This window comes from Clarias gariepinus, chromosome 2 (assembly GCF_024256425.1).
Source record: "Clarias gariepinus isolate MV-2021 ecotype Netherlands chromosome 2, CGAR_prim_01v2, whole genome shotgun sequence".
Lineage (NCBI taxonomy): Eukaryota > Metazoa > Chordata > Actinopteri > Siluriformes > Clariidae > Clarias > Clarias gariepinus.
This window is the reverse complement of record NC_071101.1, coordinates 49,174,033-49,289,098: the sequence shown is the minus strand read 5'-3', so window position 1 is coordinate 49,289,098 and position 115,066 is coordinate 49,174,033. Positions and strand designations below refer to the sequence as shown.

At 41.1% G+C, this 115,066-nt stretch overlaps 11 protein-coding genes and 1 pseudogene across 11 annotated transcripts; 1 reads left to right on the top strand and 11 right to left on the bottom strand.

Annotated features, from left to right (window-relative positions):
• Window positions 1-5,206: 5,206 nt before the first annotated feature.
• LOC128514579 (trace amine-associated receptor 4-like) lies at window positions 5,207-6,241 on the bottom strand. The gene has a single exon (XM_053488399.1). The coding sequence runs from the start codon at window positions 6,239-6,241 to the stop codon at window positions 5,207-5,209; it is 1,035 nt and encodes a 344-aa protein (XP_053344374.1).
• Window positions 6,242-11,217: 4,976 nt separating this feature from the next.
• LOC128512989 (trace amine-associated receptor 13c-like) lies at window positions 11,218-12,261 on the bottom strand. Its single transcript, XM_053486568.1, has one exon. It carries the CDS (start codon window positions 12,259-12,261, stop codon window positions 11,218-11,220), a length of 1,044 nt encoding a protein of 347 aa, XP_053342543.1.
• A 6,413-nt stretch (window positions 12,262-18,674) lies between these two features.
• Window positions 18,675-19,724, bottom strand: LOC128513061 (trace amine-associated receptor 13c-like). The gene has a single exon (XM_053486681.1). It carries the CDS (start codon window positions 19,722-19,724, stop codon window positions 18,675-18,677), a length of 1,050 nt encoding a protein of 349 aa, XP_053342656.1.
• A 1,984-nt stretch (window positions 19,725-21,708) lies between these two features.
• Window positions 21,709-22,740, bottom strand: LOC128514483 (trace amine-associated receptor 13c-like). Its single transcript, XM_053488361.1, has one exon. It carries the CDS (start codon window positions 22,738-22,740, stop codon window positions 21,709-21,711), a length of 1,032 nt encoding a protein of 343 aa, XP_053344336.1.
• Window positions 22,741-27,670: 4,930 nt separating this feature from the next.
• On the bottom strand, window positions 27,671-28,702 carry LOC128514198 (trace amine-associated receptor 13c-like). The gene has a single exon (XM_053487936.1). The coding sequence runs from the start codon at window positions 28,700-28,702 to the stop codon at window positions 27,671-27,673; it is 1,032 nt and encodes a 343-aa protein (XP_053343911.1).
• Window positions 28,703-32,968: 4,266 nt separating this feature from the next.
• LOC128541354 (uncharacterized) lies at window positions 32,969-39,276 on the top strand (annotated as a pseudogene).
• A 5,130-nt stretch (window positions 39,277-44,406) lies between these two features.
• Window positions 44,407-45,429, bottom strand: LOC128513864 (trace amine-associated receptor 13c-like). Its single transcript, XM_053487420.1, has one exon. The coding sequence runs from the start codon at window positions 45,427-45,429 to the stop codon at window positions 44,407-44,409; it is 1,023 nt and encodes a 340-aa protein (XP_053343395.1).
• Window positions 45,430-52,788: 7,359 nt separating this feature from the next.
• On the bottom strand, window positions 52,789-53,841 carry LOC128541345 (trace amine-associated receptor 13c-like). The gene has a single exon (XM_053511724.1). The coding sequence runs from the start codon at window positions 53,839-53,841 to the stop codon at window positions 52,789-52,791; it is 1,053 nt and encodes a 350-aa protein (XP_053367699.1).
• A 5,827-nt stretch (window positions 53,842-59,668) lies between these two features.
• LOC128513166 (trace amine-associated receptor 13c-like) lies at window positions 59,669-60,715 on the bottom strand. The gene has a single exon (XM_053486839.1). The coding sequence runs from the start codon at window positions 60,713-60,715 to the stop codon at window positions 59,669-59,671; it is 1,047 nt and encodes a 348-aa protein (XP_053342814.1).
• Window positions 60,716-74,827: 14,112 nt separating this feature from the next.
• LOC128514929 (trace amine-associated receptor 13c-like) lies at window positions 74,828-75,877 on the bottom strand. Its single transcript, XM_053488847.1, has one exon. It carries the CDS (start codon window positions 75,875-75,877, stop codon window positions 74,828-74,830), a length of 1,050 nt encoding a protein of 349 aa, XP_053344822.1.
• Window positions 75,878-90,419: 14,542 nt separating this feature from the next.
• On the bottom strand, window positions 90,420-91,469 carry LOC128514746 (trace amine-associated receptor 13c-like). Its single transcript, XM_053488587.1, has one exon. The coding sequence runs from the start codon at window positions 91,467-91,469 to the stop codon at window positions 90,420-90,422; it is 1,050 nt and encodes a 349-aa protein (XP_053344562.1).
• Window positions 91,470-99,309: 7,840 nt separating this feature from the next.
• On the bottom strand, window positions 99,310-100,335 carry LOC128513623 (trace amine-associated receptor 13c-like). The gene has a single exon (XM_053487302.1). The coding sequence runs from the start codon at window positions 100,333-100,335 to the stop codon at window positions 99,310-99,312; it is 1,026 nt and encodes a 341-aa protein (XP_053343277.1).
• Between the last annotated feature and the right edge of the window lie 14,731 nt (window positions 100,336-115,066).

Genomic DNA, 115,066 nt, shown 5'->3' with positions numbered 1-115,066 from the left:
ATATGAAGGATAATAATAATAATAATATAAAACTATATAAAATATAATATCATATAAAATTATATGTATAAATGTCCGGGTTTGATTCCCGGCCAGGCTCGATTCCCATCAAATACTTACAAATATTACATATTTATAAATAGTACAAATACTTCGTTATCTTACCTTAAGTAGAATTTTTGGGTATCTATACTTTACTGGAGTATTAATTTTTCAGACGACTTTTTACTTCTACTCCTTACATTTTCACGCAATTATCTGTAAATTTCTACTCCTTACATTTTAAAAATAGCCTCGTTACTCCTATTTTATTTCAGCTCGTCATTCAAAAAACAAACAAACAAAAAATTTTGAGCGAATTTGATTGTGGTTGGATGAGAAGTATAAACGTACCATTCCGACACCCCATTGGTTCGTACACGATCCATCGCACCTGCACATGACGTCACGTCACACATTCCAGCAAGGATGTTTGAATAAAATAGCATTTTTGGTTGATAGGGTTGTGATAAGTAGAAGAAGATGTCCGTGATAGTGACGATTAGAGAAGATTCGAGCGAAATGTCACAACCAAGCACCAGCCAGGAAGGTAACAGCACCAGGAAGGGAACAGAAATGATATTATATATATATTGTGGCGTGGGCGGGGCGGCGGCTGACGACCAGCATGCCTTGCGGGGATGTCGGTGTGTGTTCACCATGATGGGGAAAGGTGTTTGGGTTGGTGGCTTCGGCCCCGTTTGTGTGTGTAGGGTGTGACGTGTGAAATGTGCTCCAGTTCAAGCTAGTGGTGAATTGGATGTAGGCTCCTGAGTGAAGGTGCTGCTCATGCCTTACATGCTGTGTGCTTAATAAAGTACTCCCAGCCATTGCATTGGGTAGCAAATAAGCTCACTCGTCTCTCCAGCATTTTTCCCGGCGTAAAAACGCTACAATATATATATATATATTTTTTTTTATTCATTCATTCTGACAGCACTAATGTTTACTGTAGACAACCATACAAGGGTAATTGTTACTAAGCCTGCCCTGGGTGCACTAATTTCCCTGTATGTTGCCCTCACAGATTCCTGCAGCTAAGCTTGGATGTACATTAACATTCCAATAAAGGTTACTGATGACACGCCCCTAAAGTTTAACTTTTTGCACCATTAAAATACCTATAGGCAACTAGTTATATCTTCTTCTCCATTAAAACATGTTAATGCTCAGTAGTACACATACATGGTTCTTTAATGTATTTGCATTGTACTAAAATGCATTCTTTTTCAATTGCCATATACAGAATCCCAAATCACTATGGCCGTTAAAAAATACAACAAAAACACATTTTTCTATTTTTTTTATGAGGTGTTAGTGCAGTATATAGGCCCGTGGCACAGCCAGAGCTTTTATCCTTAATGCTTTTCTCCCTCACGTTACTTTTACTTTTATACTTTAAGTAGTTTTGAAACCAGTACTTTTACACTTTTACTTAAGTAAAAAGCTTGAGTTGATACTTCTCAAAAGTCTTTTTAAACCCTAGTATCTATACTTCTACTCAAGTAATAAATGTGAATACTTATATATACAATTATATCAATTTAATCAGATTATAATCTTTTTTTTTTTAATCATATTTTGTATTTTCACTTTACATGTTTGTTTTATATGAGAAATTTATTATGGAGTTACTGCTTATTTTCAACGCTTATTTGATATTTTCACTGTTTAAAAAAGTTTAAGCAACTGTTAAATAGCAACTATTTATTTTTACTTCAAGGTTAATGACCAGCTCCTGCGCTGCACCTTTTTCTTCTGCTGCTGGTTGCTATGCAAATACTACAAGATGATGTAACCAATATGCTAATGAAAGTGTGACATCATTCATTTGTCCAGCAGACAGTTTATGTCAGTTATCAGACTGCACTTGATGAGGTAAAGTGTTATCAGTTAGCAAGCTTTAGCTGTCAGGTTAGCATAAAAAAAAAAATAGGACTTGGTCTCTAATCATGTTTATTTAGAGTTAGCAGTCAAAAATAGATTTCAGTCAAAAATCCTGTCAAAAATCCTGCCTGGTTAGCTTTTCTACTGATAGTAGTGTTTATTATGTGTAAAACAAGAAATACTTTTAGCTTTAGCTAAGAACTTGAGAATCCTTTTAGAAATCTTGTCAGATTAGCATGTACTATTGAATGATTCAAAACCCTCGTAGTATTTTTTTTTTCAGGTTAGCTTATGTGAGCGATAAAATAAAAATAAAAATCCTGTCAGTAATTGTGTCAGGTTAGCATTGTTAGCATCAGTTATTTTAGAAACTATGTTAGCTTGTCAAAAATTAAGCTTAGTTAATTTAGTAGCTTATATTAGGTAGGTTATTTTAGTATATATTAGCTAATAATGCAAAACTATCCTGCTAATCACACCTAAGGAAATGAAAAACTTAAGTTTTATAATAATAAGTTTTATATGCTTCTATTTCTTATAATAATAATAATAATAATAATAATAATAATAATAATATTTTTCTTTTTCTAAAGTGTCTGTATACTTTTTATTTACCTTATTTTTTCTGTATTTTAAAAATTAGTTAGCTATAAGCTTAAATTCTTGTCTGAAATCCAGCCAGGTTAGCTTGGCTAGTGTTAGCAGTCTAGATTATGTACATGTTTAAATAGGAACTCCTGTCAGGTTGTTTTGGTTTAAGGTCTAAAAATCCTGTATGATTAGCTAATTAAGTAGTACGGCTTGCTGTTCCTGCTGTTATGTGCTTTTAATGGGTTGTGCTCTTATATTTGACTCCTCTAAACGAACTAAAAATCTATACAGGTAGTCCCCGATTTATGAACATTCGAGTTACAATTTTCCGCAGATACGAACGGACCGACAAATGATAGAAAACGGCTGTCCTGTGAAGCTGTCCTGATGGTGAATAATCATAATTTTGGAAAATCCTCAACAAAACAGAGTTTCCAGTCCAATACAGGGAACAAACAGCTCTGGGACAAAATGGCGTCCATATAGTTGTTTGTGCTCTGTTCTTAGGAACACTTTCGTATTTAAACCCTCTGATATAACAGTTGTCTGTATTTAAATTCTTCAAAAAAGTAATCAGCAATAGCTTGTCATTTTTAGGTATTTTTACAGTTAAACTTTACAAACCCATTATAAAAGCTTGTTAACCTAGCCTGTGTTAACCACCTGACTTGTTAAGATTATCAACAGGAAGGAATCCTGTCTAGTTAGTCAGGCAGCTAGCATTTCTGGTGAAAATGATGAACCCTGTAAACACTAATATTAGCTCACCCTTTTGGGTGATTATGGAGTGGCTTATTGAAGATAGACAAGCTAAGCTTGCTGTAACAAATACAAACTGTCTTCACCAGATTGTTTTTCCTGCTGTAACATACATGGCAAATTATCTATGTTTTAACAATTTTTTTGTTCATGTTATTTGACAGGGACATGTGCTCTTATTGTTCTCCAGGTACCTTTCCCCACTCCAAAACATGCCGGTAAGTGTAAATGAGTTTGTGAATGTGTGTGTACAGCGGTAACCCTGTAATGAACTGGTGTCCCTCCCGCGGTGTATTCCATCACCTTCCAACAGTTGTTCACAGGTTAGACACACAGTTTGGCCAGGCATGATAAAGGTGTTACAAATGATGGATGATGGTTCAAAGCCACGAAGCACAAAGGTAAAGGTAAGTGGAGACAGAACAAAAAAACAAGTAAGTGGAGACTGGACGACAAAACAGGTAAGTGGAGAAAAGCATTATAGCAACAATTCGACCCTACTCACTCACTCATGAAAAAATATGAATACATATTGAATTTCTAAGTTTCTGACATGACAAAAATAAATATTAAGACATTTATATGAGCTGTACAGTCAGCTTAAACTTGCCATAATGTATTACCCAGGATTGTGGTAGTGTATTACAAAAACTTTTTAACATCCACAAAATGAGCTTGAGTACTCCTCAAGTCCCAACTAACTGCATTAGTATAACAATCAACCTGAATAAAAAGTATGTAATATATAATACAGATGTAATATTTTTTACAAAATGATTCACAATTAAAATAAATAAAAAAAATCTTTGACACTACAAAAAAATACAGCAGTCCTAACTACACTGTAGTTGTTTTTAAAACTTTAATTGGTATGTAAAGTAACCTACCATTTCTTTAGAGTCGTAATTAATTTATACTTAAAATCAAAATATAATTTCCATTATTTTAATTCACTAATGCAATATTTTTGCACTAAACTCTATCTAGTCGTAAAAAACAAAACAAAAAAAAAAACTTGTATACAGTGAAACCTCGGATTGTGAGTAACATGGTTTGCGAGTGTTCTGCAAGACAAGCAAAAATTTTTAAATAAATTTTGACTTCGAAAATGACCAAGTCTTGGTTTACCAGTACCAATCATGTATCACGCATGCGCTTCTTGTTTTGACGCCAAGCGTCACGTGATCACAACAAATTGCTCCTGTATTAAATGTACATTTCCACTATCTGTAGCTTTAAATACAAAAGGTCCTCTGCCCCATACTGATTTGACTAAAGGCTTTTTTTATTGGCAATCAGAACACAGGAAACATGACTTCCCTGAGCCAGGTAGTTGTGCCAGAAGAGCATCAATGCAAATTTCCCTACACTCAACTCAATGTCCAAAAATGATAGTTATTTTTGCATAATAGGACCCCTTTAATTGAAATCATGCTGACATATTTACTTAAAACATATTTTCCTGGATATATTGTTTATTGTATCATTATTATGTAATAATATAACAGCAGTGATGTTAACAGAACATGAGCTGATGCTGATTTTTCCATCGTTGTATGCCATAAAACCCTATGATACATTTCATATGGTTATTGTTTTGTTTTTTTTACAATTTGGGCATAATCACACCTTATTCTCTTTAAAATTTTACAGTGTGCACATCCACGTCAGTTTTTGGCACTTTAAGCTCTAAATAATTTTATCTGAAGTACGATTTCTGCTTTTTTACTCTCACTTCCCCTACTTGAATACTATTTACAGTCTTTTCTGTAAATATTTTAAACCTTTCTGACCCAAAACACAAATTATTGTGTATATAGCTTGACCCTAAAATTCAAAAGGAAATGATTATGAATACCAATATAGAAACATAATCCAGGTTATGAACATTAGAACTGCTTTTTATACCACTAACAATTATACCTTAAAATCACTGAAGCACTAAGTTGTTTGAGTTTTTCAGGTGAAAAAGGTATCTTACAATTATGATTTTAAATGCTTTCTGAAAACGTGGATAGAAAAATCCATAGATTAGAGGGTTAAACATGGAATTAAAATAACCAAACCAGACCAGTGCATCAAAAACCTCAAGAGGCGTTGAAAAGTTGAGAAATGGATCACTAACTGTGGTGAGAAAAAAAGGAAGCCAACATAGAAGAAAAACACCCATAACAATACCGAGAGTTTTAGCTGCTTTTCTCTCCCTCTGATCTGATATGTGTTTTTTTGTTTCAACAGATGTAAGTGTAGTGGTCCTGTCAGAAATTAATCTGGCCTGTTTTTTTGCTACATAAAATATTTTGAGGTACAAACAGGTCATTATAGCTCCTGGAATATAAAAGTTAAGAAGTGGAGCAATAACACCCCATTCCTTGTTAAAAATCAAAGCACAATTCCCAACACAAGAGTTTAACATTTGTTCATCCAGACCATCAATGTTAATTTTGGAAAACACAATTCCAAAGCTGAACATGCAAGAAAAAATCCAAATGATGGCGATACAAACGATGACATTTCCATTTGTCACCTTTGCCTTATAACCCAGAGGGTCAGTAATAGCCATGTACCTGTCGATAGAAACCAAACACAGGTGCAGGATAGATGCAACACTTAGAGTCATGTCTAAACTGGAATGGATTTGACATAACAGATCTCCCAAGAACCAGCAGCCTTCCACCCATCTCACCATACTGAAAGGCATGACCAGACAGCCCAACATAAAGTCCACAAAGGCTAAAGACAGGACGATGAAGTTAGTTGGCAAATGGAACTGCTTAAAATGGGAAATTGTGATGATGACCAGCAGATTTCCAAAAACAGTCATAAGGATTGTAGTTAGTGTTAAGAAGTACATGGCCACTCTTATGACAAAGAAACGTGTCGTTTGTAGACAGGAGTCAGGCTCATGTGGGAAGCAGAGAAGCAAAACCTCCACATCAGTGTTGTTCATAAACAGTGTGTCCATCCAAACAAATCCACACGTATCCTTTACAAGGAAAATCCTGCTTAATTATATCAATATCAGCAAATAAATGAACATAAACCAAGACACTTGAAATCTACTTTAGTTTATAAATCACATTAACATCTTACAGGTAGCGTTTGCATATCCTCAAAAAGGAAATAGCAAATAAAAATAAGACATTGCTCTCTGATATCTTATATATATTTTTCTGTTTAAAAAGCAACCAATAGAAATACTTTAATGTGACATCACCATATGAAGGTCACTTTGTTCTTGGTGAAGGGTTGTTTATAATTAGCTAGCAACCCCATTGTTGTTATCAGCTTTCTTGCTGATAATACTTAGTAGTCATTTCAAATCCTAATGCTTTCTGTTAGTTATGAATAAACTAATTTTAAGTCAGTTATTTATGTTGTCATACAGAATTACAAACAAAACCAGATTCAACAAATGTTAAGTCAAACCTATTGTTACACAATACAGAATTACAATCATAAACCAAACAGAAACGGGTACATTTTCTGTGCATGACTGAAGCTTTGTGTCCAGTGCTGAATTTTCAGTGATGTTGTCACAAACTACCTGAGGAGTAAGAAGGTGTTTTAATCTTTTTCCAACATTGTCAGATTGTTTACCTTAATCCTATAGATTTCTAACAAAAGTTGCCTACAATCAGTATAAATATACTGTAAGAATGAATTAAGATTAATTAACCAGTCCAGGAAACATGTAAATGCTGCCATGCTGAACATGTTAAAGCTGTTATGCTCAGTGTTATGTTTTCCTGTTGTGTAAAAAATAAATTCTCATAAAAACAGGCTTAGATGATAGTCTCACTATGAAAACTTTAAGTAAAATTAGAATTTTGAGTATAAATGAGTTATAAGTTATGAGCAGTTACGTGCCAGATTATAAACCGAGAGGATTTGTTTCTGGTACATGTGTCACATGCTGCCACAAAGCCGAGGATATCTTCCCTCATAGTTGCCCACCAGAAATGTTGCTGGACAAGAGACAAGGTGCGGTCTCACCCTAAGGTACATTGGAGCTCCAGTCTGGAGGTGGGTGTGGGCCAGTCAATGATAACCTTGAATTTGGTTGGTTCCATCTGGACCTTGGAGGGAGATATCTTGCTTGGAAAAAATAAGAGATGGACTCCTGATAAAATATACCACTTATTTGTCTTGATCAAAAGTTAATTTTTTAGCAGCCACTATAAAACCTGGCAAACATGATTCATGTGTTCAGGGAGTAAGAAAAGATTAGAATATCATTCATGTAGATGAATGCAGACATGTTAAATGGTTCTTAAGGCATGATTAATAAAGGCTTGGAAAATGACAGGTGCATTAGTTAAACCAAAAGGCACCAACATATATGTACACCGTGTTCCAAATTATTATGCAAATTGGATGTAAGTGTCATAAACATTAAATATTTAGTTTTTAAATCAAACTCATGGATGGTATTGTGTCTCAGGGCTCTTTGGATAACTGAAATGAATCTCAGAGACGTGTAAGCCCAATTAAAGGAAAAGTACTGAATAAGGTTGTTCCACAAGCAGGCCACAGGTTTCAAGCAATATGGAAAAGAAAAAAGGATCTTCCTGCTGCCGAAAAGTGTCAAATATTGCAATGCCTTGGACAAGGTATAAAAACATTAGACATTTCATGAAAACTTAAGCGTGATCATCGTACTGTGAAGACGTTTGTGGCTGATTCAGCGCACAGACAGGTTCATGCAGATAAAGGCAAATTCATCGGATTTAGAGAGCAGCTGCTGAAATGCCATAACAAAGAAGCAAACAGGTATTTGAAGCTTCTGGTGCCACTGGAGTCCTGCGAACCTCAAGGTGTAGGATACTTTAGAGGCTTGCAGTTGTGCAGAAACCTACTATTTAGCCACTCCTAATCAATGTTCACAAGCAGAAACAGTTGCAGTGGGCCCAGGCATACATGAACACTAATTTTTAAACAGTCTCGGTTACTGATGAGTGTCGTGCAACCCTGGATGGTCCAGATGGATGAAGTAGTGGATGGTTGGTGGCTGGCCACCATGTCCCAACAAGGCTGCAAGGAGGTGCCAGAGTCATGTTTTGGGCCGAATCATGGGGAGAGAGCTGGTAGGCCTCTTTAGGGTCCCTGGAGGTGTGAAAATGACCTCTGCAAAGTATATTGACTGACGACTTTCTTCCATAGTACAAAAAGAAGAACCGTGCCTTCCGTAACAAAATCATCTCCATGCACGACAATGCACCGTCTCATGCTGCAAAGAATACCTCTGTGTCATTGGCTGCTATGAGCATAAAAGAAGAGAAACTCATGATGTGGCCACCATCCTCCCCTGACCTCAACCCCATTGAGAACCTTTGGAGAATCCTCAAAAGATCTATGAGGGTGGGAGGCGGTTCGCATCAAAACAGCAGCTCTGGGAGGCTATTCTGACATCCCTCAAAGAAATTCAAGCAGAAACTGTCCAAAAACTCACAAGTTCAATGGACGCAAGAATTGTAAAGGTGATATCAAAGAAGGGGTCCAATGTTAAGATGTAACATGCCCTGTTAGGATGTTTTTGATTGAAATAGCTTTTGATTTTAGTAAATATGACCTCCTAAATCTGCAAATTCAACAAAAGTCCATTTTCAGTTCATTTACTCAACCTATAAAATGTTTTAACTCTGTTGTGCATAATAATTTGGAACAGTGCCCCCTGCAACAGTTCAAAAGCTGTCTATGTGACCTGCTTGGCTGAGTAGAATCAAGCTTTCTCCCTTCGTCAATGCCTCAGGAGTGGGTTTAGTCAACGAGGAGGAACTGTTCTCTTTCAATGTGTGCCCGCTCCCTTGCTGTCTGAAATGATGGTGGTTATCAATGTGGCCGGCCAGATCCATTAAAACTGCTAATTAATCATCTTCCCTGCTTGGTCACACTTTTTTCTCTCTCCCTGTGTTCGGCCTGCACTAACCTCATTATGTGTGTGCGCGCACGCATCATTGTACATCGTGCCCCTTCACACACACCCCTCCTACCTCTCGCCTTCAGACACACACCCCTCCTACCTCTCGCCTTCAGACACACACCCCTCCTACTCTCACATTCACCCCTTCCCCTCTCACCTTCACACACACACACACACACACATGTTTAAAATGATTCTCATGATTCTTTTAAAAGGTAAAAATGAGTCCATTAGTGTGTGCGCATTCGAGTGTCAGAGCTGTTTCCGCACGACTACAGTAGGAGCCATGTCGAATAGCTGCCTGGACCATGGCAGGTCCCATCGTGAACCATGACAAGTCCGTGCACGGTATATTTTTCACATTTGTGAAACAAGCATACACAGAGTTTCGGTTCATTTCCTGGGGCGCATAAGTTCACCGATCGGAAATAGCGCTGTATCCCGGTTTGCTTTCATTATTTGACAAAATCATAACTTTTTGTCGTCAATGTGAGTGCGCTTTAATATAAGTAGAGTCTTATAAACGCTATGGATCTTATATCCTTTTTTATATTTATATATATTTTGCCCATTAATTTGACCACACCTGTGGCCCACCCACTTTTTCTGACGCACACCCAGAGTTTTCTGGTTATGCAAGTGATACACATGATAAAATATAAAGGTTCACTGTGTTAACATTTACTTTGCTTAAATTCGATGCAAATAAGAAACGCCTGTATTTAATACAAATTCTAAATTTGTACTGTAATTTTAGTACTGTGATTGTAAATTAGTTTAACGTGTATTTTATATTAATTTCAGGTAATAAATCTACTACAAATTCAAAGAACACAAAATATAAGATGAAAAAAAAAAACCTACACACGAAGCTTTTCTACTTACACATGATACAATCTAAAGGCTCACTGTGTTATTGTTTACTTTACCTAAATTCGATCCTAATAAGATTTAATCTAATTTAAATTTATACTGTAATTTTAGTACTTTGATTATGATTATGAATGAGCGGTAAAAGCCAACAAACGCACAAACCCAAATGCTGCCATTGTGAGGCGCAGCGGTAGAACTAGAATACCGCTTACGTGTTCAGTATAATATACAGTATATTAATTGAGTTATGTTATTGCATTCAATTATTGAATTTTTTATATGTTGTAAAATCATTTAGAAAGGTATGCAAGATAACTAACACTCTAATCATCAAGAAATTATGCTAATAGTTGTCATTAGGGATATGTTTACATTATAAGCCACATTGCTTATTCCTGCTTTATTGGTCAGATCCGATTTGCTTTATGGTTAACATTCATAATTACAAGTGACTTTTATATGACACTAAAAGGAACTCGTCAGTCCAGTGAAACAGCATGCATGTGCAAATTAAAAAATCTTGGCTTGTGGATCAAAATACATCATACATCACATTAATCTAAAAGTTTTCCGTAAGCAATTTTATTTTCATAGTTTTAGGTATAAACCCTTAAACGTTTCTCACAATAAAAAGTCTATATGACTAGATACAAAAATAGTATAAAGGATTTGAGTTTATGACACAAACCTATAACACTTTCATCATAGACATATTGCTGCTGCTACTTGTAATTACCTAAACAATATATTGTAAATCATATTTTTGTTTTATATTTAGCACTTTAAGGAGTAGATGTAAGTAAACGAGAAATGCTGGATTTTTTGCTGGATTTTTTTTTTTTGTGTAACTTATATCTAAAATAATAATTAGTAAAAGTTATAATATGCTTTGATATGTTATAATTAATTCTATGTTGTAAACAGTAAGTGTTCCAAAACTTAATTGGCAGATTTTTTTTTGTTTGTTTGTTTCTTAAGGAAAGTGTATTAGCATATGAAATTATTTTTTTCCCCTTAAAAATGTAATCATTTATGAAATCATCTACATGTCTAAGTTGTGGATTAAAAAGTGCTTACGTATGTGCATGAATGAGGATAAGAATTCCTTTTAAAAGTTATAAGTCATGTAAAACAGAATTTGGCTTTTAAGTTGCATACACTTTAATATCAGAAGAATTTGGAGAAAATATTTTTAGTGTAAGCATGAGATAAAGTGTTTTCCTGAACCATGGATAAAAAAGACCATATATTATAGGATTTAAAGTTGAATTAATGTAACCTAACCAGACAAAAATATCAAAAAGGACCCCAGGGGTAGCAAAGTTTACATAAGGATCAATGAGAGAGTTGATGTAAAATGGCATCCAGCACAAATTAAATGCACCTACAACAATACCAAGAGTTCTTGCTGCTTTGTTCTCATGTTTTGCTTTTTGTGAAAACTTGGTTATATAATTTTTGCCCTGTTTCACACCATCAACATTTCTTGCATGTTTTTTAGAAATAAGAAATATTTTGGCATATAAAAAACCCATAACAGAGCAAGGCAACATGAAACATATACATGTATCCAAAACAGACCACAGTGCATTGAACAAAATATTGCAGTATCCCAGACAATATGTAGACGCAATGTATTCATCTAAGCCTTTTACGTTTGCTTTTGAAAAAAGGAGGCCGAATGAATACACTGCAGCTGCAATCCAACTTATTGCTACCATAAGCCACACAATTGGTGTAGTTACTCTTGTAGGGTACTGAAGTGGATAACACACAGCTTCATATCGATCAATAGCGATACAAATCAAGTGGAAGACTGATGCAGTTGTAAGGAAGACATCAAAACTAGAATGCCAAAGGCAGAATTCCTGGCCAAAGTACCAGCAACCATCTACAGATCTGATCATGCTGAACGGCATTACAATTACTCCCACAATTAGATCAGCCAGTGCCAGGGACATCACCAAAATGTTTGTAGGTGTGTGAAGTTGTTTAAAATGAGCTATGGAGATGATGACCACAGCATTCCCTAGAATGGTAATACTCATTGCTAATAGCAGGAACAAATATATTGCTGTTTGAGTTGCTGTATGATAGGAGTTTTTTAAACAAGAGGCATTTGAATCCGGAAAACATTTGTCTTTCCAATTTGTTTCTTTTAGTAAAGCTGGATTTAGAACTTCTGACATCTTTTAACTAAGATACAAAAACAAAAATAAAGAGTGCTGCAGGAACAAATAGTTCTTATCAAAATAATTCTTACTGTAACTGATGCAATGAATTATATTCACTTTCTGGCTGAGAAGATAGACCACCTGGGAGATGATGGTCCAATAGGAAAAAAAACAAAACAAAAAAACAAAACTGTAGTTTACTGTACAGGATGCAAATACCACCTTTTTATGAATTAAACTGTCATACTTTACAGACACAAATAAATTAAAAAGAGCAAATTTGAGTTTCAGAAATGCATGACAACTCATCCTGAAGTGTGCTTAGTAGAAGGGTTTGAAACCATATTGGCTTTTTAAAGCAGGAATCAGTAATAAGTATGAGAAGATGAAATGTTGACCTTGTAACCCATACAGAGCTATTGGAATATGATTCTACATGTTAGAGTGAGTGGAAACTGAGATTTAGTTGACCAAAATGTAACCTGATGTTTATAACTTTGTTTTATTTATAGAAAATAAAACAAATAATGTTTGTAATAATGAGACAAGGATCCAAGGTCACTCTTTAAAATTTTTTAGAACTGCAGCAATGTGAATAGTAGAAGAAACAAATAATAATAATAATAATAATAATAATAATAATAATAATGTAACTGCTTCATATAATGGATCAAGATATGGCAATAAAATACATTTTAAGACTGATTTATTGGGCACATTATTAAGTGCCATATCTAAAAGTATTTAAGCAATTGACCATAGTTTGTTAATCCTACATCACTTATTATATTAATCAAGTTGAGCTTCTAGCTGCTAAACATTTAACACATTATCATATTGAGTAATATGTTAACTGCTTTGTGTTAAGTTAGTGTTCTTAATTCACGAGTGCCGAGTATAATGTATCACGCATGCACTTCTTGTTTTGACGCCGAACGTCACAACTGAGCCAATGATTTTTCTCTCTCTTGCGCTTCGGAATTGTGGGTAATCGTCTCCTCTGCTGTTTACTATAACACTGCGACGACGTTTGTGTGTGTGTAAAACATATTTTATTTTGTGTCTTTATGCGTGTGTGTACAGCGCGTGTGTAAAGCAAAAGCAAGTTTCTAGAGGTGGAAAGTAACGAATAACATTTACTCACAATACTATAATTGAGTAGTTTGTTTGGGTATTTCTACTTTTTAAAGTAGTTTTTAAAATCTGTAATTTTACTTTTACTTAAGTATGTTTTGTTTGAAGTATTGTAATTCACTACATTTTAAGTCATATTCGCTACTGAGTAAAACAAATTAAAGAAAATGATAAAACAATAAAAATATTGTGCTTTGTATAAATGCTTTGTTGCGCTTGCGTGTGTGTATCATGTTCTGGTTGCGCGCCCCTCCAGACTTCACTCCAGGTTTTCTGACTGTCCCCACATCGGCATCTACCTGACCTAACACACAGTTGCTTCCACCTTGAGAGTGATGTCATCGACTAGCGCGACCATATATAAACCGGAGAGAGACGCGGGAAAGAGAAAAGAGATTGTGATTTTGGCGTTTTGATATTTGGTTGTGTATTCTGGTTTTGACTTTTTGCCTCCCCTTGACTTGGGGTTGGTCTTTGCATATATTTGTAGATAATTTTACTGTATGTTTGTGCACTCACTAGTAGTAAGGGCGTGGCTGCCATTTATTTTGGGAAGTGGGAATTTATTCACTGTTTTTGGTTTAGTCTATTTCTGTTTTTTTTCTCTTTTCTTTTGCAGGTAATCTAGCCACTAAATATAAATACCATTTGGTTTATTATTTTAGCCTGGGTCCACCCTGAAACTGATTCTCCTCCTGTTGTGTGTGTGTGTGTGTATGTGTGTGTGTGTGTATTTCTTTTTGTATATACAAACCTCATTATTTCAACAGTTAATGATTGGATCTAGTTCTTTCTGCCATATACCGCCATTTTCATTCAGTTTAAAATAGAACCCTGAACCATTCTTTTGCTGTATGGCCCAACTCTAGACTGGGACGTAACACTATATTTAAGTGACCACTTTGATTTTCAAGCACAAAAAAGACAACACAAACACTCTTAGGGGTCTGTGTGTGTGTGTGTGTGTGTGTGTGTGCGCGCAGCACGGTGTCCAGTCACACACACACACACACACACACACACACACACACACACACACACACACTTTCTCTTTGCTGTACACAGAAACACTGCTCTGTCACAATTCTTTTCAAGGGTAAAGTGCAGGTTAATTTGTTTTATTTTATTAACAATTATTAATTAAATTACATTTATTTTATTACATTACAGCAGTGTTTCCATTAGTGTGTCGCTCAATCGAGTGTGATTAGAGAGATTTCTTGTTTATCTTTCCGATAGCATTTTCGTTGTGCGCACACAATGTGTGAAAAGAGTGGAGGAAGGATAAGTGTGTAAGACGAGAAGGGGGTGTCACGAGCAGGGCTGAATAAGAGTAAACCCAATAGCAGACAGTTTTTCTAAGAGGTTTTACTAAAATTTAGGAATGTTTAGTGTATTGGTGCAGTCTGAGTAGTGGTGCATGTGTGTGTGTGCTTAGTGACTGAAGGACTGGAAAAGCCTCTAGTGACAAGAGAGGAGGCAGGGCTATGACGTGAGGGAATCTCCACAATCCCGGAAGTAGAATGCGGGAATCCTCTCAGCTTGGATAGAAGTGGATGGAAGGCAGAAAGCACCGGTTTAATTCTTCTCTGTGAGAATGAAGGTTGGCGCGCAGCACGAGCGCTCTCCTAAGGTCCGCGAACATGGAAGTGCCTGTATCGCAGGATGAAAGCCGGCTTGCGAAGAAGGAGAACTGAAGGATGAGAAGAGTCGTTTTTACTAGGCAGGGGTCGGTATCCAGAAATCCAGCAGCGAGGACGAGCGAATCCAAATCGTAAGTACTTTATCCGAAGTCCAGAGAGATTGCAAGGTCATGCACGTAGTGATAAACACAGACAGACTATCCAATGCTAGGCACGAGACAGAATCCAGAAAACGGGCAAGGTTGAACACAAAAATAGAGCAATAGGAGAAAACGCTGGTGAAACGGGACAAAAGGCACGCAAGTAAGATACATCAGCGATGAGTGGAACTTGCGGCGTCCTTTTAAAGCTAAGAGTAGAATGCCAGGATTAGTAACAGGTGCACTTAGGTAATCAGCTTGGGGAGCGTGAAAAACCTTGGGTGGAGTTATGACCTGGATGTACTGGGTTGGTTGCGCAGGCTCGTGACAGTAAACCCCCCAACCCCCCCTAATAAACCTTGGAGAGATCTTGCGGGAGTGTCGTATTGTGGATGTTGTGGGTGGCGAGCATAACTCTCTGTCCAACACGGTAGGTAGGGGCTGTAGAACGGTGGTGATCAGCCTGATGCTTGAATGGGATATTGAATTGCGAAGCCTAGCTCTCACCCGCAGCCAGGTCCTCTTGCAACGACACAAGCTTGGGCAGGGGGAACTGCCACCTCCATCTCTTGGAATGGAAATAAGAAAGGCTGGTAGCCTAGACAACACTGGAATGGGGAGAGATCTGTAGATGCTGTGGGTAGGGAATTGTGTGCATACTCTACCCATGGAAGCATTCGGGCTGACCTGAGACAGGACTCCAGACAAAAAGGACTCCATTCTTGAATAGTTTTTATGGCCCAGTCAATAAGGGGCGTCAGAAAACCAAGGGCGAATGGGCGTTCCTCATGATCAGGAAGGACGTCTCTTCGGTGTGGTTACCAGAAATCTGTAGGGTTATCGAAGCCATACACTGAGTAATTACTGGCAGAGGGGTTCCATCGAGAGCCTGAATGGCTAACGGGTTGTCCAAGGTCTGCGTTGGGAGGTTAAGTTCCTGAACCTTTAAGCCGTAAATTTGGTTCTGTTTTGATTTAATCAATTAAAGCAGAGATTGTGTGAGATCTACCTTGCGCTACAATAAGGGCTGGGTGGAGCGGACGTGGGATAAGGAAATGGTTAGTGGCTGGACCCTCCAGATCCGCTAGGTTCACCGGAGGGGCTTTGCTTTTAACGGGCACTGGGGATGATAGTGGCAGTTTCCTGGCCACAATAGAGACAGGAACCTGATTGGATTCTTCGTTGACATTCCTCTGGAGAGATCCAGGCCCAATCCACTTGCATGGGTTCTGGGTCTGACCTGGGGCTTGGCGATGAGACTGGGTTGGAAGGATGTAGGGGTGGAGCCAAGGGTCTGGAACCAGAGGTGGGCTGAGGAGCCTAAGGACGGCGTCTCTGTGTTAGACGTGCGTCCACATGCCCTGATAAATCCATGAGACCGTTTAGATTACTGGGAAGTTCCTGTCTGATCAGGTGGCCCTTAACATCCTCAGATAGACCATGGAGGAAGGCATCATAAAGTGCTTGGGCATCCCAGTTTGTAGATGCAGCCAGCGTACAGAACTTTATTGTATAATTATAGGCAGAACGAGAACCTTAATTAAGCTCCAGTAGATGTCTAGCTGCCTCTTTGCCTGAATGGGAGCGGTCAAACACCCTTTTCATCTTCTCCGTGAATGATTTAAAAGAGGAGCAGCATGGATCGTTAACATCCCACACCGCAGTTCCCTAGTCACGTGCTCGGTCAGTGAGGAGCGTGATCACATAAGCCACTTTTGAGCATTCTGTGGGGAAGAGGGACACTTGAAGCTCCAACAACAAAGAGCATTGGGAAAGGAAGGAGCAAGTTCACCGCATGGTTGTGGGTTCGGAAGCCATGGTTCATGACATGGGGTTTGCATCCGAGCAGAAGGTGGTTAATTAAGAGTTGCTGAAGTTGAGTGGTGATGGAAGAAAGAGACTGGGTCACTTGCTGGATGCTTTGTTGGTGAGAGCCCAGCAGTGCCCAAAAAATCTTCTTTTTAAAAGAATTTCATTTATTTTTGTGAAGCTGCTTTGAGACAATGATCATTGTTAAAAGCGCTATATAAATAAAATTTTTGCCAGTGTCTTAAAAGAAAATGAAGATAACTATGCTAAATATTACCAGTTTGTAAGATGTTCTTGTACTTTACTCCTACTTGTTCCCATGTTTGTATGGGTCCACTGACTGCTGGCTCTGACATTAAAGATGACAAAAAGAGCAATTAATACAACTAGGATTTGATTATATATATATCAAATCCTAGTTGTATTAATTGCTCTTTTTGTCATTTTTAATCTTTAATGTCATATATATATATATATATATATATATATATATATATATATATATATATATATATATATATAAAGAGAGAGAGAGAGAGAGAGAGAGAGAGATAGATATACGTATATACACATCAATGTTACTACTGTCAATGCATATCGCGTTTTAAACCCATGCACGAACGCGCAATAATCCTAGACAACTCAATCCAGCTATACTAATCATCAACAACAGGTGAGCTTGAAGAACCAAATTAGCCACATCATAATTAGCACAATGATCTCATCTTAGATGTGTCAATTCATCTCGGATGTGTCAAGCAACGTATGAAGAACGAACACCAGATTAATTTGTTTTATTTTTACTTTATATTTCGTGTTAATTATTTTTATGTATTAATTTTTGGGGGACTTTTTTTGGAACAAATAATTTGAGTTTTCGTTTTTCCTTTGGAGTAAAATGGTTTATGAGTGTTTTGGAATACGAGCCTGCTTCCGGAACGAATTATATTCGTAATACAAGGTTCCACTGTATATATAATTGGAACTAAAACAGTGATGGTCTCTACATGCAAAGTAATAGTGATACCACAAATACAGAAACTGAACCATAGTAAATGTTAAATAACATATTTAATAAAATACTCTGGAGGACTTGCCAAGGACAGACAAAAAGGAAATTTTCAACCTTATCTTTATGTTAGCAATCTGAATATATGTCATAGGTAGCAATCATGCCATTTTGTTAGCAATCTTAAAATGCCATAGGTAAGGTAACTGTTTGTGTCCCAATAGGTCAAAATGTTGCCAACAAAGAATGAAGATTAAGTAGTATGCAGATTAAATGTCTGATCACATTTTAAGCATGACCTAATTGTAGACCAGTCAACCACAATTACACACCCAACCCTGGTGCAATCAATTAATAATGTCGTTTCTGTGCAAGCATCTAACAAAGGCACCACTTATCACCTCTCATCGTAAGTGATGGAAAATCCACACAAATTATAATAAGTATAAAAAGCTGTAGAGTTTAAAGTAGAACATTAGCTGCACGGTTGACTTTACAGTAAGAAAAATAAATTATCAAACTTGTGTTTACTGCTGAAACTTATTTCATATGAATAAATGTTTGTACTCATAGAAACTTAAGGGTTCTCAGGAAAAATAAAGAAATAAAAGAAATGGATTGAACGATAAGTTAGTTTATTTATATACATTTTAGTAATATGGATCAATAAACAAATCACTACAGCTATTATTACTAAGTTGCATAAACCTTTATGTTTGATGAATGTGGGGCAAATATTTTTAGTGTAACAATGAGATACAGTGTTTTTCTGAACCATGGATAGAAAAGTCCATATATAATGGGGTTTAAAGCTGAATTAAAGTAACCCAACCAGACAAAAACATCAAAAAGTATTTGTGGAGTGGAAAACGTGATATAAGGATCAAGTAGTGAGGTGATAAAAAATGGCATCCAGCAACAAATGAAAGTTCCTACAACAATACCAAGTGTTTTTGCTGCTTTGTTTTCATGTTTTACTCTTTGTGAAAACTTGGCTAAGTTCATGTCACTCCTGCCCTGCTTCACACCCTCCATTTTCCGTTTATGTTTCTTTGAAATTAAAAATATTTGTGCATACAGACAAAACATGGCAGAGCATGGTAAAAAGAAACATATGCATGCATCCAATGCTGCCCATAGTGCATTAAACAAAAGTCCACAATACCCCAGGCAATGTATAGATACAATGTATTCAGATAAATTTTCCACATTTGCTTTTGAACACAGAAGACCATAAGAGTACACTGCAGCTGCAGTCCAACTTATAGCTACCATAAGCCATGCAGCAGGTATTGTTACTCTTGTAGGGTACTGAAGTGGATAACACACCGCTTCATAACGATCTGTAGCAATAGAAATCAGATGGAAGATTGATGCAGTTGTGAGGAACATGTCAAAACTAGAGTGTAAAAAACAGAATTCTTGACTGTAGTACCAGCATCCTTCCACAGACCTGATCATGCTGAACGGCATGACTGTAATTCCCAGAAGCAGATCCACCAGTGCCAGAGACATCACCAAAATGTTTGTTGGTGTGTGAAGTTGTTTAAAATGAGCTATGGAGATAATGACAACAGAGTTCCCTAGAATTGTCAAAGTCATTGCAAACACCAGTATAAAATATAACACTGTTTTAGTTGCTATGTTGTAATAGGCTTTCACACAAGAAACATTTGATTCAGGAAAACAGTATGTTGTCAAACCCACATCTTTTGGTAAAGTTGAGTTTAGTACTTCTGGCATCATTTAAATTGAATCTGTTGAGAGCATTTGGACATACAGTTTTAAACAGGGATGAATAAAATTATCCTTACCAACCCATAGAAGTGCTTAAAGTTATATTGCCTTTATAGACCAACTGGGAAATTATAGTCCAATAGGAATGAAGTTGGTTCCACCTATGAGCCTTTTGCTTCCAAGTAGAAATAAAATTGCTATGTAAACACATCAGTTACCTTATTACTGGACAAATATTTATGTAGATATTTAGCAATGTCAAAAGTATCACTGATGAGCAATAAATTGTTTATACTGCTACTCAAAAAAAAATGTTTTATTGTTATAAAGGACTTTGGGTCACACAGCAGTTTTTGACCTGCTGGATATCATTTAATTTATCGTGTAAGGCAAGTTACATGGAGGGCATGATTTTAGGGGAATTTAGATTGATTTAGAATTAGACAGCAAGGCATACTGTACACTATGTGAAACCCATGATTTAGGAATTTACCTTTACAATGCAGGAGGTTACGCCACTGAAAAGAGCCATTCTTGAAGCCCAGTGGCTGGCCCTTGCCATTCAATTCCACATTGCTTTCTATAGACATCCTAAAAATAGTGACAGCCAAAGTTGGAATGGGTAGGGATAGAATCAAAAGCTTTCATCTGCATAGTAGCGGTCACAATGGAGGAATCTTAAAGGAGGGCATGGAATAACATCTGAGCCACACACAGACATCGAATTGTACTTTGTGTGTATGACAGATCACACGCAGGAAGGCTTTAGCCAATTGATTGTCCTTAGTAGTTTCACAAGCTGAAGTGCTACTTTTAAAGCACAGAATATACTGGTTTGTGATTTATGGATGCAGTGAAAGCGAACATGAAGTTAGTTGGTGTGAGAAAAGAGAATGCAGAGGATAGGGTTAGATGGAGGCAGATGATTCGCTGTGGCGACCCCTGAAAGGGAACAGCCGAAAGACAAAGAAGAAAAATAATATACTGGCTTGTATACTGATTAAAAGTATACATGTTGAGTCTAATAAGAGACAAATATTTTAGGAGTAATAACAAAAATAACAAAAATAAAAAAATAGCCTTTTTAGCATGAAGCAAAAGAATTTTGCACAGTATTTTAATCCTCTTAATGAAAGCAATAAACATAATGTAGCTATTATCATACAGTAACTTTGTTAACAAAGAGATTCTCTAAACTAAAAAGAGGGTACTTTGGCTTTAAATAAGCAAATAATTAAGAGTGCTTAATTTAAAAATTGCTGCAGTGATTAGATAGATAGATAGATAGATAGATAGATAGATAGATAGATAGATAGATAGATAGATAGATAGATTCATTCATTCATTCATTTATTCATTCAATTATTCATTATTGGTCCCAGAGGAAATTCCAGATGTGATTACTACACAATAAACAATTACTTTGACCCTTACTAATATAGTGAATATTTTCTCATTTCTTAAGCAGCTCTGTCAAAAGATAAATCCCATGATCCTGCAAAACATTAGAACGGACAAAATGTTGTCCTGCATCAAGAAAAACAACTGAGGAGTTGCTTGTAATTCCTGGAATTGGGTTAATAACTGTCCAATTTGTCAGTAAACCTGGACAGATAGTGCTGGACCATCAACTTTACTGAAGAAATGTGGTCAAAGGGGGAAAAAAAGCGATTGGGACTGAACAGCTGTGTGGCCATAGGACAACCACGTGTTAATTAGACAAAAAATCAGTTTGGACTTTGGAGCAATGAAAAAAATCTACAACTTTTGAAGGCAGCGATCTGTCTGATGTTCTATTATGACTAAGAATATAAATACATTGTATGTTTATGGTCAGTGTCAATCTACATAGATTATATGTCATACAACATTTTTTTTAAAAGTATTTTAATCCCAGATACATTTTTACAAATTCAAGCATTTACGTTTTTTTCCCCCTGGAGATATTTTTTGCTTGTCAGATAAATTTTAAGTCATGGATGAGTTGCTGTCATGATGTATAAACTTTGATGTCAGAGGACTGAGGAGCAAATATTTTTAGTGTAACAATGAGTGATAGTGTTTTTCTAAACCAAGGGTAGAAAAGGCCATATATAATGGGGTTTAAGGTTGAATTAATGTAACCCAACCAGACAAAGACATCAGAAAGTACTAAAGGGGTAGCAAAGTTAATGAAGGGATCGAGTACAGATGTGACAAAAAATGGCATCCAGCAACAAATAAAGGCTCCTACAACAATACCAAGAGTTTTTGCTGCTTTGTTCTCATGTTTCATTTTTTGTGAAAACCTTGTTAAATTCTTCTCATTTTTGCCCTGCTTTACATCCTCAATTTTTCTTGCATGTTTCTTTGAAATGAAAAATATTTTTGCATACAGACAAAACATAACACAGCATGGTAAAAAGAAACATATGCATGCATCCATTGATGCCCATAGTTCATTAAACAAAAGTTCACAATACCCCAGACAACTTACGGATGCAATATAATCATCTAATTGTTCCAAATTTGCTTTTGAACATAGGAGCGTATAAGAGTACACGACAGAGGCAATCCAACTCATAACTGCCATAAACCATGCGACAGATTTAGTCACTCTTGTAGGGTACTGAAGTGGATAACACACGGCTTGATATCGATCAATTGCAATAGAAATTAGATGGAAGATTGATGCACCAGTGAGACACATGTCAAAACTTGAGTGTAAAAAGCACAATTCTTCACCGTGATACCAGCAGCCATCCACAGACCTGACCATGCTAAGCGGCATGACTGTGATTCCCAGAAGCAGATCCACCAGTGCCAGAGACATCACTAAAATGTTTGTAGGTGTGTGAAGTTGTTTAAAATGAGCTATGGAGATAATGACAACAGAGTTCCCTAGAATTGTAATGGCCATCGCACACACCAGTAAAAAATATAACACTGTTTTAGTTGTCATACAGTACGAAGCTTTGAAACAAGAAACATTCGATTCAGGAAAACAGTATTCTTCCAAAGATACATTTGGAGTTTCTGGCATCGTTTAACACAAATCTGTTGTGAGCATCTGGAAAAAAGTGGGCCTGTCCTTGACATGCAGTCTATAGAAGTGATGAATGAAATAGTTCTTACTTTCCCACGGAAGTATTGAAAGTTATATGTGCTTTGCAGTCAATAAACAGGGCCACATGAGAGATGATAGGCCAATAGGAACAAAGTTACATTCACTTTTGAATAAAGTGGAAATACAACTGTCATGCAAAGATCTATCTGAATAACAAGCATATTTTTTAAGTATCAAAAACAACACTTTTACTCTACAGACGGATGGGTCTCTTAGTAGCCATGTCCAGGAGTGTTTAACATCTTTTGGAAGCTATAAATTGTTTGTACAGCTAGTTTAATAATTGTGACATAATTATTTGACACTGATCAATCATAACATCAAAACCATCTGCTTAATATTGTTTAGGTCATTTCTTTGCCACCAAAAGAGCTCCGACACTTCAACTCGACAAAACCAAGTCAGTACCGTGGACTCTCTCTCATGTTCCTCAAACCATTTCTAAACAATATTTGCACTGTGTCATGGTGGATTATCCTGCTAAAACAGGCCACTGCCATTAGGGAATATTGTGACATACATTAGGAAATGCATGTGTTATTTGTGTTTTATTTGTCTAAAACAATGTTTATTTAGGTGCTACTGTATGTGTCGAAGTAAGCTACACATAAATGGCAGAAGCCAGGGTTTTCCAGTAAAGCATGGCTAAAAACGATCCAATACCCAGTATTACTCATATATGGTAAAATGTATATACATGGTTAAGTAAATAAATAATTTACTCATATATGGATGAATCTCCATGCAACCAAGAAGGTTTTTATTTACATTACATATAGTCCTATATCATGTATGTGGCTCTGGCTCAGTCAGCGCTTGCTTGGCAGCAGGTATGGTTCTTTTCTTGTAATTGCAGAGGTCAAGGGCTCCTACTCTCTCTAGCCAGCATTCACTTTTTCATGTACAGTTGCTGTTCTGTGCAATCACATCAAACATGCTAGCTGTTGCTCCATAGATTCACTGTTAAACCTTAGGTGACCCTGGGCCTTACACAAAAGACCCACGCCCTGTTGGTTCCCCCTGTTTTACCTTCGTTGATCATTTGTGTTTCCCATAACTTCAAGCAATTATCGAATGCTATTCCTGTACCCTTGTAAAAAGTTGTTCAGATCTTTATCATTGTTTATTTGCCCTGCTTACAACACATAAACCTCGAGTTCACATGCTCCCTAATATGTCCCACCACATGCCATGTGACATTGATGCTAAAATAAAACTCAAATTTAGCTTTTTAAGTTACAACTAATATGGAGTTATGTGGTGTTCTCCAGCTTTAGGTTGAAAGCTTGTTGCATTGCTAAGGATCTCACTATAAAAAAAAAAATAATAATAAAATAAAATAAAATAAAATCACTCAAACATAGGGTTTGGACACTGCAACATTACTCTACAGTTCATTCTGTGTGTTTTTTGATTTTTACTTTATCCATGCTAGCAGTCAGGTGCCCATAGCCTATTTGTGTTTTTTGTTGTTTCTGTTTTTTTTTTGTGTGTTTTATATATATATATATATATATATATATATATATATATATATATATACAGTGGTGTGAAAAACTATTTGCCCCCTTCCTGATTTTTTATTCTTTTGCATGTTTGTCACACAAAATGTTTCTGATCATCAAACACATTTAACTATTAGTCAAAGATAACACAAGTAAACACAAAATGCAGTTTTTAAATGATGGTTTTTATTATTTAGGGAGAAAAAAAATCCAAACCTACGTGGCCCTGTGTGAAAAAGTAATTGCCCCCTGAACCTAATAACTGGCTGGGCCAACCTTAGCAGCAATAACTGCAATCAAGCGTTTGCGATAACTTGCAACAAGTCTTTTACAGCGCTCTGGAGGAATTTTGGCCCACTCATCTTTGCAGAATTGTTGTAATTCAGCTTTATTTGAGGGTTTTCTAGCATAAACCGCCTTTTTAAGGTCATGCCACAACATCTCAATAGGATTCAGGTCAGGACTTTGACTAGGCCACTCCAAAGTCTTCATTTTGTTTTTCTTCAGCCATTCAGAGGTGGATTTGCTGGTGTGTTTTGGGTCATTGTCCTGCTGCAGCACCCAAGATCGCTTCAGCTTGAGTTGACGAACAGATGGCCGGACATTCTCCTTCAGGATTTTTTGGTAGACAATAGAATTCATGGTTCCATCTATCACAGCAAGCCTTCCAGGTCCTGAAGCAGCAAAACAACCCCAGACCATCACACTACCACTAACATATTTTACTGTTGGTATGATGTTCTTTTTCTGAAATGCTGTGTTACTTTTACGCCAGATGTAACGGGACACGCACCTTCCAAAAAGATCAACTTTTGTCTCGTCGGTCCACAAGGTATTATCCCAAAAGTCTTGGCAATCATTGAGATGTTTTTTAGCAAAATTGAGACGAGCCTTAATGTTCTTTTTGCTTAAAAGTGGTTTGCGCCTTGGAAATCTGCCATGCAGGCCGTTTTTGCCCAGTCTCTTTCTTATGGTGGAGTCGTGAACACTGACCTTAATTGAGGCAAGTGAGGCCTGCAGTTCTTTAGATGTTGTCCTGGTGTCTTTTGTGGCCTCTCGGATGAGTTGTCTCTGGGCTCTTGGGGTAATTTTGGTCGGCCGGCCACTCCTGGGAAGGTTCACCACTGTTCCATGTTTTTGCCATTTGTGGATAATGGCTCTCACTGTGGTTCGCTGGAGTCCCAAAGCTTTAGAAATGGCTTTATAACCTTTACCAGACTGATAGATCTCAATTACTTTTGTTCTCATTTGTTCCTGAATTTCTTTGGATCTTGGCATGATGGCTAGCTTTTGAGGTGCTTTTGGTCTACTTCTCTGTGTCAGGTAGCTCCTATTTAAAGGATTTCTTGATTGAAACAGGTGTGGCAGTAATCAGGCCTGGGGGTGACTACAGAAATTAAACTCAGGTCTGATAAACCACAGTTAAGTTATTTTTTAACAAGGGGGGCAATCACTTTTTCACACAGGGCCATGAAGATTTGGAGTTTTTTTTTCTCCCTTAATAACGTAAACCTTCATTTAAAAACTGTATATTTGTGTTCAATTATGTTATCTTTGACTAATAGTTAACGGTTTTTGATGAGCAGAAACATTTAAGTGTGACAAACATGCAAAAGAATAAGAAATCAGGAAGGGGGCAAATAGTTTTTCACACCACTGTATATATATATATATATATAAATTTCTAATGACACAAGCGTGCATAAACACAATAACAGAGTGCTTTCTGACATACAGTATAGAGAGACTCTGGAAACTAGATTTTTAACAAGGAACCTGTCATGACACTTGCTTTTGCTTTATGCGCACACACATGGTCACAGTGTTATACAGTAATAAACAGTACACACACATGGATGTTGACTATATGAGTGAAGCACATGCACCAACACCACAAACAGTATAATAAAAATATTGGGCATGTTCAGCAGACATGACTTAGCAGGTCAAGGTCTTTGTTGGAAATCTCATATGGTTTGATCTTATATATAGTATCGTTTTACCGCCGGAAAAGATGTTGGAGAGACGAGTGAGCTTAATCGCTGCCCAATGCAATGGCTGGGAGTACTTTATTTTGCACACAGCATGTATAGCATGATCAGCACATTCACACGAGAACCTACATCCAATTTAGCCTTAGCATAAACTGGAGCACACTCACACTGATTCAACAGGTCACCCACACTCCACACACAAACATGGCCGAAGCCCCCAACCCAAACAACCATCCCCAATAGGGTGAACACATTGCAAACCCCCCGCAATGCATGATGGTCGTCAGCTGCCGCCCCGCCTATGCCACTATATATATATATATATATATATATATATATATATATAAAATACTTATTCAACACTTGTTCAATGTGTGAATTTAACCATTTATCTAGGTGTTTATTACATCCATCGTGATTGTTGTAACTATCTTACACGTTTCTCATGTCTTTCCTATATGCAAAACTGGATATTATACAACTATATGGATATATCTAAAGCTAGATATGCTGCTAGATTACTTACACATAAGAAATCTGCCCATATCATGTAAGGCAGCAATTACAATTACACTAACAGCTATTATACTGTAGCATTCCCTTTAATATCTTATTAAAGCAATCTATAGTTTACTTTTTTTCTTAACATCCCTTTACCTAAATGATTTAGTTGGATTAGACTCCCTATCTGGTTCTAGAAATATCAAAGATTAGTAAGAGGTTTACACTATATATATAGACACTACTTTATATTATTCAGATTTAATTTAGTAAGGTACATGTTGTCCTACAAAAGGTCATTGGTATTAAACACCCCAGGTTGAATGTTTAAAACCCAAACAACAGATGACACACGGCCTACCACCCAGATACTTTTAGTAGAAAAACACATTATGTAGGAATCACCAATAACTAACTTCCAAAGTATATTTAATTTTTTAATTAGTATTACCATTATGAACATAGGTGAGCCTGCTCACACTGTCCTTAGATTTTCACTTTAATTTAACCACTGATAGTAACAAATAAAGGGTTTTAAAAATTCAATAAAGCTGTGTTATATAAACATGCATCCAGATTTTGATAGTTAACAAATCCACAAAGACTTAAACAAACTGTGATACATACATGCCTTCCTGCATGTCAACACTTCTAGTATTTTAAGTATTTTATTTGTTTTTAAGACATATTTTTATGCAGGTGACTAAAGGCCTACTGAAGTTGTGCATCAAGCATGTTTTTAAGCATAGTGTGCCTATCCACATGGAATATCCAAAATCTTCAGTATTTTAACCCCAAGCATTGATGAGTTGTTAATGTTCATGTATCACAAATATGTTCAGGCAGTTATGATGTATATACTTTTGTATCAGATGAATGAGGAGCAAATATTTTTAGTGTAACAATGAGAGATAGTGTTTTTCTGAACCAAGGATAGAAAAAGCCATATATGATGGGGTTTAAAGTGGAATTAATGTAACCCAACCAGACAAAAACATCAAAAAGTAACAAAGGGGTGACAAAGTTTATAAAAGGATCAAGTAGAGAAGTAAGGAAAAATGGCATCCAGCAAAAATTGAAGGCTCCCACAACAATCCCGAGAGTTTTTACTGCTTTGTTCTCATGTTTTTCTCTTTGTGAAAATTTGTTTACAGTTAAATAATTTCTGCCCTGCTTCACACCCTCAATTTTTCTTGTATGCTTTTTTGAAATGAAAAATATTTGAGCATAAAGACAAATCATAACACAACATGGTAAAATAAATCCTATAACTATACTTAAAATAGCCCAAAATGCATTCATAAAAAGGCTACAATTTCCCAAGCAATTTGTGAGTCCACTGTCGACACTTGCTTTTGTAAACAAGAGACTATAAGAGTACACTACAGATGCAGTCCAACTTACAGCTACCATAAACCATGCGACAGATTTGGTCACTCTCGTAGGGTATTGAAGAGGATAACACACGGCTTGATATCGATCAATTGCAATAGAAATCAGATGGAAGATTGATGCACCAGTGAGACACATGTCAAAACTTGAGTGTAAAAGACACAATTCTTCACCATAGTACCAGCAGCCATCCACAGACCTGACCATACTGAATGGCATGACTGTGATTCCCAGAAGCAGATCCACCAGTGCCAGCGACATCACCAAAATGTTTGTAGGTGTGTGAAGTTGTTTAAAATGAGCTATGGAGATAATGACAATAGAGTTCCCAAGAATTGTAATGGCCATCGCACACACCAGTAAAAAATATAACACTGTTTTAGTTGTCACATGATAAGAATCTTTCAAACAAGAGATATTGGAATGAGGAAAACAGTATTCTTCCAAAGGTTTTTCTAGTCTAGATACATTTTGAACTTCCGGCATCCTTTACAATAAATATTTTGAAAACTCCTGGAAAAAATTGGAGCCTATCTTGGACCAGTCTAAAACAGTGATAAATCAATGATTCTCACTTTACCACAGAAGTATTGAAAGTTATATGTGTTTTGCATTTCATGAATAAAGCCATCTGGGAGCTGATAACCCAATAGGAACATTACATTCACCTTTGAACGAAGTGCAAATAAAATTGACATGCTAATGGACACCAGGTTATAAAATTTCGCTTGAAATATTAAATACATCAATAATACTTTATAGATGGACAGATCACATACTATCCAGGTCCAACAGTGCATCACTTATAAGGTGTAATTAGTTAATACAACTAGTTCAATATTTGTGACATAATTGTATTAATTAGTGTAAAAAAACAGGTCTGAACAGTAGCATGGCTTTGGGTTCTTTATTAGCATATGTATTAATCTAAGCATACACTTAAATGTTGTAAGGTAGGTTTCTTGGAATGCAGTTTTACACTGTACAGCAGATGCTAGGCCTCTGTCCATTTTTCTGAAGAGTTCTCAGGTCATCTTCAAATTTTCATACACTGCCATTGCTTGAAGTCTCATGTAGTTCTCTGTTGTTTTGTATATCACAATAGTCTTGGTAGACTGTTTTGTTTTACTGTGTCCTGTACCAGCTGTATATTGTTAAAATAAAATAAAGCCCCTTGACTGGGTCAGTCAATCTGGCTCATACATTAGATCATCAAGGCAAGGCAAGGCAAGGGAAGTTTATTTGTATAGTACATTTCATAGTACATACAGTGCTTTACATAAAATAGAAACTAATATATATATATATATATATAAAGAAATAGAAAATAATAGCAATAAAATTATTTAAACAGTTTGTAGTGACACTTGAAACCTACTTAAAATTAGATTTAGAATGAATAATACAGTTAAAAATATAAGAAACATAAAATACAGTGCAGTCAGTTCGGACGTAGTATGTGCTCATTCGATAAATGCACAGCTAAAACACTCACTCACTCACTTATCTTCTGTTATCTCCTATCTTCACTTTATCCTGTATTCAGGGTCGCAGGGACCTGGAGACTATCCCAGGAGGCTTAGGGCACGAGGCAGGGTACACCCTGGACAGGGCGCCAATCCATTGCAGGGCGCGCACACATATACACACCCATTCACACACTACGGCCAATTTGGGAACGCCAATTAGCCTAACCTGCATATCTTTTTGTGCTTCACTGTTTGGACTGTATTGGACAGGTGCTGAGAATTGTCTTTCTCCAGACATACCGCGTAGAATTAAGACCAAAAAGTTTTATCCTGGTTGCATCAGACCAGAGAATCTTATTTCTCACCAACAGGAGTTCTTTAGGTGTTCAGGTGTTTCTTAATGTGTGTTGCACTGAGGAGAGGCTTCCGTCAGGCCATTGTACCATAAAGCCCCAACTGGTGGAGGATGCAGTGATGGTTGACTTTCTCCCATCAACTGCATCTCTGGAGCAAAGCCACAGTAAAAGGAGGCCTCTTCACTTCCTTTCCACACTCCCCGTTGCTCTGGATCGTTGACCCTAAGTACTTAAAGTCCTGCACCTTCTTTACCTCTGCTCCCTGGATCCTCACCGTTCCTCTTGGGTTCTCCTCATTCACACACATGTATTCCGTCTTACTGCGGCTAACCTTCATTCCTCTGCTTTCCAGAGCATACCTCCGCCTTTCCGAAATTTTTTTCACCTGTTCCCTGCTCTCGCTACAAAGCACAATGTCATCTGCAAACATCAAAGTCCATGGAGACTCCTGTCTAACCTTATCTGTCTTCCTGTCCATCACCAGAGCAAACAAAAATGGGCTTAGGTTAACCACTGATAGTAACAAATAAAGGGTTATTAAAATTTAATAAAGCTGTGGTATATAAGCATCCAGATTTTGATAGTTAACAAATCCACAAAGACTTAAACTGTGACACGTACATGCCTTCCTGCATGTCAACACTTTTAAAGTATTTTGTTTGTTTTTAAGACATATTTTTATGCAGGTGACTAAAGGCCTACTGAAGTTATGCATAAAGCATTTTTTATGCATAGTGTGCCTATCCACATGGAATATCCAAAATCTTCACTATTTTAACCCCACACATTGATGAGTTGTCACTGTTCATGTGACACAAATATTTTCAGGATTAAATAATTTGCAGTCATGATGTATCAGATGAATGAGGAGCAAATATTTTTAGTGTAACAATGAAAGATAGTGTTTTTCTGAACCAAGGATAGAAAAAGCCATATATGATAAAGTGGAATTAATGTAACCCATGGAGACTCCTGTCTAACCTCATCTGTCACCCTGTCCATCACCAGAGCAAACAAAAATGGGCTTAGAGCCGATTCTTGATGCAGACCCACCTCCACCTTGAACTCTTCTGTCACACCTACAGCACATCTCACTACTGTTGTACAGCTCTCATACATGTCCTGCACCACTCTAACATACTTCTCTGCCACTCCAGACTTCCTCATACAACACCACAGCTCCTCTCTCGGGTTGTATGCCTTCTCTAAATCTACAAAGACACAATGCAACTCTTTATTACCTTCTCTGTACTTCTCCACCAGTATCCTTAAAGCAAATACTGCATCTGATGTACTCTTTCTAGGCATGAAACCATATTGCTGCTCACAAATGCTCACCTCTGCCCTTAACCTAGCTTCCACTACTCTTTTCCACAGCTTCATTGTATGGCTCATTAGCTTTATTTGTAATTGCCACAGCTCTGCACATCTCCCTTGTTCTTAAAAATCGGCACCAATACACTTCTCCTCCATTCTTCTGGAATCCTCTCACTCTCCAATATCTTGTTAAACAAACTAGTTAGAAACTCTACTGCCACCTCTCCTAAGCACTTCCATACCTCCACAGGTATGTCATCAGGACCAACAGCCTTTCCACTTTTCATCCTCTTCAACGCCCTTCTCATCTCACTTTTACTAATATAAGCTACTTTCTGCTCCACAACAGTCACCTCTTCTACTCTTTCATTTTCCTCATTGCTCAACTCTGTAAAGTATTCTTTTCATCTTCCCATCACCCTCTTGGCATCTATCAGTACCTTTCCATCTCTATCTTTAATCACTCTAACCTGCTGCACATCCCTCCCATTTTCTATCTTTCTGCCTCGCCAACCTATACAGATCCACCTCACCCTCCTTACTATCCAATCTAGCATACAAGTCCTCATATGCTCTTACTTTGGCCTTTGCCACCTCTACCTTCACCTTACGCTGCATCTCCCTGTACTCCTGTCTACTCTCTTCAGTCCTCTCAGAGTCCCACTTCTTCTTAGCTAGCCTCATTCCCTGCATACACTCCTGGACTTCCTCGTTCCACCACCAAGTCTCCTTTTCCCTTACCTGATGATACACCAAGTACCCTCCTACCTCGCCCATGACGGTTCAGATCATTTCTCTGCCAATTCGTGAGTACTCACTTTCTTGGGTTTACTTTCTGCTTTCGAGTGTGTGTTTATAGGACGCGGGTTAAATTTGTGTTTTCCCCTTGCTCCCCTTCTGTAAGAGTCCTTAGACTAAATCGCGTGGTTATCCTGCTTACTTGCTTGCTTCCGCGTCTGGGTTCACCATTCACGCTACAAAAAGCTAACCGCTAAGGCTACATCTTCTGGTCTACTCAGGTTAGTGCTTGACAGAATGACTGAGTCTTTCGCGGTGAACCCAGCGGATCACGCGCGCCTCTGTTATGTGGTGGATCAGCATGCCGCGCTCATCAATCAGCTAACCGGAGAGATCGCTAATCTGCGCCGGAGCGTCCAAGACGCCGCGGCCTTGCACTGCCTCGCAGTGTTGTGGAGCTCCGTCGGGAGAATGCGGATCTCCGCGTGGCTGTTGCTGACGCGGCTAGCCCCCTTATGATGGTTTTCTCTCATTGCCAGGAAAATAGAATGGCACGGACGGGAAGTGTAGTGTTTTTCTAACAGCACTCAAGCTGGTGTTTGAGTTTAATGCCACCAAATACTCCACCGATCGGCTACGCATTGCTCTTCTCGTTTTGTCGCTATCAGGGCAGGCAGCTGAGTGGGCCACTGCAGTTCTTCGCTCAGATACAGACACCGCCCATTCATATAATGAATTCACCCGCCAACTCAAACTTTTGAACACCCTGCAGGCGAGGTGGAGACCGACACCAAGCTTTATCACCTGCGGCAGGGAGGTTTGTCCGTGAGTCGATACACAGCAGAGTTCCGTACCCTCGCCATGCAGACATCATGGGGGGACACCGCGCTCCGGACATCCTAGGCAAAGAGAGCAGCTCGCCGGGCCACCCCTACCTCTTTGCCACGATCCCTAGCGCCTCTCGTCTCACGGTTTAGGTACACCTCCAGTTTTGCCACAAACGGGTCAGAAGTTCTGTGTTCATCGATTCCGGTGCTGCAGGCAACTTCATTGACTTTTCTTATGCCAAAAACTGGGAGTGGAGTTGGAAGCGTTATCCCAGCCTGTTCGTATCACCTCAGTAGACCCTAATTATTCAGCAACATCAAGAACAGATCCAATTTCACCTGACTTCCATTTCGTCACCACCCATCATCCTTGGACACCCCTGGCTTTTACAGCATGACCCTCTGATATCCTGGACCCAAAAAAGGATCTTGCAGTTGGGGCCGGCCTGTAACGAATTTTGCCTATCAGCTTCGGCTGGGACATGCTCTAGGGAGTCCGAGGCCCTCGACGTTGACACCAACGCCATTCCTCCTGCCTACCGAGACCTGGCTGAGGTGTTCTGTAAGAGACGCGCTACCCATCTCCAAAAGGTACCATCAGGCCCTACTTCTCGCCCGCCGCGCGTGGTTCTTCTATGTAAAAAAAAAAAAAAAAAAAGGGGGTGAACTTCGTCCATGTGTCGATTATCGGGGGCTAAACAACATTACCATCAAGAACCGACACCCACTGCCTCTTACCAACTCTGCCCTGGGCGCCTTCTCTGGTGTCACCATTTATAACGAAGTTGGACCTTCGGAGCGCCTACAACTTGGTTCAGAGGGCGATGAGTGGAAGACGGCCTTCATCACATCCACTGGACACTATAAAAGTCTCGTCATTCCATTTGGACTCTGCAATGCCCCCGCCGCCAAAGCTTCATTAATGACGTTCTTCGAGATATGCTGGGGCGGTGGGCTTTTGCCTACCTGGACGACATATTAATCTACTCATGGACAGTTGAAGAACACACCCAACATGTCAGGGCGGTCCTAAAGAGATTGCTCGCCCATCAACTGTATTGTAAGTTGAAAAAGTGCGCTTTTCACGAGTGCTCCACCACGTTCCTGGGCTTTGTCATCTCGCCCCAGGGTGTGGCCATGGACCCGCAGAAACTGGAAGCTGTGCGTCATTAGCCCCTACCCAAGACCCTCAAGCAGCTTTAACGGTTTCTCGGGTTTACGAATTTCTATCGTCGCTTCATCCGGGACTACAGTAGAGTTGCAGCACCCCTAACTGCCCTGACACGCCCATGATCTCATCACTTCCACCTCAACTCCAGTGCCATTTCCGCCTTCCATTAACTATGTCGTCGTTTCACCACCGCTCTAATCCTTATTCACCCAGACGTTATCCAAAGCTGTACATCTGGTGGCTCTTCCCCGGACTTCTGTCAGCTAAAGACACAGCTGAGCTGATTCCCGCCTGCAGGTAGTCCGCCTGCATGGGTTCCCAAAAGACATTGTCTCGGACAGGGGGCCCTAGTTCACTGCCCGGTTCTGGAAGGCCTTCTGCCGTCTGATCAATTCCACCTGCAGTCTGTCATCAGGATACCACCCGCATACTAACAGTAAGACGGAGCGAACCAACAAACAACTGGAGCGCTATCTGAGATGTTTTGTCACAGATCGTCAGCGCTCCTGGGCCCACTACCTCATATGGGCTGAGTTATCTCATAACCTTCATGTGTCATCTGCCACAAATCTCAGTCCATTTGAGGTATGCCACGGTTTCCAGCCTTCGATGTTCGAACATCAAGAACCAGAGGTTGATGTACCGTCGGCCCAACAGTTTGTCCGCAGGTGTTGTTGGCTGTGGAGACAAGCCAATCAAGCCATCCGATGAGCTAACCACCGATACACCACCCAACATCGCCGTCGACACCCACCAATGTATAACGTAGGTGACAAAGTATGGCTACCAAAACAAAGTATGGCTACCAAAAATCTACCAAAAATCTGCATCTCCACACAGAGTCAAAGAAGTTATCACCTTGGTTCATTGGTCCTAACCGCATCACACTCCGCATCAACCCTGTCACCTACCGGATCCAGCTGCCTGCGGCGCTCCGAATTCATCCGGTTTTCCACACCTCTTTGTTGAAACCCTTCACCACTTCTCCTATAGTTCCACCCCCCCTCCCTGCTCCTCCATTGCCATTCCATTGCTCCTCCTCCCCGAATCATCGACGGTGGCCCTGCCTACACCGTACGTCGGATCCTCAATTCGCCCCCTTGGGGCCGAGGCACCTAATACCTGGTCGACTGGGAAGGCTACGGTCCCGAGGAGCGATCTTGGATTCCCGCCCGGTTCATGCTCGACCTCGAGCTGATCAGGGACTACCGTCGTCGGGTATCCTCCACCCCAGGACCATCGGGAGTCGGTCCTGGACAGGGGGGTACTGTCACACACACCCACGCCGCGACCTGCACTAGGACCCGAAAGTAGTACGGTCGCAAATAGGACGCATGAAAGGAGACAAGATGGCGCTGCACATCACTCAGTCATTGAGTTCGCCCTTGACGGTTCACATCGTTTCTCTGTCAATTCGTGAGTACTCACTTTCTTGGGTTTACTTTCTGTTTTCGAGTGTGTGTTTATAGGACGCAGGTTAATTCTGTGTTTTTCCCTTGCTCCCCTCCTGTGAGAGTCCTTAGACTAAATCGAGTGGTTATCCTGCCTACTCGCTTGCTTCCGCGTTTGGGTTCACCATCCACGCTACAAAGGGCTAACCGCTAAAGCTACATCTTCTGGTCTACTCAGGTTAGTGCATGACAGGTGGAATATACAGTGAATTTATTTACTAAATTTGCAACTGGACACACTTAACAGGTACTGTTTAATATATAAAATTAACTGGATGTTACTGTTTAGGGCGGTAAACAATAGCTTTATAGCACTGCAGTGCTAATACTAGTGGAGTGTTTGGGGAAATGCCGAGCCGAGTGTAAATGTCAGTCATTAAAAGGAATATTATCTTATTTAGACCACTAAAAACATGTAAACCATCAGCTCCATGACATCTCTGTAATATACATCCACATATGGATTTATAAGCAAGCTAATATCACTATGCTAACCGCTAGCTTATTGAAAGAGCTAAGATGCAGACTAAAAGCAGAGTATTAACTGTTGCGAAGTGTTAATTAGCCCTGAGCTAATTCCTCGCAGCTCCTGTTTGGGTAATGTTAGAGATTGTTAGAGAAATTGTTGTATGCAACTTATTAGGGTTCGTGAGTGCTATTGTACTGCCATATAATGTAGTGATATCATAGATCTTCTGAGTAGTTAACCATGTGCTTACACAGTGTATGTAACAGTCAAGAAAAGGCTTTTGTTCGGGTTCTAATAATATGTGTTTATACTTCTTATAAAATGTGTGCTTGTGTGTTTTCCTTTTCACAGTGAGCTGTATGTAAATCATCAACTGCCTGTGTAACAGCTGATTTCTACACCAGCTTTACAACAGCCAAAGGCCAAGACTACAGCTAGAACCAACAGGCGAGAGAACAAGATCACTGCACTCAGGAGAGACTTGAAGTCCCTGAAACAACGTTTTAAGAAGGCAAGCGAGGAAGAAAAGCCTGCCCTGACTGAGCTCCGGGACATCCTCAGGAAAAAGCTCATCTCCCTATGTCGTGCTGAGTGGCACAGGAGGAAGGGTAGAGAGAGGGCCTGCAAGCGCACTGACTTCATAGCCAACCCTTTCGAGTTTCCGAAGAAGCTGCTTGGGCAGAAGCGGAGTGGGACCCTCATGTGCCTAGAAGACGACATTAACCCCCTTCTCCCTGAAACATACAGCGACCGGCAGAGGGAGGAAGACCTGGGCCCCTGCAGAGAACTAATTTTACCATCACTACCATCCAGCCAATTCAACATCAAAGAGCCAACGCTGGCAAAGGTCAAGAACACGGTCAGGGCTACATGGTCCAGTGCAGCACCAGGGCCGAGCGGCGTGCCATACAAAGTGTACAAGCACTGCCCAAGACTCCTGCAGAGGCTGTGGAGAAACATTAGGGTAGTATGGCAAAGAGGCAGGGTATCCCAGCAGTGGAGGTATGCCGAAGGTGTGTGGATACCAAAGGAGGAAAACGCAAGTGACATCTCGCAGTTCCGTACCATCTCACTGCTTAGCGTAGAGGGCAAGATCTTCAAGATCCTTGCCAATCGCATGACTGATTTTCTCCTAAGGAATTCCTACATTGATACTAGCGTGCAGAAGGGAGGGATTCCAGGCTTCCCAGGCTGCATTGAACACAACGGAGTGGCCACCTAGCTGATCCAAGAGGCCAGAGAGAACCGAGGAGATTTGTTAGTCATATGGCTGGATCTGGCAAATGCCTACGGATCAATTCCTCACAAACTGGTGACAAAAGCCTTGACGATGCCCCATGTTCCGCAGAAGATCACAGATCTCATACAGGACTATTACAGTAGGTTAAGTATGAGATTCACATCTGGATCTATAACATCAGCATGGCACTGCCTAGAAAAAGGCATCATCACTGGTTGCACCAAATCAGTGACGCTGTTTGCCCTAGCGATGACCATGCTTGTCAAGGCGGCAGAAGTGGAATGCAGAGGGCCTCTCTCCAGATCTGACACTCGCCAACCGCCAATCAGAGCCTTTATGGATGATTTAACAGTCACAGCAACATCAGTGCCAGGGTGCCGCTGGCTCCTTAAAGGTCTGAAAAGGCTAACATCTTGGGCGAGAATGACATTCAAGCCAGCTAAATGCCAGTCCCTTGTGTTGAGAAAGGGGAGAGTTGAGGATAAATTCCGCTTTCAAATGAACAGTCTCCAAATACCATTATTGACGGAGAAGCCGGTGAAAAGCTTAGGGAAGCTCTTTGACGTGACTTTGAGAGACAAAGTAGCAATCCAGGCTATGCATGCAGAGTTGAAAACCTGGCTTGCAGCAGTGGACAGGGCAGGCCTCCCCGGGAAATTTAAAGCCTGAATATATCAGTATGGCATTCTGCCAAGGCTTTTGTGGCCACAGTTGATGCACCAGGTCCCAATAACAACAGTGGAGACCCTGGAGAGAAACATCAGCCAGTTCCTGCGCAGGTGGCTGGGCCTGCCGAAGAGCCTGAGTTGCATTGCCCTGTATGGGCACATCAACAAGCTCCTGCTTCCGTTCTCAGGCCTTACAGAGAAATTCTAAGTAACAAGAGCTAGGGAGGTGTTACTGTACAGAGACTTATCCGACACCAGAGTCTCCTCTGCAGGCATAGAGATCAGGACTGGAAGGAAGACTGGAAGGCAGAGGCAAGGTTGCGGCATGGTGTGCTAGTAGGGTCTGTGGCGGTTCGGCGAGCAGGACTCGGCTGTCATAAAACGCTGCGCTATGACAGAGCGCAGGGGAGGGAAAGATGGCAGATAATTCAGGGCGAGGTCCGAGCAGAGGTGGAAGAGGAGCGTCGTAGTAAAACTGTGGCTATGCGTCAGCAGGGAGCTTGGACCAATTGGGAACATGCACTGACTCGGAAAATCATCTGGTCAGAACTTTGGAGGTCAGAGCCAGCAAGATTTAAGTTTCTGATCCAGTCAGTGTATGACGTCCTATCGAGCCCAGCCAATCTGCATTGCTGAGGGCTAGTGGAAGCACCATCCTGTCCTTTGTGCCCTGCAAGAGGGTCGCTGGGGCACATCTTGAGCTGCTGCCCGAAAGCACTGAGAGAGGGAAGGTACCGATGGCACCACGACCAGCTGCTGAAGGCAGTAGCCGACACTATCTGTGCCGGAATCCAGCAAAGCAAGCACCAGCCCCTAGTAAGGCCAAACATTGTTTTCGTCAGGGCCGGGGAGAAGCCTCAGTCACAGCTAAAGGTCCCAGCTGGTCTGCTATCCACAGCAGGTGACTGGCAGCTGAAGGTGGACCTGGGGAGGCAACTGAAGTTTCCAGACCACATTACCAGCACAACACTCAACATCAGAGAGTACAAAGCAAGTGGTGCTACTGGAACTCATAGTCCCCTGGGAAGACCAGATTGAGGGAGCTTTTGAGCGGAAAAAGGCGAAGTATCTGGAACTGGTGGAGGACTCCAGGCGGAAGGGGTGGAGGGCCTGCTGTGAGCCAATTGAGATTGGCTGCAGAGGATTCCCAGGACAGAGCCTGCACCGATCACTCAAGCTGCTTGGAATTAGAGGTGCTCAAGAAAGGAAAGCCACCAGAAACATCTGTGAGGCAGCGGAGAAAGCCTCTAGGTGGCTGTGCATCAAAAGGGGCGATGTATGGCTTAGTGCGCTGCTTGGACACAAATCGGGGTCTGATCATCCCCGGCTGGGTCGCTCAGGTGAGGGTGTCTGATGATCTAAGACCCGAAACACCCTGTGACCCTGGGTATGTGTCCAAGCTGCACTTCTAAGATGTTTCTTATAACTACATCCTGAGCAGAAGGTGAGGGATAACTGGAACGTAAATTTTGCATTTGATTTGAAAATCAAGTCCCAGAGTCTGGAGTAAGAGTGGAGGGGCACAGCTTCCAAGTTGCTTGAAGTTGCGATGTTTTCACACCCATTAATTTCTCTTTTTCATAGATCTGATATTAATGTGTTAAATCTTCCCTTCTGCTATCTTCCTGTCTTCTCTTGCATCTGTTCCTAAAGGTGCAAATGCTCCCACGCTCACCTTCGTCTTCTCTCTTTATGTATCTCTGTCTCCTACACCTTCTCCCCCTAACTTGAGCCAACTCCTTGTGACACTTTTCTGTCTTCTTCTCCTTTAATACTTCAGGATCTCACCAGGACATTTACAATGGTTTATGTTCGTTTTAGTAACAGATGTCAATGGCACAGGCGTTTGGTTAAACATACTGTATAAAAGCCCCATATTTTGTTGTTAATTTGTTAGGTTATTGCATTTAGTGCACTTGTCCAGTTTGTTCTTATCAAACATTAGGGTGTCTGATAAGAACATACTAGACAAGTCAATTAAAAAGGCCGGATCTGTGCTAGGCATGGAGCTTGACTCTGTGGATGTAGTAGCGAAGAGAAGGATTCTGTCCAAAGTACAATCCATTTTCAACAATCCTTCTCACCCACTATATAGTGTTTTCGCTGAACAGAGGAGCAGTTTCAGCCAAAAACTGATCACTACAAAGTGTTCCACAGAGCGCCACAGGAGATCCTTTCTCCCAACGGCCATAAAAGTTTACAACTCTTCTCTGTAATTTATTCACACATGTACCTGGTTTTTCACTGGACTGTAACAAAACAGAACATTAATACTTACCTCTATTAATAATAAGTGCAATACTACTTCCCAATAAAATATGTAATACAAGATTACATATAATAATACAATATTAGTTTAAGTTCAAGTAGGCTTTATTGTCATTTCAACCATATACAGGTAGGACACAGTGAAACGAAACAAAGTTCCTCCAGGACCAAGGTGCTACATGCAACATACATTTACAACATAAATTAACAAGGAGCTAAAACTAGCTAACTAAGAGGCCTAGTTAGCTGGCTAGTGGAGACAAGACAGATTGACCAGACAACATAAATTTTACCAACATAAATTAACAACATAAATTAACAAAAAACTAACACTCCAACCCAGAGACAACAGACAAGATAAAGTGCACGTATATTTGTGTGCACTTTAATACAGTAATCTAGTATATTGTGGCGTGGGCGGGGCGGCGGCTGACGACCAGCATGCCTTGCGGGGATGTCGGTGTGTGTTCACCATGTTGGGGAAAGGTGTTTGGTTTGGTGGCTTCGGCCCTGTTTGTGTGAGGGGTGTGTGACGTGTGAAATGTGCTCCAGTTCAAGCTAGTGCTGAATTGGATGTAGGCTCCTGAGTGAAGGTGCTGCTCATGCCTTACATGCTGTATGCTTAATAAAGTACTCCCAGCCATTGCATTGGGTAGCAAATAAGCTCACTCGTCTCTCCAGCATTCTTCTCGGCATAAAAACGCTACATTGGTGTCAGAAGTGGGATGGAGAATAACGGGTTCGAGCGCACAAAGGAGGACCTTCTAAAAATCCAAGCGGGCCGCCGAGTAGCGGAGCGACTACTCGCGCTGAAGAAGCGTTTTTCCGGCGGAGCTAGCGCGAGCACACCACGTCAACCAACACGGAGCGGGAAGCAGAAAATCCCGGCGCTGGATCTCGGGGCGGAGGCTGGCATTGCGCAAGCGCCGGAGCAAAATACAGCTCCGTGCGCTGTTAGCCGGCAAAGCGAACTGCCGCTGCGCGAGGCCGAGCGCGCTGAGCCCATATTGGCGGCACATCGCGGCGGAAGAGCCGAGCGACCGCCCGCAGCTCAGTGGCGTTCGGTTGGTGAACCTAGCCGGGGACAGGGCTACCCGTCGCGGCTAGGCAACGAGCAGCTCTCCGACGTTTCGCGGCGAGGCGACGGCGCGGGTGACCGTAAGGAGGCGCTGTGCGAGGTCGAGCGCGCTGAGCCCATAATGGCGGCACATCACGGCGAAAGAGCCGAGCGACCGCCCGCAGCTCAGTGGCGCTTGGTAGGTGAACCTAGCCGGGGACAGGGCTACCCGTCGCGGCTAGGCCTCGACACCGCTTTCGAGATTCCGCGACGACGCCGAGGCCAGGGACCGCCGGACTACCGCTTTAACATTCTCAGGCCTGAGGGACAGCGTACACCAGCAGCCGCTAATCTAGCGCCGGGTGGACGGTTGGGGAGCCCCGCGGGGCTTTACATCGACTGTGTGCCGGACGGCGTCTTACTGCGGGCGCTCGTGGACACCGGCTCCACTGTTTCCCACGGGTTGTGGAACTGTGAACCGCTCATCGCCAGGCAGAAGGGGCGAATGGGCGTGGACACTCACAGCCAGCTCGGCTCTCCGATGTCATCTACCGGGTGCGGTTGGCAGGGCGGGCACGAGTTTTGCCCCACCGGGACCGTCGTGCGCCTCCACAGCCGCACGCCGGGGAACCATCGAACTCTGGAGGCCGGACCGCCTCAGGACTACATTCGCGTTCACCCCTCATCTGCCAAAGGACGCCGGCGTTCCCACCGCCAGCGCCGACCGCCTCCACGCCTCCGAAACGGAGTTCTTCATGGTGACCAGGGACGGTCACAGCTCGGGTGGGGGCAGTGTGGCGTGGGCGGGGCGGCGGCTGACGACCAGCATGCCTTGCGGGGATGTCGGTGTGTGTTCACCATGTTGGGGAAAGGTGTTTGGTTTGGTGGCTTCGGCCCTGTTTGTGTGAGGGGTGTGTGACGTGTGAAATGTGCTCCAGTTCAAGCTAGTGCTGAATTGGATGTAGGCTCCTGAGTGAAGGTGCTGCTCATGCCTTACATGCTGTATGCTTAATAAAGTACTCCCAGCCATTGCATTGGGTAGCAAATAAGCTCACTCGTCTCTCCAGCATTCTTCTCGGCGTAAAAACGCTACAATATGTATTACATACATATATTAGATTACTGTGCAATACTTACAAATGCTCTTGGGTCATATTTTTTTGGTACTTACTGTTTTAAGACCTTTTTTTGGTGATTATTATTATTATTATGATTATTATTTATTACCTTTCCTTAGATAACAACTGTGAGCAACTGTAACCTAGCATAAGCAATTTCCCACTGGGATTAATACAGTTCTTTTAATATTGAATCTTAATGTATAATGTATACTCCACTCTGTCTAAGGGTACACTAAACCTGTACCCTACACAGTGTGAAGTAATGTATACTGTGCAAGCCTGTACCCTCACACCATGTGAAGTTACATCTAATTAAATTCAATGTCATTTTCAGCAATGCTTTACATGCACTTGAACTGTTTTGTTGAAGTATAAGCAAACTGGAAATAAACACTCAACTATAAATAACAATGTATCTAATTATTTACATCAGCTATTTGTCCAAATATGAATGAATAAACAAGCTAGGTTTACTATGCTAAGCGCTAGCAGTGGAGCTGATTGTTTACATTAGTGTTTAATAAACTAAATGAGATGCTATTCCTCTTAACGACTGCCATTTAAACTCGGCTCAGCATTTTTTCCAAACACTCCAATAGTATTAGCACTACTACAATGCTATTGTTTACTGTCCTAAACAGAAACATATATATTTATTGTTTATTATATATTAATCAGTACCTGCTAAGTGTGTCCAGTTGCAAATTAAGTAAATAAATCCACAGTATATTCCAGCCAGATTTAGTCCTGGAACTGCACAGGCATAGTTCGGTGTTCACTGTGTCTCGTGCATTAGCTTTAGCATTTAGCATGCAACTTAAACGAGAAAGAGGGTCCTCACACTGGAAAAAGTAGATGCGCATTTACAGAAAAAAATCTATAAAAACACGTACACATGTACGGGAAAGTTGCTTTGCCCTTCTGGGCCACCATACTTATTTTATGCGTTAAAACAGAGATAGAGAAAGCAGGCACACTGGGTTCCCGCTTGTTCTGTAAACATCTGTGGTATGTTATTCCGTATAGTGACTGTTCTTTAATAACTGTACTGCAACAATGGCGCCCGGGAAGAAAAAGGTTACCCTGATTAATAACAATGCAATGTCACATTTTTGCGAAATCTTCAAAAATAGGCAAAATCAGTTTGTCATGGGATAGGTTCCTTGTTAAAGTCACACAAAAAGAAAGATTTCAGTGACCAGACAGCAGTGATTTTGTTAGTGTGTGTATGTGTGTGAAAGTCGTCCTACAAAAGAAGACTGGGTTCCAGAACTGGCCACACAGGTTGCAGCTTACTGCTCTTGAATGTATAAGAAAATCTGCCACAGCAATCAGGTGGAGAGCCAGTAAGAGTCTCACAGGTGGAACCTTTTTTCAGCTGCTAGCTTAGTTGGCTGCTCTCTATTCACAGCCAACATTCAACCGTGACTTTTGCCATGAAGTCAAACATAAGAAGAACTATTCTGTTCTTATTATGTCCATCTGAACATGCATGCATTTCTTAAAGGTTTTTGTTAACACTCGTTTATTTTAGTTTATTCTGTGTAATTTACCACAAATTTCAGTACAGACCTGACACCAATAAAATTCACAAACAAAAAGAAAATGCAAAAAACACCAATACCTTTTGTACATAGTATATTTTCATGTTAAGTGGTAGGAAAAAAAAATTAGTAGAGAAAGCACAAATTCATTTTTGTGTAAATTTAGTAGCTCATTTTAATATTTGAAATGGCATTGGAATCCAGGAAAGATTGTATTACATGAAAATGTATAATGTATACTTTAATTTCTAGTTGCCCATGAACTAAAGACATAAAAGCACAGGCATAAAAACTAGACAGAACAGTGGCTGAATGCCAACACTTTATTAATATAACATTAATATTTTTGGCTACAAAAATAGGTCTTATGGGAAAAGGGAAAGTGTGAATATGTATCATGCAACAATAAATTTCGATATATTAATTCCATACCTAACTAATGAACGAGTTTAATTATGCCACATATATTTTAAACCTTAAATACATTGCTCTTACTATGTATATACTTTTGTATCAGATGAATGAGGAGTAAATATTTTTAGTGTAACAATGAGAGATAGTGTTTTTCTGAACCAAGGGTAGAAAAAGCCATATATGATAGGGTTTAAAGTGGAATTAATGTAACCTAACCAGCTAAAGACATCAAAAAGTAATGAAGGGGTTGCAAAGTTAATAAAAGGATCAAGTAGAGAGATAAGGAAAAAGGGCATCCAGCAAAAATTAAAGGCTCCTACAACAATCCCAAGAGTTTTTACTGCTTTGTTCTCATGTTTTTCTTTTTGTGAAAACTTGGTCAAATCATCTCTGCCCTGCTTCACCCCCTCCATTTTTCTTGCATGCTTCTTTGAAATTAAAAATATTTGAGCATAAAGACAAATCATAACACAACATGGTAAAATGAATCCTATAACGATACTTAAAATAGCCCATAATGCATTCATTAAAAGGGTGCAACTTCCCAAGCAATTTGGTAATCCATTGTCTTCACTTGGTTTTGTAAACAAGAGAGTATAGGAACACATTGCTGCTGTAATCCAACTCACAGCCACCATAAACCATGCAACAGGTTTGGTCATTTTTGTAGGGTATTGAAGAGGATAACACACGGCTTGATATCGATCAATTGCAATAGAAATTAAATGGAAAATTGATGCTCCAGTAAGGCACAGGTCAAAACTAGAGTGTAAAAAACAGAATTCTTGACTGTAGTACCAGCATCCTTCCACAGACCTGATCATGCTGAACGGCATGACTGTGATTCCCAGAAGCAGATCCACCAGTGCCAGAGACATCACCAAAATGTTTGTAGGTGTGTGAAGTTGTTTAAAATGTGCTATGGAGATAATGACAACAGAGTTCCCTAGAATTGTAATGGTCATTGCAGACAACAGCAACAAATACAGCACAGTTTGAGTTGATACATTGTGAGGGATTTTTATACAAGAGGCATTGAATTCAGGAAAACAGTAAACTTTAAAATCTGCTTCTTCATGTAAAAAACTAAGAGGCTCTGGCATCCTTAAACATCAAAGTATTGAAAACAGTCACATCTTGTAAAAGCTCATGCATTAAATAATTCTGTTAATGAGAAGAGCCACAAATTATAGTTGGCTCCTGCCTGATGAAGAGATCACCTGGGACATATTTGTCTTATAGGAATATAGTTAGTGTTTCTCTCCACAGCATTAGGGAATAAGAAAATAAAGATATATAAAAACAAATTGTGTGTATATATATATACATACAGTGGTGTGAAAAACTATTTGCCCCCTTCCTGATTTCTTGTTCTTTTGCATGTTTGTCACACAAAATGTTTCTGATCATCAAACACATTTAACTATTAGTCAAAGATAACACAAGTAAAAACAAAATGCAGTTTTTAAATGATGGTTTTTATTATTTAGGGAGAAAAAAAATCCAAACCTACATGGCCCTGTGTAAAAAAGTAATTGCCCCCTGAACCTAATGACTGGTTGGGCCACCCTTAGCAGCAATAACTGCAATCAAGTGTTTGCGATAACTTGCAACGAGTCTTTTACAGCGCTCTGAAGGAATTTTGGCCCACTCATCTTTGCAGAATTGTTGTAATTCAGCTTTATTTGAGGGTTTTCTAGCATGAACCGCCTTTTTAAGGTCATGCCACAACATCTCAATAGGATTCAGGTCAGGACTTTGACTAGGCCACTCCAAAGTCTTCATTTTGTTTTTCTTATAGCCATTTAGAGGTGGATTTGCTGGTGTGTTTTCGGTCACTGTCCTGCTGCAGCACCCAAGATTGCTTCAGCTTGAGTTGACGAACAGATGGCCGGACATTCTCCTTCAGGATTTTTTGGTAGACAGTAGAATTCATGGTTCCATCTATCACAGCAAGCCTTCCAGGTCCTAAAGCAACAAAACAACCCCAGACCATCACACTACCACCACCATATTTTACTGTTAGTATGATGTTCTTTTTCTGAAATGCTGTAAAAAATTTTACTTTTACGCCAGATGTAACGGGACACGCACCTTCCAAAAAGTACAACTTTTGTCTTGTCAGTCCACAAGGTATTTTCCCAAAAGTCCTGGCAATCATTAAGATGTTTTTTTTGCTTAAAAGTGGTTTGCACCTTGGAAATCTGCCATGCAGGCCGTTTTTGCCCAGTCTCTTTCTTATGGTGAAGTCGTGAACACTGACCTTAATTGAGGCAAGTGAGGCCTGCAGTTCTTTAGATGTTGTCCTGGGGTCTTTTGTGGCCTCTTGGATGAGTTGTCTCTGCGCTCTTGGGGTAATTTTGGTCGGCCGGCCACTCCTGGGAAGGTTCACCACTGTTCCATGTTTTTGCCATTTGTGGATAATGGCTCTCACTGTGGTTCGCTGGAGTCCCAAAGCTTTAGAAATGGCTTTATAACCTTTAACAGACTGATAGATCTCAATTACTTTTGTTCTCATATGTTCCTAAATTTCTTTGGATCTTGGTATGATGTCTAGCTTTTGAGGTGCTTTTGGTCTACTTCTCTGTGTCAGGTAGCTCCTATTTAAGTGATTTCTTGATTGAAACAGGTGTGGCAGTAATCAGGCCTGGAGGTGACTACAGAAATTAAACTCAGGTGTGATAAACCACAGTTAAGTTATTTTTTTAACAAGGGGGGCAATCACTTTTCCACACAGGGCCATTTAGATTTGGTTATATATTATACACACACCCAAATTAACTAACATTTCCTTTTTTTTCTTTATTATTTGTAAACGACAATTGTACCACAATACAGTATGTTTCCAGTCTATGACACAAAAGCAGGGCCAGAGTGGGACTCCTTTTCAGCCCTGGCATTTCAAGCCTTAGAATGGCCCAATTTAGTTCACGACTGACTATATTAAAATAACGTAATATCCAATTCAGTCTAAATACAGTAGCTCAAGTGTTGCTTCACAGTGAAGATTTATTTGAACAGTTAACACAATGTAATGTTTAACAGTATCAGAATCTATTTTTTGTAAGAATTAGTGCTCATAAATATCCAAATCTTGAAATGAAAAAATATCAAATAAGTACAAATATATACTAAGCTATATGTATGAAATAAAGATTAAAATAAAATGTATTAAACTTTTCGTCATGCCCCTGGGTATGGCAGCAGAAATGAAAAGAAATATCCAAGAGCAGAAATAAAGATAATGTGCACTTACAGTCTTTTGTGAAAAGCAGAGGAGGTCCAGATGGTTCAGAAATTTCAGAAGAAATTTCAGAAATTTCAGACGTGCAATAGCTCCAAACATGCAGTAAATCCAAAACGCTAGGCAGTCTCGTTGTCAGTATACAACGCGGAAGTCAAAAGCCGGTAATTCAAACGTGCAGCAATTCCAAAACGCTAGGCAAGAGCGAGGTCAATAACAAAACAGGGTCAATAACACGGTAAGCAAATGACAAAACAAACGCGGGAATATTGGCATGAAAATCTGGCGAGGAGCGGCACTTTATGAGTGTCTAAAATATAGGAGATAATGAGAGTAAACAGGCAGAGGTAAGGCGCGGACTGGGGTAAGGTCTGGAAAGAGTCGGGCTCATCTATCGTGTAGGTGTGGTTTGGCGGGTTGTGACAGTACCCCCACTTCTACGGACGCCACCAGGCATTCTGGATGGTGCTTCAGGGTGGAGTCTGTGAAATTCCTTCATTAAGGATGAGTCCAGGATAAATCTGGCAGGCACCCAAACTTCTCTCTTCGGGGCCGTAACCCTCCCAGTCTACGAGATATTGCAGGCCACGGCCTCGATGATGGGATTTGAGGAGCCTGCGGACTGTAAAGGTCCCCCCCCCATCGATGAGTCGAGGCGGTGGGGGTGCAGAGGGGAGGGGACAGAGGACAAGCAACTAGCCGTTGGATCTGAGAGACATGAAATGTGGGGTTTATATGACGCATAGATAATGGTAGAGACAGTCTTACAGAACACGGGTTGATGTCTCGGTGATGGTGAATGGGCCGATAGATCTAGAAGATAGTTTCCGATTAGTGTTGATGGGTATGTCACGAATAGAAATCATTACCCTTTGTCCAACACGGTACCTGGGGGCTGCAGAGCGATGGTGATTGGCTTTTTGTTGAAAGGTGCTGACTGCGCGCAGCAGCTGGAAGCGAGCACGCTGCCAGGTTTTCTTGCATCAGTGGACAAAGGCTTGGACGGCCGGACCTGAGACTTCCTTTTCTTGAGTAGGGAACAATGGTGGTTGATATCCTAGACAGCACTGAAAGGGGGATATGCCAGTGGAGGATGTGGGGAGAGAGTTGTAGGCATATTCCACACAGGGTAGCATTCTGCTCCATGAAGAGGAATCACGTGATGGCATACACCTAGGGTATTTTTTGAGTTTCTGATTAAGATGTTCAGACTGCCCATTGCTTTGAGAAAAAAAGCCCTCCAGAACTGTGCAGAGAACTGAGGCCCTCGATCAGACACTATGTTCACCGGAAGTCGGAAGACATGAAGTATCAAAAGTTCTGCTGTTTTCTTGGCAGACGGGAGTTTGGGTAGGGGAATAAAGTCTGTGGACTTCGAGAATTGTTCGACCACTGTCAAGATGCAGGTATTTCCTTCTGAAGGGGGGAGTCCGGTGGCAAAGTTGAGAGAGATGTGTGACCAAGGTCGGTGTGGAGTTGGAAGGGGCCTAAAAAGTCCCTCAGTGGGGCGATTTGTGGTCTTATTCCTGGTGCATGTGTTGCAAGATGCCATGAATCTTCTCACATAATCTTTGATGGTTGGCCACCAGAAGCATTGATGTATGAGGAATAAGGTGCGATTGGCCCCTGGGTGACACACAAGACTGGAGCTGTGACCACATTCTAGCACCAAGGAGCGTGTGGAGGCAGGGACGAAGAGTCTATCCTGAGGAACATTGCTGGGGCGAGGTTCTTGTTCAAGGGCTTGTAGTACCTGGTTCTCAAGCTCAAGATGAGCTGTAGCCACATTACAGTGGTGTGGGAGGATAGTTTCCGGGAAAGAAGGGATTGGGGGGGGAGAAAACTGTCAGAAGAGGGGATCAAGGTTTGGCATTCTTGGACCCAGGGCGGTAAGAAAACGTAAAGTTAAATCTTGAAAAAAAAAGTGACCAACGAGCCTGACATAAATTAAGTCTTCTGGCTGACCTCAAGTACCCAAGGTTCTTGTGATCTGTTCAAACCAGAAAGGGGTGTTCCACTTCCTCCAGCCAATGCCGCCATTCCTCCAGGGCCAGCTTAACAGCCAGTAATTCACGGTCTCCAATGCCGTAGTTGCGTTCAGTCGGAGAGAGGCAACGAGAGAAGAAGGAGCAAGAATGAAGTTTATTGTCCTTGTGGAATCTTTGAAAGGGGACAGCTACTCCAGATTCTGATGCATCTACTTCCACCACAAACTAAAGGGAGGGGTCAGGGAACGTAAGGATAGGGGCAGAGGTGAAGGGTGTTTAAGGTCCGAAAAGGCTTTTTTAGCCGGAGGGTTCCACTGAAAAGAGTTTTGTGCAGGTGAGGGTAGTGAGGGGTGCTGCCACCATGCTATCCATCTGGATACCTGAAGGGGAGTTTACAAACCCCATAAAGGATGTGAAATCGCGGAGAAATTCACATTTTTCCGCCTTGACATAAAGTTTATTCTCCAAAAGTCTTTAAAATACCTGAGTACATGATGCTTGTGTTCTCCAATGCAGTGGAAAAAGATGAGAATATCGTCGAGATAAACGAAAACAATGACATTCAGAAAGTCTCCTAAGATATCATTAACTAATGTTTGGAAGATGGCCGGCGCATTGGTTAATCCAAAAGGAACCACGAAGTACTCATAATGACCAGATGGTGTGTTAAAGGCGGTTTTCCACTCGTCCCCCTACCTGATCCTGACCAAGTGATAGGCATTTCTTAGGTCCAGCTTTGTGAAGAATTGGGCGTCTTGCAGAAGTTCGAAGGCAGAAGTCATAGGAGGCAAGGGATAACGGTTCTTGATCGTTATTTTATTAAGTCCCAGGTAATCTATGCAGGGTCTGAGGGACTTGTCCTTCTTCTCCACGTAGAAGAAACCTGCACTAGGTTAACTGGGGCTAGGTTGCTTCCATCAAGGGCTTAGACGAAGAATGGGTGGCCCAAAGTTAGAGAGGGAATTTTAAGGAGGTTCACCATAGATAAACAGATCAGATTTTGGTCAGCGCCGGAGTCTACAAGGCATTTAAAAAAAATTATCTATATCCTGTGACTGAGGTCGAGCAAAGTAATCAAAACTATCAACAGAATCATCCTTATCTGCCTTGTTCCTAGCTTGTGGTTCTGGGTTCTGCTGCTGAGTTGCTGCCTCTGTTATCTGTTCCTGAGTAGACTCTTCCCTCCCTTTCACACTTCCTTCTGTATCCCTAAACTCAAAAGCACCTGCATTTAATAACAATAAAAAGAATTCTGTAAGCTTAAACATGTGTGGAAAGCATCTTTAAATTAAATTAAAAAAAAGAAAATTAAATATTTCAAATGGCAAAATAATATTTATTATGGCAAAACATGCAGGCTTTTATATGACTTTTACTCCCTTTCAGTCGTAGGCTTTGTATATTTACTATTTTTTAATAAAAACATAATAGGTCAATAAGTAACACTTGAGCATAGAATGTTATCATGTTTGTTTATTCACAGACTGTGGTACAACAGCTTACATGTGTTTTCCACATTGAGAGTCAGTCTCTTGCATGATATAACTGGGTACTGGCTCTGCTTCTGATGGTCATATATCTCACCACAGATTTCCTCTTTTTAGCTTTCTGATTAAGCTAAGTCAGATGTATTAATGTAGTCAATCATCTAATGTCATTAATTATCTCAGGGCATTTTTCATTGAGCAGGTGTAATATTCATTAATATTAATATTATTTATTTAAATTCTTATATTCACTCAATGAGAATCCTACCTGCCCATTCTAGTGTGTTGGGCTCATGTCTGGTGCTTGGTACAATACAAGAAAAAGTTCGATACATAAAAATGAACGGTGATTTGCAGACATCGTTGTTTTGCACTGCTCCTAACTAGCTTAACGTTAATTTACCAGCCGTTTTATCATCTTCATATGTTCTTGTACTCTCCCTGTCACTGGTTTTAATGCAAAATGTACTCATTATATATATATATATATATATATATATATATATATATATATATATATATAAAGTGTGAATGCTGTGAGTGCAGGTAGCTGGGGACACCAGCCCTCACGGCCAAAAAACGGACCAACCCACCGGGGATTCCTCCCGGTCCTCCCGATTAGCCAATTCGGGCCTGCACAAAAGGTGTGCCTAAGTAAATTTCTCATGTCTAATTCATTACCTCTAGTGGCATATGTACCTTTTTATTAGAGATGATTCTTGTCAGTAACTCTCACTCATTCTTTTTATTGTTTACATAATTTTGGGGACATGGAGCCTACCCAAGATCCCTTGCGGCATCTGCTGAGAGAAATGAGAATCGCAGATGGGAAAAGGCAGGAAACAACTTGACCGGCGCGCAGCTGTCAGCAATTGCACGTAAATAAGAGCAAAATAGCTTCATACTGGCATTTACTGGCACGATTTTGAAAATGTTGGCATGCAGGGTGATTAATCTTACAGACCTAGGAAAAGTCATGAAAGGAGGGTCCTGGAATTTGATCGAGTGTGAAGTATTTTTTTCCCCCCATAGTGGTCAAATGACCGCTGCTCGGCGCTTCTAGTGTTAATGTGTGTTGCACTGAGGAGAAGCTTCCGTCGGGCCACTGTACCATAAAGCCCTGACTGGTGGAGGATGCAGTGATGGTTGACTTTCTCCCATCAACTTTCTCCCATCAACTGCATCTCTGGAGCACAGCCACAGTGATCTTTGGGTTCTTCTTTACCTCTTTTACCAAGGCTCTTCTACCCCGATAGCTCAGTTTGGCTGGACGGCCAGCTCTAGGAATAGTTCTGGTCATCCCAAACATCTTCCATTTAAGAATGATGGAGGCCTCTTAGGAACCTTAAGTGCAGCAGAATTTTTTTATAACCGTGGCCAGATCTGTGCCTTGCCACAATTCTGTCTCTGAGCTCCTCAGGCAGTTCCTTTGACCTCATGATTCACATTTGCTCTGACATGCATTGTGAGCTGTAAGGTCTCATATAGACTGGTGTGTGGCTTTTCTAATCAAGTCCAATCAGTATAATTAAAGACAACTGGACTCAAATGAAGGTGTAGAACCATCTCAAGGATTATTAAAAAAATGGACAGCACCTGAGTTAAATATATGAGTGTCACAGCTAGATAACTAAGATAACTAAAACAATTATTACTGTGTTTCCAATTAATTACTGCATAACAATGGAAATAAATGCAGTGTCTACTCTTCATTGATTACATGTATTTTAAGCAATAAATTATTTATTTTAAGTTGCACACTTTTATGTCAGAGGAATTAGGGGCAAATATTTTTAGTGTAACAATAAGATAAAGTGTTTTCCTAAACCATGGATAGAAAAGGCCATATATGATCGGGTTCAATGTTGAATTGATATAAGTCAACCAGTTAAATAGTTCGGGAAGAATTCCAGTTGTCGTATTGTGTGAGAAAGTATCAATAAGAGATGTAATGTAATATGGCATCCAGCATGCATTAAATGCTCCAACAACTATCCCTAGAGTTTTTGCTGCTTTTTTCTCATGTTTCACTTTTTGTGATATCTTTGTTGATGATGTAATGTCAGATCTGCCCTTTTTTGTTACCTCAATTGTTCTTGCATGCCTGTCCGAAACTAAAAATATCTGAGTATACAGACCAATCATAACACACACTGGCACAATGAAAAACAAACATGTACATATAGAAGCACATGCTTCACTGATCAAAACTAAACAATTTCCAAAACAGTTTACAGACACAATATATTCTCCTATGTTCATTTTGGCATTTAAACCAATGGAACTGAAAGCATACACTGTAGCCAAAATCCAGCTCAGAGCTGCCATAAGGCCAGCAACAGGTAGAGTTATTCTTGAAGGGTAGTGAAGTGGATAGCACACAGCTTGATGTCGATCCGCAGCAATAGAAATCAGATGAAAGATCGATGCACCAGTGAACAGAAAGTCAAAAGTAGAATGCCAATAGCAGAATTCTTCCCCAAAGTACCAGCATCCATCCACAGTCCTGACCATGCTGAAAGGCATGACTGTGAGTCCCAGAAGCAGATCCACTAGAGCCAGAGACATCACCAAAATGTTTGTAGGTGTGTGAAGCTGTTTAAAATGAGCTATGGAGATAATGACGACTGAATTCCCCAGAATTGTAACAATTGTTGCAAACACCAGTAACGAATATATAACTGCTCTAGCTGCTACATTATGAGAAATCTTCACACAAGAGAGATTTGATTCAGGATAACAGTACTCTATGAAATCTTTTGCATCAAGTAAAGATAAATTTGAAGCTCCCAACATCCTTTAACCTGAATATGTCACAGATTTACAGTCATCTGTGATCTACAGTTTTATGCACAAAGTGATTTATTAAAGAAATGTTCATGGTTATATTTGCTTACCAGACTCAGAATGATACAGACTGAAAGGTATTAGTCCAATAGCAACGAAGTTACTTCCCCCTTTGATCCACAGAGAACTAAATGATATTTTGGCTGCCATCCTGCCATTAATATAAAATAATAATAATAATAATAATAATAATAGAAATAATAGAAATAGAAATATTAATAATAGTAATAATAATAGGATATGCAGCTGTCACATTTAGCAGAAAGGACAAAAAAAGCTTTTTAAAGTTTACTTGTTTAATTTAAATGTCTAAGAACGTAATAACTATCCGCAATAGATAGGTATTTACTTTGAATTAAACAGAACCACAATTTTGAATATTTTAAATATACAATTTTAATTTAACTTTTTTAACTTTAAAACTTAATTCGTTTAAACAATTTCAAAACAATGGTGAAAAAACATGGTGAAATAAAAAATGTTTTTGAATAGTTTAATAGTGTTCGGAACATAAAAATTGTTAAACAGAAAACAAAATAAGAACGTGATACATATATACTCATGCATGAACATGTGAACACACACATACATACATTTATGTGTGTGTGTGTGTGTGTGTGTGTGTGTTTGTTCAATTCTTAAAAATGTTTAAGTTCTACAGTTCTTTTGTATAATAGAGACAATTAAATTATATGTAGTCATAATTAGCTGCACACTCAGATGGAGCTTGAATGCAAACATCTTAATTTTTATTTGGATATAGTCTATATATTTTCTTCTGCTCAAACCTCCTCTCTCATTTTTGGAGGTTTTAAAACAATGGCCCATCTGTCCACATTGAATGTATTAGAGGAGAGTTTACGTTACCGATTTAAATCATGACCAAGCCAATTACTATAAGTGTGCCAAAATAATAAATACATCACAATTACTGCTATTTTTGTTTTTATTGTTTAAATGTATTTTAAGCCACGAATACATTTATTTTAAGCTGCATAAACTTTTTATGTCAGAGGAATTAGGAGCAAATATTTTTAGTGTAACGATGAGGTATAATGTTTTCCTTAACCATGGATAAAAAAGGCCATATATGTAACATCCCTGCCGTTCTGAGGTGTGTATAATTGAAAAAGAAGGATAAAAAAACCTATAATTATCTAATCCTGCATCTGCGTTCGCTTTCTTCACCCCTAGACATGACAATATATAATAAGATTTAATGTTGAATTAATATAACACATCCAGTTGAATATTTCAGGAAGAATTGCAGGACTGGTATAGTGTGAAAAAGTATCAACAACAGATGTAATGTAATATGGCATCCAGCATACATTAAATGTACCTACAACAATCTCAAGTCATGTCAGGTCTGCCGTGTTTTGTGACCCCTGTTTTTCTTACAAGACAGTCTAATACTGAATTGAGTTTTAAGTATAAACAGTATTGAATATATAACTGCTCTAGCTGCTACATTATGAGAAATCTTCACACAAGAGAGATTTGATTCAGGATAACAGTACTCTTATCAAGTCTTCTACATCCAGTAAAGATGAATTTTAAGATTCTCGCATCCTTCAAACAAATGAAGTCAAAAATTTGTACAACAGTCAATGATCTTTAATGAGTGAGTGGGTATAAAGTACAAATTGATTTATTGACAAAATGCTGGTTTTTATTTACATATTTGCTTAGCTGTCTAGTTATTATACAGCCTGGGATATAATATTCCAATTAGAAAAAATGAGCCTTCCCCTTTTGATCCATAGAGAACTACATAATGTTGTTCCTCCAATTGGAGAATAAAGATTAAATTTTAATTTATTTATATACGGAGAATGAATTGTTATTTCATGTTAGCTGCTAAATATGTAAAATGTATATGCAGTGGTCACATTTAGCAGGAGGGCTAGAAAACCTTTACTTTACTTGGTTAATTATTAATTTTATGATTTCATTTATGTGGAATGGTATTGCAAACTTAAAGGGGTCATACAGGCCTACATGCACTTTTTTAAGCTGTTTGGACTGAACTGTGTGTTAGGAGAGTGCGTACACAACCACTCTACAATGATAAAAAGCTGCCCAGTGGTTTGCTTTTCATTTATTACAATAACACGCCCCTTCTGAAATCAGGCCAATCTCAAATGCCTTGCCGTATGACGCCACACCACAAGAGGTCGTTCCTACACAAGTTGATTTTCTTTTTCGGCTGCCCCTTTTTTCTTTCCAGCTACTGCATTCAAGGCCGTGGCTGGAGTCATAACAAACTCCCTGAAGACCAAGATAACGAGATGCTCTGGAATCCTACTCCCTCCCCCTTCAAGGACACCTGGCGCAGACTATTACGAGAGGGTTCAGGCTTACAAACTGATACGCACGCACTCACGCACACACATAACAGCTACAGATAGACACTCTACCTTCCCCATATCCAACGCCTTCGTGTGCTTATTCCCTTCAGTGTGGGCAGGCGGAATCGGGACCAGCACTCTCTAGCTGCAGGGACTGGAGCTGTTTGCCTACATTGGACATTTCCTATCCCCTGTACCCTAATCGTTGCAATGTTTATGTCATTGTTGTGTTTACATGTTTTTATGTGCTTGTTGCTGAGGTATTTTTGTACCCCTGATCGCACACTGCCCTTTTCGAAGGACAGTCTGGGAGGGGATTTTTTACCCTCGTTATCCTAATGTATCTATTTCTTATCTTCTATGATGGCGCCGGTTAGGTGGCTGCCGTCGCGACTCTGTGGTCGCACAAAATCATTTCACTGCATATTGTACTCTGTATGATGGTGTATGTGACAAATAAAATTTCAATTTGAATTTGATTGACACTGGTGTTTTAGCGAAGACCCGCCCCGAGTGAGAAGAAGCTGTTGGCCATTGTTTTTCGCTGCTGGAGCAAAATGGCGCCTATGCGAGTGTTGTGTACATTTGTTGGGTGTAATAGCGAACACAGCAGTTGTCACTTACTAACTAGGGTTAGTGACCTAGGGTACCTACCTAGGGTACCTACCTAGGGTTAGGTATCTGAGCCACTGAGGACGCAGTGGCTGAATGTACTTTTTAAAGCTAACGTCCCTGCCGATTTACCTAAATGTGTTTATGTTTGCGCTAATCATTTTTCACCAGACTGCTTTATAAACGCGGGTCAATATAAAGCAGGTTTTACTAGGAAGCTGCTCCTAAAAAATGGATCTGTACTAACGCTTCGTGTTCCTGCTTCATCTTCACCAGGCTCAGTGAGTGTGATTTATTTTACTATGAGTCTTTGCAGATCGCCTTTTCTAATAATCACGATGAGTGCGGAGTGTAAGTTAACTTATACTCTCATAGAACATGGTTATGGCTTCTTCTCTGTGTACATCCGTCTCTAAATAATCCCTAATCGCCCGTTTATAATAAACAATGCATTAAGGTGATTGTCTAGTTGCAAACTGTGTACTTAGTCGGAAAACTATATTATGCTTACCTTTGTTACGTTAGATGGTTTATAATGATGTCTGTCGAAGATTAAGAAGTCATGTAAACACATCAGTAAACACATCGCGTCCGTATCTCTCTCAGTAAGCTTCTCCGGTTTTTGTTGTTGTTGCTCGCGGCAGCGCAACAGCCCGTTAATTCATGCCCATGCAGTGATGAGAAAGACAAATCGAGTCGATGCATGTCCATTCTTTTAACTCCTGCGTTGTCAGGCGATATTACAAAATTACTGAAGAAAACAGGCTCGGGCTCTATAATTCTGCGTTGTGGCCAATGCTTTGTGGGTAATGCAGTCCAAAGCATTGCCCGCACTGAACTACACTTCCGTGGCTATACCCCACGTGTGTTGTGAAGACACGCCCCACAGAACTGGGGGGGGGGGGGGGGGCGGGCTCAGCAGAGGTCATGAGCATTTAAATTAGCATGTACTGAAACAGGTTGCTGAGAACAGAGCTAGTTTTTACCAGGTAAAATTAGTGTTTTTTTTACACAATAATTTTGAATTTTTAATTAACGTATAATACAAACTTTTCATTAGGACCCTAAAGATCATATTAACATTTAATGAAAAATATGATGTGTAGGACCTTTAAAAAGGATTACAATGCCATCTGTTTGGAATGAGCTAATTAATATATATATATATATATATATATATATATATATATTTAAATTTGGCCAATTGTGATGAAACAAAGCCTATATGTTACCTTAAACTTGCCAAATATACCCTGTGAAAACCCCATTTAAATTATTTCAGTAGTTTTTACATGATGCACAAACAAACAATGATAATAATAAAAAAAAAGATCTTGATGTGTTTTATTACTCATCTTATGTTCTCAAATACAGATTTGAGATGTATGAATCAGATGTATAAATAATAAAAAGAAACTTAAAATCAGGAAAAACATCCTTTCTGACAAATGATGGCTAAAAATATTAGACTGGTGAAGATAATTTTACTGGCCAATATACTAAGATTTAAACATTAGGATGGGTACATTTAAAGATTAAGGTGATATTTGCAACATGCTCTTATCAGTGCTTTTGACATTTCCACTAGCCAGTTTTTTTTAGTATTATCCTCTCATCACTTTAAAATTGAGGTCCTTAAAGAAAATGCAGTAGGCCTAGGGGTAGGATGTAAAGGGAAAGGCCAAAGACACCAAAGGCTTAACAATATATGTAGAATTTTGTTATGTGGTGCGGATTAGAAAGCTGCACCATGAGATGTAATAATAAGAGCCCTTATTTGCAGGGGGGGGGGTCAACAACATAGGAGATAGTAAACGTGCTTTTGAAACACACACAGGAAGACCTTCCTGTATGGAGATAGCGTGGGGTTATTAATTGGAAACTAAAAAGGAAACCAAAGAAAGCTTTATCTTGAACTTGATGCTCTTTGTCTTTGTTCAGAACTTAATGCATGCTTGTTTTGTAACTTTAGACTTTATACCTTACCAGTGCTACCTAATAATTACACAATGTGAGCAGGTATCAGGGCCCTTAAATAGAGATAGCACCAGGTGCGGCACGTTCGCATGATTGCAGCAACGTCGCTAAGAAACCACAATTTTGGTTGACCACATCTTTCCCTGTTCAAAAATCTGTACAGTAGATGCCACCAGATCTGCCCGTTCTAAACAGTGCAGAGTGTTTGCACATGGTTCTGGAATAATGCCTTATCTACTGTAAAACACTGGCTGGTACACCACAGACCAGTGAAGGGAATCACATTGATTATCTTGTTACAGTGGCACGTACTTGCCACAGTTAAGGTCAGTGTGCATGATTCACCGATAAGAAAGAGACTTGGCAAAATTGGCAGGAATGGGAGAGTTGCATGGTGAAAGCCATTGCTAACAAAAAGAAAACAAAGGCTTGTCTTAAAATAATGTTTGGCATGGGTAAAGTCCAGACATAAGTCTAATTAAGAATCTTAAACAGGCCGTTCCTGCTTGATAAGCATTTAATTTAGCTGAATTAAAACAATTCTGCATAGAAGAGTGGGACAAAATTCCAAACACTTAATTGCAGTTGTTGCTCCTAAGGGTGGCACAACCAGGTATTAGGTGTAGGTGCAATTTAGGTTGAGGCCAGGCAAGTTTAGGCAGTTATTTAATTAATAATTTAAATCATCATTTAAAAACTGCATTTTGTAAATATAAATATGTAAATATGCAGAAAATATCAGCAAATGTTTTTTCATGGCACTGTATATTAGAATTAAAATAAATGTAATCAATGCCCTTATTTGTTTATACCAATTTTGCACCATGAACACCTTTTTAGGCTGCATAAACGTTTATGTCTGAGGAGTTAGGAGCAAATATCTTTAGTGTAACAATTAGATAAAGTGTTTTTCTGAACCATGGATAGAAAAGGCCATATATGATGGGGTTGAATGTTGAATTAATGTAACCCAACCAGAAGAATACATCATATATGATAACTGGTATGGTAAAGTTTAAAAGAGGGTCAATTAGTGATATAATGGCATATGGCATCCAGCATAAATTAAATGTACCCACAACAATGCCAAGAGTTTTTGCAGCTTTTTTCTCATGTTTCACCTTTTGTAAAATTTTGTTTGAGGTCATATCAGGTCTGTTTTTTTTTGTGCCTTCAATTTTCTTTGCATGCTTTTCTGAAACTAAAAATATGTGCACATACAAACCAACCATAATACAGACCGGCAAAATGAAAGAAAGTATTGTACTTATAGAAGCAGATACTGCATTAATAAATAACAGACAACTTCCAAAGCAATCTATGGATGCAATATAATCTAAGTTTGCTTCATTGGATTTTATACCAACAGTACTGAAAGCATACACTGTAGCCAAAATCCAACTCAGAGCTGCCATAAAACCTGAAACAGGTAAAGTTATTCTTGTAGGGTACTGAAGGGGATAGCACACAGCTTGATATCGATCTGTAGCAATAGATATCAGGTGAAAGATTGATGCACCAGTGAAGAGAGAGTCAAAAATAAAATGCCAATAGCAGAATTCTTCTCCGAAGTACCAGCAGCCATCCACACTCCTAACCATGCTGAAAGGCATAACTGTCAGTCCCAAAAGTAGATCTACCAGAGCCAGAGACATCACCAAAATGTTTGTAGGTGTGTGAAGTTGTTTGAAATGAGCTATGGAGATAATGACCACAGCATTCCCAATAATTGTAATGACTATTGCAAACACCACTATTGAATAAAAGACAGTTTTAGTTGCCACATTATGAGACATTTTTACACATGAAACATTTGATTCAGGATAACAGTACTCTGCTAAATCGTTTACTTTCAACAAAGACAAATTTTGAGCTTCTACCATCCTTCAATGTACTGTTAAAAATATCCTTTCATTAGTAGTCTCTTGTGAAAAATGATTCCTTCTTTAAGAATTGTCAGAAGTTATATTGGCTTCCCTGTCAAGAGATGAGGCCACCTGAGAAACAGTAGTCCAACAGGAAAAATGTTACTTCCCTTTTTGATCAATAGGGAAGTGAACACATTTTGTTGCTATGCACAAATAAGCATATTGCAGCAATATAATTCCTTGTTATACATAAGAATATTTTAATTAATTATTACTATTTAAAAAAAAGGAATTTATAGACTTAACTATGAACATAATTCAAGGAAATCCTGGTACAGGGGTGTAAAAAAGTGTTTGCTGCCTAATCCTAATAAATGGTTGGGCCACCCTTAGCAAGAACAACTGCAATCAAGCATTTTTGATACCTTGTAATGAGTGTTACAGCAGTGTGAAGGAATTTTGGCACACTCACCTTTGCAGAATTGTTGTAAAACAAGCAACATTATAGGGTTTTTCAAGGTTTTTTAAAGGTCATTCCACAGCATCTCACATGGATTCAGGTCAGGATTTTGACTAGGTCACTCAAGTCTTCATTTTGTTTTTCTTCAGTAATGCAGAAGTAGACTTGCTGGTGTGCTTTGGATAATTGTCCTGCTGCAGAACCCAAGTTCACTTGAGCTCGAGGTCATTTTAGCCTTCGTTATTTAAGCCATGTGCTTAGGTTCATTGTCTTGTTGAAAGGTAAATCATCGGCCCAATCTGAGGTCCTGAGCACTCTGGAGAAGGTTTTCGTCCAGGATATCCCTGTACTTGGCCACATCCATCTTCCTCTCGATTGCAACCAGTCGTCCTGTCCCTGTAGCTGAAAAACACCCGCACAGCATGATGATTCCACCACCACGCTTCACAGTTGGGACTGTATTAGAAAGGTGATGAGCATTGCCTGTTTTTTTCCACACATACCTTTTAGAATTAAGGCCAAAAAGTTTTATCCTGGTTGCATCAGACCAGATAATCTTATCTCTCACCAACTTAAAGTCTTTCAGGTGTTTTTTCAAATTCAAAATTCAAATTTTATTCGTCACATACACAGTCATACACAGTACAAAATGTAGTGAAATGCTTACACGACCGCCAGTGACCTTAAAAAGAGAATTTAAAGCTTATAATAAGTAATAAATAGAAATAAAAGAAATACGATAGAAAATTTAAATAAAAAAATTAAATAAAATTTAACTAGGAAAAATAGAACTAAAAATAGAAACTGAAAATAGAAAAATACTGTACAAATAGAGATATAATGGTGTGCAAATATGCATAGAAAAAGTGACTTTGTGCAAAGGTTATTAAAGTGTCTTTGTGCAATGGTCCAGAATGTAAACGTAAACATGTAGTGTAGATGTGATGTGCGTGGAGTTGTCCATAGTGTCCATGGATGTATAAAGATTGATTGATTGATTGTGAAAATTGTGAAAATATTGTGTTAGTTCTGCATAGTGGTGTGGTTGAGAGACCTTATCGCCTGCGGGAAGAAGCTCCTCCTCAGTCTCTCTGTGTTGGCCCTCAGGGAGCGGAATCGCTTCCCAGACCGCAACAGAGTGAACAGTCCATTGTTGGGGTGGCTGAGGTCCTTCACGACCTTCCTGGCCTTGGTCCAGCACAGCTTGGTGTAGATTGAGTGCAGGTCAGGGAGCTCGGTGCGGATAATGCGCTCAGCTGATCGCACCACCCTCTGTAGAGCTCGTCTGTCCTGCATAGTGCTGTTCCCGAACCAGAAGTCTCTCTGAAGTCTCTCAAGCGTCTGAGGTGGTACAGACGCTGCCGGGCCTTTTTTACCACGGTGTTGATGTGACAGGACCATGTCAGGTCCTGCGTGATGTGAACACTGAGGTATCTGAAGCCGTCCACTCTCTCCATTGGGCTCCTGTTGATGATGGGGGTCTGGTAGTTCCTTACCTGCTTTGTACTAAAGTCCACTATCAGCTCTTTTGTCTTGCTAACATTCAGGAGGAGATTGTTTCTCTGGCACCAGTTCTCCAGATTTCCAACCTCCTCCAGGTAGGCCGTCTTATCGTTGTTGGTGATCAGGCCCACCACGACAGTGTCGTCAGGAAACTTGATGACAGTGGTGGAGTTGGTAGTCGCCACGCAGTCATAGGTGTACAAAGAGTACAGCAGGGGGCTCAGAACACAATCCTGGGGGGCTCCAGTGCTGAGAGTGAGTGAGGCTGATACATGTCCGCCCATCCTTACTGCCTGTGGTCTGCCAGTCAGAAAATTGGAGATCCACTGACACATGGATGAGCTGAGTCCCAGGTGCTCCAGCTTGGTGGTGAGTGTGGAGGGAATTATGGTATTAAATGCAGAGCTGTAGTCGATGAAGAGCATTTTCACATAATTCCCCCTCCGAGTGTCCAGGTGAGTGAGAGAATATGGAGGAGATGTGAGATTGCATCGTCCGTGGAATGGTTTGGACGGTATGCAAACTGTAGTGGGTCCAGTGTGTCTGGTATTGAAGAAATGATAAGGTCTCTGACCAGGTGTTCAAAGCACTTCATCACTACTGAGGTAAGGGCTACAGGGCGATAGTCATTGAGAGAAGCAGGATGTGGTTTCTTTGGGACAGGAACAATGATGGACTCTTTGAAGCATGTGGGGATCACCGACTGAGATAAAGAGATGTTGAATATCTCAGTGAACACAGGTGCTAGCTGGTCTGCGCAGGCTCTGAGAATACGACCTGAGATGCCGTCTGGTCCTGCTGCTTTCCTGGTGTTCACTCTCTTGAAGGCTCTCCTCACGTCATGCTCGGTGATGATGAACGCGCTTCCGGTGCTGGCAGTGACTTCCTGTCTGTAGCCGTTAGCGCCGCTAGCATTAGCATCACTAGCGTCTTTAGCTGCAGCTTTGAAGCGAGCATAGAAAGTGTTCAGCTTGTCTGCCAGAGTCGCGTCCGCGTTTGTCATACCGGATGTTGTTGCTTTATAATCCGTTATTGTCCTTAATCCCTGCCTCAGGCTCCTAGAGTCACTCTGTTGGAGTTGTGACTCTAGTTTCCTTCCGTAGAGCTGCTTCGCCTCTTTCACCTCCGCTTTGCCTCTTTCACCGCCTTCTGGACGCTGTATGGCGCAGCCTTGTACGGTTCCATGTCCCCCGACGCGAGTCCCGTGTTGTAGGCAGCGGTGCAAGATATCAGAGCGTCGCGGATGGTTTTATCCACCCACCGCTTTGGTTGGGAAACGTTTTAATAGTCTTTTTTTCCACGGTATCATCCGCTAGTTTCCCGATGAATCCCACAACCGCTTCCGTAAACACGCTGACGTCATCGGAGCTGTTTCTGAACATGTCCCAGTCTGCGTCATTGAGTGCGTCCTGTAACGCGCTCAGCGGTTGGTCCGTCCAGCGCGCGACCTCCCTCTGAACCGAAACTTCCTGTTTTAGCCCTTGTTTGTATTTTGGCATGAGGAAGATGGCGGCGTGGTCGGAGTTACCAAACGGTGGACGAGATTGTGCCTTGAAGCCGTCCTTGACAGTTGTATAACAATGATCCAGTGTCCTTTCGCCCCTGGTGGGGCAGGTGATGTGCTGATAAAAGTTCGGCGCTGCGCGTTTGAGGTTGGCACTGTTAAAGTTCCCCGCCACAATGAGCGCAGCGTCCCGGTGCTGTGTCTGGTGCTGTGTGAGTCCGTGTCCGCTTGTGGTGGAATATAAACGGCACTGATTATGACCGATGTAAACTTCCGAGGAAGATAAAAAGGACGACACATGATGGACAGTAGTTCCAGGTTGGGTGTGCAGGAGCGTGTGAGAGGAACAACGCTCGCGCTGTTGCACCAGCTGCTGTTCACCATTAAACACACGCCGCCTTCCCTTGATTTCCCTGAGTCCCGTGTCCTGTCCATGCGGTGAACCGAGAAGAACTCGGCCGGCTGGATGGCGTAGTCCAGCACCGCTGGGTTCAGCCATGTCCCGGTGAAGCAGAGAAGATTGCAGTCCCGAATGTCTCTCTGGAACTTTACCCTGGCCCTGAGGTCATCGAGCTTGTTGTTCAGTGACTGGACGTTGGCGAGCAGGATGCTAGGCAGAGGTGTGCGGTGTGCACGGGCTCTCAGCCTGTTCCTGACGCCGGCTCGTTTCCCTCGAGGCCGCTGCTTCGCATCGCATCCATTGTTCTCCCTCAGGATCTCACTCGGCCAGCTCAGACCTGGAGTTAAAAACGTCGAATTGTGAGTACATTGTATACCAATAGAAACAAGAGTGTCTCCATCATAAGAAATGTACTCCATGGTTTTAATTTGACTGGTTTTAAAATGCTAAAAACTAACTTAATGAACAAAAACAAAGAAAAGGTGGTCGGAGCAGTCGTGATGGCAGCCGACCTCACCGGCGCCATTTTTTTTAATGTGTGTTGCACTGAAGAGAGGCTTCCACCGGGCCACTGTACCATAAAGTCCCGACTGGTGGAGGATGCAGTGATGGTTGACTTTGTCCCATCAACTTTTTCCCATCTTCCAACTGCAACTCTGGAGCACAGCCACAGTGATATTTGGGTTCGTTTTTACCTCTCCCACCAAGGCTCTTCTACCCCGATAGCTCACTTGGGCTGGACGGCCCGCACTAGGCCGGTTTCTGGTCATTCCAAACATCTTCCATTTAAGGATTATGGAGGCCTCTTAGGAACGTTAAGTGCAGCAGAATTTTTTTTTTAACATTGGCCAGATCTGTGCCTTGCCACAATTCTGTCTCTGAGCTCTTCAGTCAGTTTCGAGGACCTTATGATTCTCATTTGCTCTGACATGCATTGTGAGCTGTAAGGTCTCATATAGACAGGTGTGTGGCTTTCCTAATCAAGTCAAATCAGTATAATTAAAGACAGCTGGACTCAAGGTGTAGAACCCTCTCAAGGATGATCAAAAGTAATTGACAGGACCTGAGTTGAATATATGAGTGTCACAGCAAAAGATCTGAATACTTAGGACCATGTGATATTTTAGTTTTCCTTTTTTAGTAGCTTTGCAAAAATGTTGTGCTGTGTGTACATTAAGGCCTTGTTCACACGGGCGTCAAAATCGAGCGTTTTTCTTGCGTTTGTAGAGTCCAGTGAGCGCGGATCAAGCGCAGAGTGTTTTCTACACATAGGAGTCAATGAGAGTGTTCACACAGGCTTTGGTGACGTGCGAATGTCCGGCTGCGGGTTTATACGGCATAAAAAAAAACGTTGCATGCAGCTTTTTCTTGCCGTTCAAATCCCAACGAACGCAAGGAAACCGTTACTAGTGCGTTTTCTTCACGTTCATTTTACCCTTCGGAGGACCGGATATATCCCATGATCCTACATGCTATACATAAGGAAATGCGGAAAAAGGCAAAATAAAATAAAATAAATTGTTGAAAAACATACGCGGAAATTTTCGCATTTCTTCATAAACTGCGAAAAAATACTTCCTTTAATCCGACGTTGTGCAGTCAGAGAGCGAACCCAGTAATGGCGGCTTTCATATTCAGCTCCCGACACTGCCCCCACTGTAGAAGTCAATCAAGCGCCACTACAAAACGCAACATAAACATCTAGGACGTTCAGAGCACGTTCGTTTATCCAAAAACTTAACGCCCATGTGAACAAGGCCTAATGAGGAAAAAAATAGCTTAAATATAAAAAAAGGAGAAATTTAAGGGGGTCTGAATACTTTCCGTACCCACTGTAAACATTGAGTAAAAAATTACCCATATCATAGGAAAATTTGCTTCAAAAATTCAAAAAAACTAAGCCAATTACTGTGTACCCAAATAATAACTGCATTACAGTGAAAATGAATGCAGTCTCTGCTCTTCATTGATTACATGTATTTTAAGAAATACATTATTTATTTTAAGTTGCACACTTTTATGTCAGAGGAATTAGGGGCAAATATTTTTTGTGTAACAATAAGATATAGTGTTTTCCCAAACCATGGATAGAAAAGGCCATATATGATAGGGTTCAATGTTGAATTGATATAAGTCAACCAGTTAAATAGTTTGGGAAGAATTCCAGTTGTCGTACTGTGTGAGAAAGTATCAACAAGAGATGTAATGTAATATGGCATCCAGCATGCATTAAATGCTCCAACAACTATCCCAAGAATTTTTGCTGCTTTTTTCTCGTTTCACTTTTTGTGATATCTTTGTTGATGATGTAATGTCAGATTAGCCCTTTTTTGTTACCTCAATTGTTCTTGCATGCCTGTCTGAAACTAAAGTTCGATTTACTTTGTTTAACAGAGACCTGGCAACAAAGCAATGACTTTTTTTCATTTAAATCATTCTATTTCTCCTGAATATGTCTTTACTAGTAAACCACAAACTGTTAGCCAGTGCGGGGAGTTGCAATAATGCATAAGGCGAAATAGAAAGTTGTAACCGTTCCTGAAATCGAATACACACCATTTTAATCGGCTGCAGTGCAAATTAATGGAGTTGTTCCTACCATGCTTGGTGTGGTGTACAGACCTCCAAAGGCCAATCCAGCATTTCTGCAGGAATTTTCTAAATTTTTAACTTGTCTTTGCTCTCTGTCCCCTAATGTGGTGTTGGTTGGTGATTTCAATATCCATATAGATCATTCAGGAAGCTCCTTTTCAACTGATTTTTTAACATGTTTGGATAGTTTTGGACTGCAGCAATTTATCAAAGTGCCTACTCACTCAAAAGGTCATACTTTGAACTTGGTCTGCTGCTCTGGCGTCATCCCCGATAATTTTACAGATTTATCACTGTCTGATCACATGTTGGTGTCTTTTAATGTTGTTCTATCTATATTCAAGCCCAATTTGAACCATACCATGACTTTTTTACAATATTAAGAACATTAATGTTTTAGTGCTCTCAGAATGTTTGTCTACACTTCTTACCATCTATCAACTACCCTTCGACTCCCGATGATTTAGTATAGCACTACAATGATCATTGACAAGTCATCCTTAATGTTTGTGCTCCATTGAAAACCAGGAAGGTCTGGTTTGCCAACTCTGCTCCCTAGTTTACTTGTGAACTTCGCCATCTTAAGGTCAAGAGTCGTCGTTTGGAACGACTATGCACTAAGACTGGATTTGCTGTTCACAAAGATTTGTATGCTGATTATATGAAAGCTTACAAGACTGCACTCTCCACTGCAAGAATGAACTACTATGCTGGTCTTATAGGATCTGATGCACGAAACACTAAATCACTTTTCTCTCTTATTAACAATATCTCAAAGCCTATTGAACTTTCAAAATCTCATACTCCTTCAATTGAATTATGTAATGATTTTATGGTCTTTTTTAATAATAAAATTTAACTGATCCACCAGCAAATGGTTCCACTCAGTTCTGATCTTAATATTTCCTCTGGTCAAATGCTAAGGGCTGACTATACATATACTTCTACTTTTATACTATCAACTGATGAAGAAGTTTGTTATATTATACAAAAATCCAAATCTGTTACATGTCAACTGGACCCACTACTGACCCATTTAGTTAAAGCTGGTTTACCTTTCCTATCTTCCTTAATTATCATGCATGGATCACTTCTTTCTGGTATTGTTCCCATCAGTTTTAAAACTGCAGTGCTAACTTCAATCCTTCAATAATTAGGCCTTGACTCAAGTAATTGAGACAATTCTCGTCCTATTTCAAATTTGTCGTTCTTGGCTAATACTTTTGATTCATTGACTTTGGATTTCGTTCTCAACACAGTGTTTAGACCGCACTTGTAAAGATATCAAATGATTAGCTGTTGGCTGCTGATTCTGGACTTTTATCGATTCTTATACTCCTTGATTTTAGTGACGTTTTTGATACTGTCTCACACACCATACTATTAAACAGATTGGAATCTATCAGTGTTACTTGTATAGCCCTTTTTTGGTTTCATTCCTATTTTTTCTGATCGCACACAATTTGTACAAATTAAACAGTTTCAAATCAACCACTACTCCAGTTGTCACTGGTGTACCTCAGGGCTCCGTGCTAGGACCTTTCCTGTTTCTTATCCATCTTCTTCCAATAGGGAGCATATTTAGGAAATATGGCATTCAATTTCACTGTTATGCAGACGATACCCAACTCTCTTTCCTCTAAACCTTCCATGATGTTTCTAGCTTCTGCTCTTGTTAAGTGCCTTGAAAAGTTAACAAAATCAAAATTAGGAAAGGCAAATATTTCTTCTGTTTTAATTGACAATCTTATTGTTCCTCTATTCAACCAGGTCAAAAGCTTGGAAGTCATCTTTGATCAAACACTGTCATTCAAAGCCCATATTAAAAGTGTTACCCACTCTGCATTTTTCCATATTGGAAATATCAAACGTTTACGTCTTCAGGACAGGAATGTAGAAGGACAGAGGGTGGTGGACTTTGCAAAGAGGATGGAAATGGCAGTAGTAAACTGGTGTAGGTGTACATAAGAGTGGAGGCAGAAGCACTCAGGTGGACTACGTCTTGTGTCGACGTTGTAATCTGAAAGAGATCAGTGACTGCAAAGTGTTGGTAAGGGAGAGTGTATCTAGACAACACAGGATGGTGGTTTGTAAAATAACCCTGGTGGTGAGGAAGGTGAAGAGGACAAAGGCAGAGCAGAGGACAGTGGTTGAAGATAAAAAAGGAAGAATGTTGTGTAGTCTTCAGGGAGGAGTTGAGACAGGCTATGGGTGGTCAGTAGGTGCTTTCAGATGACTGGACAACTACAGCCAATGTGATCGGGGGGGTTTACAGGGAAAGAGGCTAGCTAAGAAGAAGTGGTACTCTGAAAGGACTGAAGAGAGTAGACAGGAGTACAGGGAGATGCAGCGTAAGGTGAAGGTACAGTAGAGGTGGCAAAGGCCAAACAAAGAGCATATGAGGACTTGTATGCTAGGCTGGACAGTAAGGAGGGAGAGGTAGATCTGTACAGGTTGGTAAGGCAGAGAGACAGAGATGGGAAGGATATGCAGCAGGTTAGAGTGATTAAAGATAGAGATGAAAATGTACTGACAGATGCCAGAAGGGTGATGGGAAGATGGAAGGAGTACTTTGAGGAGTTAATGAATGAGGAAAATGAAAGAGAACTAAGAGTAGAAGAGGTAACTGTTGTGGAACAGGAAGTAGCAAATATTAGTAAAAGTGAGGTGAGAAGGGCAATGAAGAGGATGAAGAGTAAAAAGGCTGTTGGTCCTGATGACATACCTGTGGAGGTATGGAAGTGCTTAGGAGAGGTGGCAGAGTTTCTGACTAGTTTGTTTAACAAGATCTTGAAGAGTGAAAGGATTCCAGAGAAATGGAGGAGGAGAGTATTGGTGCTGATTTTTAAGAACTGTAGGGAGATGTGCAAAGTTGTGGCAATTATAGAGGTATAAAGCTAATGAGCAAAACAATGAAGCTGTGGGAAAAAGTAGTGGAAGCTAGGCTAAGGGCAGAGATGAGCATTTGTGAGCAGCAATATGGTTTAATGTCCAGAGCGGACATGAAGTTAGTTGGTGTGAGAGAAGAGGATGCAGAGAATAGGGTTAGATGGATGCAGATGATTTGCTGTGGTGACCCCTGAAAGGGAACAACCGAAAGACAAAGAAGACTACGTCCCGCCCTTTCAATGAAGAGGACGGATATTTTTGTGCATGCTCTTGTTACATCTAGAATGATTATTGCAATACTTTATTTTATGGGCTTCCTCCAAAACTACTTCATAAATTACAGTTAGTACAAAATGCTGCTGCTGGGGTTATATCCAAAACTAGTTTTCAACACATCACTCCCGTTTTGCAAAATCTGCTCTCTGTTAAATACCGTGTAGATTTTAAAATACTACTTTTAACCTACAAAGTACTAAACAACTTGGCACCTTTATATCTTTTGGACCTTCTCGATATACTGTACATACAGTGGTGTGAAAAACTGTTTGCCCCCTTCCTGATTTCTTATTCTTTTGCATGTTTGTCACACAAAATGTATCTGATCATCAAACACATTTAACTATTAGTCAAAGATAACACAAGTAAACACAAAATGCAGTTTTTAAATGATGTTTTTTTATTATTTAGGGAGAAAAAAAATCCAAACCTACATGGCCCTGTGTGAAAAAGTAATTGCCCCCTGAACCTAATAACTGATTGGGCCACCCTTAGCAGCAATAACTGCAATCAAGTGTTTGCGATAACTTGCAACGAGTCTTTTACAGCGCTCAGGAGGAATTTTGGCCCACTCATCTTTGCAGAATTGTTGTAATTTAGCTTTATTTTAGGGTTTTCTAGCATGAACCGCCTTTTTAAGGTCATGCCACAACATCTCAATAGGATTCAGGTCAGGACTTTGACTAAGCCACTCACAGTCTTTATTTTGTTTTTCTTCAGCCATTCAGAGGTGGATTTGCTGGTGTGTTTTGGGTCATTTTCCTGCTGCAGCACCCAAGATCGCTTCAGCTTGAGTTGACAGTAGACAGTTTTTGGTAGACAGTAGAATTCATGGTTCCATCTATCACAGCAAGCCTTCCAGGTCCTGAAGCAGCAAAACAACCCCAGACCATCACACTACCACCACCAAATGCTGTGTTACATTTACACCAGATGTAACATGACACGCACCTTCCAAAAAGTTCAACTTTTGTCTCGTCGGTCCACAAGGTATTTTCCTAAAAGTCTTGGCAATCATTGAGATGTTTTTTAGCAAAATTGAGACTAGCCTTAATGTTCTTTTTGCTTAAAAGTGGTTTTCGCCTTGTTAATCTGCCATGCAGGCCGTTTTTCCCCAGTCTCTTTCTTTTGGTGGAGTCGTTAACACTAACCTTAATTGAGGCAAGTGAGGCCTGCAGTTCTTTAGATGTTGTCCTGGGGTCTTTTGTGGCCTCTCGGATGAGTTGTCTCTGTGCTTTTGGGGTAATTTTTGTCGGCCGGCTACTCCTGGGAAGGTTCACCACTGTTCCATGTTTTTGCCATTTGTGGATAATGGCTCTCACTAAGGTTCGCTGGAGTCCCAAAGCTTCAAAAATGGCTTTATAACCTTTACCAGACTGATAGATCTCAATTACTTTTGTTCTCATTTGTTCCTGAATTTTTTTGGATCTTGGCATGATGTCTAGTTTTTGAGGTGCTTTTGGTCTACTTCTCTGTGTCAGGTAGCTCCTATTTAGGCGATTTCTTGATTGAAACAGGTGTGGCAGTAATCAGGCCTGGGGGTGACTTACAGAAATTATACTCAGGTGTGATAAACCACAGTTAAGTTATTTTTTAACAAGGGGGCAATCACTTTTTCACACAGGGCCATGTAGGATTGGATTTTTTTCCCCGCTAAATAGTAAAAACCATCATTTAAAAACTGCATTTTGTGTTTACTTGTGTTATCTTTGACTATTAGTTAAGGGTTTTTGATGAGCAGAAACATTTAAGTGTGACAAACATGCAAAAGAATAAGAAATCAGGAAGGGGGCAAATAGTTTTTCACACCACTGTATCCTGTCGCGTCATTTAAGGTATGCTTTTGCAATTACACTCATTTGTCCACGTCCACAGACAGTTTCTATAGGATCTCGAGCTTTTGGTTATGCGGCACCTTTTTTTTGGAACCAACTTCCTGTCGAGGTCTGCAACAGTCCAAGTCTCCCAGTTTTTAAATCTCGTCTAAAAACCTGTTTGTTTAGACAGGCCTTTATGAAATGCAGTTTTCTTCCTGTTTTGTTTTTAAACCATGTACTTATACTTTAACTGTAAGGTGGCCTGAGTGCCATGAAAGGCGCCCGTTACATAAAATGTATTATTATTAATATTATTATTATTAACTGAATTCGCCAGAATTGTAACAAGTGTTGCAAACACCAGTAACGAATACATACCTGCTCTAGCTGCTACATTATGCGAAAGCTTTACACAAGAACGATTTGATTCAGGAAAACAGAACTCTATTAACTCTTCTACATCCAGTAAAGATGAATTTGAAGCTTCTCGCATCCTTTAAACAAATTACGTCAAAAATTTGTACAACAATTAATGATATTCAATGAGAGAATGGCAACAGTATAAAGTACAAACTGATTTATTGACAAAATGCTGATTTTTATTTGTATATTTGCTTTGCCATCTAGTTATTATACAGCCTGGGAGATAATATTTCAATAGCAACAAAGACCCTTCCCCTTTTGATCCACAGATAACTACATAATGTTTTGACTCCCATTGGAATATGGAGATTAAATTTTAATTTATTTATATAATGAGAATGAATTGTTAATTCATGTTAGCTGCTAAATATGTCAAATGTATATGCAGTGGTCACATTTAGCAGGAGGGCTAGAAAACCTTTACTTTCTTGGTTACTTATTAATTTTTTATGACTTTGTTTCCTTTTAGAATCCTTTTTGACAAATGATGGCTAAAAATATTAGACTGGTGGAGATAATATTACTGGCCAAATACTAAGATTTAAACATTTAGATGAGTACATTTAAATATTAAGGTCATCAGTGCTTTTGACATTTCCACTAGCCATTTTTTTTAGTATTATCTTCTTATTAATTTAAAATTAAGGTCCTTCGAGACAATGCAGTAGGCCTAGGGGTAGGATGTAAAGGGAAAGGCCATAGACACCAAAGGCTTAACAATATATGTAGAATTTTGTTATGGAGTGCGGATTAGAGAGCCGCACCACGAGATGTTATAATAAGAACCCTTATGCAGGGTGGTCAACGACATAGGAGATAGTGAGCGTGCTCTTGAAAAACACACAGGAAGACCTTCCTGTATGGAGATAGCGTGGGGTTATTAATTGAAAACTAAAAAGGAAATCCAAAGAAAGCTTTGTCTTGAACTTGATGGTCTTTGTCTTTGTTTTGTTCAGAACTTAATGCATGCTTGTTTTGTAACTTTGGACCTTACCAGTGCTACCTAATAATCACAAAATGTGAGAAGGTATCAGTGCCCTTAAATAGAGATTGCACCAGGTGCGGCACGTCCGCATGATTGCCTTTTCAGCAACGTCGCCAAAAAAACCCACAATTTTGGGTGACCACATCTTTGCCTCTTTAAAACTCTGTGCTCTAGATGCCACCAGATCTGCCCATTCTAAACAGTGCAGAGTGTTTGCACACAGATCTGGAATAATGCCTTATCTACTTTAAACACTGGCTGGTACACCACAGACCAGTGAAGGGAATCACATTGATTATCTTGTTACAGTGGCACTTACTTGCCACAGTTAAGGTCAGTGTGCATGATTCACCAATAAGAAAGAGACTTGGCAAAAATGGCAGGCATGGGAGAGTTGCATGGTGAAAGCCATTGCTGACAAAAAGAACATAAAGGCTCGTGTCACATTTGCCAAAAAAAAAAAAAAAACCCATCTTGTTAATGCCCAAGAGTTTTTGGGCCAATATTCTGTGGACTGCTGAGACAAAAGTTTAACTTTTTGGAAGATGTGAATCCAGGTACATCTGGGAGAAAATCAACAGAGCATTAAAGGAAAACAACACCATACCTACATTCAAACATGATAATGGTAGTGTGATGGGCTGGGACTGCTTTACAGCTTCAGGATGTGGACAACTTGCCATAATTAATGGATCTATGAAATGTGCTCTACCAAAAAAAATCCTGAGAGCTATCAGTTTGTGACCTCAAGCTCAAGTGGGTTATGCAGCAGGACAATAATCTAAAACACATCAGCAAGTTCACCTCTGAATGGCTTAAAACATAAATAAAAAATAATGTTTTGGCATGAGCAAAGTCCAGACATAAGTCTAATTAAGATTCTTAAACAGGCCATTCTTGCTTAATAACCATTTAATTTGGCTAAAATCAAACAATTCTACATAGAAGAGTGGGACAAAATTCCAAACAATTGATTGCGGTTGTTGCTGCTAAGGGTGTCACAACCAGTTATTAGGTGTAGGTGCAATTTAGGTTGAGGCCAGGCAAGCTTAGGCAGTTATTTTATTAATAATTTAAATCATCATTTAAAAACTGCATTTTGTATTAACTGAGTTATATTTGTGTAATATTACGATTTGATGATCTAAATCATGTAAGTGTGCTAAATCTTCAGAAAATATTAGCAAATGCTTTTTTATGGCACTGTATATTAAAATTAAAATAAATGTGATTAATGCCCTTATTTGTTCATATCTATTTTGCACCATGAACACATTTTTAAGCTGCATAAACTTTTATGTCTGAGGAGTTAGGAGCAAATATCTTTAGTGTAACAATTAGATAAAGTGTTTTTCTGAACCATGGATAGAAAAGGCCATATATGATGGGGTTGAATGTTGAATTAATGTAACCCAACCAGAAGAATACATCATATATAATTGCTGGCATGGTAAAGTTTGAAAGAGGTTCAACTAGAGATATAATGAGATATGGCATCCAGCATAAAATAAATGTACCCACAACAATGCCAAGTGTTTTTGCAGCTTTTTTCTCATGTTTCACCTTTTGTAAAATTTTGTTTGAGGTCATATCAAGTCTGTTTTTTTTTGTGCCCTCCATTTTTTTTGCATGCTTTTCTGAAACCAAAAATATTTGCACATACAAACCAATCATAATACAAACCGGCAAAATGAAAGAACGCATTGTATTTATAGAAGCGATTACTGCATTAAGCAAATACACACAACTTCCAAAACAATCTATGGATGCAATATAATCTTTTAAGTTTGCTTCATTTGATTGTATACCAACAGTACTGAAAGCATACACTGAAGCCAAAATCCAACTCAGAGCTGCCATAATACCTGAAACAGGTAAAGTAATTCTTGTAGGATACTGAAGGGGATAGCACACAGCTTGATTTCGATCTGTAGCAATAGCTATCAGGTGAAAGATTGATGCACCAGTGAAGACAGAGTCAAAAACAGAATGCCAATAGCAGAATTCTTTTCCAAAGTACCAGCAGCCATCCACACTCCTAACCATGCTGAAAGGCATAACTGTCAGTCCCAAAAGTAGATCTACCAGAGCCAGAGACATCACCAAAATGTTTGTTGGTGTGTGAAGTTGTTTGAAATGAGCTATAGAGATAATGACCACAGCATTCCCAACAATTGTAATGACTATTGCAAACACCACTATTGAATAAAAGACAGTTTTAGTTGCCACATTATAAGACATTTTTACACATGAAGCATTTGATTCAGGATAACAGTACTCTGTTAAATCTTTTACTTCCAACAAAGAAAAATTTTGAGCTTCTACCATCCTTAAAGTACTGTCAAAAATACCCTTTCATTTGTAGTCTCTTGTGAAAAATGATTACATCTTTACGAAATGTCAGAAGTTATATTGGCTTCCCTGTTAAGAGATGAGGCCACCTGAGAGACAGTAGTCCAACAATAAAAATGTTACTTCCCCTTTTGATCAACAGGGATATTAACACATTTTGTTGCTATGCACAAATAAGCATATTGCAGGAATATAATTCCTTGTAATACATAAGAGAATATTTTAATTAATCATTACAATTGGAAGTTATAAAGAAGTTATAGACTTAACAATGAACATAATTCAAGGAAGTACTGGTACAGTGGTGTAAAAAAGTGTTTGCTAACTGGTGGGCCACCCTTAGGAGCAATCATAGATATTGCAATCAACCATTTTTGATAACTTGCAATGAGTGTTACAGCAGTGTGAAGGAATTTTGGCCCACTCATCTTTGCAAAATTTCTTGTAAAACAAACCACATTAGAGGGTTTTTTAAGGTATTTTAAAGGTCATTCCACAGCATCTCACAAGGATTCAGGTCAGGATTTTGACTAGGTCACTCCAAAAGTCTTTATTTTGTTTTTTCTTTAACCATGCAGAAGTGGACTTGCTGGTATGCTTTAAAAAATTGTCCTGCTGCAGAACCCAAGTTCGCTTAAGCTTGAGGTCATTTTAGCCTTCGTTATTTAAGCCATCTGCTTAGGGTCATTGTGTTGTTGAAAGGTAAACCTTCGGCCCAATCTGAGGTCATGAGCACTCTAGAGAAGGTTTTCGTCCAAGATATCCCTGTACTTGGCCACATTTATTTTCCTCTCGATTACAACCAGTTGTCCTGTCCCTGCAGCTGAAAAACACCCCCACAGCATGATGCTGCAACCACCATGCTTCACTGTTGGGACTATATTGGACAGGTGATGAGCACTGCCTGTTTTTTTCCACTCATACTGCTTAGAATTAAGGCCAAAAAGTTCTATCTTCGTTGCATCAGACCAGAGAATCCTATTTCTCACCATCTTGGATTCCTTCAGGTGTTTTTTAATGTGTGTTGCACTGAGGAGAAGCTTCCGCCGAGCCACTGTACCTTAAAGCCCCAACTGGTGAAGGATGCAGTGATGGTTGACTTTCTCCTATCAACTTTCTCCCGTCTCCCAACTGCATCTCTGGAGAACAGCCACAGTGATCTTTGGTTCTTCTTTACGTCTCTCGGTTTGGCCGGACCGCCAGCTCTAGAAAGGGTTCTGGTCCTCCCAAACATTGTCCATTTAAGGATTATGGAGGCCTCTTAGGAACCGTAAGTGCGGCAGAATTTTTTTTGTAACCGTGGCCAGATCTGTGCCTTGCCACAATTCTGTCTCTGAGCTCTTTAGGCAGTTCCTTTGACCTGATGATTCGCATTTGCTCTGACATGCATTGTGAGCTGTAAGGTCTCATACAGACAGGTGTGTGGCTTTCCTAATTAAGTCCTATCAGTATAATCAATCACAGCTGGACTCAAATAAAGGTGTAGAACCATCTCACCGATGATCAGAAGAAATGGACAGCACCTGAGTTAAATATATGAGTGTTACCGCAAAAGATCTGAATACTTAGGACCATGTAATATTTAATTTTTTTTTTTAATAAATCTGCAAAAATGGTTTTCTGTCAATATGGGGTGCTGTGTGTACATTAATGGGGAAATTTTTTTTTTTTCCCCTCTTGGCTCTTGACGAAGGCGGTCGCATCTGCTCTCCCTCCCTTATCTCTCCCCGCTTGCTTCTCTTGTCTGTCTTGTGAATATATTCAGAGACTCTCCTCGTCTTGCTCTTGAAAATTAAAAAGGAATATGGATTTGATCAACTGGTCTCTGAATGCAATTGACACGATCTTCTCGACGAGAAGTGTGGGTTCTGGGGAACCTACTTGTCCTGCTGGGACGTTTGCTGCTGGATACACGATGGACAGTTGGGAGAAGTGGCGCATTGTGTGCCTGGCCGCACTGTCTCTGGAGGATGTTGAAGATATCTACCTATTCGGAACTCTGATAACTGGGATTCTGCTGATTGCAGTAGGTGGGATACTTGGATATCGAGATATCCATAGGGGATAGTGGGATAGTGGTGACGAGAGCTGTCGGTAATCAGACTGTGGTTCTGGACCGCAAATTGGATAATATCTTGGAGAGACTAGCAGCTATGCAACGTGATTTGGACAGACCTGCAGACCAGTGATGGACATTAAATATCTGTGAAAATGGCAGATATTGTTCGAAACCTGGAAAATATGATTTTCTTTTTCGGCTGCCCCTTTTTTCTTCCAGCTACTGCATTCAAGGCCGTGGCTGGAGTCATAACAAACTCCCCGAAGACCAAGATAACGAGACGCTCTGGAATCCTACTCCCTCCCCCTTCAAGGACACCTGGCGCAGACTATTACAGGATGCTACAGGCTTACAAACTGATACGCACGCACTCACGCACACACATAACAGCTACAGATAGACACTCTACCTTCCCCATATCCAACGCCTTCGTGTGCTTATTCCCTTCAGTGTGGGCAGGCGGAATCGGGACCAGCGCTCTCTAGCTGCAGGGACTGGAGCTGTTTGCCTACATTGGACATTTCCTATCCCCTGTACCCTAATCGTTGCAATGTTTATGTCTTGTGTTTACATGTTTTTATGTGCTTGTTGCTGAGGTATTTTTGTACCCCTGATCGCACACTGCCCTTTTCGAAGGACAGTCTGGGAGGGGATTTTTTACCCTCGTATCCTAATGTATCTATTTCTTATCTTCTATGATGGCGCTGTTTAGGCGGCTGCCGTCGCGACTCTGTGGTCGCACAAAAACATTTCACTGCATATTGTACTCTGTATGATTGTGTATGTGAGAAATAAAATTTGAATTTGAATTTGAATTTGAAATGCTTTTTGCCAATGGCTGCCATATAAAAAAGGGTGAGAAATGTAAGGGGGTCTGAATACTTTCCGTAGTCACTGTAAACATTGAGTGAAAAATTACCTATATCATAGGAAAAATCACCTTAAATATGTAAGATAACTAAGCCAATTACTGTGTACCCAAATAATAACTGCATCTCTGCTCTTCATTGATTCCATGTATTTTAAGAAATACATTATTCATTTTAAGTTGCACACTTTTATGTCAGAGAAATTAGGGGCAAATATTTTTAGTGTAAGAAATGAGATAAAGGCCATATATGATAGGGTTCAATGTTAAATTGATGTAGGTCAACCAGTTAAATAGTCCGGGAAGAATTCCAGTTGTCGTATTGTGTGAGAAAGTATCTGTCACATCTGAGCCACCTCAGTCCTGGGGAGTAAGATCTGGCTCACCTGTCTACTGAGCCGTCGCTTTGTCTCCCCCTAGTGTGTCTGCGTGTGTAACATGTCCCCCTTAATTACTAGATTACCTGCACTTGTGTCTACCCCGTGTGTGTCCCTATTTATTCCAGTCGAACCCGTAGCCCCTCGTCTGTTCACTGTTGCACCATGTCTTGTGTTTACCATGTGACTAACCTTTGTGTGTCTTTTGTGTTGACCCAGGACTGAGGGAGTCTGCAGGTGGAAGATCCTTTTTGTTCTCTCGCGGAAAGTTTAAGTTCAAGGCTGACCGAGAGGCAGCGCTGAGTTCCTCGCAAGGCTGTAAATTCAGTTGTTTGGTGTGACCTAAGTACTCTTCATTTTTTCCTGCCTACAGACCCGGCCTGGGGAAGCTCTTCCCCATTCGGTTTTCTTTGTGTTTGGTTTAGTTGTGTTCTGTGTTTTTTTTGTATTGGGACTCATTAAATATTATCATTATTATTTCTAACCCTGCGTTTGCGTCGCTTCCTCCATAACCATGACAGATGAACAGACCTTTTTGAACGCAGCAGGGACACCCCTCCCTGAAGATGAACCCCCCTACCTCGATTACGTCCGACGGCTGCAAGGACAGATTGACGCGCTGGCGAGGCCAGTCCACGCCCCAACGCCGGTCCGCACGCTCTCCACCACGGGCAGCCCCTCCGGAGAGATACGCAGGAGACCCCGAGGGGTGCAAGAAATTTCTCCTAGCCTGCGAACTCTATCTGGCCGACTTTTCTGATCTTTCAGAGGGAAAGAAGGTCAGTTTTGTAATCCAACAGCTAACGGGGCCGGCGATGGACTGGGCCGCCGCAGTATGGAACGCCGGCGGGAGCACCACGTCCAGTTACCACCAGTTTCTCCATGAGTTTCACGCGGTGTTCGACCATCCTGACCACGGAAGGACGGGGGAACAACAACTGCTGAGGCTGAAACAAGGACAATCTACAGTGGCGGACTACGCCGTGAAATTTCGGATCCTCGCCACGGAGAGTGGCTGGTGCGACAAGAGCTTACTCGCCAGGTTCAGAGATGGACTGCACCCCGACCTGCAGCTGGAGTTGGCCTGCAGGGACGCGGGTTTGTCGCTAGATGACAGCATCCAACTGGCGATTAAGCTGGACCAGCACCTCCGCGGACATCGCAGATCTTATCCAGCGAAAGGAGCCAGCGGAGGGTCCGAACCGCGTCGACAGCTCAGCCTCAGCAAACCCCCGGTCGAACCGCACGAGCAGAGCCCGCCGGAGCCAATGGACGTGGGCACATCCCGCCTGTCGGCCCAGGAGAGGCGCCAAAGGCTGTCGTCGGGGTTATGTTTATACTGTTGGGGGGGTACACATCAGCTCCGAAACTGTCCGTTACTTAAAGTAACTACACGCACTCCACCTCGCACACACCACAGTTTTTGTTTCAAGCCCCCTTGTCATTTAATAATCGTTCTATCTCTGTGTTTCCCCTAATAGATTCTGGGTCGGCTGGAAACTTCGTCTCGTCTGCTGTCCTTTCCTCGCTGCAAGCTCCAGTGTCGAAGCTTCCGCACCCGATCACAATTAAAGCTCTAGATGGCAAAACCTTAGCGTATTCACCTGTTGAACATCTTTCCGTGCCCCTCCGGTTAAAATTTCCCGGTCATGCAGAGGAATTAAAATTCTTTGTGATTCCTCAGCTAGACCAAGCCGTCGTACTGGGTTTACCATGGCTCAGTTCTCACAATCCCAATATCGATTGGGCAGGCTCACGCATCATTTCCTGGGCCCCAAGATGCGCTAAATTCTGTACACCGTCCACGTTAACGGTCCAAACCACCACTATTGAAAGCCCAACCGCCCAGGTATCTACCTGCCATCTGAGTACACTTCGTTTAAAGAGGTATTTAGTGTTAGGGCAGCCGCACGACTTCCCCCTCACCGTCCGTGGGACTGCGCGATTGATCTCTTGCCGGGGAAAACACCGCCTTGCTCGCGCATTTATCCATTGTCCGTGGCAGAAACGCGGGCCATGGAGGAATACGTGACTGAGGCTCTCAGTCAGGGGCTCATCAGCAGGTCCACGTCACCCGCGTCGGCAGGTTTCTTTTTTATCGAAAAAAAAGGCGGGGGTCTACGTCCATGTATTGATTATTGAGGGCTCAATGCAATTACAGTAAAATATAAGCACCCTCTGCCCTTGGTACCGGCCGCTACCGACCAGCTCCGCGGCACGTCCATATTTTCCAAACTCGACCTCCGCAGCGCCTATAACCTCGTTCGTGTTCGCAAGGGTGATGAATGGAAGACTGCGTTTAGCACTACATCAGGTCATTACCAATATAACGTGAGGGCTTATGGACTGGTAAATGCACCTGCGGTGTTTCAGGGGTTCATGAATGACGTGTTTCGACATATGTTGAACCGTTTTGTTATAGTATATTTAGATGATATTCTAATATACTCACGGTCATATGTCGAACACGTCCGTCATGTAACCGCCGTCCTTCGTCTACTACGGGAACACGGGCTCTATGTGAAAGCAGAAAAATGCGAATTCCACAAGAGTGAGATCGCATTCCTCGGCTATCACATAGGGCCACAGGGGGTCGAAATGGATGCAGCCAAGGTAACGGCGGTGCAACAATGGCCGGAACCCAAGTCAGTAAAGGCGCTACAGAGCTTTCACGTACGGCTTTCCAGCGCCTAAAACAAGCTTTTACCTCCGCGCCTATTCTAAAACTGCCTGATCCAGAGAAGCCCTTTTTAGTCGAGGTCGATGCGTCGGAGGTGGGGTTGGGAGCAGTGCTGTCACAGCACCACGGCCACCCAGAAAAGCTCTACCCCTGTGCTTTTTTTTCGCGGAAACTGACACCTGCCGAGCGCAATTATGATATTGGGAATCGCGAACTGCTAGCAGTCAAAGCGGTGTTAGAGGAGTGGAGGCATTGGTTGGAGGGAGCTAAATATCCATTTGTGGTACTAACAGATCACAGGAATCTGGAGTACCTCCAACAAGCAAAGAGACTTAACTCTCGTCAAGCCCGATGGGCGCTGTTTTTCACGCGCTTCCATTTTACCATCACGTACCGTCCCGGTTCAAAAAATATAAAGGCGGATGCGCTATCCCGCTGTTTCCCGACGCCGGATCTGAATTTGGATCCTGAACCCATATTGCCTCCGTCCCTTGTCGTGGCTCCGTAACTGTGGGATATCGACTCAGAGATAACCCAGGCGATGCGGTCCCAACCCGTGCCGCCGGGTTGTCCCCCGGGCCGAACCTACGTCCCAGAGTCACTTCGAGAACGAGTGACGATAGAGGCACATTCCAGCTTTTCTTTAGGACACCCCGGCGTTTTGAGAACATACTATCTCCTGGAACCAAAGTTCTGGTGGCCAAACATGCGGGAAACCGTGAAAACAGTAGTTTCGTCTTGTGCTGTTTGCGCAACAACTAAAACCCCTCGATGCTTGCCAGTTGGAAAATTAATGCCCCTGCCCACACCGAACAGGCCGTGGTCCCACATCGCCGTGGATTTTGTAACGGATTCAAATTCAAATTCAAATTCAAATTTTATTTGTCACATACACAAACATACACAGTACGAAATGTAGTGAAATGTATTATACGACTGCCATTGACCCTAAAAGAGAGTTAAATTTTACAAATAAGAAATAAATATGAATAAAAGAAATACGATAGAAATTAAATAAAAAAATTAAATTAAACTAGGAAAAATAGAACTAAAAATAAAAATAAAAATAGAAATGTGCTAGGAAAAAAGTAGAACTAGAAATAAAAATAGAAATATGATGTACAAAATAGAAATATACTGTGCAAATTGAAATATACTGTACGGTGTGTGCAAATATGCATAGAGCAAAGTGTCTTAGTGCAGAGGTTATTAAAGTGTCTTTGTGCACTGGTCCAGGATGTAAACGTTAAACTGTAAAATGTAGTGTAGTTGTGAAGGTAGGTGTGCAAGGTTATTAAAGTGTCTTTGTGCAATGGTCCAGGATGTAGCGTATGACATGTAGTGTATATATGAAGGAAGGTGAGCGTGTAATTGTCCATAGTGTTCATGGATGTAAGAAGATTGATAGATTTGACCAATTATGAAAATATTGTGTAGTTCTGCATAGTGGTGTGGTTGTGGTTTAGAGACCTTATCGCCTGCGGGAAGAAGCTCCTCCTCAGTCTCTCTGTGTTGGCCTTCAAGGAGCGGAATCGCTTCCCAGACCGCAACAGAGTGAACAGTCCGTTATTGGGGTGGCTGAGGTCCTTCACGATCTTCCTGGCCTTGGTCAAGCACCGCTTGCTGTAAATCGATTGCAGGTCAGGAAGCTCGATGCGGATGATGCGCTCAGCTGATCGCACCACCCTTTGTAGAGCTCGTCTGTCCTGCATGGTGCTGTTCCCGAACCAGGTCGTGATATTTCCCGTCAGGATGCTCTCGATGGTGCAGGAGTAGAAGTTCCTGAGCACCTTGGAGGGCAGTCTAAAGTCTCTCAAGCGTCTGAGGTGGTAGAGACGCTGTCGGGCCTTTTTTACCACGGTGTTGATGTGACAGGACCATGCCAGGTCCTGCGTGATGTGAACACCGAGGTATCTGAAGCTGTCCACTCTCTCCACTGGGCTCCTGTTGATGACGGGGGTCTGGTAGTTCCTCACCTGCTTTGTACTAAAGTCCACTATCAGCTCCTTTGTCTTACTGACGTTCAGTAAGCTCTCCACTGGGCTCCTGTTGATGACGGGGGTCTGGTAGTTCCTCACCTGCTTTGTACTAAAGTCCACTATCAGCTCCTTTGTCTTACTGACGTTCAGGAGGAGATTGTTTCTCTGGCACCAGTTCTCCAGATTTCCAACCTCCTCTAGGTAGGCCGTCTCATCGTTGTTCGTGATCAGGCCCACCACAACAGTGTCGTCAGCAAACTTGATGATGGTGGTGGAGCTGGTAGTGGCCACGCAGTCGTGGGTGTACAGAGAGTACAGCAGGGGGCTCAGAACACAACCCTGGGGGGCTCCAGTGCTGAGAGTGAGGGAGGCTGAGACATGTCCGCCCATCCTTACTGCCTGTGGTCTGCCAGTTAGGAAGTTGGAGATCCACTGACATATAGATGAGCTGAGTCCCAGGTGCTCCAGCTTGGTGGTAAGTGTGGAGGGAATTATGGTATTAAATGCAGAACTGTAGTCGATGAAGAGCATTTTCACATAATTCCCCCTCCGAGTGTCCAGGTGAGTGAGAGATGTATGGAGGAGATGAGAGATTGCATCGTCCGTGGAACGGTTTGGACGATAAGCAAACTGTAGTGGGTCGAGTGTGTCTGGTAGTGAAGAGATGATGAAGTCTCTGACCAGGCGTTCAAAGCACTTCATCACTACTGAAGTGAGGGCTACAGGGCGATAATCATTGAGGGTAGCAGGATGAGGTTTCTTTGGGACAGGAACAATAATGGACTCTTTGAAGCATGTGGGGATCACCGACTGAGATAAAGAGATGTTAAATATCTCAGTGAACACAGGTGCTACCTGGTCTGCGCAGGCTTTGAGAATACGGCCTGAGATGCCGTCTGGTCCTGCCGCTTTCCTGGTGTTCACTCTCTTGAAGGCTCTCCTCACGTCATGCTCGGTGATGATGAACGCGCTTCCGGTGCTGGCAGTGACTTCCTGTCTGCAGCCGTTAGCGCCGCTAGCATTAGCATCGCTAGCGTCCTTAGCTGCAGCCTCGAAGCGAGCATAGAAAGTGTTCAGCTCGTCTGCCAGAGACACGTCTGCGTTTATCATACCGGATGTTGGTGCTTTATAGTCCGTAATTGTCCTTAGTCCCTGCCACAGGCTCCTAGAGTCACTCTGTTGGAGCTGTGACTCTAGTTTCCTCCCGTAGCGCTGCTTCGCCTCTTTCACCGCCTTCCGGACGCTGTATGACGCAGCCTTGTACGGTTCCATGTCCCCCGACGCGAGTCCCGTGTTGTAGGCAGCGGTGCGAGATCTCAGAGCGTCGCGGATGGTTTTATCCACCCACGGCTTCTGGTTGGGAAACGTTTTAATAGTCTTTTTTTCTACGGTATCGTCCGCTAATTTCCCGATGAATCCCACAACCGCTTCCGTAAACACGCTGACGTCACCATCAGAGCTGTTTCTGAACATGTCCCAGTCTGCGTCATCGAGTGCGTCCTGTAACGCGGCCACCGATTGGTCCGTCCAGCGCGCGACCTCCCTCTGAACCGGAACTTCCTGTTTCAGCCTTTGTTTGTATTTTGGCATGAGGAAGATGGCGGCATGGTCGGATTTACCAAACGGTGGACAAGATTGTGCCTTGTAGCCATCCTTGACCGTTGTGTAGCAGTGGTCCAGTGTCCTTTTGCCCCTGGTGGGGCAGGTGATGTGCTGATAAAAGTTTGGCGCTGCACGTTTGAGGTTGGCACTATTAAAGTCCCCCGCCACAATAAGCGCAGCGTCCCGGTGTTGTGTCTGGTGCTGTGTGAGTGCCTCATGCAGCTCGCATAAGGCAGTGTCCGTGTCCGCTTGTGGTGGAATATAAACGGCGCTGATTATGACCGATGTAAACTCCCGAGGAAGGTAAAAAGGACGACACATGATGGACAGTAGTTCCAGGTTTGGTGTGCAGGAGCGTGTGAGAGGAACAACGCTCGCGCTGTTGCACCAGCTGCTGTTCACCATTAAACACACGCCGCCTCCCCTTGACTTCCCCGAGTCCCGCGTCCTGTCCATGCGGTGAACCGAGAAGAACTCGGCCGGCTGGATGGCGTGGTCCGGCACCGCTGGGTTCAGCCATGTCTCGGTGAAGCAGAGGAGATTGCAGTCCCGAATGTCTCTCTGGAACTTTACCCTGGCCCTGAGGTCATCGAGCTTGTTTTCCAGTGACTGGACGTTGGCGAGCAGGATGCTAGGCAGAGGTGTGCGGTGTGCACGGGCTCTCAGCCTGTTCCTGACGCCGGCTCGTTTCCCTCGGGGCCGCCGCTTCGCGTCGCCTCCTTTGTTGTCCCTCAGGATCTCACTCGGCCAGCTCGGATCCGGAGTTAAAAACGTCGAATTGTGAGTACATTGTATACCAATAGAAACAAGAGTGTCTCTATCATAACTAATGTACCCCATGGTGGTAATTTTGCCGGTTTTAAAACGCTGTAAACTAACTTAAAGAACAAAAACAAAGAAAAGGTGGTCGGAGCAGTCGTGACGGCAGCCGACCTCACCGGCGCCATCTTGAAAAATGATGATCTGCCGGTGTCGAAAGAGTACACTACAATATTAGTCGTGGTAGATCGCTTCTCTAAGGGATGCCGATTTCTCCCATTTAGCTCGCTTTCAACCGCCCTCCAGGTGGCAGAAACCCTATTCGATTCGGTGTTTCGCTACTACGGTATTCCGGAGGACATTGTTTCAGATCGTGGTCCCCAATTCATCGCGAGGGTCTGGAAAGCTTTCTTCCAGAAGTTGGGAACCACAGTTAGCCTAACGTCGGGTTATCACCCCGAATCTAATGGACAGGCAGAGCGGACTGTCCAGGATCTCGGGAGGTACCTCCGGGCATATTGTAGTAGTCAACAACATGAGTGGGCAGACTGCTTATTCTGGGCGGAATATGCACAAAACTTACTGAACGCCGTTTCAATGTGTACTGGGGCACCAACCACCGCTCTGTCCATGGGATGCCACTCCCACCGATATCCCCGTGGTGGATCAGTGGTTCAAAAGAGCGGAAAAAGTATGGGAGGATGCGCACACAAAAATCTCCCAAGCAGTTCGCCGTTTTAAAAAATTCGCCGATAGACGGAGAAGGGAAAGTCCTCCGCTCCAGGTAGGCGATCGAGTGTGGCTCTCGACAAAGGACCTTTCCCTCAACCTCCCATGTCGCAAACTCTCCCCTAAATACATCGGCCCCTTTCCCATTGTAGCACGCATTAACCCTGTCTCTTTTAAGTTACAGCTACCTGCTCATATGCGTATTAACCCTGTCTTTCATGTGTCCCTTCTCAGGCCAGTAGTACGGGGGCCCTTGGACGGAGGCGTCGCAGAGCCTTCGCTCCCCGGGGCTGTGGAAATAGCGGGGGCCCCTGCGTTCAGAGTCAAAAAACTTCTAGACTCCCAGAGGAGAGAAGGTGTCCTGCAATACTTGGTCGATTGGGAGGGGTACGGACCGGAGGAGCGCAGCTGGGTCCCGGCCCGTGATGTGCTAAGCAGAGAGCTCATTACAGAATTCCACCTGACACGGCCGGACCGCCCAGCATTACGACCTCCGGGCCGACCCCCCCGCCGGCAAATCCAGCGGGTCGGTGGGTCCCGACTCCCTCCGGTAACGCAGAGAGCGCGCCCACACCTCTCCCGGGTAGCCGGTCCTGGGAGGGGGGGTAATGTCACATCTGAGCCACCTCAGTCCTGGGGAGTAAGATCTGGCTCACCTGTCTACTGAGCCGTCGCTTTGTCTCCCCCTAGTGTGTCTGCGTGTGTAACATGTCCCCCTTAATTCCTAGATTACCTGCACCTGTGTCTACCCCGTGTGTGTCCCTATTTATTCCAGTCGAACCCGTAGCCCCTCGTCTGTTCACTGTTGCACCATGTCTTGTGTTTCCCATGTGACTAACCTTTGTGTGTCTTTTGTGTTGACCCAGGACTGAGAGAGTCTGCAGGCGGAAGATCCTTTTTGTTTTCTCGCGGAAAGTTTAAGTTCAAGGCTGACCGAGAGGCAGCGCTGAGTTCCTCGCAAGGCTGTAAATCCAGTTGTTTGGTGTGACCTAGTACTCTTCATTTTTTCCCGCCTGCAGACCTGGCCTGGGGAAGCTCTTCCCCATTCGGTTTTCTTTGTGTTTGGTTTAGTTGTGTTCTGTGTTTTTTTGTATTAATTTTTTTGTAATGACTCATTAAATATTATCATTATTATTTCTAACCCTGCGTTTGCGTTCGCTTCCTCCATAACCATGACAGTATCAATAATAGATGTAATGTAATTTGGCATCCAGCATGCATTAAATGCACCTACAACAATCCCAAGAGTCTTTGCTGATTTCTTTTCATGTTTCACTTTTTGTGATCTTTGTTGATGTCATGTCAGATAATTATTCTTGCATGCCTGTCTGAAACTGTCTGTATGCCATCAGTTTGAGCAAATTTTTTCCCATTTTCTATTTAAATTGGGCCAGTTGTGATAAAACAAAGCCTATGTGTTACCTTAAACTTGCCAAACATACCCAGTGAAAACCCCATTGAAATTCTTTCAGTAGTTTTTACATGATGCACAAACACACAGACAATAATAATAATAATAATAATAATAATAAAAAGATCTTGATGTGTTTTATTACTCATCTTATGTTCTCAGATTTGAGATGTTTAAATCAGATTTATGATTATGAAAAAAAAAAGTTAAAATACAGAAAAAAAATCCTTTTTGACAAATGATGGCTAAAAATATTAGACTGGTGGAGATAATTTTACTGGCCAATATACTAAGATTTAAACATTAGGATGGGTACATTTGAATATTAAGGTAATATTTGCGACATGCTCTCATCAGTGCTTTTGACATTTCCACTACCCAGTTTTTTTTTAGTATTATCCTCTCATCACTTTAAAATTAAGGTCCTTAAAGAAAATGCAGTAGGCCTAGGGGTAGGATGTAAAGGGAAAGGCCAAAGACACCACAGGCTTAACAATATATGTAGAATTTTGTTATGTGGTGCGGATTAGAAATCTGCACCACGAGATGTTATAATAAGAGCCCTTATATGCAGGGGGGTCAACAACATAGGAGATAGAGAGCGTGCTTTTGAAACACACACAGGAAGACCTTCCTCTATAGAGATAGCGTGGGGTTATTAATTGGAAACTAAAAAGGAAACCAAAGAAAGCTTTGTCTTGAAATTAATGCTCTTTGTTTTGTTCAGAACTTAATGCATGCTTATTTTGTAACTTTAGACTTTATACCTTACTAGTGCTACCTAATAATTACACAATGTCAGCAGGTATCAGGGCCCTTAAATAGAGACGGCACCAGGTGCGGCATGTCCGCATGATTGCCTTTGCAGCAACGTTGCCAAGAAACCACAATTTTGGGTGACCACATTTTTGCCTGTTCAAACTCTGTGCTGTAGATGCCACCAGATCTGCCCGTTCTAAACAGTGCAGAATGTTTGCAAACGATTATGGAATAATGCCTTATCTACTGTAAAACACTGGCTCGTACACCACAGACCACTGAAGGGAATCACATTGATTATCTTGTTACAGTGGCACTCACTTGCCACAGTTAAGGTCAGTGTGCATGATTCACCAATAAGAAAGAGACTTGGCAAAAATGGCAGGCATGGGAGTGTTATATGGTGAAAGCCATTGCTGACAAAAAGAACACAAAGGCTCGTCTTACATTTGCCAAAAAAAAAAAAAAAAAAAACATCTTTTTAATGCCCAAGAGTTTTGGACCAATATTCTGTGGACTGCTGAGACAAAAGTTTAACTTTTTGGAAGATGTGAATCCTGTTACATCTGTGAAAAAATTAACAAAGCATTTAAAAAAAAATAAAAAAAAAAAAACATTATACCTACATTCAAACATGATGATGGTAGTGTGATGGGCTCTGACTGCTTTTCAGTTTTAGGATGTGGACAACTTGCCATAATTAATGGATCTATGAAATGTGCTCTACCAAAAAAATCCTAAAGGCTATCAGTTTGTGACCTCAAGCTCAAGTGGGTTATGCAGCAGGACAATGATCTAAAACACATCAGCAAGTTCACCTCTGAATGGCTTAAAACATAAATAAAAAATAATGTTTTGGCATGAGCAAAGTCCAGACATAAGAATAATTATGATTTTTAAACAGGCCGTTCTTGCTTGATAACCATTTAATTTGGCTGAAAACAAACAATTCTACATAGAAGAGTGTGACAAAATTCCAAACAATTGATTGCAGTTGTTGCTGCTAAGGGTGGCACAACCAGTTATTAGGTGTAGGTGCAATTTAGGTTAACGCCAGGCAAGCTTAGGCAGTTATTCCATTAATAATTTAAATCATCATTTAAAAACTGCATTTTGTATTTACTGGGTTATATTTGTGTAATATTACAATTGTTTAATGATCTGAATCATTTTAGTGTGCAAAATATTTAGAAAATATCAGCAAATGCTTTTTCATGGTACTGTATATTAGAATTAAAATAAATGTGATTAATGCCCTTATTTGTTCATATCTATTTTGCACCATAAACACATTTTTAAGCTGCATAAACTTTTATGTCTGAGGAGTTAGGAGCAAATATCTTTAGTGTAACAATTAGATAAAGTGTTTTTCTGAACCATGGATAGAAAAGGCCATATATGATGGGGTTAAATGTTGAATTAATGTAACCCAACCAGAAAAATACATCATATATGATTGCTGGCATGGTAAAGTTTGAAAGAGGCTCAACTAGAGATATAATGAGATATGGCATCCAGCATAAAATAAATGTACCCACAACAATGCCAAGCGTTTTTGCAGCTTTTTTCTCATGTTTCACCTTTTGTAAAATTTTGTTTGAAGTCACATCAGGTCTGGTTTTTTTTGTGCCCTCCATTTTCTTTGCATGCTTTTCTGAAACCAAAAATATTTGCACATACAAACCAATCATAATACAGACCGGCAAAATGAAAGAAAGGACTGTATTTATAGAAGCGCATACTGCATTAAGCAAATACACACAACTTCCAAAACAATTTATAGTTGCAATATAATCTTCTAAGTTTGCTTCATTTGATTGTATACCAACAGTACTGAAAGCATACACTGAAGCCAAAATCCAACTCAGAGCTGCCATAAAACCTGAAACAGGTAACGTAATTCTTGTAGGATACTGAAGGGGATAGCACACAGCTTGATTTCGATCTGTAGCAATAGCTATCAGGTGAAAGATTGATGCACCAGTGAAGACAGAGTCAAAAACAGAATGCCAATAGCAGAATTCTTCTCCAAAGTACCAGCAGCCATCCACACTCCTAACCATGCTGAAAGGCATGACGGTCAGTCCCAAAAGTAGATCTACCAGAGCCAGAGACATCACCAAAATGTTTGTAGGTGTGTGAAGTTGTTTGAAATGAGCTATGGAGATAATGACCACAGCATTCCCAACAATTGTAATGACTATTGCAAACACCACTATTGAATAAAAGACAGTTTTAGTTGCCACGTTATGAGACATTTTTTTACATGAAGCATTTGATTCAGGATAACAGTACTCTGTTAAATCTTTTACTTCCAACCAAGAAAAATTTTGAGCTTCTACCATCCTTAAAATGGTCAAAAATATCCTTTCATTTGTAGTCTCTTGTGAAAAATGATAACTTCTTTAAGAATTGTCAGAAGTTATATTGGCTTCCCTGTTAAGAGATGAGGCCACCTGAGAGACAGTAGTCCAACAAGAAAAATGTTACTTCCCCTTTTGATCAACAGGGAAATTAACACATTTTGTTGCTATGCACAAACAAGCATATTGCAGGAATATAATTCCTTGTAATACATAAGAGAATATTTTAATTAATCATTACTATTTTAAAAAAATGGAAGTTATAGACTTAACAATGAACATAATTCAAGGAAGTACTGGTACAGTGGTGTGAAAAAGTGTTTGCTAACTGGTGGGCCACCCTTAGGAGCAATCATAGATATTGCAATCAACCATTTTTGATAACTTGCAATAAATGTTACAGCAGTTTGAAGGAATTTTGGCCCACTCATCTTTGCAAAATTTCTTGTAAAACAAACCACATTAGAGGGTTTTTCAAGGTCTTTTAAATGTCATTCCACAGCATCTCACAAGGATTCAGTCAGGATTTTGACTAGGTCACTCCAAAAGTCTTCATTTTGTTTTTTCTTCAACCATGCAGAAGTGGACTTGCTGGTGTGCTTTGAAAAATTGTCCTGCTGCAGAACCTAAGTTCGCTTAAGCTTGAGGTCATTTTAGCCTTCGTTATTTAAGCCATCTGCTTAGGGTCATTGTCTTGTTGAAAGGTAAACCTTCGGCCCAATCTGAGGTCATGAGCACTCTGGAGAAGGTTTTCGTCCAAGATATCCCTGTACTTGGCCACATTTATTTTCCTCTCGATTGCAACCAGTTGTCCTGTCCCTGCAGCTGAAAAACACCCCCACAGCATGATGATGCCACCACCATGCTTCGCTGTTGGGACTGTATTGGAAAGGTAATGAGCATTGCCTGTTTTTTTTCCCACTCAAACCGCTTAGAATTAAGTCTAAAAAGTTATATCTTCATTGCATTAGACCAGAGAATCTTATTTCTTACCAACTTGAAATCCTTCAGGTGTTTCTTAATGTGTGTTGCACTGAGGAGAGGCTTCCGCCGAGCCACTGTACCTTAAAGCCCCAACTGGTGGAGGATGCAGTGATGGTTGACTTTCTCCTATCAACTTTCTCTCATCTCCAAACTGCATCTCTGGAGAACAGCCACAGTGATCTTTGGTTCTTCTTTACGTATCTCACCAAAGCTCTTCTACCCGATAGCTCGGTTTGGCCAGACCGCCAGCTCTAGAAAGGGTTCTGGGCCTCCCAAACATTGTCCATTTAAGGATTATGGAGGCCTCTCAGGAACCGTAAGTGCAGCAGAATTTTTTTCGTAACCTTGGCCAGATCTGTGCCTTGCCACAATTCTGTCTCTGAGCTCTTTAGGCAGTTCCTTTGACCTCATGATTCGCATTTGCTCTGACATGCATTGTGAGCTGTAAGGTCTCATATAGACAGGTGTGTGGCTTTCCTAATTAAGTCCTATCAGTATAATCAATCACAGCTGGACTCAAATGAAGGTGTAGAACCATCTCAAGGATGATCAGAAGAAATGGACAGCACCTGAGTTAAATATATGAGTGTCACAGCAAAAGTTCTGAATACTTAGGACCTTGTGATATTTCAATTTTTCTTTTTTAATAAATCTGCAAAAATGTTTTTCTGTCAATATGGGGTGCTGTGTGTACATTAATAAGGAAATGCTTTTTGCCAATGGCTGCCATATAAAAAAGGGTGAGAAATGTAAGGGGGTCTGAATACTTTTCGTAGTCACTGTAAATATTGAGTAAAAAATTACCTATATCATAGGAAAATTCACCTTAAATATGTAAGATAACTAAGCCAATTACTGTGTACCCAAATAATAACTGCATCACAGTAAAAATGAATGCAGTCTCTGCTCTTCATTGATTTCATGTATTTTAAAAAATACATTATTCATTTTAAGTTGCACACTTTTATGTCAGAGAAATTAGGGGCAAATATTTTTAGTGTACCAATGAGATAAAGTGTTTTCCTAACCCATGGATAGAAAAGGCCATATATGATAGGGTTCAATGTTAAATTGATGTAGGTCAACCAGTTAAATAGTCCGGAAAGAATTCCAGTTGTCGTATTGTGTGAGAAAGTATCAATAAGAGATGTAATGTAATTTGGCATCCAGCATGCATTAAATGCTCCAACAACAATCCCAAGAGTCTTTGCTGATTTTTTCTCATGTTTCACTTTTTGTGATATTTGTTGATGTCATGTCAGATAATTGTTCTTGCATGCCTGTCTGAAACTGTCTGAATGCCATCAGTTTGAGCTAATTTTTTCCCATTTTCTATTTAAATTGGGACAGTTGTGATAAAACAAAGCTTATGTGTTACCTTAAACTTGCCAAACATACCCAGTGAAAACCCCATTGAAATTCTTTCAGTAGTTTTTACATGATGCACAAACAAACACACAGACAATAATAATAATAATAAGATCTTGATGTGTTTTATTACTCATCTTATGTTCTCAGATTTGAGATGTTTAAATCAGATTTATGATTATGAAAAAAAGTTAAAATACAGAAAAAAAATCCTTTCTGACAAATGATGGCTAAAAATATTAGACTGGTGGAGATCATTTTACTGGCCAATATACTAAGATTTAAACATTAGGATGGGTACATTTAAATATTAAGGTAATATTTGCGACATGCTCTCATCAGTGCTTTTGACATTTCCACTAGCCAGTTTTTTTTAGTATTATCCTCTCATCACTTTAAAATTGAGGTCCTTAAAGAAAATGCAGTAGGCCTAGGGGTAGGATGTAAAGGGAAATGCCAAAGACACCAAAGGCTTAACAATATATGTAGAATTTTGTTATGTGGTGCGGATTAGAAAGCTGCACCACGAGACGTAATAATAAGAGCCCTTATATGCAGGGGGGTCAACAACATAGAAGATAGAGAGCGTGCTTTTGAAACACACACAGGAAGACCTTCTTCTATGGAGATAGCGTGGGTTTATTAATTGGAAACTAAAAAGGAAACCAAAGAAAGCTTTGTCTTGAACTTGATGCTCTTTGTTTTATTCAGAACTTACTGCATGCTTATTTTGTAACTTTAGACTTTATACCTTACTAGTGCTACCTAATAATTACACAATGTCAGCAGGAATCGGGGCCCTTAAATAGAGATGGCACCAGGTGCGGCATGTCCGCATGATTGCCTTTGCAGCAACGTTGCCAAGAAACCACAATTTTGGGTGACCACATTTTTGCCTGTTCAAAACTCTGTGCTGTAGATGCCACCAGATCTGCCCGTTCTAAACAGTGCAGAATGTTTGCACACGATTCTGGAATAATCCCTTATCTACTGTAAAACACTGGCTGGTACACCACAGCCCAGTGAAGGGAATCACGTTGATTATCTTGTTACAGTGGCACTTACTTGCCACAGTTAAGGTCAGTGTGCATGATTCACCAATAAGAAAGAGACTTGGCAAAAATGGCAGGCATGGGAGAGTTGCATGGTGAAAGCCATTGCTGACAAAAAGAACACAAAGGCTCGTCTTACATTTGCCAAAAAAAAAACAAAAAAAAAACATCTTTTTAATGCCCAAGAGTTTTGGACCAATATTCTGTGGACTGATGAGACAAAAGTTTAACTTTTTGGAAGATGTGAATCCGGTTACATCTGTGAAAAAATTAACAAAGCATTTAAAAAAAGAAAAAAAAAACATTATACCTACATTCAAACATGATAATTCAAATTCAAATTCAAATTCAAATTCAAATTTTATTTGTCACATACACAGTCATACACAGTACGAAATGTAGTGAAATGCTTACACGACCGCCAGTGACCTTAAAAAGAGAATTAAAACTTATAAGTAATAAATATCAATAGACGAGATATGATAAAAAATTTAAATTTAAATAAAAATTTAACTAGAAAAAAATAGAACATGAAAATAGAAATATATTGTATGCATAGAACTATAATTTTGTGCAAGTATGCATAGAAAAAGTGACTCTGTGCAATAGTTATTAAAGTGACTTTGTGTAATGGTCCAGAATGTAAACGTGAACATGTAGTGTAGATGTGATGTGCGTGGAGTTGTCCATATTGTCCATTGATGTATAAAGATTGATTGGTTGATTTTGAGAATTGTGAAAATATTGTGTTAGTTATGCCTAGTGGTGTGGTTGAGAGACCTTATCGCCTGCGGGAAGAAGCTCCTCCTCAGTCTCTCTGTGTTGGCCCTCAGAGAGCGGAATCGCTTCCCAGACCGCAACAGAGTAAACAGTCCATTGTTGGGATGGCTGAGGTCCTTCACGACCTTCCTGGCCTTGGTCCAGCACCGCTTGGTGTAGATTGAGTGCAGGTCAGGGAGCTCGATGCGGATGATGCGCTCAGCTGATCGCACCACCCTCTGTAGAGCTCGTCTGTCCTGCATGGTGCTGTTCCCGAACCAGGTCGTGATGTTTCCCGTCAGGATGCTCTCTATGGTGCAGGAGTAGAAATTCCTGAGCACCTTGGAGGGCAGTCTAAAGTCTCTCAAGCGTCTGAGGTGGTACAGACGCTGCCGGGCCTTTTTTACCACGGTGTTGATGTGACAGGACCATGTCAGGTCCTGCGTGATGTGAACACCGAGGTATCTGAAGCTGTCCACTCTCTCCACTGGGCTCCTGTTGATGACGGGGGTCTGGTAGTTCCTCTCCTGCTTTGTACTGAAGTCCACTATCAGCTCCTTTGTCTTGCTGACGTTCAGGAGGAGATTGTTTCTCTGGCACCAGTTCTCCAAATTTCCAACCTCCTCCAGGTAGGCCGTCTCATCGTTGTTGGTGATCAGGCCCACCACGACAGTGTCGTCAGCAAACTTGATGACGGTGGTGGAGTTGGTAGTGGCCACGCAGTCAGAGGTGTAAAGAGAGTACAGCAGGGGGCTCAGAACACAACCCTGGGGGGCTCCAGTACTGAGAGTGATGGAGGCTGAGACATGGCCGCCCATCCTTACTGCCTGTGGTCTGCCAGTCAGAAAATTGGAGATCCACTGACACATGGATGAGCTGAGTCCCAGGTGCTCCAGCTTGGTGGTGAGTGTGGAGGGAATTATGGTATTAAATGCCGAGCTGTAGTCGATGAAGAGCATTTTCACATAATTCCCCCTCCGAGTGTCCAGGTGAGTGAGAGATGTGTGGAGGAGATGTGAGATTGCATCGTCCGTGGAACGGTTTGGACGGTATGCAAACTGTAGTGGGTCCAGTGTGTCTGGTAGTGAAGAAATGATGAAGTCTCTGACCAGGCGTTCAAAGCACTTCATCACTACTGAAGTGAGGGCTACAGGGCGATAATCATTGAGGGAAGCAGGATGAGGTTTCTTTGGGACTGGAACAATAATGGACTCTTTGAAGCATGTGGGGATCACCGACTGAGATAAAGAGATGTTGAATATCTCAGTGAACACAGGTGCTAGCTGGTCTGCGCAGGCTCTGAGGATACGGCCTGAGATGCCGTCTGGTCCTGCTGCTTTCCTGGTGTTCACTCTCTTGAAGGCTCTCCTCACGTCATGCTCGGTGATGATGAACGCGCTTCCGGTGCTGGCAGTGACTTCCTGTCTGCAGCCGTTAGCGCCGCTAGCATTAGCATCGCTAGCATTAGCATCGCTAGCGTCTTTAGCTGCAGCCTCGAAGCGAGCATAGAAAGTGTTCAGCTCGTCTGCCAGAGACACGTCTGCGTTTATCATACCGGATGTTGGTGCTTTATAATCCGTTATTGTTCTCAATCCCTGCCACAGGCTCCTAGAGTCACTCTGTTGGAGTTGTGACTCTAGTTTTCTCCCGTAGCGCTGCTTCGCCTCTTTCACCGCCTTCCGGACGCTGTATGACGCAGCCTTGTACGGTTCCATGTCCCCCGACGCAAGTCCCGTGTTGTAGGCAGCGGTGCGAGATCTCAGAGCGTCGCGGATGGTTTTATCCACCCACGGCTTCTGGTTGGGAAACGTTTTAATAGTCTTTTTCTCCAGGGTATCATCCGCTAGTTTCCCGATGAATCCCACAACCGCTTCCGTAAACACGCTGACGTCACCATCGGAGCTGTTTCTGAACATGTCCCAGTCTGCGTCATCGAGTGCGTCCTGTAACGCGGCCACCGATTGGTCCGTCCAGCGCGCGACCTCCCTCTGAACCGGAACTTCCTGTTTCAGCCTTTGTTTGTATTTTGGCATGAGGAAGATGGCGGCGTGGTCGGATTTGCCAAACGGAGGGCGAGATTGTGCCTTGTAGCCGTCCTTGACCGTAGTGTAACAATGATCCAGTGTCCTTTCGCCCCTGGTGGGGCAGGTGATATGCTGATAAAAGTTTGGCGCTGCGCGTTTGAGGTTGGCACTATTAAAGTCCCCCGCCACAATAAGCGCAGCGTCCCGGTGTTGTGTTTGTTGTTGTGTGAGTGCCTCATGCAGCTTGCATAAGGCAGTGTCCGTGTCCGCTTGTGGTGGAATATAAACAGCGCTGATTATGACCGATGTGAACTCCCGAGGAAGGTAAAAAGGACGACACATGATGGACAGTAGTTCCAGGTTTGGTGTGCAGGAGCGTGTGAGAGGAACAACGCTCGCGCTGTTGCACCAGCTGCTGTTCACCATTAAACACACGCCGCCTCCCCTTGACTTCCCCGAGTCTCGCGTCCTGTCCATGCGGTGAACCGAGAAGAACTCGGCCGGCTGGATGGCGTGGTCCGGCACCGCTGGGTTCAGCCATGTCTCGGTAAAGCAGAGGAGATTGCAGTCCCGAATGTCTCTCTGGAACTTTATCCTGGCCCTGAGGTCATCGAGCTTGTTCTCCAGTGACTGGATGTTGGCGAGCAGGATGCTAGGCAGAGGTGTGCGGTGTGCACGGGCTCTCAGCCTGTTCCTGACGCCGACTCGTTTCCCTCGGGGCCGCCGCTTTGCGTCGCGTCCTTTGTTGTCCCTCAGGATCTCACTCGGCCAGCTCGGATCCGGAGTTAAAAACGTCGAATTGTGAGTACATTGTATACCAATAGAAACAAGAGTGTCTCTATCATAACTAATGTACTCCATGGTGGTAATTTGACTGGTTTTAAGACGGTAAAAACTAACTTAAATAACAAAAACAAAGAAAATCTGGTCGGAGCAGTCGTGACGGCAGCCGACCTCACCGGCGCCATCTTGGATGTAATGATAATGGTAGTGTGATGGGCTGGGACTGCTTTACAGCTTCAGGATGTGGACAACTTGCCATAATTAATGGATCTATGTAGTGTGCTCTACCAAAAAAATCCTAAAGGCTATCAGTTTGTGACCTCAAGCTCAAGTGGGTTATGCAGCAGGACAATGATCTAAAACACATCAGCCTGTTCTGAATGGCTTAAAACATAAATAAAAAACAATGTTTTGGCATGAGCAAAGTCCAGACATAAGTCTAATTAAGATTCCTAAACAAGGCATTCTTGCTTGATAACCATTTAATTTAGCTGTATTCAAACAATTCTACATAGAAGAGTGGGGCAAAATTCCAAACACTTGATTGCAGTTGTTGCTCCTAAGGGTGGCACAACTAGTTATTAGGTGTAGGTGCAATTTAGGTTAACGTCAGGCAAGTTTAGGCAGTTATTCCATTAATAATTTAAATTATCATTTAAAAACTGCATTTTGTATTTACTGGGTTATATTTGTGTAATATTACAATGTGTTTGATGATCTGAATCATTTAAGTATGCTAAATATGCAGAAAATATTAGCAAATGCTTTTTCATGGTACTGTATATTAGAATTAAAATAAATGTGATCAATGCCCTTATTTGTTCATATCTATTTTGCACCACGCACACATTTTTAAGCCGCATAAACTTTTATGTCTGAGGAGTTAGGAGCAAATATCTTTAGTGTAACAATTAGATAAAGTGTTTTTCTGAACCATGGATAGAAAAGGCCATATATGATGGGGTTAAATGTTGAATTAATGTAACCCAACCAGAAAAATACATCATATATGATTGCTGGCGTGGTAAAGTTTGAAAGAGGGTCAACTAGAGATATAATGAAATATGGCATCCAGCATAAAATAAATGTACCCACAACAATGCCAAGTGTTTTTGCAGCTTTTTTCTCATGTTTCACCTTTTGTAAAATTTTGTTTGAAGTCACATCAGGTCTGGTTTTTTTTGTGCCCTCCATTTTCTTTGCATGCTTTTCTGAAACCAAAAATATTTTCACATACAAACCAATCATAATACAGACCGGCAAAATGAAAGAAAGGACTGTATTTATAGAAGCGCATACTGCATTAATCAAATACACACAACTTCCAAAACAATATATGGATGCAATATAATCTTCTAAGTTTGCTTCATTTGATTGTATACCAACAGTACTGAAAGCATACACTGAAGCCAAAATCCAACTTAGAGCTATCATAAAACCTGAAACAGGTAAAGTAATTCTTGTAGGGTACTGAAGGGGATAGCACACAGCTTGATATCGATCTGTAGCAATAGATACCAGGTGAAAGACTGATGCACCAGTGAAGACAGAGTCAAAAATAGAATGCCAATAGCAGAATTCTTCTCCAAAGTACCAGCAGCCATCCAAAGTCCTGACCATGCTGAAAGGCATGACTGTCAGTCCCAAAAGTAGATCTACCAGGGCCAGAGACATCACCAAAATGTTTGTAGGTGTGTGAAGTTGTTTGAAATGAGCTATGGAGATAATGACCACAGCATTCCCAACAATTGTAAAGACTATTGCAAACACCACTATTGAATAAAATACAGTTTGAGTTGCCACGTTATGAGAAATTTTCACACATGAAACATTTGATTCAGGATAACAGTACTCTGTTAAATTTTGAGCTTCTATCATCCTTCAATGTACTGTCAAAAATATTCTTTTTTATTTGTAGTCTCTTGTGAAAAATGATTACATCCTTACGAAATGTCAGAAGTTATATTGGCTTCCCTGTTAAGAGATGAGGCCACCTGAGAGACAGTAGTCCAACAACAAAAACGTTACTTCCCCTTTTAATCAACAGGGAAGTGAACACAACTTGTTGCTATGCACAAATAAGCATATTGCAGGAGTATGATTCCTTATTGTACATAACAATAAATTAATTATTACTATTTGAAAAAAAGGAAGTTATAGACTCAACTATGAACATAATTCAAGGAAGTCCTGGTACAGTGGTGTGAAAAAGTGTTTTCCCCCTAATCCTCATAACTTGTTGGGCCACCCTTAGCAACAATATCTGCAATCAAGCATTTCTGATAACTTGCAATGAGTGTTACAGCAGTGTGAAGGAATTTTGACAAACTCATCTTTGCAGAATTGTTGTAAAACAAGCCACATTAAAGGTTTTTTCAAGGTTTTTTTTTAAGGTCATTCCACAGCATCTCACTCAGGAATTCAGGTTAGGATTTTGTCTAGGTTACTCCAAAGTCTTCATTTTGTTTTTCTTCAGCCATGCAGAAGTAGACTTGCTGGTGTGCTTTAGATAATTGCCCTGCTGCAGAACCCAAGTTCGCTTCAGCTTGAGGTCACAAACAGACTACCGAATATTTTCCTTCAGGATATTTAGCTACATAGAATTCATGGTTCCATTTGACACAGCAATTCTTCCAGGACTTAAAGAAGCAAAACAGCCCAAGACCATCACACTACCACCACCATATTTAATTATTGGTACTGGTTCTTTTTCTGAATGCGGTGTTACACACAAAATGGCGCACACACCTTTCTCGTCAGTCCTGAGAGTATTTTCCCAAAAGTCTTGGGGTATATTTTGACCTTTTGGATGAGTTGTTGCATGCTCTTGGGGTAATTATGGTCGGCTGGCCACTTCCGGGAAGGTTCTTCACTGTTCCATGTTTTACCATTTGTAGATAATGGCTCTCCAAAACATTAGAAATAGCTTTATAACCTTTTCCAGACTAATAGATCACATTTTTTTTTTTCTTATTTGTGTTTTAAATTCTTTGGATCTTGGCATAATGTCTAGCTTTTGAGAATATTTTGGTCTACTTTATTTCTTCTTCTTGTTTTTTTTTGTTTTTGGCGGCTGGCAGCCAACTTATAGGTGCATTACTGCCACCTGCTGGACTGGAGTGTGGATCATCAGTTTGACATAAAAAAATGAATAATAATTCCTTCTTTTAGGTTCTATCGACTAGGCCAGTTTTGTTTAGGTAATTGATATGACTTTTAAATATTTTCTAGTTCATCTTTCCTAGTATGTTTTCTGTCATCGTCTCTACTCCCTCCTCTTGCATGACTTCCTACAGTAAGGTCAATAAGTATTTGACCTTGTGATTTTGCAAGAAATCATGGAGGGGTCTACAATTATCAGCATAGGTGCATTTTCATAGTGGGAGACAGAATATAAAAAGAAAAATCCGAGAATCACATTGCATGATTTAAAAAAAATAAAAAAAATTGTGAATTAATGTGTCAAATAAGTATTTGATCACTTGCTTATCAAACAGATTTCTGACCCTCAAAGACCTGTTATTTTGCTTTTAAATAGTCCAGCTACACTCTGCTAATTATTCTAAATTAGTAGCACCTATTTGAGGTCGTTAGCTGTCATAAAGACACCTGTGCACCCCACAATTAGCCAAAGTCTAAGTAGCAACATGGGCAAAACCAAAGAGCTGTCAAAAGACACAAGAGACCTTCACAAAGCTGGAAAGGGCTATAAGGCAATTGCCAAGCAGCTTGGTGAAAAAAGAACAACTGTTGGAGCAATTACCAGAAAATGAAAGAGGCTAATGATTGTCAATGTTCCTCAGACTGGGGGCCCCATGGAAGATCTCTCTTCGTGGAGTATCAATGATGCTAAGAATGGTGAAGAATCAGCCCAGAACTACATCGGAGGAGCTGGTCAATGCCGTGAAGAGAGCTGGGACCCTCGTTTCCATGGCTAATATCAGTAATACACTAAGACATCATGGTTTAAAATCTTGCATTGCACGGAAGGTTCCCCTGCTTAAGTCATCCCATGTCCAAGCCTGTTTGAAGTTTGCCAGGAACCATCTGCATGATGATCCAGAGAAGTCATGGGATAAAGTCATAAGGTCAGACGAAACCAAAGTAGAACTTTTTGGTCTTAACTCTATTCGCCGTGTTTGGAGAAAGACGAATGATGAGTATCATCCCAATTTTACCATACCTACAGTGAAGAATGGGGCTGGAAGCATCATGCTCTTGGGGTGTTTTTCTGCACAGGGGACAAGATGACTGCACTTTATTAAGGAGAGGATGAACGGGGCCATGTATTGTGACATATTGGGCAAAAACCTACTTCCCTCAGTCAGAGCATTAAAGATGGGTCGTGGCTGGGTCTTCCAACATGACAATGACCCAAAGCACACAGCCAGGAAAACCAAGGAGTGGCTCCGTAAGTAGCATATCAAGGTTTTGGAGTGGCCTAGCCAGTCTCCAGACCTAAATCCAATAGAAAATCTTTGGAGGGAGCTAAAACTGCTGAACTGCTGAGTGTCACAGCAAAAGTTCTGAATACTTAGGACCATGTGATATTTCAGTTTTTCTCTTTTAATAAATCTGCAAAAATGTTTGGAAAAAAAAAGCTTAAATGCTTTTATCCAATGGCTGCAATATAAAAAAAGGTGAGAAATTTAAGGAAGTCTAAATACTTTCCGTAGTCACTGTAAACATTGAGTAAAAAAAATGAACCATGTCATACAAAAATTTGGCAAAAAAAATTGTAAGATAAGCCAATTACTGTGTACCCAAATAATAACTGCATCACAATGAAATTGAATGCAGTCTCTGCTCTTAATTGATTACATGTATTTTAAGAAATACATTATTTATTTTAAGTTGCACACTTTTATGTCAGAGGAATTAAGGGGCAAATATTTTTAATGTAACAATAAGATATAGTGTTTTCCTAAACCATAGATAGAAAAGGCCATATATGATAGGGTTCAATATTGAATTTATATAAGTCAACCAGTTAAATATCTAAATATCTTAAATATAGGGTATTATATCAAAAAATACCCTTTTTTGTTACCTTAATTGTTCTTGCATGCTTGTCTGAAACTAAAAATATCTGAGTATACAGACCAATCACAACACACGCTGGCACAATGAAAAACGACTCTAGTTACTTTGCTGTAACCTTGTTCCTTGAAAAGGCGGGAACGAGATGCTGCTTGAAAACGCTATGGGGACATTTTTTCATGTTGCCGATATTGAAGCATGTGTGTACCAACACGCCAAATTTTGGCCTATATAACCTCGGTCAGGTGACGTCATCTGATGAGACGCACCTGCAGGTTATGAATAGGAGTAAACTGGAAGCATTCCTCAGATTGATTTTGTCTAAAGGGACATCCAGTGCGGGCAGTGCGGGATTGGAGAGCAGCATCTCATTTCCGCCTTTTCAGGAAACAGGGTTACAGCAAAGTAACCCGTGACGTTCCTTTTCAAAGGTTACACTCGATACTGCGTGGAAACGATATGGGAACGAGAATACCAACGCCGCTGCATTGCAAGTGTCTGGACCCCAGGGTTGTGTAGTGTGTGCGCACAAGGCCGAGGAGGTCTCATAACTATATCCGGGAGGCTGACTCGAGGACCCGTGAGCCCGGAGAAGCATGAACATCCAGACTAAAAATCTAACAAATGTGTGCGGAGAGGGTCAATCTGCCACGTCACACACTTGCTGCAGGGGAATACCTCTTGCCAGCGCAATAGGTGAGGCGATCCCCATGGTTGAATGAGCCCTGATTCCTGGAGGCAAAGTGAGCCCACGCGCCTCATAGGAGAGAGCAATAGCATCTCTCACCCAGTTTAACCAGGTCTGTGTAGTGGCGGCCGCCCCCCGGTTGCGGCCCCATAACATATGAAAAGCTGCTCTGACTTACGCCACTGGCTGGTGCGGTGGACGCAAGTCTGAAGGGCATGTACTGGACACAGTAAGTAAAGTCTCTCCTGCTCTGAAGCTGTAAAAGGCAGAGGACAGAAAGCTTCAAGAACAAGAGGGTGCATGGTTGAGATTGGAACTTTTGGAAGATTGTTTGGTAAGGATACAAAATGGCCTTGACTAGCCCATGGGCAAAGTCTAGGCAGGATGGGGAGACTGACAAGGCGTGCAGATCTTCAAACCTCTTCAAAGAGGTAAAGGCCATCAGAAAAAACATCTTAAGCAGGCGCTGACTCTAGTGGTTCGAAAGGGGTGTCAATTAGACCTTCGAGCACAATAGATAAATCCCATGAAGGGACCGTGGCTCTAGTGGGTGGCCTCAACCATTTAGCTCCATGAATGAAACGGGCATCTAAAGGGTGTTTTCCCACAATAACCACATCAATCAGAATGGGACAGGCTGAACTAGCAGCTACGTATGTCCTGAAAGTACTAGGGCACAAGCCTGAGGACAACTTTGCCTGCAGAAACTCCAGCACTGAACCAATTCCGCAGTGGCCTGGGTCTACCTGCTTCGTCATGCACCAACTTTCAAATACATTCCATTTGAGGGCATAAGCTCTTCTAGTGGAGGGAGCCCTAGCACATAGAATAGTCTCAGTTACGCTGGCCGGAAAACCAGCTTGACTTAGTTGGTCCCATCCAGGGGCCAAACATGAAGGTTCCAAAGCTCGGGCCGGGAATGAAATATTGTCCCCTGCACCTGAGATAGAAGATCCCTTTTTACTGGAATCACCATGGTGAGCCGTCGAGAAGAGATACTGGATCCGAGAACCACACTCGGGTCGGCCGACAGGGCGCTATCAATAAGAGGCGCAAACACTGTTAACGGACCCCTACGCCAAGGCGTCCAGACCTAGGGGAACTGAAAGAGTCAGAGAGTAGTAAAATTGACATTTGCTGTTCTTGCGAGGCAAAGAGGTCCACCTCTGCTACATGAAATCTCTTCCAAATTGACCGACTACTTTAGGGTGGGGTTCTCATTCCCCATGTGTCAGAGCTTGACTGGACAGTACAACTGCTCCCACATTCATATGCCCTGGAATGTAAATCGCCCTGAGGGACAGGAACCTGGTGCGCTAGCTTATTTAGCGGCACAAGCACAATCCGCCCTGGCAATTAATATATGAGACTGCCGTAGTGTTGTCCACCCGCACTAGGACATGATAGCCTCTCAACTTCTGGAGGAAGTGCTTTAGGGCCAGAAATACCGCCATCATTTCGAGGCAATTGATGTGCCGCGCGATAAGATGGCCTCTCCAGCTCACTAGGGCTGGACGGTCATCTTAGACCGCACCCCAGCCCGTCAGGGAAGCGTCTGTCGTTAGCATCTGAGACGACAAGACGAACTTAGAGTGAGACCCAGAGTCAGAAACCGGGGTCTGAACGACATAGGAAGGGTACGAAGCCCCTGGCGCGTAACCCTTATTAGGGATTGGCCCTCGAGTGAAATCCCCTGGTTCTTAGCCACATCTGAAATGCTCTCATGTGCAGAAGGCCCAAAGGTGTCACCATGAATACAGCTGGCATGAGAGATAAGATCTCTGAAAATGATGAACAGTCACTTTCTGGTCTAGCTTGATTTCCTAGAGGGTGTTGAGAATAGATTTGACACGAGCGGGAGACAGCTGTGCCCGCTTATGATCGAATCCCATGTGACACCCAAATATGTTGTCCTCTGAACAGAAAAGAGCACGCTTTTTGTGGCGTTGGGTCTCAATCCTAAAAAACAAAGATGAGCTAGGACGACATGCTGATGTTGAAGCGCTAGCTACTGAGACTGGGCCAGCCAGTCATGTAATTCAAATACAGATGCTCTGAAGTCGTAAGAGCCAGAACTACATCTATGCATTTTGTGTATGTGCGGGTGAGAGAGAGCTAGACCAAATGGAAGGATCGGATACTGGTAAGCTTCGCCCCCGATCGCGAACCTCAGGAACCTCCTGTGTTGTGGCAATATTTCCATATGAAATTATGCGTCCATCAGATCGGTTGTCACAAATCAATCTCTTGGTAGGATTTAAGAGCAATCACTTTGACAGTCAACATTTTTAAGCTGTATTTTTATTTTTTTTTAGATAGCGGTACAGCCCGCGAAAATCTAAAAATTTGACGCAGCCCACCGTTCCTCTTGGGAACCAAGAAATACCGACTGTAGTAGCCTGACTCTCTGTCTGGTAGGGGAACATGTTTCATGGCCCCATTCCCCCGCAACTTGTGTCAGCTTCCGGTTTCATGGAAGTAGAGACCACGCCGTTGAAATGCGGTGGGTGATGTGAGAACTGAATCCTGTAGTTTCTGTCTACAGTGCTTAGTACCCAAGGAGATATACTTGGCAGTAGCTTTCACATTGCCAGTTTTTCAGAAAGGGGCAAAAGTCTCCGCAGCTTGGTTAAATGGGGGGATGTTAGGTGTTCGGCATCCTGAAACATGGCAAGAAAAAAACAAAGAACTAACACTTTATTGGAGACTGGTGTTGCCCGAAACACCAGTGGTGGCGGAGCAAGAACACCATCCTCCTGGGGGTGCCAGGGAGAACACTTCATTCTTGAAAGGAATTCTCCGTGCCTCTTTTTATTGGGGGGCCACTCCCAAGGTCCTGGGCACATGAACCTCTTTCTTTGTAAGGAAGACAATATTCCAGTCTGACCTCTTTTAAGGCGGATTTTGAAGCGCGGCGCACTCCAGTCTTTACGAGGGGGTGCTCGGCTCAAAAACACTCTCCTTGTGATTCACGCCTCGCAAGAGTCAGACCCGGTCGAGACTCGGTGGCCGACAGTCCCGACTCTTGACCATGGCAGGGAAGGAATTTCCCGAAGGCTTGTTCATATAACTTTGCTTCATGAACCTAGTGGCGACCGAGTTAACGATATCGCCAAACAGGCTGGAAGGCAAGATAGGGGCATCAAGGAGGAATGCACAATTCTTATCCTTGATGCCCCTGAGATTCAGCCACAAGTGCCTCTCTGGGGAAACCAACGCAGCCATAAAACGGCCGATAGCACGAGCCGTCTGCTTTGTTGCATGAAGAGAAATTTGTGTCCAATACGCCCTATCTTAAAGAGCCCCGCCAGTGCTCAAGGCTCTCAGCAGGTCAGCCTGGTAGGCCTGCAAAATCGCCATGGTGGGCAATGGAGCACCAACCTGACCTGCTGCCTGAAAATCTTTTCTTTCCAGGGAAGATGAAAGTCTACACAGCTTGAAAGAAGGTATTAGCTTTTCAGAAAGGATGATGTCCCAGGAGAGAGATAGCCTGGAAGCGTCTCTTATATTTGGGCGTCATCATAAACAGTATCTCACAAAAGTGAGTACACCCCTCACATTTTGTAAATATTTTATTATATCTTTTCAAGGAACAACGCTAAAGATATAAAACTCTATGTCTATCTAACTCTAGCTTGTATAATGATGTAAAGTTGATGTCCCCTCAAAATAACTCAACACACAGCCATTAATGTCTGAACTGCTGCCAACAAAAGTGAGTACACCCCTAAATGAAAATGTTCAAACTGTGCCCAGTGTCAATATTTTGTGTGGCCACCATTATTTTTCAGCACTGCCTTAACGCTCTTAGGCATGGAGTTCACTAGAGATTCACAGTTTGCCACGGGAATCCTCTTCCACTCCTCCTTGATCACGGCACGAAGCTGGTGAATATTAGACACCTTGCGCTTCTCCACCTTCCGTTTGACGGTGCCCCACAGATGCTCATTAGGGATTAGGTCTGGAGACATGCTTGGCCAGTTCAGCACCTTTACCCTCAGTTTCTTCAGCAAGGCAGTGGTTGTCATCAAAGTGTATTTGTATATTATCATGTTGGAATACTGCTCTACGGCCCAGTTTCCAAAGGCAGGGGATCATGCTCTTCAGTATGGCACAGTACATGTTGGCCTTCATGGTCCCCTTAATGAACTGTAGTTCCCCAGTCCCGGCAGCACTCATGCAGTCCCAAACCATGACACTCACCACCATGCTTGACTGTAGGCAAGACACATCTGTCTTTGTACTCCTCACCTGTTCACCGCCACACACGCTTGACACCATCTGAACCAAATAAGTTTATCTTGGTCTCATCGGACCACAGGACGTGGTTCCAGTATTCCATGTCCTTAGTCTGCTTGTCTTCAGAAAACTGTTTGTGGGCTTTCTTGTGCACCATCTTTAGAAGAGGCTTTCTTCTGGAACGACAGACATGCAGACCAATTTGATCCAGTGTGCGGCATATGGTTTCAGCACTGACAGGCTGACTCCCCATCCCTTCAACCTCTGCAGCAATGCTGGCAGCACTCACGCATCTATTTTCAAAAGCCAATGTCTGGACATGACGCTGAGCACGTACACTCACCTTTTTTGGTCTACCATGGCGGGGCCTGTTCTGAGTGGAACCTGTCCTTTTAAACCGCTGTATGGTCTTAACCACCGTGTTGCAGCTCAGTTTCAGGGTGTTAGCAATCTTCTTATAGCCTAGGCCATCTTTGTGTAGAGCAATAATTCTTTTTCAGATCCTCAGAGAATTCTTTCCTCAGAGAACCACTTTTTTGTAAGACATGAGTAGCCATGTTAAACGCCTAGTGACCAGTATGAGAGTGTAAGAGCGATAACACCAAATTTAACACACCTGCTCCCCAAGGACACCTGAGACCTTGTAACACTAATGAGTGACATGACAACGTGAAGGGAAAAGGGCTAATTGGGCACAATTTGGGCATTTTAATTTAGGGGTGTACTCACCTTTGTTGCCAGCCGTTCAGACATTAATGGCTGTGAGATAAGTTATTTTGAGGGGACATCAACTTTACACCATTATACAAGCTGTACACTGATTACTTTACATTCTATTAGAGTTTCATATATTTAGCGTTGTCCCTTGAAAATATTTACAAAAATGTGAGGGGTGTACTCACTTTTGTAAGATACTGTAACCCCATCAACTATATTTAAACAAATAAATAAGTCGATGGCAGGAAAACACAGGATGAATATAGCTCACTCCATGAAAGGGTTAACTCATATGGAGATTGCTAAGGAAAGGGAGAGAGCATCGTGAGGCTCCGCCCCCCGGGCACCCAATAGAACCTAATGTTAAATGTTTTTTAAGTGCTTGGAGGCTATTTCAATCTCCGCAAAAGCAAAAGAGGATGTTTATCCTTGCCCATTTACAAGAAGCGCCAGGGCACGCTTGAGAGCGGACAGAGGAATTTCCCAATCCAATGAGTGCTTGAGAGATAGGAGTTTTAAATCTGTCTCTCACAGCTCTGCCGAATACATGCGTTTTAATACATGCTTCCGGTTTACTCCAATTTATAACCTGCAGATGCGTCTCATCAGATGACGTCACCTGACCGAGGTTATATAGGCCATAATTTGTCATGTTTGATACACACATGCTTTACAACCGGCAACACAAAAAGATGTTTCCATAGCGTTTTTACGCAGCATCAAGTGTAGCCTTTGAAAGGGAACAGACATGTACATATAAAAGCAAATGCTTCAATTATTAAAACTAAACTAAATTGTGTCTGTAAACAATTTCCGAAACAGTTTACAGACACAATATATTCTCATATTTTCATTTTGGCATTTAAACCAATGGAACTGAAAGCATACACTGTAGCCAAAATCCAGCTCAGAGCTGGTATAAGCCCAGCAATGGGTAGAGTTATTTGTGAGGGTTAGTCAAGTGGATAGCATACAGCTTGATGTCGATCTGCAGCAATAGAAATCAGGGGAAAGATTGATGCACCAGTGAACAGAAAGTCAAAAGTGGAATGCCAAAGGCAGAATTCTTCTTCAAAGTACCAACACCCATCCACAGTCCTCTGAGTACCTGAAGCAGATCCACTAGAGCCAGAGACATCACCAAAATGTTTGTAGGTGTGTGAAGCTCTTCAAAATGATCTATAAAGATGATGACAACTGGTCTTTTTGGTCTTTAAACTCGTACTGCTGATCCTAGTCTGCTAGTAAGGCTCAGTAAGGTGATTTCCACAAATACCGATAAGAACGATCTTTCATTCAGACTGTGGAATCTATGTTCACTGACCAACAAGGGGCCTTTAGTTTATGACCTGCTGATGGATCATAAGTTCGATTTTCTTTGTTTAACAGAGACCTGGCAACAAAAAAAATGACTTTTTTCATTTAAATCATTCTACTCCTTCTGGATATGTCTTTACTAGTAAATCACGAACTGTTGGCCGGAGCGGGGGCATTGCAATATTGCATAAGGCGAAATGGAAAGTTGTAACCATTCCTGAAATTGAATACACATCATTTGAATCGGCTGCAGTGCAAATTAATGGAGTTGTTCCTACCATTCTTCATGTGGTGTACAGAACTCCAAAGGCCACTCCTGCATTTCTGCAGGAATTTTCTACATTTTTAACTTCTCATTGCTCTTTGTCCCCTAATGTGGTGTTGGTTGGTAATTTCAATATCCATATAGACTATTCAGAAAGCTCCTTTTCAACTAATTTTTTAACATGTTTGGATAGTTTTGGACTGCAGCAATTTATCAAAGCGCCTACTCACTCCAAAGGTCATACATTGAACTTGGTCTGCTGCTCTGGCGTCATCCCTGATCATTTCAATATTACAGATTTATCACTGTCTGATCACATGTTGGTGTCTTTTAATGTTGTTCTATCTATATTCAAGCCCAATTTGAACCATACCATGACTTTTTTACAATATTAAGAACATTGATGTTTCAGTGCTCTCAGAATGTTTGTCTACACTTTTTACCATCTATCAACTACCCTTCGACTCCCGATGATTTATTTCAGCACTACAATGATCATTTAAAAATCATCCTTGATGTTTGTGCTCCATTGAAAACCAGGAAGGTCTGGTTTGTCAATTCTGCCCCCTGGTTTACTTGTGAACTTCGCCATCTTAAGGTCAAGGGTCGTCGTTTGGAACGACTATGCCTTAAGACCGCACTTTCCACTGCAAGAATGAACTACTATGCTGGTCTTATAGGATCTGATGCGCAAAACACTAAATCACTTTTCTCTCTTATTAACAATATCTCAAAGCCGATTGAGCTTTCACAGATTGGAATCTATCAGTGTTACTGGTATAGCCCATTTTTGGTTTCATTCCAATTTTTCTGATTGCACGCAATTTGTACAAATTAAACAATTTCAATCAACTACTACTCCAGTTGTCACTGGTGTCCCTCAGGGCTTCGTGCTAGGACCTCTCCTGCTTCTTATCCATCTTCCTCCAATAGGGAGCATATTTAGGAAATATGACATTCAATTTCACTATTATGCAGACAATACCCAACTTTATCTCTCTTCTAAACCTTCCATGATGTCTCTCCCTTCTTCTCTTGTTGAGTGCCTTGAAAAGTCAAAGGTTTGGTTTTCAAGCAATTTTGTCAAATTGAACAATAGTAAAACTGAAATTCTTCTTGTGGGCACAAAATCAACATTAGGTAAGGTAGGTAATCAAACACTTTCATTTGAAGCCCATAGTAATAGTGTTACCCGCTCTCCATTTTTCTATATTAGGAATATCAACCGTTTACGTCTTCAGGACAGGAATGTTAAAGGACAGAGGGTAGTGGACTTTGCAAAGAGGATTGAAATGGCAGTAGTTAATACTTTCTTCCAGAAGAGGCAGGAACATAGGCTGTGATATAAGATTGAAGGCAGAAGCACTCAGGTGGACTATGTCTTGTGTTGACGTTGTAATCTGAAAAAGATCAGTGACAAGTGTTGGTAGGGGGGAGTGTAGACAGACAACACAGGATGGTGGTGTGTAAAATAACCCTGGTGGTGAGGAAGGTGAAGAGGACAAAGGTAGAACAGAGGACAAAGTGGTGGAAGCTGAGAAAGGAAGAATGTTGTGTAGCATTTAGGGAGAAGTTGAGACAGGCTATAGGTGGTCAGGAGGTGCTTTCAGTTGACTGGAAAACTACAGCCAATGTGATCAGGGAGACAGTTAGGAGGGTACTTGGTGTATCATCAGGTAAGGGACAAGTGGACAAGGAGACTTGGTGGTGGAATGAGAATGTCCAGGAGTGAAGGGAGTAGACAGGAGTACAGGGAGATGCAGCGTAAGGTCAAGGTAGATGTGGCAAAGGCCAAACAAAGAGCATATGAGGACTTGCATGCTACGCTGACAGAAGAGTTCAAGGTGGAGGTGGGTCTGCATCAAGGATCAGCTCTAAGCCCCTTTGTGTTTGCTCTGGTGATGGACAGGATGACAGATACAGTAAGGTAAGACAGGAGTCTCCATGGTCTATGATGTTTGCAGATGACATTGTGCTGTGCAGCAAGAGCAGGGAACAGGTGGAGGAAAAATTGGAGTGGTGGAGGTATGCTCTGGAAAGCAGAGAAATGAAGGTTAGCCGCAGTAAGACAGAATACATGTGTCTAAATGAAAGGAACCCAAGAGGAACGGTAAGTTGACAGGGAGCAGAGGTAAAGAAGGTGCAAGATTTTAAGTAATTAGGCTTAACGGTCCAGAGCAATGGAGTGTTCAAAGGAAGTTAGGAGGCGGGTACAGGCAGGTTGCAATTTGAGGAGAAAAGTGTCAGGTGTGTTGTGCAATAAAAGAGTATCAGTGAGAATAAAAGAAAAGGTGTACAGGACAGTGGTGAGACCAGCAATGCTCTACAGCTTAGAGACAGTGGCACTGAAGAAAAGACAGGAGGCAGAGCTAGAGGTGGCAGAGCTGAAGATGTTGACATTCTCTTTGGGAGTGACAAGGATGGATAGGATCAAGAATGAGTTCATCAGAAGGACAACCCATGTTATGGAAATAAAGTTAGAAAGGCCAGATTGAGGTGGTTTGGACATGTTCAGAGGAGAGATTGTGAATATCATATTATATTATAATATTCAGCTATTATAGCTGAACTGCCTCCCACCCTACACACTGTATAAATGCAGATCATTTACTGCTTTCTGTTTCACCCAAATGAGGATGGGTTCCCTGTTGAGTCTGGTTCCTCTCAAGGTTTCTTCCTATTACCATCTCAGGGAGTTTTTCCTTGCCACTGTCGCCCTCGGCTCGCCCTACTGTACATATCCCGTCGCGTGATTTACTGTAAGGTCTGTTTCTGCAATTACACTCATTTGTCCATGTACACAGATAGTTTCTATAGGGTCTCGAGCTTTTGGTTATGCGGCACCTTCTTTATGGAATCGACTTCCTGTCAAGGTCCGCAACAGTCCAAGTCTCCCAGTTTTTCAATCTCGTCTAAAAACCTGTTTGTTTAGACAGGTCTTTATGTAATGCAGTTTTCTTCCTGTTTTGTTTTTAAACCATGTACTTATACTTTGACTGTAAGGTGCCCTGAGTGCCATGAAAGGCGCCGTTACATAAAATGTATTATTATTAATGTTATTATTATTATTATTATTATTAACTGTATTCGCCAGAATTGTTACAAGTGTTGCAAACACCAGTAACGAATATATAACTGCTCTAGCAGAAACATTATGAGAAATCTTCACACGAGAGATTTGATTCAGGATAACAGGACTCTATCAAGTCTTCTATATCCAGTAAAGATGAATTTGAAGCTTTTTGCATCCTTTAAACAAATTAAGTCAAAAATTTGTACAACAGTCAATAAACTTCAATGAGTGAGTGGGTACAGTATAAAGTACAAATTGATTTATTGACAAAATGCTGATTTTGATTTGTATATTTGCTTAGCCGTCTAGTTATACAGTCTAGGAGATAATATTCCGAAAGCAACAAAGACCCTTCCCCTTTTGATCCACAGTTTTGACTCCCATTGGAATATGGAGATTAGATTTTAATTTATTTAAATAATCAGAATGAATTGTTATTTTATGTTAGCTGCTAAATATGTCAAATGTATATGCAGTGGTCACATTTAGCAGGAGGGCTAGAAAACCTTTACTTTACTTGAATTAATTATAAATTTTATGACTTTGTTCATGTGGAATTTAATTGCACACTCAAACGTGTTTTGAAAAGATTTACAATGCCATCTGTTTGGAATCAGCTTAAGATTTTTATCATTTTCCATTTAAATTGGGGCAATTGTGATGAAACAAAGCCTATGTGTTACCTTAAACTTGGCCAAATATACCCTGTGAAAACCCCATTGAAATTATTTCAGTAGTTTTTACATGATGCACAAACAAACACACAGACAAACATAATTTTAAAAAACCTGATGTGGTTCATCTTACATTCTCGAGATGTATGAATCAGATGTATGAATTATAAAAAGAAACTTCAAATACAGATAAAAATCCCTTTCTGACAAATAATTGCTAAAAATGTTAGACTGGTGGAGATATTACTACCCAATATACTAAGATTTTAACATTTAGATGGGTACATTTAAATATTAAGGTGATATTTGCAACATGCACTCATCAGTGCTTTTGACATTTCCACTAGCCAGTTGTTTAGTATTCTCTTCTTATCACTTTAAAATTAAGGTCCTTTGAGACAATGCAGTAGAGGTAGGGGGTGCGGGGGGTTAACAACATACAGTAGGAGATAGTGAGCGTGCTTTTGAAACACACACAGGAAGACCGTCCTGTTTAGAGATAGCGTGGGGTTATTAATTGGAAACTAAAAAGGAAACCAAAGAAAGCTTTGTCCTGAACTTGATGCTCTTTGTCTTTGTTTTATTCAGAACTTAAT

What these genes read in the sequence shown, in the direction of transcription:
- LOC128514579 (XM_053488399.1), bottom strand. Translation starts at nt 6,241, where the DNA reads ATGGACACACTGTTTATGAACAACACTGATGTGGAGGTTTTGCTTCTC.
- LOC128512989 (XM_053486568.1), bottom strand. Translation starts at nt 12,261, where the DNA reads ATGTCAGAAGTTCTAAATCCAGCTTTACTAAAAGAAACAAATTGGAAA.
- LOC128513061 (XM_053486681.1), bottom strand. Translation starts at nt 19,724, where the DNA reads ATGCCAGAAGTACTAAACTCAACTTTACCAAAAGATGTGGGTTTGACA.
- LOC128514483 (XM_053488361.1), bottom strand. Translation starts at nt 22,740, where the DNA reads ATGCCAGAAACTCCAAATGTATCTTTGGAAGAATACTGTTTTCCTGAA.
- LOC128514198 (XM_053487936.1), bottom strand. Translation starts at nt 28,702, where the DNA reads ATGCCGGAAGTTCAAAATGTATCTAGACTAGAAAAACCTTTGGAAGAA.
- LOC128513864 (XM_053487420.1), bottom strand. Translation starts at nt 45,429, where the DNA reads ATGCCAGAGCCTCTTAGTTTTTTACATGAAGAAGCAGATTTTAAAGTT.
- LOC128541345 (XM_053511724.1), bottom strand. Translation starts at nt 53,841, where the DNA reads ATGTTGGGAGCTTCAAATTTATCTTTACTTGATGCAAAAGATTTCATA.
- LOC128513166 (XM_053486839.1), bottom strand. Translation starts at nt 60,715, where the DNA reads ATGGTAGAAGCTCAAAATTTGTCTTTGTTGAAAGTAAACGATTTAGCA.
- LOC128514929 (XM_053488847.1), bottom strand. Translation starts at nt 75,877, where the DNA reads ATGGTAGAAGCTCAAAATTTTTCTTTGTTGGAAGTAAAAGATTTAACA.
- LOC128514746 (XM_053488587.1), bottom strand. Translation starts at nt 91,469, where the DNA reads ATGGTAGAAGCTCAAAATTTTTCTTGGTTGGAAGTAAAAGATTTAACA.
- LOC128513623 (XM_053487302.1), bottom strand. Translation starts at nt 100,335, where the DNA reads ATGATAGAAGCTCAAAATTTAACAGAGTACTGTTATCCTGAATCAAAT.